General features: G+C 46.7%; 1 protein-coding gene across 1 annotated transcript; it reads right to left on the reverse strand.

Annotated features, from left to right (window-relative positions):
- Positions 1-13,623: 13,623 nt before the first annotated feature.
- On the reverse strand, positions 13,624-103,909 carry USP31 (ubiquitin specific peptidase 31). Its single transcript, XM_063143415.1, has 16 exons — positions 103,172-103,909; positions 60,600-60,737; positions 60,120-60,208; positions 56,274-56,366; positions 55,087-55,222; positions 52,845-52,989; positions 52,308-52,494; positions 41,206-41,317; positions 40,603-40,697; positions 39,806-39,883; positions 39,106-39,235; positions 38,477-38,596; positions 37,859-38,084; positions 37,338-37,496; positions 35,795-35,947; positions 13,624-15,783 (listed from the first exon to the last, which is right to left on the reverse strand). Exons 1-16 carry the CDS (start codon positions 103,907-103,909, stop codon positions 14,276-14,278), a joined length of 4,107 nt encoding a protein of 1,368 aa, XP_062999485.1. The 3' UTR covers positions 13,624-14,275.
- Positions 103,910-132,932: the final 29,023 nt, after the last annotated feature.

The raw sequence follows: 132,932 nt of genomic DNA on the forward strand, positions 1-132,932 counted from the left end.
TCAGAAATTTAAATAAATCCTAGTAGCCTGACTACTACAGAGTAGAGCGGAAGTATGACATGGAATAACGGGCTCAAGTTAAAGGAAGCCAGATTCCAGCCGGACATCAGGAAAAACTTCCTGACTGTTAGAGCAGTACGACAATGGAACCAGTTACCTAGGGAGGTTGTGGCCTCTCCCACACTAGAGGCCTTCAAGAGGCAGCTGGACAACCATCTGTCAGGGATGCTTTAGGGTGGATTCCTGCATTGAGCAGGGGGTTGGACTCGATGGCCTTGTAGGCCCCTTCCAACTCTGCTATTCTATGATCTAGACCATTGTTCTTCAAAGTAGAGGTCACAAAATGCTTTTCACTGGATTGCAAGTAGACCCTAGAAAGTGTGCATTCTCCTCCTCTGCTTCTATCGGGGCCAAGGCTACACAAGGCTAAAAACCAAAGCGAAACCGACTCAACAGTGCAGCTGACATTGCGTGTAGCACTTTCATCGTGTGAACCAGACCGGGTCAAAATAACAAGCCACAGGCAAGCCCACTCATACTGAAGAAGCAAAATTTAAATTGAATTATTTTATTTGTTGTATTTGATTAATTGTAAAGAATCTCCTTAATTCAGTACTTCTTGACTAATAGGTCAAATGCACATTACATGTCAGACATTTTCAGACTAAGCACAGGAATAGGTTCATGAGGGTATGTGATATTATTGCACTGGGTTGTGGAGAAAAAAGTTTAAAAAACACTGATCTAGACACTCTTGCTTCTGTTAGCTGGCTCATCTGCAACTTAAGGTCAACTAAAGATGCAATATTATGCATGTGTAGACAGAAAAAGTCCTACAACTCCCAGCATGAGTTGCAGGAGTTTTTTTTCTATCTCATATGCACAGGACCATGCCTTTAGACACCTAGATCCTTTTCACATGTACTACTTCCAAGCCAGGTCTCCCCCTTCCTATAGTTGCACCTTTGATACACACACGCACGCACACACGCACGCACACACACACACGTATTATCTTTATCTCTGTTGAATTTCATTTTGTTGGTTTCAGTCCAGTGTTCCAGCCGGTCAAGATTTGATTTCCAGGGCATGATATGCAGAACCAAAGAGCTTCAGGGCTTCTGACTTCATGAATGCATGTGAGAGTGAAGGTGCAGGAGCTGAAAATGTGGGAGTTCCCAGCTCATGGCTTTTACTGAAGCAATGAGACTCCTATGCATAAAGAGATCCCCAAGTATCAGCTGTGTCAGCTGATAGTGATGTTTTTCCTACCTGCCTGGCTCTTCCCAAGGAGAGAAATGTTTCATGACTTCTTGGTGTGAAATGAGATCTTAAAAATGAGGTTGTGTGGACATTCTTGCACACAGCTTATTCTACGATGCACACGCACACACATAGAATCATAGAATAGCAGAGTTGGAAGGGGCCTACAAGGCCATCGAGTCCAACCCCCTGGTCAATGCAGGAATCCACCCTAAAGCATCCCCGACAGATGGTTGTCCAGATGCCTCTTGAAGGCCTCTAGTGTGGGAGAGCCCACAACCTCCCTAGGTAACTGATTCCGTTGTTGCACTGCTCTAACAGTCAGGAAGTTTGTCCTGATGTCCAGCTTGAATCTGGCTTCCTTTAACTTGAGCCCGTTATTCAGTGTCCTGCACTCTGGGAGGGTCGAGAAGAGATCCTGGCCCTCCTCTGTGTGACAACATTTCAAGTAATTGAAGAGTGCTATCATTTTGTTGTTGTTTATTCGTTCAGTCATTTCCGACTCTTCGTGACTTCATGGACCAGCCCACGCCAGAGATTTCTGTCGGCCGTTGCCACGCTTAGCTCCCCCAAGGTCAAGTCTGTCACCTCCAGAATATCATCCATCCATCTTGCCCTTGGTCGGCCCCTCTTCCTTTTGCCTTCCACTTTCCCTAGCATCAGCCTCTTCTCCAGGGTATCCTGTCTTCTCATTATGTGGCCAAAGTACTTCAGTTTTGCCTTTAATACCATTCCCTCAAGTAAGCAGTCTGGCTTTATTTCCTGGAGTATGGACTGGTTTGATCTTCTTGCAGTCCAAGGCACTCTCAGAATTTTCCTCCAACACCACAGTTCAAAAGCATCTTTCTTCCTTCACTCAGCTTTCCTTATGGTCCAGCTCTCGCAGCCATAGGTTACTACGGGGAATACCATTGCTTTAACTATGCGGACCTTTGTTGTCAGTGTGGTGTCTCTGCTCTTAACAATTTTATCAAGATTTGTCATTGCTCTCCTCCCAAGAAGTAAACGTCTTCTGATTTCCTGGCTGCAGTCAGCGTCTGCAGTAATCTTTGCGCCCAGAAATACAAAGTCTGTCACTGCCTCCACGTTTTCTCCCTCTATTTGCCAGTTACCAATCAAGCTGGTTGCCATAATCTTGATTTTTTTGAGGTTTAACTGCAACCCAGCTTTTGTACTTTCTTCTTTCACCTTGTCATAAGGCTCCTCAGCTCCTCCTCGCTTTCAGCCATCAAAGTGGTGTCATCTGCATATCTGAGATTGTTAATGTTTCTTCCTGCGATTTTAACTCCAGCCTTGGATTCGTCAAGCCCAGCACGTCGCATGATGTGTTCTGAATACAAGTTGAATAGGTAAGGTGAGAGTATACAACCCTGCCGCACTCCTTTCCCAATCTTAAACCAGTCCGTTGTTCCGTGGTCTGTTCTTACTGTTGCTACTTGTTCGTTATACAGATACCTCAGGAGGCAGACAAGATGACTTGGTATCCCCATACCACCAAGAACTTGCCACAGTTTGTTATGATCCACACAGTCAAAGGCTTTAGAATAGTCAATAAAACACAAATAGATGTTTTTCTGGAACTCCCTGGCTTTCTCCATTATCCAGCGGATATTGGCAATTTGGTCTCTAATTCCTCTGCCTTTTCTAAACCCAGCTTGTACATCTGGCAATTCTCGCTCCATGAATTGCTGGAGTCTACCTTGCAGGATCTTGAGCATTACCTTGCTGGCATGTGGAATAAGTGCCACTGTCCGATAGTTTGAACATTCTTTAGTGTTTCCTTTTTTTTGGTATGGGGATATAAGTTGATTTTTTCCATTCTGATGGCCATTCTTGTGTTTTCCAAATTTGCTGGCATATGGCATGCATCACCTTGACAGCATCATCTTGCAATATTTTAAACAGTTCAGCTGGGATACCGTCGCCTCCTGCTGCCTTGTTATTAGCAATGCTTCTTAAGGCCCATTCAACCTCACTCTTCAGGATGTCTGGCTCTAACTCACTGAGCACACCGTCTGAGCTATCCCCGATATTATTATCCTTCCTATACAGATCTTCCGTATATTCTTGCCACCTTTTCTTGATCTCTTCTGTTTCTGTTAGCTCCTTGCCATCTTTGTTTTTGATCATACCCATTTTTGCCTGGGATTTACCTCTGATGTTTCTAATTTTCTGGAAGAGGTCTCTTGTCCTTCCTATTCTATTGTCTTCTTCCACTTCCGCACACTGCTTGTTTAAAAATAATTCCTTATCTCTTCTGGCTAACCTCTCATGTCTCCCCTCAATCTTCTCTTCTCCAGGCTAAACATGCCCAGTCCTTTCAGTCTCTCTTCATAGGGCTTTGTTTCCAGACCCCTGATAATCCTGGTTGCCCTCCTCTGAACACGCTCCAGCTTGTCTGCGTCCTTCTTGAAGTGTGGAGCCCAGAACTGGATGCAATACTCTAGATGAGGCCTAACCAGGGCCGAATAGAGAGGAACCAGTACCTCACACTGCACAAGCAGCTAGTGCAATGATGCCCCACTCCCTGCATCTGTGAGCAACATCCCCTGGACTTTTTGTAACTGAAAGAATGAACAGTGAGAGCAAAAGGCAGATGGGAATGAAGGCGAGAAGGGTGTGAAAGGAATAGACAGGCGGAAGGAAACCAGAGGTGTCTTACAAAGAATGGGAGAGAAGGAAAGCTTTTTGTACTGTTGGAACACAAAACAAAGGTGAATGCAGTCACAACCGCTTGCTCTTTCTTTGTAAAAACAATCAAAGTCTGCATAATAGCACAAAAGAAGAGTGCTGGCTGCATGAAAAATGCACAGGAGCATACCATTTCAGAGAGGGGGGTGGGGGTGAGGCTGCTTTCTTTGGTGCTGAGTTCAGCTGCATTCAGATGTCAATAGCCAATGAACTCAGTAAATATCAAGCCAACATCAGCCTTCTCTGCACAATAAACTATCAGCCACTCCAAGTGGGAGGAGAGCAGCTCAGATCAGCAAGGAGGGCTCCTAGGTGTTCTCTCAGCATTCCAGACACCTCTGTGGCTTTCAATTAGGTGCCGAGAGGGGGGGGGAGAGAAGGGGGGGAGAGAGAGAGAGAAATGAAATTCTCGGTGGAGGGAAGGCCTCTGCACAGGCTCCCTTGCCATGGTTCAGCACACATCTCACCGCCCTACCTAGCCTGTGCAGCAGCAGCAGCAGCAGCAGCAGCGGCAGCTGGCAGAGCGTTTTATTAGAGGTGCCGCTTCCACCAAGAGGGAGCAGGTTTTATATCATCATAAATTGTCAACAGTTGGTCCTCTGCCTGTGGAGGAGGGATCGATACCCAGCAGAGGGAGAAAGTGCTGAGGCAGGGAAACAGAGATGCTAACTAGGCTAGAATTTAAAAGCCCAGGGGTGCAAGTGACAGCACCTAAACCTGGGATAAAATGTATGGACCGCCGGCCCATCAGGTCAAACTGTGCACTGAATTCCTCACGGAGGCAGCTGGAGGGCTGCAGAAAATCGTACCGAATGCAGGAGAACAGGCAACAGAGCTGCCGGACATGATGCAACTCTCCTCTTCCTCACAGAGCAAAAAGAAATGCAGGGTGAAGTCAGGCAAGGAGGTGGAGGCACAGAGTTAACAGAAACAGAAGTGGCATGAGCTTCTGGAGCTGCGTGGAAAGACTGTAATGCTATTCCACTTGCTGGAAATCCTCTGGGGGCACATTGGCCCATGCCCAGCCACCACGACCCCTGATGCACAGCAGTGATTTATGCAGCTGTACATCAGAGTTGCGACCTGGACAGTGACTTGTTCTGCAAGCCCTTCGCAGGGAAGTGACAGAGTCCACCCCAAAAGCCCAGACTGCCAAGTGGCGGGGGCCTCCGTGCCTCACAGGACGTGGCAGCTGGGAGGGGAAGTGGAGGGGGGCTGGCTCCATGGCAGAGCACCTGCTTTGCATGTAGAAGGCCCCAGGGTCAAGCTCTGGCATCTCCACACAGGTCAGGAAAAGGTCCTGCCGAGACCACGGGCAGTCGCTGCCATTCAGTGCCATGAACACTGGGCTGGATGGGCCCCGGGGACCCTTGGGAGCTTCCCATAGGCCTCTCCAGGAGGGCGTGGCACGTCAGAGGCGAGGAGCTCTCGAGGGCACCTTGTACTTCTGCACCTCCAACCCCGACCAGGGGAGCACAGCAGAGAAAGTAACCAGTCTAGTGCTTCTCATCCCCTTTGCTTAACTGGCTCATTTCTTTTTTTTAAATACAGTGCACTACAGGGTGCCCACCACAAGCTCACACAGGAGGCTGGAATGGGGAAGTCGATCCCACCTCATAGTGGGCAAAGGGACGAGGTGGCCTTTTGGTTCTAGGAGGTGGCCGGAAATGGGGGTGGGGAGAGTCCCTTTTACCTGAGGACAACCACCTCTTGAGTGTCAAGAGAAAAGGCAGTCCCATCAAGTCTGCAAATGACACAAGACGCATGGGACCACATGCCTTACTAGCAGGGACCTAGTTCCCAAGAACCTTGTGTCCAGTTCCCAATGGTAAAATCCTGTAAGCCATCCTAGAGCTCATACTAGAAGAGCAATAAAGATGATGGCCCTGGGCAATTCCAATTCCCAGCATGATACTGAGGACTGAAGTCCTTCTGGTGCCAACAGCTTTTGCTCTTAGGGGCTGTCATCACCACTACCCCCCTGCCCACGAGGTTCCCAGTGCTGTTGGGCAAGAATGTAAGGGCTGTTTTAATTCACAATTGCAACAGCACAGCAACTCAGCTACTTTCTCTAGTGACCTAGATATGACCCTTCTCTCTCTCTCCACCCCCACCCCACCATTTCCTCTTGAGAAGATACCAATGCCAAGCCAGATCAAGGACCTCAGTTGTTCACTCAATTCCCTTCCTGTTCTACTAGTAGTTCCTGATCCAATAAGCAGCCATAAACACATGCCACAATTGGAAAAATATTGCCCACTTAAATAAATAATAAAACTATATCAACTCTAATTTCGCATAGCCTAAGGCTAAATTAATAAAACGAATGCGATCAGCTATAAATAAATGATGGGATTGCACACAGTAACATGACATCCATCACAGCAATTTTCATGCAATGCATAAAAGAATTTGGCTTGGAAAGCAAATCAAAACAAGAGGGGGTTTGCACCATTCTGCAGTTCCAGCCAAGCTGAAGGGAAGTGCCAGGCGTGCTTGGAGAATGCATTTCTGTAAGTGATCCAAACTTCCACCAATACTGCTAGTTAATCCACCAATGCCATATTGGGGGTGGTTCAAAGCAGGACCCGTTCAAAGCTGCTTTGGGCAGCAAGACACCATTCTTAATGTTCCATGTAACCCTGGTCAGATCTAACCCAACGTTTTGGTGCCCAAGACAGAAAATAAAATGGTGCCTTCTCCTTCCGAAAGCCGTCTGGCTCAAGCCTCAAGAGGGAGGGAGGAGCGTCTGGCAGCCCACTAGCAGGCAACTCTTCTCTACAGGCATATCCCCCCCCCCACAATAAGTGGGCCTTCCTTGTACCATGTCCTTATTATGGAGAGCTAGATGGCACCACCCCATCTCCAGAAGCCCACACTTGACCTTCCCAGAAATCCCTTCTAAGGAGACAATAGTGATCAGCGCACTGCAAAGCTCTAGAAAGCTAAGTGGTTCTCAATGGGTGGGTCCCCAGGGGGTCACACCATACTTCCAGGAGGGCACCCAAACTTAACTGCCAGGCACCCTCCCCCACCCCACCCCCCAAGAATCAGTCGCTCAGGAGTCGCGCAGCACCTGCGCATCCCACGAAACCTCGCGCGAGCTCTTCCAACACCTTGTCCTCACAATCGGAAAAGTAAGCATGCAGGGTCAGGAGGCGCATTAAGGAAATGGCAGAGGATGTGGGGAAAACCAGTTGCTCCATTGTAAATGAAGAAGCTTGCCCTGCAAATCAATGAATCCACTCTACACAATAATGAAGCCCTTCAGATGTGTTATGTTAGGCTTTCGGATGATAATCAGTTCAGTGAGGAAATGCTTTGTGAAACAAAGAGGTCATTACTGCTTTCCTTGGAAAATTCAAGCTGTTCTGGACTAATATTGGACCTGAGCAGCTGCCACTTCCGTCACTGGCCACTGTGGACATCAAACTGCAAGGTGACGATCTTTCTATGTATGTTGAGCATTTGAAGCAGTTCAGCGACCTGCTAGAGATGTACATTCCAGGTTGGGTGGTGGATCCCATTTGGGGTAAATGCAGTTAATGTTGACACTGCATTACAAGAAAGCCTCATTGAGCTACAGGGTGATAACAGCTCAAGCTAGATTCAAACATGGCAAACATAATTTATGGACAAGCAGTGAAATAGCTAGGAAATTTCCACTGCTCTGGAAGAAAGCATAACTTTTCCCACTTCTTACCTTGTTGAATCTGGCTTTCACCTACTATCAAAAGCTCGTAACCCACCCACCCCGATATTGTGAAGAGAGGTGATCTTCGTTTGTCACTAACAACGCTGCAGCCAGATATTGAAAAACTTTCAAGTTTGCATCAGCCACAAGGATCACACTGAATAAAGTGCCAATTATCAGAATATTTTTGTTAGCTGGCCTTAGGCTGCTCCTATACATTTTATGTCACAGAATTATCATAAAATCATAGAATAGTAGAGTTGGAAGGGGCCTACAAGGCCAACCCCCAATGCAGGAATCCACCCTAAAGCATCCCTGACAGATGATTGTCCAGTTATTTGTTACTTAGAAATAAAATACTGATTACTAGAATAAACAGTGCAGATGGTAAAGTACCTTCCCCCTCAACTATTGGGGGGCGGCACAGAAGTAAATAAGGCTCAGAATGGGGGCCATGAGCAAAAAAAAAAAAAAAGTTGAAAACCCCTGAGCTAAGGTAACTGCGACTGGGTTTCCTACGTTCAAGTGCCAGCAGCTTCAGCCAGCCCAGCTCAAGATACAATTCCTGGCCTGGACAGTTGGTCAGCCCTTGGTAGAATAATCTCTCTGCCCCACAGTGGAAGAGCACTGTTTACTGGCCACAAAGTGGCTCTGTCCAGAGGAATTACTGAAAAAAGTGACAACTGAATAGCCAAAGCAGTTATTCTAATATACTACACTGTTTCCTTTCCCTCTTTTCTCTATAATTGGCCCAGTTAGTTTGTGATAGCTGGGACACCTGATTAATTTGTTCTGGGCAAGTGGGATGAAAGGAAGGGAATGTTAACTTTTTAAGCACAAACCATTTTTTCCTGTTTCAGACTGTTTAGGATTGGAAACTGGTCCACTTTTACACAGGCCTGGCTTAGGACATTTAAGCCTTAGCTTGGGTTGAATTTAGCCCCTTCTGTCCAGTTTCCTTCCATTCTGTCAGACTCCCATAAAAGCTGTTGCACAAAATCCATTAATTCAAGGCTCTGCTTTTTGGCATTTCACCACAATTGCTACTAAATCTTGGTGCCAATAAAGTGAGAGATCTATTGAGGCAGCAGCTTTTTTTTATACTGAACAGAATAATTTATCCAACAGAAGAAAATTATGGATCTGGTATAACTCCTTTCCCACCTAGTCTTCCTGTATACCAGCATCTTATTTGCAAGATCTTACAAACCCAAAATATAGACAAGCTTTTTCTAGAGCATAATTGAAGGTGCTACCTCCAGCATTCCTTCAACGTTGTTTCAAGAGAACCCCACTACAAAATTGTGTATGTCTGTGAGGGGTTTTGTATCAAAACACTAGCTCGCGCACCACTGTTATTAGTTCTGTAGACGTACTGAAACAGTTCATTCTATCTCCCAGGAGAGCCCTTCTGATCTGAATGTGCCTTTTCTACTTGTAGACTGGCACAATCTAGTGACGGCAAAGATGCAAACACCTTTAGAAGCTGCTAGTAAGATAAAAGTTCTCTATGGGTGTTTTGAATTTGAATTTGTTATAATTTTATCTTCTGAGTTGTATGTTCATATTTTGTACATATCAGTTGCAATCTCTGAGGGTTGATGCAAACACGTATCTACAAAATAGTAGGCAGCTTCCTTCCATTATGAAACAAATGGAAAACAATATAGTTACGCCTGAATTAGGATGAACTAATATCTCAGAAAGAAGTGAGCAAGCTTTGAGTTCTCCAGGTTCTGAGTTATGCAGAAGGTGTGGCTGGAAGGGAGAGAAAAGGTTCTATTACAAGGGACAGCTTCCTCTCCCTCCCTCCTGTTCCCACTTAATATTCTTCCTGGTGAATCCTTGGGAACTTAAAAGCTTGCTTACTACGTCATGACATTAGTTCTAGTTTGATGAAGAGCAAAAGCAGGCTTAACAAAGTATTGCATCATTGCCAGAGCTGTCAATGGATCATTACAGAAGACCCCAAAGAGCTCCTTAAGGAAACAGGCTGGCAGAATATAATGTGCAAGACAGACAGACAGAGCTTTTGACCTCCCCTGAAGCAAAGTGTCACCATCAGGAGTATTATTCTACATCTAGGCATGTAGGGGTGGGTGGATGTGTATGAGTGAGTGAGTGGGTGGGTGGGTGGGTGAGCGAGCGAGAGGGAGGTGGAAGAGGAAAGAGGCAACAATAACATCTGGAAGAAAACTCATTCACACGCACGTACATTGCCTTGTAATAAATGTATTGTACTTTATTACGTTATCCACTTTTAATCATCCAATACCTTGTATCCAAACTCTTCTTTCTGAACAGAAATGATTTTTTTAAAACATAAAAATAGAAATTCTGCATATTAAAAGTGCATACAAATAAATAAAAGGCATTGACACAGTCTCATGCACTTGCCCTCAAATAAGTTAAAAACCTCTATGGTACAATGGTTCCACCCCAAGAAGAGACACAGCCTCCCTCCCAGGGTATTGTATAGTTGTTGTTTTTTTAAAAAAAAAAAACAGAACTTTTGCTAGCGATATCAAAGGCAGCCGGGGGTGGGTGGGAGGAAGCATCCAATGAGACGTAACATGCAGCTCCTCATACAGGAGAAGCACTTCCAGTGTTTGAGGCTCATAGCTTTTGGAGCAGGACTGAGAATTCAGTTTTAGCCAAAGGTGAGGCACAATTGGTAAGCAGCCTATGAAATGAATTATCCAAAGGCCTCCAGCTCTGTGGACAGGTGTAACAGGTGTCACGTTGAATAAAATGCTCCAAAAGGGAGCAGGACACTGGAGACAGTTTCCAGGTGGCTTAAAGAATTTCAGCACCCAACATTTGGATTTTGTTGGTTGATGCTGTAAAACACACACACACACACACACGTACGTGCTTGAATTTCCAGTTTTCCCTTAATTTGTCAACTACAACTGCCAATGTTAATGGATTTTTTTAATTAAGAAAAATGATGTAGTACTTCCATCTCACCACAGATTAAAACTAAATTTCAGTTCCCTCTGCAGATGATGTCGGGCCCTGACAAATTGCTGTGGATTAATAGGCAAATGACAGCAAAGCCAAAAAAAGGAACTGCCATTACCATGATTTGAACCGGCATTTCAAAAACAAAACACGTTCTTGACAGCTGATGAGAGGCCCTTCCGTGATGGCGAACGAGGCCAGAGAAACCTTCAGCTCTGGAGGAGCCACCTGGGAACCTTATGTAGGGCCAACATCCCCCTGGGTCTAGGGCTGCTTTGCAACCTGCACTCCCGGAGCCCGCCCTCCTTCCTTCCTTCCTTCCTTCCTTCCTTCCTTCCTTCCTTCCTTCCCTCCCTCCCATGAACTGTCGGTTCACAGTCCTCTTGGGCCTCAGCTCAGTAGCCAGCTAGAAATGTTGGAGAGTGCTGCCTCCCTGGGCCTGAAAGCAACCTCTCTAGGGTGGGAAGAGGCATTGCCAATGAAGGCAGCCAGATGATACCAACATTCCTCAGATGGTTGGGATAAAACATGTTGTTCTTGTTTAGGAACAAACATCCACTATAAAAAGAGGCCCACAGCCTGCCCCCTTTTAAATACGCCTCAGTCATTTCTGTACCCACAGAAGTAAACAAAGAAATGTACATAGGAAAAAGTCTTGTGTGCAAATGAAAGAGGCGGGCCCTGGGCTCCTCGGATGCAGTCAACGCAGGGCCACCCGGGGACGAGGGACAGAGAGTTCCACCCCTAATTCTGTCAGCATCAGATGCTGGTGACGGTGTAGCCTGTTCCAGCTGCTTGCATAGTTAATATGAACATGCGGGGGGTGGGGGGTGAGAGAGCAAGAGGTCAGTGCCATGCAAGTTACCCTCAGTGTTTATGGGGGGCAGGGGGAGTGACTGGCCATGCTCAACATTCCCGCTGTGACTGACAAGCAAGGAACAGTCTACAAATCTTAAGTTAAATGTGTCTGGAACATGGAGGTTCACAATCTAAACATTTAGTCTGACTCAAGTCATACTGATCCACATATATGTTTGAACGCCAGAAGCTAAAGCAAGATGCTTGCCATGGCTACAAAGGGCTGCTGGAGACACCATCTTGCTTGTCAAGTACAAGTAATGCGAAGTTCAAGGTGCCGCCATAACACAATTCCTTGAGGAGGTGCTTATGATTTGCCTACTGATTAACCCTATCCCAGAAACTAGCCCCAAAGAGTAAGAATCATTCTGGGATGTGAAACTCATCTCTCCTGCAATTACAGTGCTGGAAGAGAAACCATTTCATACCACATGGAACAGGGGTGGGAGGAGGAGCTTCCTTTAATGAATGCTTCCCCCCACAAAGAGAATGGCTGAGTCGCATGCCAGCCGCTTCCCTATTCTGGCGTCAAACACTCACCTCGGATCTAAAGCCGGCCTGCCCAAGGGCACCTCAGGGCTTGCCGCTGCCAGCAGCGCCGTCTTTTTAAAGATTCAGCACTGAGGAGTCTGAGGTCTGGTCAAGACAAGAGGAAATAAGAGCTGCCGGCTGAAGGAAAGCCAAATGCAACTCCACACAATGGAACAATCCAGGCCCAATGGGCCCAAAGCGAAGCCACTGGTAAAAGTCCTCCGCCAGGCCTGTACTCTAACAGAGCAGGACGCGGCACCCTTTCCTGGCAGAGCCACTGTGACAAAGCAGGGGTCGGGGAGACATCATGCCTTTCCCACGCCATTTCATGTGGACATACGGAGATCAGCTGCCCCCTGTGGTACAAGCACTCTCTACAGCCAGGAAATTCAACTACTCTTTCCCTAACCAAAGCATCTCTGGGCATCCCTATTTCAGACATGAGCATCTGAGAGCCGAAGGCATATGAAAGCTCCCAATTTTGCTTGTGGGAGGAGAGAGGTTACCCACAGGAGCCGGCCTGCAAGAAGTGAGGAGGGCTGCCAGCTGTCCCTTTCCATGGGCAGGCGGCAGCAGCAGCAGCAACCCGACAGCCAGAAATGCACCCTTGCTCAACTTGTTCAAGGGCCCAAGTTTGGAGGAGGTACAAAATGGATGTTTCAGCTGCCACTTTTCAGAGAATCAGCACCAGAACAAAGGAGCAAGATCCACTGCTCCTGTTCCTGCATGCTGAAGAGAGAACATCCCGGCTGCGTGGTGGGATCCACAACTCCCCAGTGGCAAGGCCAGCTCTGGCCAAGCAAAGCAAAGCCGGTGTTTGCCAGGCCCAGCGCAGTGCAGAGGGAACAAGCCACACGGGTAGCTGCTGAATTGAGTGGCTGGAATCTTGTCACCTTAAATTCTAAATGCAGGATCCATACATCAGTAAAGGTAACATTGCCGAAGGAAGGCACAGATCTGCTGCTCAGAACTGAAATGACGAAGGAGCAGACTGCCAGAGGTGCCTGTGCAAAATTATCTTCTGGCAGGACCCGGCACGAGGATAACAGAGGCTGTTACTGAGGTGCTCGGCAAATAAGGGGAACAAGCAAGCGGGTGCCATAAACTCTGAGTACCCAGGAGGACACTGGGAGCAACAGCATTGGGGGGTGGAGGGTGGAAGGAGAAAGCGGGGTGGAAGACACATCGCTGAGCCCAACTATGATGCCACCCCTAAAAAGGTTGCATCACCATAGTCATTCGCTGCCAAAGCCACATGAAGTAAGCGGCAAGATAAGTGACAATGAGGAAGAAGAGCCAGGGCAAAGAAGCTAGATAAAGGGCTTGAACCTTTCCAAGAGCCTAGTTCCAGCTAGGACCAGACAAGCCTCCCATAAGAACGGAAACACCTCCATCCTCCAGTAAGGAAAGCAGCAGCAGGAATTCAGCCTGCAGAGGAGAAGAGGGGCCCTGCGGGTTTGGGTGGGCAGCCAAGCATCCTCCTCTCTGGGCTGCAGGAAATACCTAGCAGATACCCCGCCTGCCCTCTCCACAGACAGGATGTCCACATCCAAACCTCCTGACTTCCGAGCTGCTGATCGGAACCGGCCCCCTTCCCCCTTCCCCCACCCCGATCAGTGGAACACAAAAGGGCAGAGAAGACATCCAAACAGGTAAGTAACCAGGCAGGACAGGCTTTGAAAACAAACAAACAAACCTGCTGGAATGAAAAAACAAAACACACACGCCCCTCTATGAGAGAGAATGGACCTTTTCCCAGAGTCTTCTGTTCCCTCCAGTACTGGCTGAGCATTTACCTGAGAAACAACAACATTAGCGTTGAAATATTGCCCTTTAAGAAGCTTGGAAAATAGGGTGCCCGGGGGGGGGGGGGTGAGGGGGGCAGCAGAGCAATGTGACAGTCTTGCTTTCCACTGTGTCCCTTTGAGGCTCTTGTGTAGCTCACAGAGCTGGCGGCAGACTCCGGGAGAAAGCAAACCTGGCCAGAGAGACGCCCTGGATGTCTTCCGTAGTCATTCTCTGAAGGGAATCGTGGTTAGGCGCCCAAAAGAGGCTTCTGTGCAGATTGCGGTTCTGCTGTGGGGCTGGGGGAGAGATCAGGTCCTTTGGCAGTTCCCAGCTCGCTCCGAAGACCAGCCGCCACCACTGCCTCTCGTTATTTGGTATGATGGCGGAATCAAAAGGCGCTTGAACAGTAGTAAAGTTTTCCTCAAGCACACCAGGCACATGAACAAAAAAGCAACGGAGGGGAGCAACCCAAGGGGCTGCAGCCGATCACTGAGACTTGGAAGATGACCGTGCAGAGGAGGGCATGCTGGAAGAGAGCTTGCGCAGGGCCTTGTCGGCCGACGGGGGGTTGGCCTCCAGCGGGGAAGACTTGGACTTGCGGTTCGCGAGAAGCAAGTGTTTGGCAGGAGAAGCGGCGTCTTTTGTAGCTGGGCTGGCATGAGGGAGTGGCTGGGGGGCGCCCTTGCCTGGCTTCTCCAGGGGCAGGCTTTTGCCAGCTGCCTTGGAGGAGCTGCCCGCCATCTTTTTGGACAGCATGGTGGTCTTGCCCAGGTCGGCTGACCTACGGGTTTCTTTCTGGCGCAAAGCGGATTTGAAGAAGGACAGCCCCTTGTCTTCGGACTTGCTGTCCCTCTTCAAGCTGGGCCGTGGGCCCGTGGGGGGTGAACGGAGACTGGCCATGGACGAACTGCGTACATGCGCACTGTCAGAGGTCTTGGCCTCGCTTCGCGACTGGCTGATCCGCGGGGAACCTGTTCGTGAGCTTGTCTTATCGGAGCCCAGGCTCAGCTTGGAGCCCTCCCTGCTGAGGCTGCGGTCTGAAGTCCTGCTTTTGCCAGCAGCAGGGCCGTGTCCCCGCACAGAAGAACCCGAAGAGTTTCTTCTCGTTGTAGTGGAAGAAGAGGAGGAAATGGACTTCTGCTTCTGCTGAGCAGAGGAGGTGGCAGCTGCTTCTTGAGGCTTCACACCAGATGCCTTTCGGCTCTGCCCAGAGGCAGGGGAGCTGTGCCGCCCACTGGCCCGGCAGGAATCCAGCTTGTTCTGGGACCGGGACCCCTTTGGCAAACTCTTAGAGGGAGGGGGCAAGGCAGGAGATGGGCGAGAGGTCAAGGAATCCTGGCTAGACAACACTGCTCTTTCTTTCCTCAATTTTTTGTCTGGCTCAGGGGCATCCTTGGAGGCAGCGTCCTTTTGTGGGGTGCCACCTGCTTTTGCTGGGGACGGTGCCATCCCAGTGAAGCTCCTTCCTTCCTTGACTGGAGAGCTTTCGACAGAATCGCTCTGATCAACGAAGGCTATCTGATTGTTGTTATCAAAGGGGTCCAGAGCAGGGCAGTTCCTGTCCATGTGCATGCTTGTCTTGCTATAGGAGTCCACACACAAGCTGGATTTCTGAGCAGGCATTTCATCTCTGAAGACGCCCTCCATGACTGCCAGGGGAGCCCTTCCCACAATCGGATGCTCCTGCCGGCGGCTGCCGCTGTCACTGGATTCAAGGTAGCTGCCAGAAAGACTCCTTAAGCTGCCAAAGCACGAGGTGGAGACTTTGTCGTCCGCAGACTCCCCAATCCTCTCCAGCGTGGAAGCTGAGCTGTGGACTGGAGAGTCCCCAGAGAAGCGCGACGGCGAGTTGGAGCGCATCTGCAGCTTCGCTGACAACAACCACGAGGGGCGGATCCCGTTCTCGCTCACGGCTAGGGGGCTGGTCACAGAGGAGCGGGATGACAAGCTCTGGCGCTGAACGCTCCTCACAAAGGGCCGGGCTGAAAAACCCCCTGCAGAGCACAAACACACAAGTGAGCTCCTCAGACACAGCCTAACAAGGGGCATGAATACAGGCACATAGGGCCTTTGCTCTTTCCCCCCTCCCCAAACTGAGCCAACCTAGTCACCGTCACTTATGAGAACACCTGGAAAGCTATGCAGGTGTTCTCATCCGGCATTCTGTTCCCACACTGGCCAGCCAGATGCCTTCGGGAAGCCCACAAGCAGGGGATGAGCACCACCGAGTCCCCCAGCAGCTGGTAGTCAAAGGCACTCTTTTGCCTTGAAGCAGCCATCAACGGCCTTTACCTCCTCCATGAATATGTCTAATCCCCTTTTAAAGATGTCCAGGTTGGTGGCCATTACTACACCTTGCGACAGGGAGCACAGTTTGACGATGCGCTGTGTGAAGAAGTCTTTCCTTTTATCCAGCCTCGCAACTGCTAAGGAGAATCATGCTGGATCAGGAGGACCCTCCCAGTCCAGCACTCTGCTCTCACAGTGGCCAACCAGCTCGTGCAGGAAATGCACAATGAGGACATGAGTGCAACAGCAGCCTCCCGCTCAAGTTCCCCAATCATTGGTGTACACAGACCTATTGGCCCTGTTCAGACAACGCACTAAACCATGACTTAGTTTAGCTTAGCATGTCATGTGAACTTAGGTGTGTCATGCGAACTATTCCTAACCATGGTGAAGAACTAGTTCAAATATGCTCACGAACCACTTGCTGCAAAAGGATTAGCAGCCTAACCATGGCTTAGCATGTTGACTGAACAGGAGGGTAACATAGCCATCAGAACTAGTAGTAGCCATCAATAGCCTGCTCCTCCTTCATGAATTCGTCTAATCCCCATTTAAAGCCATCCAAAATGGTGGCCATCCCTACATCTTGTGGCAGTGAATTCCATAGTTTGACTATGCGCTGTGTGAATCATAGAATAGTAGAGTTGGAGGGGGCCTATAAGGCCATCGAGTCCAACCCCCTGCTGAATGCATGAATTCAAGGACTTCCTTTATCTGTTGTGAATCTCCCAATTATCAGCTTCATGGGATGACCCCACTGGGTCCTAGTATTATAAGAGCTTGGGGAAAAAGGAGTGTAAAGGGAGACATGATAGAAGTGTACAAAATTATGCATGATGTGGAGAATGTGAATAGGGAGACATTTTTCTCCTCTCATAATACTAAGCCTATATACACCAGTTGCTGGGGAAACATGTGTGGGAGGGTGCTGTTGCACTCATGCCCTGCTTGTGGGTCCCTGGTTGACAGCTGGTTGGCCACTGCGTGAACAGAGTGCTGGACTAGATGGACCCTTGGTCTGATTCAGCATAGCTCTTCTTATGTAAGAGGGAGGAAAATATCTCCTTATCTACTTTTATTTGCCTCTTTTTCTAACCTAAACAATCCCAGCTGTCGTAAGATTTCCCTATAGGGGAGTTGCTCAGGCCCCTTGGTCATTTTAGTTTCCCTTTTCCGCATATTTCCCAAGTCTACAATGTGCTCTTTTAGGAACGGTGACCAGAACTGTCCACAGTATTCTAAGTGTGGTCACACCATAGATTTGTGTAAGGGGAGTATGATCATGGCAGTTTTATTTTCAATTCCTTCCCTAATTATGTCCAACAGGGAATTTGCCACTTTCACAGTAGCTGCACAGTAAATCATTTTCATCCACCACAACTTCCAAGATTCTTTCTTGGTCACTCACTGCAACGTGCATCGCTTTACACTTGCTTATGTTGAACCACATTTACCATTTTGATGCCAATTTTTCCAGTTTGGAGAGATCCTTTTGGAGCTCCTCACAATCCCTTTTTGTTTTAACCACCCTAAACAATTTGGTGTCATCGCAAACATGACCACTTCACTGCCCATACCTAATTCCACATCATTTATTAATAAGTAGAAGTGCATTGACCCCACTGTTTACATCCCTCCATTTGGAGAATTCACCATTTATTCCTACTCTGCTTTCTGTTCCTTAACCAGTTACTGATCCACTGAAGGACATATCCTCTTATTCCATGACTGCTATGTTTGCTTGGGAGTCTTTGCTGAGGGCTTTGTCAAAAACCTTTGAAAGGTCGAATAAACAATGTCTACATGATCACTAGTGTTTACTGACACTCTCAAAGAGCTCTAAAAGGTTAAAAAGAATTCATTCAGCTTCTCCTCAATCTCCTTATCCTCCTTTAGTACTCCTTTAACTCCATTGTCATCCAATGATCTTCCCATCTGGTTTCTTGCTTCTGATATATTTAAAGACTTTTTGTATTGCTGGCCTTGATGTTAGCAATATGCTCTACAAAATGCTTTTTTGCATATATTTTTTGCAAGCTAATGTTACCTTTTCTTTTCATCATTTAGGAAAGACTTCCATTTTCTGAAGGAAGACTTCTGTTCTCGAATAACCTCCTTGATCCTGCTTGTTAACTAGGCTGATGACTTCTTCAACCTGGAAACCTAACCTGTGGTATACAGTCTAGCTGAGCTTATAATATTGCTGCTTTGAGTAACCTTCAAGCATTTTGAAGGGATTCAGCATTCTTGACTCCCCCTTTTTACCAGTTCCCCTCATTTTAGAGAAGTTTCTGAAGTCAAATGTGACTGTTGGAATTCCTTGGCAATTTTCTACTTCCACAGACAGGTTTCTTACCTGTAACTGTCATCTTTCAAGTGGTCATCGGGGCCTCAATTTCAGGAAACTTCCATAGCCGAGAATCGTTTGGGCAAGAACCCTCCCACACACACACACCACAGGTCCCTAGCAGGTTCCCACCCAAACCTCAGCTCTTTGAGATGGCTAACGTGGCCTCGGAGCTGAGGAAATGGGATAAATGGCATTGGTGGTATCCATGTGTGTAAATCGACACCGGAGTGGGGATGGTGGGTGGCTTGTATGAATACGCAGATGACCACTTGAAGAACTACAGTTACAGGTAAGCACCTGTCTTTCTTCTTCATGGTCTCTGTGCATCACACATATGGACGAATAACAAGCTAGGTTACCGACGGTGGGTTGGTGTCACTTCCTCTATTGCAATAAAACCGACCAAACAGCTCGACCGAAAAAGCAGTCTTGTCAAGACCAAACATCAAGTTTGTAGTTGGATATAAAGGTTAGTGACTTTGACCATGTTGCAGCCTTACAGAGGTCATGTAGAGATACATCTTTTCCAAATGCATCAAGTGAGCCCACATCAACTCTGGTAAACCCAATTTAGCCAGTTGATATGCCAGCTTAATAGTGTCTATGATCCAAGAGGCAAACCTCTGAGGTAACACTGGATGTCCTTTATGAGTTGCCCCCATAACAAACAAAGAGGGGCTGAGACTGACAAAAGGCCTTTGTTCTAGATTTGTAAAAAGCTAAGGCTCTTCTGACATCGAGAGTGTGGAGAGTTACTTCCAGTGGTGAAGACGGACTTTGAAAAAAGGCAGGCAGTATGACGCATTGATTAAGATGAAACTCTGATACAACTCTAGGAAGGAAATTAGGGTACATACGTAGGACTGCTTTACTTTTATGAAAGACTAGGAACGGTGCGTTGACCCGGAGAACACGTAACTCTGATGCCCTTCTTGCCATCGTAATCGCCACTGAAAATGCCACCTTCTGAGTAAGCGATCACAGATCGATAGTAGCTAAAGGTTCAAAAGGTTGTAAGTGCTACCAAAACCACCGAAAGATTCCACTGCGGGACAGGCATGCGAACGGGAGGAGCAAGGTTCTTAAGCCCTCTCATAAACTGTCTTGTCAATGGATGTGTGGAAATCGAAAACCCCTGCGACACCGAGACTGCAGCCAAATATAGGCTGATTGAAAAGTATTTTAAGCCCTTTTGAAATAAAGTATATAAAAAAGCTAGAATACCTTCGTGGGAAACATCAATTGGGTCAAAGTTGAGTTTTAATCAAGCCCAGATCTATCTTTAGGTCTGGCTGAGAGCTCAAAGTTGTTTTTAAATCGATGTTGTCTTTGTATGCTGTCTGTTTTTATGTTTTTAAATTTTGTATATCAGTTTTTAATGTTTAAATTCAGCTATGGGGTGGTATAGAAGTGAAATAAATAAATAAATAAATAAATAAAATGCCTGATGTTTCCGCAAATGTAGTGAAGGCTTTCCATTTACTGGTATGGGTTTTCTTTGTTGACAGTCTGTAAGCTGCATCCCCTATTAGTAGGAGCTTCACAGAAAGTGTGGGTATCATGTAGAATCATAGAACAGCAGAGTTGGAAGGGGCCTACAAGGCCATCGAGTCCAACCCCCTGCTCAATGCAGGAATCCACCCTAAAGCATCCCTGACAGATGCTTGTCCAGCTGCCTCTTGAATGCCTCTAGTGTGGGAGAGCCCACAACCTCCCTAGGTCACTGATTCCATTGTCATACTGCTCTAACAGTCAGGAAGTTTTTCCTGATGTCCAGCCGGAATCTGGCTTCCTTTAACTTGAGCTCGTTATTCTGTGTCCTTCACTCTGGGAGGGTCGAGAGGAGATCCTGGCACTCCTCTGTGTGACAACCTTTTAAGTATTTGAAGAGTGCTATCATGTCTCCTCTTCTCCAGGCTAAACATGCCCAGTTCTTTAAGTCTCCCCTCATAGGGTTTTGTTTCCAGATCCCTGATCATCCTGGTTGCCCTCCTCTGATAACGCTCCAGCTTGTCTGCATCCTTCTTGAATTGTGGAGCCCAGAACTGGACGCAATACTCTAAATGAGGGCTAACCAGGGCTGAATAGAGAGGAAATGCAGGTTGCTTACCTGTAACTGTAGTTCTTCGAGTGGTCATCTATGCATTCACACATATGGGCTCTGCGCCTGCGTGGAGACCTGAACCGGAACCTTCCATAGCTTAGGGAAACGTTTTTGGCGGGAACCCCTCCCCCACACTACTGCGCATGTCCCTGGGGTTCCCGCCCTTACCTCAGTTTACAGGAGTCCGACATTGTGCCCCCATAAACATGAGTGTATACTAAATAAAGTCAATTTGTACATTTAACTGTGTCATTTGTAAGTTTCACACCACCAAGTGGGGATGGTGGGTGGGTTGTGTGAATGCATAGATGACCACTCGAAGAACTACAGTTACAGGTATGCAACCTGCATTTCTTCATCGTGGTCTCTATGCATCACACATATGGGCGAGTAGCAAGCTGACATACTTTGGAGGTGGGCTGGTGTATTATTTCAAAACTTCTGAAAGCACCATCCTTCCAAATGAACAGTCCTGTCTGGAACGAGTGTCTAAGCTGTAATGTTTTACAAATGTGGACGGGGTGGACCAGGTTGTGGCCCTACAAACGTCCCGAAGTGGAACACCCCTGTTGAAAGCCACAGATGTTGCCATCGCCCTGGCAGAATGAGCTGTCACAGGAAGTTGTAGCTCTAGCTTGGGTATAGAGTAGGCAAGTTCAATTGTCTCTACAATCCAGCGTGACAACCGCTGACACGACACTGGGAGTCCCTTATAAGGCTCTCCATAACATACGAACAATTGTTTGGTTTTCCTGAAATTATCAGTCCTCGCTTTATAAAAAGCGAGAGCCCTCCTAACGTCCAACATGTGCAGCGATGCGTCTGCAGGTGTTGTAGGATTTGGGAAAAAGGCTGGTAACACTATGTCTTGAGACAGATGAAACGGTGTTACCACCTTAGGTAAGAAAGCTGGGTCTGTACGCAGAATGACCTTGTCATTATGGAAAACTGTGTAAGGAGCATCAATCCTTAGAGCTCTGAGCTCACTTGCGCGCCTTGTCGAAGTTATGGCAACTAAGAAGGCGGTCTTGAAGGTCAAAAGTCTCAAGTCTGTTGTGGCCATGGGCTCAAACGGTTTTCTTATCAGCGCCTGCAAAACAACTGATAAACTCCATGAGGGAACGATGTTCCTAGTTGTAGGTATAGTATTTTAAGTCCTTTTAAAAATGCCTTAGAAGTAGGATGGGTGAAGGGTGAAAACCCGTCCACACCCTTATGATAGGCTGCAATAGCGGCTAAATGCACTCTCATTGAAGAGAGTTTTAGTCCAGCTCGGTACAGTGAGAGTAGGTATTCAAGGATTGTTGAAACAGGACAAGTCTCTGCTGATTGATTACTTTCTGAAACAAATTTAAGGAATCTTTGCCATTTAGCCATGTAGGATTTCCTTGTTGAAGGCTTTCGCGATGCTATCAAGATATTCTGTACAGTCAATTGTACGGTACGGGAGGGTGTGGTGTTCTCCTCCAAGCCGTCATCTTGAGCGTTGACAGGTCCGTGTGTCAAACCTTGCCCTGGTGTCGAGACAAGAGTTTCGGTACCGAAGGTAGTTTGATGTAGGCCCCCCTCGACAGTCGAAGGGCGTGAGGGAACCAAGGCTGGCGAGGCCACCAAGGAGCGATTAAAATGCAATCCGCTCTGTCTACTTGTATCTTGGCTATGACCTTCGTCAGGAGTGGGAAAGGGGGGAAGATGTAGAGCAAGTCCCCTGTCTACGTTCTTGTGAAAGTGTCTCCTAGCGAGTTCTTTCCTCTTCCTGCTCTGCTGCAGAATCTGGTACAGATTGCATTTTCTTCGGTGGCAAAGACATCGACAGCAGGGCGCCCCCAGTACCGAAAGAGGTCTTCTCTTACTTCAGTATCGAGCTCCCATTCGTGGTCGACGTGGAAGGACCTGCTGAGGGAGTCCGCGACGATGTTCTCTTTGCCCGCTACGTGGATCGCAGTCAGGTAAGTCTTTCTTTTTATGCACCAGTTCCAGATTCTGAGTGCAGATCGGGTCAAGGGATGTGATCTCGTTCCACCTTGTCTGTTTATATAGCAGACTACAGTGGTATTGTCCGTCGCGATCAGGACGTTTTTGCCCTCGATGATCTGAGCAAACGACTTTAGTGCATTTTCCACTGCTAGGAGCTCCAGATGATTGATATGTTCCTCTTTCTGTCGAGGAGGCCATCGGCCCTGGGCGGTGAGGGAGTTGCAGTGAGCTCCCCATCCAATCAGAGAGGAATCAGTCGTCACCGAGGGCGCCTCTTGTTGAAAAGGAACTCCCTCTAAGAGGTTTTCCATCGAGAGCCACCACTTCAAGGATGCTCACACCTGCCTCGGTATCGAAAGGTAAGTCTTGTGGGCGTTGCGTCTGAGGTCGAATGTCCTCAAAACCCAATTCTGTAACACCCTCATTCGCAGCCTTGCGAATCTGATTACAGCGGTGGTCGCTGCCATTAGACCTAGCAGTCTTTGGACTGTCCATGCAGAAGGTCTTGCTTGGCTTTCGATGTCGAGAATCAGGTCTCAAAGGGTTCTTGCTCTCGGTAAAGGGAGGTATGCTCTTCCGTCCAGGGATGATAGAGTCACCCCTATAAAGTCTATTGTTCTCTGAGGAGTCAACGTCGATTTGTCCTTGTTGACCCAAAGTCCCAGAGAGTCTAGTAGTGTGAGAGTCGTGACTATGTTGTCCTGGAGCGTATGGCTGTCTTCCGCAACCAGAAGCCAGTCATCTATATATGGATAAATGTGCACCTCTTTTTGTCTTAGGTGTGCACACACTACAGCCATCACCTTCGTGAAGACCCTCGGCGCGGTCGCGAGGCCGAAGGGAAGAACGGTGAACTGAAACTGTCGAGTGTCGATGGCGAAGCGCAGGTAAGTTTGATGCGACTTCCTGATGGAAATATGGAAGTACGCATCCTTCAGGTCTACTACCGCAAACCAAACCCTCGTATACAACAGCTGGAGAATAGACGTAATTGTTGTCATACGGAATTTTTGGGGGGTGATGTACTTGTTTAATTGTCTTAAGTCCATAATCGGTCGAAGACCCCCATCTTTCTTCGGGACTGTGAAGTAGCGCGAAAAGAACCCTTGGTTGATCTCCTCTGCGGGTACAGGCAAGATGGCTCCCTTTGCTAGTAGGGTTTGTACCTCGAGCAGCAGAGGAGGGGACGGCGCTGTTACTTTCACTCCCGAAGAAGGAGGGAGGGTATCGAACTCGATGGCATACCCCGTCTTGATGATGGTGAGCACCCAGGAGTCGGATGTTATGGACTCCCATTGATGGTACATGGGTGCTAGACGGTTGGTGAATGGTAGTAAACCTGGGGCAGGGAAGTCAAAGACGCTGCCTCTTGGTAAAATCCAGCTGACGTCTATTCTGCTGGTAACGGCCTTGGTAAGGCCTCTTTCTTTGTAGCTGCTGTTGCTTGGCAGGCTGCTTGTCATATTGGGGTCGCTGCTGCAACTGTGGGTAAGGCTGTCTTGTCCAGCGCCTTTGCTTGTATTGAGGCATCGGTTGTGAAAACCCCATTTTCCTAGCCGTAGTGCGGGCTTTGTATATTGAGTCTAAAGACTCATCAGTCTTGGTATTAAATAGCCCCTCGCCATCGAAGGGCAAGTTTTCTATTCTTGTTTTAGTTTCGTTAGTAAGGTTAGCAGACCTCAGCCAGGCATGGCGTCGAAGTGCTATTGAACTCATCATAGATTTTGAATGTGAGTCTGTCTGATGTCTTGCGGAATTCAGTTGTAGCCTCGCTATGGCCGTGGCTTTGGATTGAAAGATCCTCGCCAGTTCACGTTTGTCGTCGGGAAGATGGTCACAAAGGGTGCCTATTTTTTCCCATAGGAAAATTTGATATCGCGCCATGGTAGCTTCATAAGCCGAGGTGCGTATTCCTAGTGAGGAGGAGGCATAGACTCTTCTGCCAAGGTAGTCTAGCTTCCTACCTTCCCTGTCAATAGGGGCTGAGTGTATCTTTTGAGACTTGCCCTGCGTCGATTCAACAATTATTGAATTTGGCTTTAGGTGTTGGAATAGGAATTCCGCGTTAGCCTCCTGTATTTTATACACCGCTTCCAGGCTTTTGGAAGTTGGTTGAGCAGCGCACGGCGTTTTCCAAGAGATTTGTGCCGTGCGTTTCAAGGTAGGAGGAAAAGGAATTGCGATGGTAGAGCTCGCCTCCGTCTTTAACACATCGTAAATAGGGTCATCTTCTACTTGTGCAGGTTGTTCGATGTCCAGACATAACGACTGCGCCATTCTGAGGACGTGATCTGAAAAGCTACCCATGTCCTCCGAAGGGGAAGCAGGATCATGGGTGTTTACTATATCATCTGGTGACGGCATCGAAGCTGCGATGGACACCAGCGAATCTGAGTCGGATCTGTACTCATCGGAATTGGTTGCAACGCTTGTTCATGGTGCGGTACCGAGGACGATGCAGTAACCCTCGGTATCAAAGTCTCCGTTCTGCTACGGTGCCCTGATGTTGTCGGAGCCCGAGGTGAAGAAAGTTGGACAATCCTGGTAGGGTTAGGAGGGTGTGCGTAGTACTCCTCCTGTCTACATCCCTCTGGATAGTATTCCTGGGGTCGGTAATACTCCCAGTCATACAAGTCCTGTCTATGATATCCCGAGTATTGGGAAATTCGATCATAGTCTGGTCGAGAGGGTGCAGGCCTCTCCCGATGAACAGGCCACACCTGTACCGTAGGCTGAAGTCCTTGTTCTTGTGCGACAACACATGGTACGGAGATGGCTGATATCGAGTCATGGATCTCTCCCTCCGACATTAAGCTTCTGGCCGTCGGTATGGGAGTCGGTACCGATAAGTTTTCTGGTACCGAGGTTTGTGTCGGTACCGTAATCGGTCTTGATATGGTAACGGGCCTAGGCGATGCCGTTGTTATGGTCGCAGCCCTAGAGGAGGAGTGTTTGTCGACCTCCTTCCTCTTCTTCTTCTTTTTGGCTTGTTCTGCCGATTTTGGGGTCCGCGCCTTTTGGGCAATCTTTTTGGCTGCGGATACCGCAAGGGATCGACCTGGCGTCAGGGGTATGGCCCTGTTTTCCGCCATCATCTCCTCAGTAATCACGAAAGACTGAATTTCAGGGCTGCGGTCCCTGCTCATTGTCCTTGAGGAGGATTTTTCCACGTGCTTTTGAGGCGTGGGTTTGGTAGGCTTCAGAGCTTTTTCCCAAAGCACGGAGCGAAGTCTGTCCGCCCTATTTTTGCGGGTTTGCTTGGTAAATGCCATACAGTGATGGCACTGCTGAACTTTGTGGCTTTCTCCTAGACAAACTACACAAAGTTAGTGTCCGTCTTTCGGCGGTAGTTTAGCGCCACATTTGACGCATTTTCTGAAAGGGGCCTTCACGGCCATGCGCCTGCGATCTGAGGATCGCTCAGAGGGAAAGGAGAAGAGAGGAATGTATACAAAGAAAGATTTAATATATATATATATATTTAATAGAAAAGGAGAGAGAGAAGAAAGAAGAAACATTATCTACAACAGTTTGAGCAGTTTGAAAAAGATAAGAGATTTTCAGAGAAAAACGCTAGAGGAACGGTTTCAAGGTCTGTGCACAATGGCGGACGACGAAAAACTGAGGTAAGGGCGGGAACCCCAGGGACATGTGCAGTAGCGTGGGGGAGGGGTTCCCGCCAAAAACGTTTCCCTAAGCTATGGAAGGTTCTGGTTCAGGTCTCCGCGCAGGAGCAGAGCCCATATGTGTGATGCATAGAGACCACGATGAAGAACCAGTACCTCACGTGATTTGGAAGCTATACTTCTATTAATGCAGCTCAAAATAGCATTTGCCTTTCTTGCAGCCATATCGCACTGTTGGCTCATATTCAGCTTGCAATCTACAACAATTCCAAGATCCTTCTCATTTGTAGTATTGCTGAGCCTAGTATCCCCCATCTTGTAACTGTGCATTTAGTTTCTATTTCCTAAATGTAGAACTTGGCATTTATCCCTATTAAATTTCATTCTGTTGTTTTCAGCCCAGCACTCCAGCCTATCAAGATCACTTTGAAGTTTGTTTCTGTCTTCCAGGGTAATAGCTATCCCACCCAATTTTGTGTCATCTGCAAATCTGATAAGCATTCCCTGCACCTCCTCATCCAAATCATTAATAAAAATGTTGAAGAGCACTGGGCCCAGGACTGAGCCCTGCGGTACCCCACTTGTTGCCTCTCCCCAGTTTGAGAAGGTTCCATTGATAAGTACTCTTTGAGTCCGATTCTGTAGCCAACTGTGAATCCACCTAATAGTTGTTCCATCTAGTCCACTTTTAGCTAGTTTGTTAATCAGAATGTCATGTGGTACTTTGTCAAAAGCTTTGCTGAAGTCAAGATATATGACGTCCACAGCATTCCCACGGTCCACAACTCATTCAAGGAAATTAGGTGTTCTTTGACCATTTCTTTATCAATCTCAAACTGTAATCCTGCCCCCTCAACTTCTGCTTCACTTTTTCCAGGGGGGTCATAGACCCGCTTTTGGGAGAAGACCGAGGCAAAGTAGGAATTGAGCACTTCAGCCTTTTCTTTGTCGTCTGTTATCAATTTGCCATCCTCATTAAGCAGTTGAACCACCATTTCTTTCCTCTGTCTTTTACTACTCACGTATCTGAAGAAAGCCTTTTTATTGCTTTTAGCATCCCTCGCTAATCTCAGCTCATTCACAGCTTTAGCCTTCCTGACGCCATTTCGACACTTCTGCGCCACTTGTCTGTACTCTTCTTTTGTAGCCTGGCCTTCCTTCCACTTCCTATATGTATCCCTTTTTGTTTTCAGGTCATCTCTAAGCTTTTTGTGGAGCCACATTGGTTTCCTCTGTTGTCTTCTATCTTTTCTCCTTGTTGGAATTGTTTGTAACTGTGCCTTTAAAATTTCCTTTTTTAAATACTCCCACCCATCCTGCAAATTCTGCATGCTGTCAGCCCAAGGTCAGTAGGTTGGGGTGGCAGGTTCAGCCTTTGTCTTTGGATAGGTGGTTCAGTATCGGTGGAAGGCGAACAAAATTTCCTCGGGCTGACTTGAGTTGAGCGGCCACCATGCCTGCTGTAGCCACCACATGATGAGGATGCAATCCGCCTTCTCTGACCTGATCTTTATTATGACTCTTCAAACCAACAGGATTGGTGGAAATACGTAGCAAAATTCTCTTTCCCATGATCAAAGAAAAGCATCCCCAAGGGAGCCCTGACCAAGTCCCGACCTCGTACAGAAATGGGGATGAACCACCGTCTCGCGCGATGCAAAGAGGTCTATAGATGGGATACCCTAGAGATCCAATAGCCAGTAAAGGACACTGCGTGAGAGCTGCCATTTTTGGGTCTCCACGGAAGCATGGCTCAGACCACCCGCAAGCAGGTTCTTCTTTCCTGCAATATGAGCTGCTGTAAGAAGAATTTCTGTCCAACATCAAAAATCAGTTTCAAAGACCCGGAGTGCTTTCTTGACAATTGACAGCTAATAGCTCTAGGTAGTTTATGCAGCTCTCTTTCTTCAACCATTGGCCCTGTACTGTAAGGTTGCGGCAATGGGGGCCCAACCAATGATGGACGTGTCAGTCCAAGGCGGCTCTGGTTGTTGGAAAGGGAGTCCTTGAAGAAGATTGTCCCCATCCCTCCACCAAAGCAACGTGTGGACAACTCTGTTCAGAATAACAATGTTGACTCGACATCCATTTCGAGTGTTTGGGAATGTTCTGATGAACCAATTTTGAAGTGTTCTCATTTTCAAACGTGCCCACTGCACTACCAATGTCAAGGCCACCATGAGACCGAGCAGACATTGGATGGAAAAAACTGTAGTCCTTTGATGATCGTACAGGGTTGATGCCATGGGTGCCAGGACTGCTGTATGAACCTCAGGGAAGTAAGCCCTTCCTGTTATTGCGTCCAGAACAGCTCAGATGAAAGGGATTGTTCGGAACAGTTCTAGTCTCGATTTTTCCATGTTGAAAACCAACATGAGATCCCTCAAGAGGATTCAGGACCATAGTGGTGGCGGATCTTACTTCTCTCTGAGACAGAGCAACAATTAGCTAGTTCTCAAGATACGGATATATCTTGACTCTGAGCATCCAAAGGTGTCCACATATCACCATGCACTGTGAACACCCTCGGAGCTGTGGCTAATCCGAATAGGAGGCCTTTGAACTCGAACATGTCGCTTCCATTAAGAAAACAAAGGTATCTGTGATAAGCTGGGTGAAGCTGGCATCCTTTGGATCCACCATTGTAAAACAGAGACCTTTTCTCAGCAGAGGCAGGATGAGTGCTAAGGTGACGATGAGAAATCTCTTTGGTGTTATATAAGCGTTCAGAGGTCCAAAATAGGATGAAGTCCCCAATCCCACTTCAGTATTGTGAAATAATGGGAGAAGAACCCGTCGCTCTCCCAGTACAGACTGATTTTTCGAATACCCCTACCCCACCCACCCATCCACCCTTTTCTTTTCTTTTTTTAATAAAAAGGCCATCTCTGAGCTTAGAATTTCTGATGGTGGAGTGAGTTTCACAGTACCAAGATGAGGGAGGACATTGAATTCTATCTTGCAGACAAGACAAACAATTCTGAGGACCTAGGTGTCCATCATTACTAAAGTCCAATAGCAGAAGAAGTAACTTAGGGTGTTTCCAAATCAAGGCTGAGTCGTGAGTGAGTCAAAGTCGGCGCTTGAGGCATTCTCTGTGGGTGTTCTTTGCTGACAGGACATACCATCCATGTCCCTTTTTCACTGATATTGCGCCGTATTGTATATGAAACTGCACTCTTGCCTTTGGCAGAACTGTTAAGTAAAAGGCTGATGAAACCAACAACAATATTTGTACGATTGCTGCTGCTGTGGCTGCATTTGCCCAATCCCCACCTTTTTTGCTGTGGATGTTGCTTTTTGGATCATGTCCATTGACTCATCACTTCTTAAATCGAAAAGTCCCACACCATCAAAACGCAAATCTTCAATTCTTGACTGTGCCTCAGGTGTCAGGCCGGCAGACCTTAGTCAAGCATGACTCCTCAGTGCAATTCCACCAAGCTTCAACTTTGCTCTGCAGGCCGCTTTTGATGCCAGACAATGTTTATCTGTTGCCTAGATAATTTCAGTGCTTCTGTTTGGAAAACTCTTCCCAACTCTCTCCGATCTTCAAGGTAAACATCCAGGTAAAGAGGACACATTTTCCTAAAGAAAGAGCTGGTATCATGCCATCATTGTTTGGAAATTGGCCATGAGGAGAATCAGGGAGGCCAATGAGTAAATTTTTCTTCCCAAGCCTTCTACCTTCTTTGTCCACCGGCGCAGCATGAGGCTCCTGTGAGTGTCCTTCTGAGGATTCCATAATAACTGAGCTCAGTTTAGGATGGATAAACAAGAACTCAGCACCCTTTTTCTGAATGCAGTACAGAGACTCCAATTTCTTTGAGATCAGAGTCATGGAAGATGGGGCCTTTCTTGACTGCTGGACTATTTGAAGCAAGGTTAGTAAAAACGGTATTGATACCAGCACCAATGACTCCATAAATAATGCATCAAACACCAGGCCCTGCATGCGTTCAGTGGGTTGGTGCGTGTCAGTTCCAAGAGCTTGCGCCATTCTGATCAGTAAAGTCTGCTATATCCTCAGATATGTCCAGCGACTTTATTGACGGCGGAACTGAAGAGGGTGAGGATGAGTCAGAACACCAGTCCTTTATTGATTGTGGGGATGACTCCCAATCGTGCCGTTTGTCAACTTGAGCTGGTGGTGTCGGTGGAAGCCACTTGAAGGGCAGTGTCCCGCCATGTGCTCTTAACCTGCTGCAGTTTGTTGCTCAGAGATGTAAATCTCCGCAGAACAGGAGGACAAACTTCGTTCTCCCGTGAAGGCAGGACAATGTCGCTGATGGTGGTGGCTGAAACCTAGGCAAAGTTATGCCCAGATATCTTGCCCTCTCCCAATACATGTCGTGGTCCTTGCACCAGTCATTGTAGTAATAGTGATAAGTTGGAGCAGCAGACCATTCTGAGGATCCATCCCAATCTCGGGTAGGAGACTGAGATCTCTCTGCACTGTGTCTGTCCCTTAGAAAATCTCCTCTTTCACTCTTTCACAGAATCAGGTGGTCACGGAGCATTTGGGGATACTCGAGGTGTTGTTAGCCTCGGTGCTGATGTGTTTCCCAGGGGGAAGGATCTCTTATTTCTCTTTCCGAACTGCCTGAATCATAGAATCATAGAATCATAGAATAGCAGAGTTGGAAGGGGCCTACAAGGCCATCGAGTCCAACCCCCTGCTCAATGGAGGAATCCACCCTAAAGCATCCCTGACAGATGGTTGTCCAGCTGCCTCTTGAAGGCCTCTAGTGTGGGAGAGCCCACAACTTCCCTAGGTAGCGGATTCCACCGTCGCACTGCTCTAACAGTCAGGAAGTTTTTCCTGATGTCCAGCCGGAATCTGGCTTCCTTTAACTTGAGCCAGTTATTCCGTGTCCTGCACTCTGGGAGGATCAAGAAGAGATCCTGGCCCTCCTCTGTGTGACAACCTTTTAAGTATTTGAAGAGTGCGATCATGTCTCCCCTCCATCTTCTCTTCTCCAGGCTAAACATGCCCAGTTCTTTCAGTCTCTCTTCATAGGGCTTTGTTTCTAGACCTCTGATCATCCTGGTTGCCCTCTTCTGAACACGCTCCAGCTTGTCTGCGTCCTTCTTGAATTGTGGAGCCCAGAACTGGACGCAATACTCTAGATGAGGCCTAACCAGGGCCGAATAGAGAGGAACCAGTACCTCACGTGATTTGGAAGCTATACTTCTATTAATGCAGCCCAAAATAGCATTTGCCTTTCTTGCAGCCATATCGCACTGTTGGCTCATATTCAGCTTGTGATCTACAACAATTCCAAGATCTTTCTCGTTTGTAGTATTGCTGAGCCAAGTGTCCCCCATCTTGTAACTGTGCATTTGGTTTCTATTCCCTAAATGTAGAACTTGGCATTTATCCCTATTAAATTTCATTCTGTTGTTTTCAGCCCAGCACTCCAGCCTATCAAGATCACTTTGAAGTTTGTTTCTGTCTTCCAGGGTATTAGCTATCCCACCCAATTTGGTGTCATCTGCAAATTTGATCAGCGTTCCCTGCACCTCCTTGTCCAAATCATTAATAAAAATATTGAAGAGCACTGGGCCCAGGACTGAGCCCTGCGGCACCCCACTCGTTGCCTCTCCCCAGTTTGAGAAGGTTCCATTGATAAGTACTCTTTGAGTCCGATTCTGTAGCCAACTGTGGATCCACCTAATAGTTGTTCCATCTAGCCCACTTTTAGCTAGTTTGTTAATCAGAATGTCATGTGGTACTTTGTCAAAAGCTTTGCTGAAGTCAAGATATATGACATCCACAGCATTCCCACAGTCCACAAGGGAGGTTATCCTATCAAAAAATGAGATCAAATTAGTCTGACAGGATTTGTTCCTGACAAATCCATGTTGGCTTCTAGTAATCACTGCATTGATTTCAAGGTGTTTACAGATTGACTTCTTTATAATCTGCTCCAGAATTTTCCCAGGGATGGATGTCAGACTGACTGGTCTGTAGTTCCCAGGTTCCTCCTTTTTGCCCTTTTTGAAGATAGGGACAACGTTAGCCCTCCTCCAGTCGTCCGGCACCTCACCCGTCTTCCATGATTTTGCAAAGATAATAGACAAAGGTTCTGAGAGTTCTTCCGCTAGCTCCTTCATTACTCTTGGATGCAGTTCATCGGGCCCTGGGGATTTGAACTCATTCAAGGAAATTAGGTGTTCTTTGACCATTTGTTTATCAATCTCAAACTGCAATCCTGCCCCCTCAACTTCTGCTTCACTTTTTCCAGGGGGGTCATAGACCCGCTTTTGGGAGAAGACCGAGGCAAAGTAGGAATTGAGCACTTCAGCCTTTTCTTTGTTGTCTGTTATCAATTTGCCATCCTCATTAAGCAGTTGAACCACCATTTCTTTCCTCTGTCTTTTACTACTCACGTATCTGAAGAAAGCCTTTTTATTGCTTTTAGCATCCCTCGCTAATCTCAGCTCATTCACAGCTTTAGCCTTCCTGATGCCATTTCGGCACTTCTGCGCCACTTGTCTGTACTCTTCTTTTGTAGCCTGGCCTTCTTCCACTTCCTATATGTATCCCTTTTTGTTTTCAGTTCATCAATAAGTTTTTTGTGGAGCCACATTGGTTTCCTCTGTTGTCTTCTATCTTTTCTCCTTGTTGGAATTGTTTGTAACTGTGCCTTTAAAATTTCATTTTTTAGATACTCCCACCCATCCTGCACTCCTTTTCTTTTTAGGCTCCCTTGCCACGGGACCTTACTTATTATAGTTCTGAGTTTATTAAAATCAGCTTTCCTAAAATCCAGAGTACGTGTATGGCTACGCTCGACTTTTGTCTCCTTCATAATCAAGAATTCAAGTATGACGTGGTCACTTTCCCCCAGAGTTCCCGTAACTGCCACTTTATCCACTAAGTCATCCCTATTGGTCAATAACAAGTCAAGGATTGCCGATCCTCTAGTTCCTTCCACCACTTTCTGTAGGAGAAAGTTATCACCCATACATGTCAGGAATTTCTTGGAAGGGCCGCTTTTGGCAGTAATGGTCTCCCAACAGATATCAGGGTAATTGAAGTCTCCCATCACTACTACATCACACTTCCTTGAAACACTGGCAATTTGTTTCTCAAAAGTTTCGTCCTCGTCTTCTCCTTGATTGGGTGGTCGGTAGTAGACTCCGATTATCATATTCTTTTTATTCCTAGCCCCATTTATTTTAATCCAGACGCTCTCGACGGGGCTCCCAATCTCATCCGCCTGTATTTCTGTGCAGGGATAGGCATTTTTAACATATAGTGCAACTCCACCTCCCTGAGCCGAGGTCGGCCTCAGCATCAGTGCACACTGACTCGGTGCTGACACTGATGTCGGTGTCAAATGTAGCAGAAGCAGTAGCAGGGACAACAAAGACGGAGGCAGGGCCCTCTTATGTCTGCTTGGATCCGTTTTCTTTCTATTTTTCTGGCCCTTAGGTGCGGATTTTTGTTCCCTGGCTCCCTGTGAGATCTTTTTAGCCGTGGCAATATAGCTAAAGCTCCACCAGAAGTAGGTGGGTCCGTCCGACTAAGCTTTAGATCAAAGGGAGCTTTGGGAGGCAGGCTGAGGGCAACACATTCCTGAACTTTGTCAATCTTTTCTCTTGCTTCGTTGCTCCAATGATTCAGGAGCCTCAACAGCCTCCAATGCCTTTCTCCAGAGGACTGCTTTAAAGTGGTCTGAGCGATGCTGACAGGTTTGTTTCGAAACCCCCCAGCAATGTGGACAAGATTCCACCACATGGGCACCCCCAAGGCAAAATAACATAAAGCGTGCCTGTCAGTTGGAGGTAACTTATTCCCACATTTAATGCACTTTTGGAAAGGCACTTTCAATGCCACATGCAGCCCAAAGTAAGTCCAGAATGAGGGGAAAAGGTAGGGTGGGGGTTGGAGTGATGAAAGTGAAGGAAAAAATTAGTAAAGACAAAAAGTTTGAAGAAATTCTTAGCTTTCTCATAAAAAAAAATAACACTCAACAGAGCAGGAAGTTCCCCTACAAGGGAGCCGGTTCAGCAGTCAAAAGAGAACTGAGGACTGGGTGGGATCCCGTTGGGATGTGCACCGGGGGGGGGGGGGGAGGGGGAGCCATTCCCTGCCAAAACTATTCCCAGTTATGGAAGTTTCCCGAAATCAAGGCTCCACACAGGCACAGAGCCCATATGTGTGATGCACAGAAGCCACGAAGAAGAAATATATTAAATCTGATAGCACTGTGGTCACTATTTCCAATTGTTCAACATTCACATCTGGGCAATAGCACTTAAAATTAAATCCCTCTGGTTGGTTCCATAACTAACTGTTCAAGGGCACAGCTGTCCAGACACACCTGGATGAACCTGGACCTATTTCAATCAGGCTTTTAGCTGAGATGTGTCACTGAGTGCTTTGGCCGCCTTATGGATGACCTATGCCAGGAACTGGATGGGGGAAGCGTAGCCACAGTAGTCCTGGACGTCTTGGTGGCTTTCAATATCATCAACCATGGAATCCTATTAGACTGCTTGGTGGAGCTGGGCCTTGGGGGTAGATTGTACAGCACTGGTTCCAGTCCTTTCTGTTGGGCTGCTGGCCTATAATGTCCCACGGGGATCTTTCTTGTCCTCTATATCATTTATGCTGGTCCATGACCGAAATAATAAACTGAAACTATATCACTTAATATCTCTGGGAGGTGCCACTAACATGCAGTTAACACCCAGCTCTATTGTTCTCTGTCACCTAATATTGAGGAAGTGGCTGATGCCCTTGAACCCTAATGGGCTGGACGTGGATGAACAGGTAGAGATTAAATCCCAACACAGACAGAGTTGCTGTTGGTGAGTAGAAAGTCAGGCTCATGGATTGGGATTCAACCTGTTCTAGAAGGAGCTGTGCTCTCCCTGGAAAATCCGTAGCTTGGGAGGGTCCATTGACTGCATGCTACGCTGTGCTGCCCTGGATTGCCAGGCAGCAGCCATCACGAGGAATGCATCTCCACCACTACGTTTAGCACGCCAGCTGCGGCTTTGCCTGAGTATGATGTGGCAACAGTTACCATGCCTTGGCCACACCACGTTTAAACTATTGCAATGTGCTCTTCTTAGGGCTCCCCTTGAAGAGCCATCTGGAAGCTTGAGTTGGTGTGAAACGTGGCAGCTAGGCTGCTAACCAGTGCATGGTATCAAGACCCTATCATCACCCTGATAGCAGAAGGTCTGCCCTGGTTTCCAGCCCCAATTCAAGCTATTCATTCTAACCTTTAAAGCCCCTGAACAGCACAGGGCCTGGCTATCTCCCTGTAAACCTGTCCAATTATTTAGATCTACAGAGGCGGCATTTCTGAGGACACCGCCGTGCTTGGAGAGCATGCCCAAGAGGTATCCTGTCCCCCCCACTGGACGATTTGTCCTCAGAGCAAGACTCAGAGCTCCCTGCAGCTGCCGAGGCTCAGGACCCCCCCAAGGCCAGAGGGTCTGGAGCGGCCAGGGCCCTCAACAATGCCTGCCCATGACTGGCCCCCACGAGAGAAAGGGGGAGCCACTTCAGAGGCAGAAGAGGAGAGACCCCGGACCCCCAGTGGAAGAGCTCCCCTGCCATGATCATTCACGAAGGTCTGCAGCAGATCCCGAAGAGTTAACCCAGAGCAGCACAGCACCCTCAGGAGCACACGCACCATCATCTTCACTCCTTTCCCCCATCAGCTCCACGGATTCGGAGAGAGAAGCCAGCGATGTGCGTCTGGAGGAGGCTGCGGAAGCAATGCTGGGCTGTTTGCTGCCTGGAAGCCGACTCACCCAGTGCTCACCTAGTGAGGAGCTTGTGGAGCCTGCGGAAGGAGACAGGTGTTGTGGTCAGACAGGAGGCGTCAGAAGAGACAGGACAGGCGCCAAGCCACGGACCAAGAGGAACAAGCAGCACTTTGTGCGCATACCAGGGCAGGATCCAATCAGAGCTGCCACAGGAAAAGATGCACTGTTATCCAGGGACATAGACTGAGTCTGAGGGGTGTGTGTGCGTGATGGTCTCAGCCTCATCCCGGAGATCAGAACTACCGATTAGTTACAGTGCACAGCCAGCAGCAGGGGGGCAGGCACTTCTCAGGGACGCGAGGAGAGCATAATCCATCTCGCCTGAGCTCTCCGAACGGCCTTTGCTGCTCCACACACAACCTCAATCTGCCCCCGGGAAGGGAGACAACGGTCTTTCCACTTCCTTCCACTACAGAGACACTGTACGGAAAAAGAGGTGGCTGCTCCTAGGTGGGACTGGACGTTTCTTTTCCCACACAAGGTCTCTGGTAAGGAAGGGAAGAAACAGAAAGGTTTCCTTTTCCAGGGCCATATGGAAGTTTGCATTTGCACACGGGGTACAGCTGCAAACCAGCAATTCAGAGCTAAAAAAACATAAAACAGCTAAGTCAAGAAACAGGAAGACATGGACATAAAGAAAGAAAACCTTCTTTGGCCACCTCCGTTCATAGAAATCCCCCACATGCTGCCAGTGAATCCTTTTATTTTGAATTTAATGGGATTGGGGGGGGAATAATGTCCAGGTAATTAATTGAAGGGAAATTTATTTTGGAGAAGGATCTGGATTGTTTGGGTGGGAAATTAATTCGGGGTAATGGATAAATTTCTTGAAGAACTGATCTGGATAATCTGGAGTGCAAATTAACCAGATAATTTGGCATGATTTGGATGGGGAATTGGCTCTCCTGTGTGCAATTTAAACTCTGAATATGCAAATATGCATATACGTTATCCTACAGATATTTTAGGTAAATTTCAGCCCTGGGTCATCTTGGTCTCTAACAACACTCCTGCATTGTTGCTGAGAGGCCAAAAAGTGAGGGAACACACTTATTCATACTACTGAGTGGGGGGTGGGGTGCAGGTTCCAGCCGGAAAACGATGTCGGTGTCTTCCAATAGAAGGAACAGAGCAGGAACATCGGAGCACAACACAAGAGCCCAGTGAAGCACCAAGGGGACATAGAAGGGCTGAGAGCCTTAAGAAAACAGGGAAGCTGCCTAGAAAACTCTCCAAGTCAAGGAGCAACGTCGGCAGACAGGTGGCCGGCTTCCCAAACACCAGACGGGATCATTTCAACTGACCTGGGAATTTCTCCCACGGCACAGTGTCCTTCTGGACAAGGCATCCCAATACCCATCCAATGGAGGAAGCCAGAGAACAGCTGCCACCGCTCCAGACATTTACCTGCCACAGAGCTGTTGGCTGACCAGGAGGGAATGGCTGTCCGCCTCTGATAAAAGAGGATGTAGGCCGTCTGCTTGCACACTTCATTTTCATCCAGCTGCTGCACATCACTATCATCGAAACAGTACCAGAGGCCATCAATGGAGTTCTTGCAATAGGCTGCAAGGGAATGCCAGTGTTAGGGGAGAGGCTCCATGCAGCCACGGCTGCCTGACTCCCCCCCCCCCCATCCTCCTCCCAAAAGAGGGAGGGGGAAATGAAGCTGTCAGGCTGAGCAGCAGCATGTGTTACACTCTGCAAGGCGCAATGGAGGATGCCCTCCAAAGACCAGGAAAACTAGCTCTGTCTAAAGACCAAAAGGACTTTAGAGGGGCTCTCTCAGCAAGCCAGAGGAAATCCCAACATTTCTCTGGCCCCTCGGTAACTTCCTTATTCAAAGAATGAGCCAGGAAGACTGCAAGCCATGGGCCAAATGGAAAACTGCCCCGAGTAGTGCCTGACTAGGAGCACCGCCCAGTCACCTGTGTAGTGCCCCCCCTGCATGGTGCCATGGTGGTTGCACACGGCATACAGGTCATAGATGAAGTCCTCCGGGTCTCTGCCCAGGCCGTAGGGACGCCTCCAGGGGGACCAGTGAGATGGCAGGCTCCAGCTGCTCTGGCTTCGTTTCACGACGTGAGGCGTCATGTCCAGGCCAGTTAGAGGGAACCGAACCATGTTTTGGAGCTTCATCCTTCTGTCTGCTTCCTGTTGGCAGAGGCAAGAGCAAGCTCCGTGGCAGCGCCTGGGAGGAGCTGTGTCAGCCAAGCCCTAGGGAGGTAGCCAAGCCCTCCTGCACACACCCCTCCCCATGCACACACCCCCAACATCAGAGGCTGCTCAGGCAAAGGCAACACTGAATGGGAGAAGCCTCCAGATCCTGGTGCCCCCAGAGGCAGCTCCTGCCAGAGGAGTCCAGCCCTCCTCCTCCCCACCACGAACTGAGGTGGAGGAAGCCAGGCTGCCCCTGCATGGAACAGCCCACACAACTGTCAAGAGGCAACCGCCTGTGCCAGCAAAACCCAAAGCCAGGGCCAGCCCTCTCCTGCAGAGGCCTGTCCCCCACCCCCACCCCCACCCCGCCACGCCACGCCTTTCACCTGTCGGAAGCGCTTCAAGTGAATGATGAGGACATCAGGCAAGGTCCAGAGGCTCAGCGTGATGCTCCCTTGCTGCAGCTGCTTACAGTGGGGGCAGCGCCAGGCATCGTCCGGAGCCAGCTGCAAGCAGAGAGACGCCAGTGCTCTCAGACACGCCCCACCCCGCCCTGCCCTCCCCCGCTGGCCAATGGCCCTGAAGGGGACGGACCAGGGCGGTGCCTCAGAAGCAGGGGAGAGGGAAAGGGAGGGAAAGAGATACTCAGCCATCCTCCAGAGGGGCTGTGCATTTTTGCGGTCTGAGAGTGTACCATTCATTTTGTCTTGTGTCTTTGTAGGAGACTGTTAGATTTTATACATTCAAATCGAGATGGCAGGCAAAGCAGCCATACCACGCCCCAACCCACAGCCCAGGCCAGCATCACCCTGAACTTTCAGGAGAGAAGGAGAGAGAGAGAGAGAGAGAGAGAGAGAGAGAAGCAAGCAGGCAGCCAGGCAGCCAACAGACAATGCAAGGAAGAGGCAGCCTTTGGGCAAAAAGGACAGCAAGAGCTGCTCTGGCCACGAAGGGTGATAGCTTTGTTGTGATGAACAGTCCAGAAGATGAACTGAGAGGGCACGGGTTCTCTCACCTGCTCCTCTTTGGTGTAGAGCTGGAAACACTGTGACAAGGTGCACGACTGAGGCTGATGATGGAGCTCCCTCTGCTGGCGGACACTCTCTGCGTCTGGGACATATTCATCCTCCACATTGATGAACAAACTGCAACAAGGAAGTGTGGAATTTACCTCTCCGCTCTGGACTTGTAGGCAAGCCAGCAGCACACGCAAGGGGAGGAGTGAGGCTCTGCAACCCCTTCAGAAACCCAAGGAAGCTCTCTGCACAAGATCACTGGTGTGAGAGCCAGTGTGGTGTAGTGGCTAAAGTGCTGGACGGGGAGTCAGGAGATCTGGGTTCTAGTCCCCACTCGGCCATAGAAACCCACTGGGTGACTTTGGGCCTGTCACAGACTCTCAGCCCAACCCACCTCACAGGGCTGTTGTTGTGAGGATAAAATGGAGAGGAGGAGGATTATGTATGCCGCCTAGGGTTCCTTGGGAGGAAAAAAGGCGGGATATAAATGCAAAAATACATACATAATACATCACTGGGCACCCAGTCCACAGCAAACCTTGGAGGCTACGACTCCAACCCTAACAGAGTCTACACCAGCTTAGGACCAGCTTAGTGAGGCAGGGGATTCCCCCCACAGCAGCCGCTGCGGCGTAGGCATGTGGGGAAAGGACGCCTGCTGCTGCCCCACTGCCTTATTAGGAAGAACACGATACATACTACTCTTTCGTCTCCTTGTCCCATTCCACGACTAACTTCACGTGAGGGGTCCCACCTTGCCCACAGGACTTCAGGGCTCTGCAAAGAAAACATTGTACTAATTAAAAATCAAAGATGTTGCATATGGAAGCCCCTCGTGCATTCACCAGTGGCCACGTTCAGACGACGGCAGGCTTCTTACCCAGCCCACAAACCCTACTGCAAGTCACGAGTTGCAGGGTGGGTAAGAAGCACCCCTCCCCTGTACCACGTTCAGATAATACAGCAACCTGAGCTGCACTGCAGGTAACTGTGCAAATCACAGTCATGTAACCGGCAGCGCGGGAGTAAGGAAAGAACCCATGATTCCCCTCCCACATCCCTTCAAACCCAGGCTCTGTGTGTGTGTGTCTCTCTCTCTTTCTTGCACACGCAACGAAAGAACCTGCCAAACCCATCGTGGAAAACCATAAGCAGGAACCCAGCTGGGGCCTGGAACCTGTCCATTCAGACCTGGCGGCATCATCACAGGCAGCACGCTGAAGAGGAGCCAGGAGCCAGTTCGCGGAAACAGCTTCCTCCCTCTCCTCTCATCAGGACAAGCAGCAATCCACGCAGAGCCAAAGCGAGGCTAGGCAGACGCGAAGTCTCTGCTCCTGAGGAAAGGCATGCCACAGAGCCCCGCACCAGGCTCCCCTGCTGCCAGACCGAGCGAGAGGCCCTCCGCATGTTCTGCGTTCCCGTTCCCCAGGCCCGTAAGACGCCTGTTCCCATGTCTCTCCACTCACACCCTCCACAAAGAAAGAAATCATGCTCACCGTTCCACCATTAAGTGGCAGAGAGGCCGTTCTTCCTGAGGTAACAGGTATGTTATGCCCACAGCACTGACCACTCGCAAGCTGAATGGACAGACCTATATTGAACAGTAGAAGAGAGGTGAAGTTGAGTCCATTCTGAGAAGGCGGTGATGACGGGTCGAATAGCATTCGCTTCTCCTGTTTTCACACAGAAGAGCCTGCTATATGGGGTCCCTGTTGGGTGTGGCGGCCATGCAATCACTTCCAACTCATGCACACCAGTCCTGTGGCCCACCAATCAGATGGACAGACTGCACAATCCAAAGCCCATCCACTGAAAAGATGCACATTAACAGCCCAGCACCTACTCTAAGTGGCAAACCTTCTCTTCCTCCCTTGGGTCTCCACATTACTCCAACGTAATGAGCAAAAAAGAGCAGCAATTTCACATGGAGCACTTGTGGGGCTGCTGATTATACTCTTGGCATGGTCAATTCCTCCAGTAACTGAAAATGTCAGCAGCAATGTCACTTTTTAAAAAACCCGCAACTAGATTGACCTTTACTACTTTAAATTTGTTCCCTCCAACTGAGGTGCACAAGGCCCAGCGCTGGTCTCTCTTACCTGAACACAGGCGGAAGGCCGTAGAAAATACTGCATCTTCTCCAAGATCTCCTTCTGCAGAAGGTCCCAAGGAATGGTCTTCTCTAAATGCAGCACAAAGGGCTGGCCAAGTCTGTGGTGGGGAGAAGGACCATTAAACTGGCAGGTGGCCCCACCTCAGGCCACGAGAAAAGGATTTCCAGCCTCTTGTTTAGATTTAAGAAGAAAAATGAAGGTACCGAAAACTGTTAACATATTCATTTCAGTACACCTAAGGAGTGATGTTGTCATGTAATATGTGCATGCATACTTCCTCTGAAGAGTCGCCTGAAAACATGAATTACAATTCTGAATGCCCAATCCTACTAGTATTGCATCTGTTAATTATGTTACTAATTAATCTTATTAAAGCGTGCATTTTTAGAAACGGACAATTTTTCGGCCTACATCAGTGTGTGCGCCCCACTGCAGTAAGAAGAGATCTGGACCAAAGCTGCAACCAGGGCTACCGTCCTTCCGCTGTGCCTGGGAAACCAGCTGCATCCTTTCCTGGAGAAGAAGACGTGACCACCCCGATACATCCCACGGCAAGCTCTCCTGTAGGCTACTGTAATGTGCTCTATGGCACTACCTTCAAAAAGGGTTCAGGAACCACAATGAGCCTAAAATGCAGCAGCCAGGATCCTTAAGGGATCCTATTGTGACCTTGCACCAGTAGTAGTTTGTCTCCAGGCCCATGTCCAAGTGCTGGGCTTGACCGTTAAAACTCAGAACAGCCATGGTTTGGGAGACATGAAGGAGCACCTCCTCCCACACGGTTCTTCGTGTGCATCATGGCTGCCCAACTGCCTTGCTTGTGCATTTGAGCCAGCTAGATTTGGGGCCTCCTATGTGGCAGCCGTCCAGCCTCTCTTTGGAACTCCTTTCCCAGGGAAGAGCACATGACTGGCTCCCTTGCAAGTTCTCAGGTGACCCGTCAAGTCTTTTATTTTTAGGAAGGCGTGTGCTTTGCTGGGTTAGTGATTATTTCCAAGTCTCAACATGGTGGTTTAGTTAATTGTGCCAAAATAAGTGTTTTCATCCTGGGTGCTTCGAGACTAGGCTTTTACCTTGTAATCACCCTGAGGAGTGGGAGTGTTCCAGATGGTATCTTCCACTTGTAACCCTCCCCAAGTTTTCCACCACATCTTCCACCTTTTTTCTCACCAGGAAAAAAAAAACATTTTGGTGGGGACTGAATAGATGCACATTGTCTTTTGATTGGTAGTGCTAGGAAGCACCCCTACTTTGCCTTCCTCTGGACACTCTCCAATTTGTCAATGCCCTTCTTAGAATTGTTAGGGTGGCCAAAAGGACCCCCACTCAAAAGACCCCTTTTCTGGGGAAAGAGTACACCAAGCACTCAAGGCTCTGCCACTACACCCCTCCCTTCCCCCTTCCATTAATAAAGAGTCATCGGAAATGCAGTTGGCAAGTTGTTCAAGGTTGCTCTGCACTTTCTAACTCACAAAGTAAGTCCCTAATCTGTCTGGTCAAGAGTAACAACTTCCAAAAACGCAGCTACCAGAGGCTTGGATCCCGGATCCATGTTGTCATTATCCCAGACACTTCGGCGCACTGCTCCTTGTTAGCATGAACAACCACTCCAATGGTCAGCAAAGTTAGTTTCGCCCGCCCTTGCATGGGGGGCTTATCTGGTACCGTAAGTTACATAAACAGGGCATAGTTGTATTGTTAGCTGTTAGAAATAGTTTCATTTATGGAAAATGTAGAATTCTGCAATCAATAACGGATGGGAGGAGGGATGAGCCATGAGCTCATCAGGAGGGGCAGGGAATGTTATAAAAGATCTTAGTTGTGGATGATGGAGAGAGAAGCTCGTCTTCGATCCATCGAGGGTGAGTTTCCTCCTACACGTGTGGTTCAATAAAATGGGTCACTGAATCTGGACTTGTCTGGTTTTCCTGTTCCCTCCCTTCTGGTTGGGGGCTTTACCCTAACAATTTTGGTGGCAGCGGTGGGAAAAACCCGATTTGACCAGCTCCCCCGGGGTCTACTTCAGGGACCTCCACAAACTGGGTCCTGCGGATCTGAAGGCGTTCTCCTCCCTTGGAGGGGGAGGGCCTGTGGCTCCGCAGGTTCCTGCCAGGAAATTTGGTCCCTAGCCTAGGCTCCTCAAATCAGGGAGGGACTCCCCTGAAATGGTCACTATGCCTGGAGTGCCCAGTCCAAATGGGACAGGGCAAGTGCCAAACTGCAGCACCAAGAACCGAGCGAGAGACAGGGAGTGGTTTAACTCACCTCGTCCTCCTCCAGGGCGGTCACTGCAGCTGGCCCTCCAAAGTGGATGGGTGGGTGGCGGATCCGTCCTTTGGCACGCCGAAGAATCAGGTCGGCACCGGCTGGCCAGGAACCTGGGGTGGGCACCGCTAGTACGGATCCCACCCCTGCCACCAAAATTGTTGGCCCAGATTCTTAGTTTTACTTATGCGCCCTAGGGAAAAATTGGGGGCACATGAGCAAAAAGGGGGGGATGATGGGAGAAGTGGCAAAGAACTGGTTTGCTCCTAGATTAACAACAGCCGCTGCCACCAAAATTGTTAGGGTAAAGCCCCCAACCAGGGAACAGGAAAACCAGACAAGTCCAGATTCAACTGTGCAATTTTCTGGGCTTGAAAAATTAAAAAATAAACAAACTTCCAATTGCACATTTTTTTGAGGCTCTGAAAAGTTTTAAAAAACATTGCGAAAGAAAAAGGTGTCGTGATCAGAGCAGGGAGGGGGAGACAAGATGGGTCTGCGGCGAAGGACACTGAGATTCCGGGTGGAGGACTGAGGAGGAAGGAGGGGGAGAACTGGCCACGGTGATCCCGATCGTCTGTTGGGCACACCGTGGCTTGCTCTGCCACCAACCCACCACCACCTAGCTTATTCTGGAAAACTGAATAGACAGATCTGTGGGCGGAGGTGACAAATACCTCTGCGTTGTCATGGACAGACCATTTTCTGGTCAGGGTTAATATCATGGCTACCATCCGCCCCTGCAAGGGTGGCGGACCTATTAAGATGGTCCACCCTCGAAGGCTGATGGATCCTCTTGGATTCCAGAAAGCCTTAGAGGGTGCTATGGCTGGTATTGTCGACAATCATGTTGAAGCCCTGGTCAATAGATGGAATCAAGACCTAACTAGGGCTATCGACACGATTGCCCCCAAATGTCCTCTACGACCTGCTTCCAATCGGGCACCTTGGTACACAGAAGATCTCAGGAAGTTGAAGCGGGAAGGTCGACGACTGGAGCGCTGATGGCGGAAAACTCGTCTCATATCCAACAAGGCACATCATAGAGAACATCTTCGTGCCTATGGGGTGGTAATATGAGCAGCGAAAAAAGCTTTCTTCTCTGACCGCATTGTGTCTGTGAATTCACATCCAGCAGAACTGTTTAGGGTGCTGAGGGGTCTAACTCAGGTACCTCCTCCCCTGAACCCAGTTTTAGAGCCTTCGGTAGTTCACTGTGATGCATTTAATGATCATTTCACAGATAAAATCTCTCGGATAAGAGCCAATTGGCTGCTTCTAAAAAAGCCCTCCCTGGAGCTTAATAATTACAGACCAGTATCAAATCTTCCATTTTGGGGCAAGGTGATTGAGAGGGCAGTTGCCTTCCAACTCCAAGCAGTCTTGGATGATACAGATTTTCTAGACCCATTTCAAACTGGTTTTAGGGCAGGATACGGAGTTGAGACAACTATGGTCGCCTTAGTGGACGATCTCCGCATGAGTATTGACAGGGGGAGTGTGTCCCTGCTGGTACTTTTGGACCTTTCAGCGGCTTTCGATACCATCAACCATGGTATCCTTCTGGAACGCCTGAGGGATTTGGGACTTGGGAGCGCTGTGCTGCAGTGGTTCCGGTCCTACCTCTCAGGTAGATTCCAGATGGTGATGCTTGGGGATAGTTGCTCCTCAAAAAAGGAGCTGTTGTATGGCGTACCACAAGGTGGCATCCTATCCCCAATGCTGTTTAACATCTACATGAAACCGCTGGGAGAGATCATCCGGAGGCATGGTGCGGGGTGCTATCAGTATGCTGATGACACCCAAATATATTTCTCTATGCCTTCAATAAAAGCATCAGCTAAGGATAGTGTGTCTCTTCTGAATGAATGCTTGGAGGCAGTAATGGGCTGGATGAGGAAAAACAAACTGTAGCTGAATCCAGACAAAACAGAGGTGCTTGCTGTCAAGGGCTCTGACCTAGGTTTGGAGGTGTGTCAACTAGTTCTGGTTGACACTCCCCATGAAAGACTGTGTTCACAGTTTGGGAGTGCTCCTGGATCCGTCGCTCCAAATGACAGCCCAGATAGATGCGAAGGCCAGGAGTGCCTATTATCAGCTTCGGCTGATACACCAGCTGCGCCCCTTCTTAGAGTCAGAAGACCTAAAGACAGTACTGCACACGCTGGTAACCTTGACTTCTGCAATGCACTCCACATAGGGCTACCATTGTACCTAGTTCGGAAACTTCAACTAGTTCAAAATATGGCAGCCAGGTTGGTCACCGGTACATCTAGGAGTGAGCATATTACCCCAACATTAAAATCACTCCACTGGCTGCCAATTAGTTTCCGGGCAAAGTACAAAGTGTTGGTCATTACCTTTAAAGCCCTAAATGGTTTGGGTCCAGGTTACCTGCGGGACTGCTTTCTCCCATATAGTCTGCCCCGCACACTCAGGTCCTCTGGGGTGAACTTACTTCAGTCAGCTAAAAGAACAGGTTGCTTACCTGTAACTGTGGTTCTTTGAGTGGTCATCTGTGCAGTCACACTATGGGCTCTGCGCTTGCGCTGAGCTGAGCTTCGGAAAGGATCAGTAGCTGAGTAAAAAAAAGTTTAGAAGGCGGGAACCCCTCCCCCACCGTCCAGTGCGCATGCTCCCGCCCGCTCCCGCCTTCCCCTCAGTTCCTTTGCGACCTTGAACTTGGTACCGAGAGGAAGACGGAGTCGAAGAACTAGGTTGTGTGACTGCACAGATGACCACTCAAAGAACCACAGTTACAGGTAAGCAACCTGTTCTTCTTTTTCGTGGTCTCTGTGCATCACACTATGGGCGATTACCAAGCCTTTACTTACCGGAGGAGGGTCGGTGTCATTGCAAGATTGCCGAAAGGACTGCCCTGCCGAAGGAGGAATCATTCCTGGAATGGGTGTCGACACCGTAGTGTTTGACGAATGTCAACGGGCGCGACCAAGTAGCTGCCTTGCAAATGTCAATGAGTGGAACTCCTCTGGCGAAGGCAGTGGATGTAGCCAAACTTCTGGTGGAATGTGCCCTTACCACGGTAGGGGGTTGAAGTTTTGAAGTTTGGTATGCAAGGCGAATGGTGCTAACTATCCATCCCGCAAGGCGTTGGGAGGAGACTGCGTGGCCTTTTTGAGTACCTCCATAGCAAACGAAAAGTCTGTTAGTAGTGCGGAAGGCTTGGGTCCTGTCTTTATAAAAAGCGAGGGCCCTACGGACGTCGAGGCAGTGTAATCGCTTTTCGAGGGAGGTGGTGGGAGATGGAAAGAAGGCTGGTAAGACGATTGGTTGATTGATGTGGAATTCTGAAACTACTTTAGGTAAGAAGGCAAGGTCTGGACGAAGAACAACTTTGTCGGTGTGGAAGACTGTGAGTGGTGGATCGACATGGAGTGCGCAGAGCTCACTTGATCTTCAGCCAGATGCTATGGCGACGAGAAAGGCAACTTTCCAGGTAAGTAGGTGTAGCGATGTAGTGGCTAGTGGCTCAAAGGGTTTTGTAGTGAGGGCATTGAGGACTACAGACAAACTCCAAGTTGGATATATAGGCTTTATGGGTGGAATTAAATTCTTTAGGCCTTTCAGAAATTTTTTAATAATTGGAGTGGAAAACAGGGTTTTCCCTTTGATTTCGCCTCTGTGAACTGATAATGCAGCGAGGTATACTCTAATGGAAGAGTACTGTAAACCTTTAGAATAAAGGTAGTGGAGAAAGAGGAGGACGTCCATAGTTGAGCATTGTTCAGGCTGGAAGGAGTTGGCAGAAGCGAAAGCGGAAAAGGATGCCCACTTCTTTGAATACGAGTTTCTCGTAGAAGGTTTTATGGATGCAGACAGGATTTCTTTGATGTCTGCAGGGAGATCCGGCGTGGAGGTAGGCGCGGCTAGGCGTTGTGTATCCTCCATGCCAAGAGATTGAGAGTGTGTAGGTCCGGGTGATGAATTATGGCCGTGATTGCAAGATAGGAGAGATGGAATGAGCGGTAGAGTGTAAGGTTCTTCGTCTGTTATACGGAGAAGAGGGGAGAACCAAGTTTGTCTGGACCATCGAGGAGCAATCAGTATGCAGTTGGCATTGTCTGTGATAATCCTGGCTATTACCTTGTTGAGAAGAGGAAACGGAGGAAATGCATAGAGTAGAGGACCGTGCCAATTGTGGAGGAATGCGTCCCCTAGTGAGGCAGTGCCCACACCCCCTCTGGAGCAGTAATGTTTGCAAGCTGTGTTCTCTTCGGAGGCGAAGAGGTCTATGTCTGGTCGGCCCCAGAGATGAAAGAGGTAATGGGTCACCGAAGTTGAGAGTTTCCATTCGTGCTACGGGCGTATATGATGACTGAGAGAGTCTGCTAGGGCATTGTCCGTACCCGCAATATGGATTGCGGTGAGGCGGATTCCTCTGGGAATAGTCCATCTGAGTAATCGCAGGGTAAGGTTGACGAGTTTTGAAGAGTGCGTGCTGCCTTGCTTGTTGATGTGCCATAACACTGTAGTGTTGTCCGTGAGGACTTGGATGTGTCGGTTGGAAAGCTCTAGTTCGAATGCTAGCAGAGCTTTCCTTACTGCTTCGAGTTCTAAGAAGTTTATGTAGTTTCTCGCCTCCGATATCGACCATCGATCTTGGATCTGAAGCAGGCCGCAGTGGGCTCCCCAGCCTATGGTGGAAGCGTCTGTGGTGAGGACCCGCAACGGCGGTGTTGGATGGAATGGGACACCGCGAAGGAGATGTCCGGGTATTGTCCACCACTGAATAGAGTGAGCTACATGCTTCGGAAGGTTGAGGAAATGTAGTCTGGGGTTGCGTAATCTGTCGAAGTGTCGCAGGAACCAAAGTTGCAGGGGGCGCATTCTGAACCTGGCCCATTCGACAACGGAGACGGTTGATGCCATGTAGCCTAGTAGGCATTGAATGGAGTGTATCGAGGTTCGAGTGGCTGACACCATGACTCGGGCTTTCCTCATTAGTATACGGGATCGTTCGAGTGGTAAGTAGGCTCTTGCAGGTATTGAATCGAGACGGGCTCCGATGAAAGTTATTGATTGGGTTGGTTGGAGGACGGACTTTTCGTGGTTTATACATAGTCCGAGGTCGTTGAGCAGGGAGATGGTGGTCGATATGTGGTTTTGGAGATGTTGTTTGGAGTCTGAAACCAGGAGCCAGTCGTCTAGATAGGGATAAACCTCGACGCCTAGTCTGCCATACATTTGGTGAACACCCTTGGGGCCGAAGTGAGACCAAAGGGTAGTACGCAGAACTGGTAGACGTCTGTGCCTATGGCGAAGCGTAGGAAGTGACGGCAAGATTCGTGAATGGAAATATGAAAGTACGCGTCTTTGAGATCGACGACGGCGAACCAGGCATTTTTTCTTAAGAACTGTAGAGTTGTGCCCAAAGTTGTCATTTTGAATTTTTGAGGGCGTATAAAGGAATTTATGTCCCTTAAGTCCAATATAGGTCTGAGACCCCCGTCCCACTTCGGGACTGTGAAATAACAGGAGAAGAAACCTGCAGTTGCGAACTGTTTGGGGATTTTTTTGATAGCTCCCTTGTGCAGAAGTGTCAATGTTTCTTGTAGTAGCTCTTCTGATGGTGTTGTATATTTTACAGTGCCGAGAGGAGGGGGGGTCTGGAAGTCGATCCTGTATCCTGTAAGGACGATGTCTAAGACCCACGAGTCCGTAGTAATGTTCTCCCATGCGTGGAAGAATGGAGCGAGACAGTCTCGGAAAAGGTGGGGTCGAGGATGTGGCGTGGCGTCAAAAATGACGTTTAGAGAAGCTGCCCCCTCTCTTCTGAGATCTAAATTTGTTTTGAGGGGTAGTCGTCTTTCTTTGAAAGGTTTGTGAGGGTTGGAACCTCGGTGTCCTGTCAAAAGATTGCCTCTGTGAGTACGGTTGGTACTGGCGCGGCCAGCGACGGGATTTCTGGGATTGTTGTTGCTGCTGTTGCTGCGGGCCGATGCCCATCTTTTTGGCAGTTGTTCTTGCCTTTTGGACATTGCCCATCTGCTCATCGGTCTTTGAGTTGAAAAGACCATCCCCGTCGAAGGGGAGGCTTTCGATCCGTGATCTGGCTTCTGGTGTGAGACCGGCGGATCTAAGCCAGGCGTGACGCCGAAGAGCTACTGCGTTTGTCATGAGTTTCGAGTAACAGTCGGCTCGGGTAGAGTTGGTTTGAAGTTTAGAAAGTTTGGATGCCTGAGCTTGAAAAGCTCTTGCTAACTCTCTCTGGTCGTCCGGCAAATAGCCACACAGGGAGCCCATTTTGTCCCAGAGAAAGGATTGGTAATGTGCCATTAGTGCCTGGTAGTTAGTTACTCAAAGACCTAAAGCTGACGCGGAGTAAGCACGACGACCCATAAAATCCAATCTGCGCCCTTCTTTATCGACCGGAGAGGAGTGTACTTTCTGTGACCTAGAATGCGAGGACTCTACGATTATCGAGTTGGGCTTCGGGTGTGAAAATAAGAACTCAACGTCTTTAGACTGAACCCGATACATGGACTCGAGCCTGTGTGATGTGGGCGAGATGAGTAAGGGGGACTCCCAAGTCTGCTTTAACGTTTGCAGTAAAATAGGCGAGAACGGAATTTCAGTTGGTGTCGAAGCTTCAGTGTACATGTTATCAAAGAACGGATCCTGGATCTGTTTTGATGCTGTTGGGCATCGACGCCTAGAGCAGTAGCCATGTAGAAGACTTGCTCCGAAAATGAACCCATGTCCTCTGATGGTGAAGGGCGGTCTTTTGTGCCGACTTCATCACCAGGAGAGGGTAACGATGGCTGGAGGTTTGAGGAAGAAGAGTCAGATTGAAACTCTTCTTGGGACGCCTGGTCAGGTTGTAGTACATGGTATGTATCTTCCTGAGGTTGAGGTGGTAGAGATAGGGATCGAGGCGGTACCGGTGGTACAGACGTGTCCTGTGAAGGCGGGAGGCGAGGTTGACGCCTATCCGGGTAAGGATCAAAATAAGGGTCCCTGTCATAGTAAGGGTAATCCCCTGGATAGCGATAGTCTGAGTATCTGTCCCAGTCTTGTGGCGGCGATCGAGATCGGCCTCTGTAGTTGTCGTAGTAGCCCCTCGGGTAATGCTCTCCGTATGGAGAAGAGCGGTATCTGGAAGTTGATCTCGGAGAGCGTTGGTGTCAACGGAAGGCTTCAGAGGAGGGCTGCAGTGCAGTTGTGACTGCCTGCTTGGAACGGTCTTGATTTGGTGAGGGGCGCCGAGGAGAAAGCTGTGGAGCCCCTTGACTGGCTGAGGGAGGTCTGGCCAGTGACATAGCACTCGAAGTCCTCCTAGGGGGAGGGGGAGGAGGGGGTGGCCTCTGAGGTGATAATGAGGATTCTCTGATCTCCCCCTCTGATGGCGTCGAGAGAAGTTCAGTGACCGGGCAATTAGGCGGGTTTGAACGTTCTCTAGTCGGTGGCGGGTGTAGTGCTGTCGACAGTCCCCACGTTTGGAGTGGACGCTTCTTTTTCTTTTTAGGCTGAGCGTTGGGGGACGACCTTGGCTTCTTTGCCTTTTTAGAGAGCTTTTTCGCAGTCGATATAGCAATAGAGCGCGTTGGCTCGTTATGCGCCGTAGATACCGAGGGAGCTGACGATGTCGAAGCTTTCGGTATCGATACGGGGGATGACGCCATTTGTGAACCTGTAGGGTTAGGCGTGTCGACGGACAGAAGCGTTCTTTTCCACAGCTCAGCTTTCAGGCGGTCAGATCTGTGGCGTCTGGTTTGTTTGGAGAAAGCCTGGCAGTGGTGGCAGGTCTCTACCACATGGGCTTCTCCCAGGCAGAGGACACAAAGGGAGTGGCCGTCTGCTGCAGGAAGTTTTGTGCCGCAACGGACACACTTTCTAAATGGGGCCCTAAGGGCCATACAAGGTTGAGATAATTAAACAGGAAGAAGAAGTATAGAGGGAGACTTATAGTCGATAAAAAATATAGTCAAGAAAAAATAGCTCAAGACGAGAATAAGGGGTGTGGTTTTTTTTTTTTTTTTTAGGAAAAGAATATAAGAAGTAAGAAGGAAGAGGTTTGAGAAGAAGATACAGAGAAAAAAGCTCAGCTATAAGTTTTTGTTAGAATTACGAGGAGGATCCTTCCGACGAAGCTAGCAGGTAAGCGGTCGCAAAGGAACTGAGGGGAAGGCGGGAGCGGGCGGGAGCATGCGCACTGGACGGTGGGGGAGGGGTTCCCGCCTTCTAAACGGTTTTTTTTACTCAGCTACTGATCCTTTCCGAAGCTCAGCTCAGCGCAAGCGCAGAGCCCATAATGTGATGCACAGAGACCACGAAAAAGAACTAGGCTGACATCAGTTTCCCAGAGGACCTTTCCTTCTGTCGCCCCCAGATTGTGGAATGGCCTGCTAGAGGAGATTCGTAAAATTAACTCTCTGTGTGACTTTAAGGCAGCCTTAAAGACTAGCCTTTTCTGGCAGGCCTACCCAGATCAATGTAAAATCAAGAATTTTAAAGATGTATTGATTCCTGTTCTAATGTTGTTCCCCGCCTCGATCCAAAGGGAGAGGCGGGTAAGAAATTATTATTATTATTATTATTATTATTATTATTATTATTATTATTATTCACAAGCTGGTTCAGCACATGTGGATGCAGCCTATATATAAATAACCCAAAGTGACTTACATCCGGGGGGGGGGGGGGTACTTTAAAGCAACAGAGAAACAACTCTAAAAATGCAAAATACAATACCAAAAGCCAGCCTGAAGAGAGTAAGGCCAGGGTATAATCATTGTAGAAATCACAGCATATTCCTAAGGGCTCTCAAGAATGAGAGGCCTTGCCCCCAAGGCAGTGGTTACCTCTTCCCTTGCTGTCCAGTACACGCTCTGTTACACACCAAGACTACTATCTTGTCACTTGCTGCTGCCGCTGCCGCCGCCACTGCCCTGGTATTGGAGTTCTCCAGCCTCCCTTGGGTGTAAGGAGAAGCCCTATGGTGGTCAACTCCATATTTCAAGTGATTCAGGTTACTGTTCACATGGATTCCTAAAACAGAGTGAAGAAGAGACTTCATGGTTGACATCCCCAAGACCCCCAGAGTGACACATCTGGTGGAAACCATCAAGCCATGGACAAAGAATGTCCAGGCAGCAGGGCAGACGCTGACATGCGTATCTTTAGGGTTTCTAGTTTTTGCTGAAGGAACTAGAGGAAAGAGGGGAACAGAAAGCGCAACGTCAACAGGACCCTTTCTGCCCCCCTATGCAGGTCCTCTGCAAAAGAGACACCTGGAAGCCTTTGAGGCAGAGATGTCCGGGCACAGAGTCAGGAGATGTCAGCACAATGGGGCTTGCAGCCCACCAGGCCTACAGAGAGACTCGTCTGACTCAACTTACCCCTCTGGCTCAGTATCCCCTCAGGCCGGAAGATCTCTGGAGTCTCGAAGGCAAAGATAGAGTCACTCTCTTGCACCATGTCAAGGTCATCCAAGTCAGAGAAAGAGCGATGGAACCCGTCATAGTACATCTCCGTCAGCACAATCTGGGGAAGCCAGAGTACAACAATGCCCATAAAGCCTTTGCTGCTTGGACTGTAAGCAGATGCCCTGAGGCTCATTCAGACAAAGGCTAAGAACAGCTCTCCATTCATCCTGGGCAGCCCAGGATGCATGGAGAGGCCTTCTCCAGCTACCCAAGATCCTTCCCTGGGGGTGCCCAGGATGAGCAGAAGAGCAGCCCTTGGACTTGGGATTCCCTCCTTGCAAAGCATTTGTTCTCCTCCTAAATTAGCAGTTTTCCATGCAAGGGGACTCAAGAGAAAAGGAAAAGTGAGACAGGCCCAGCAGTGAACTGGGGAGTCTTTCCCCTGCCCCCTCCCCACTCCCTCCAGAGGCCTCTCTCGTCCTGCATGCCACTTCCCACAGTGGGAAGGGAGAGCAGCAGCCCTCTCCCACTGCGGTGCCCCTGCCCAGCGGGCAGTGTACGCGGCCACTGGGAGCCGAATCCTCCGGGAACGGTTCTGATCCCATCGCAAAGACACCTGTGGCATTGGTGGCTGTGAGCAGATCTTGTCCTGCTGGGGGATTCCATAGCTGTGTCAGGCCCCCATCAGAAGACTCCGAGGCGGCGGCAGCGGCAGAGGAGGAGCAGGTGGTGGTCCAGGTCCTGCCAGGGCCCGCGCAGAGAAGGAGTCTGAGCCACTGAGGTCCCAGCCCCTTGGGAAGAGCGGAGTCTGCCTCAGAGAAGGAGGCTGAGCACCCCGCAATTGCCAGAGAGCAATAGCGCCAGAGAAGCTCCATGGAGTGCCTGGGTGCAGGAGGAAAGGGGCTCCTCATGAGTAGAGCCCTCCTCACAAGGAGCACTCTCTGCAGTCAAACTGAACCCCTGCAGTGGAGCCTGGGGACGGGGACGGGGGGGGGGGGTGTCGCTCCGTCAGCTCCAGGATAAAAGGCCCAGGAGAAGCTTACAGACGCTGCTGGAAACAGCTTTTGTGTTTGAACCTGGCCCAGGCGGCGACCTGCCTGTGGACCTGCCTTCTGCTTGGACCATGCTCTGCAAGCAAATGACCTTGGCCTGGATTTGACTCTTCTCTCTGCAGGAGCCCTTTCTGTCTACACTGGCCGGCTTCGCTATCTGCTACTGACTGGCACTCTGGCTTGGCTGCCCATCTGTACTACCTTCAACTACTGATTCACCAGACCCAGCCCAGCCTCAACACTCCAGGGTAGGGGTGCGGGTGGGGGGAGGAGAATAGGACCTGCTGTGAGAGGAAGTCCTTCCCTTTATCTCTCCTGAATCCCCTACCCATCAGTTTCATAGAATAACCCCAGGTTCTAGCATTATATGAGAGAGAGAGAGAGAGAGAGAGAGAGAGAGAGAGAGAGAGAGACTGAAGAAGTCTCTCCAGCCACTGATCATTCTGGTTGCCCTTTTCTGCACCCTTTCCCAGATCTACAATATCTTTTTTAGAGGTGCAGTAACCAGTACAGTACACAGTATCATCACACCATAGATTTGTATAAAAGCATTATGATATTGGCAGTTTTATTTCCACTTTCTTTTCCTAATGTCCTCTAGCACTAAATTTGCCCTTTTCAGAGCTGCCACACACTTGGACTTGGGATTTTCTCCTTGCAAAGCATTTGTTCTCCTCCTAAATTAGCAGTTTTCCACACAAGCGGACCCAAGAGAAAAGGGTCTTCCTGGAGTAGAGAAGATTGATGGAAAACATGATAGAACTCTTCAAATACTTGAAAGGCTGTCACACAGAGGACGGCCAGGATCTCTTCTCGATCCTCCCAGAGTGCAGGACAGAGAATAACAGGCTCAAGTTAAAGGAAGCCAGATTCCAGCTAGACATCAAGAAAAACTTCCTGACTGTTAGAGCAGTATGACAATGGAATCAGTTACCTAGGGAGGTTGTGGGCTCTCCCACACTAGAGGCCTTCAAGAGGCAGCTGGACAACCATCTGTCAAGTATGCTTTAAGGTGGATTTCTGCATTTGCTACATTTTGAGGTCAATGCATCTTGTTCTCCATTCCATAAGTAGCTGCTGGACAGAATGCTTTGTCTATGTTTTCACAAATATAACCCAGTTGTGAGAACCAACCCAAATGTTCTGAAGCAGGACATATTTACCTGTTTGGTGGGGATTTTAGTTTCTCTGGACACAGCTTCCCTCAGCCTGGCCACTGTTCCTGTCAAAGGCACAGCCACGCCGATGCGCATGCAGTGGGAGCACTTTCCTCGATACACCACAGTGACGTACAGTGGCCTACACAGGGCAGAAACACTCTGTTGGGTGGAGGCTGCACCAAGCCTGCCAAGGCCTTGTATGTCTCACAAGGAGCACTGGAGGACTGATGCACACAAAATGTACCAAGGACATTTGAGGTCCAGTTGCTGGTCACTTGTAGGCTGGTAGCAGAACATTTGTTCAACATCAGTGATCAAATTCACAGCATTTTGCTAGAGCCTAAGCTCCTCCCTCCACCTTTAGTAACAAGAATTTCCCTTCTCCGGAAATTCATCTGTGGGTCCTCAAGAGTCTTAAAGGTCCTGGGAGATACAAAAAAGTGCCTTGGGCTACATCCAGCCTAGCAGTTGCCCAATCCAGCTTTAGCCTGACTACGCAGACACACAAATGAGCCATGTAGAAGGCTCTTCCATGTTCCCCTCCTCTTCCCAGGCACAATCCTCACTGCACCAGGGACGTTGTCAAGGGATGGAGCCATGAATAACTGCGCTGGGGCAATGGATGGCCAGGTACTTCAGCATCAGTCCCAGATTATTCACAATTGTGGTCATAACATCTATCTGCATAACTGACCCATGAATATGCAATGTTTATATATGTCCGGGAGTGATCTTTTGGACAGTGGCAGCCACTGTGAAAACTGCTGAACCTAACCCATTACTTTTGCCTTCCATAGGGCTTCGCCCAAGCAAAGGGGGCAGAGTTCCATCCATTGGGCGGGGAGACGCGGATTTAATGGGATAAGTCCCAATAGGTTCAATCTCTCTCAAAGCCGCAGAGTGGACCTCTGGGGGGTGGGGAGCCACCAGCTCCCCCAATTCAGCCCATTTATTTATTTATTTATTTATTTATTACATTTCTGTACCGCCCCATAGCCGGAGCTCTTTGGGCGGTTTACAAACGTTAAAAACAGTAAATATTAAAAATAAAACAGTAAACATCAGCCCATGGAACTGATCACGCTTGAGCTCCTCCTCATGTTACGGGCTTCTTCTCCATTTGTGCCAGAAGACACCAGAGGATGCAAACGCAGCCGCCTCCCCACCCCACATGGCCAGTGCATACATACCGGGTGTGAGGCAGCGGAATAGGCAGAGAGATGCACAGGAATGGATCAAAGGTATTACTCTGCTTCTGGCAATGAGGACAGGTCAAGGACGACCTGCCAAACACACAAGCAGGTAGACACCTGGTTTAGGTCACAATCTGGCAGCCCCTCCCCCAGGAAAGGTAAGCAGGAGGCTACCAAGTCCCACATTTCCATGTGATTACAGCAAAGTAGAAAAACATCACTGTTGCCTCCGCCCCCCAGCACCACCTCCTGCAGTGAGCTAGATTAAGGTCTAGTTTTCACAAACACAGCAGCTGAGGAGGCACACATGCTCCTCCAAACAAATAGGATCAAATGCTCTTGAGTGCTAGTCTAGCCTAGTTTTTAGTGTATAGATAATTTTGTTTTCTATGGAGGAACATTCATTCATGTGAGCCTCATGTGCATTCTGAAGCGGTGCAGCCAAGAGACAGGTTTGCTGCTGCCGCTGCTGCTGCTGCTGTAAGGAGGTCAGATTGCTTACCTGTAATGTGGTTCTTTGAGTGATCATCTGTGCACTCACAAATATGGGCTCTGCGCCTGCACGGAGTCTCGTTCGGGAAGTTTCTATAGCTGATAGAGATTTTTGGCGGGAACACTCCCCCAACATACCACTGCGCATGCGCAGGAGGGTTCCCGCCCAACTCCTCAGTTCTGTAGAGACCGAATTGCGGCCCCTGGACTGAGGATCAGTCCACAGAGAAAAAATCCCCAAAATAAAGACACCAGTGGGGAAAGGTGGGTGGGTTGACCACTCAAAGAACCACAGTTAGAGGTAAGCAACCTGTCCTCCTTCTTCGTGGTCTCTGTGCATCACACATATGGGCAACCAGCAAGCTGACTTACCAGTGGTCTTATTGCAGGATAGCCGAGAGGACTGCTATTCCAAACGAGCAGTCTGCTCTGGAATATACAGCCAATCTGTAGTGCCTGACAGACGTAGTCGGAGTAGACCATGTAGCTGCACGACACAGTTCAGAAAGGGAAACACCATGGTCAAAAGCTGTAGATGTTGAAACAGCCCTTGTGGAATGGGCCCTAACTGTATTTGGACTTTGCCAGCTTATAGACCAGTCAGATTGTTTGAACTATCCATGCAGACAGTCTCTGAGTGGACACAGGACGGCCCTTTTTGTGCCGTCCATAACAAACAAACGAGATGAGAAACGAAATGTCTCTGTGCGTGCCTTATAGAAGGCTAGAGCACGTCTGACATCTAACGTATATTATTATTATTATTATTATTATTATTATTATTATTTATTTATTTATTTATTTATATAGCACCATCAATGTACATGGTGCTGTACAGAGTAAAACAGTAAAAAGCAAGACCCTGCCGCATAGGCTTACAATCTAATAAAATCATAGTAAAACAATAAGGAGGGGAAGAGAATGCAAACAGGTACAGGGTAGGGTAAGCAGGCATAGGGTAGGGTAAAACTAACAGTAGAAAGTAACAGTAGAAGTCTGCACAACATCAAGTTTTAAAAGCTTTAGGAAAAAGAAAAGTTTTTAGCTGAGCTTTAAAAGCTGCGGTTGAACTTGTAGTTCTCAAATGTTCTGGAAGAGCGTTCCAGGCGTAAGGGGCAGCAGACGAAAATGGACGAAGCCGAGCAAGGGAAGTAGAGGCCCTTGGGCAGGCGAGAAACATGGCATCAGAGGAGCGAAGAGCACGAGCGGGGCAATAGTGTGAGATGAGAGAGGAGAGATAGGAAGGAGCTAGACCGTGAAATGTGGATTCTAGAATCGTAGACAGGGATGGTAATATCAGGTCCTGATTCACATGGGTCCATAATCTTTGGTACCGAACCCCATGTTTCCATGCCTAGGGATTGTGCCATCCTTTGAATTAGATCAGAAAAATGTCCTAGGTCTTCTGATGGAGAGACCAGGTCCTGCGACTCTACGAGGGCATCTGGAGACGGAATCGAAGGAGCCACTGAAGAGCAAGAGGGTAAGTCAGCTTCATAGCCATCAGATGGCGAATTATGGTCTGTATGAGAAGTGGACTTGTGAGTCCTCGATGTCAACGGGGCCCTCGATGCCAAGCGGGGTGGGGACACCCTCAACGTCAATGGAGCCCTGGATCCCAAGCATGCTGGGGATATTCTCGATAGCAATGCAACCCTCGATGTCAAACGTACTGGCGATGCAGGGTGTAACGAAGACCTTCTCGATACTGACATGGTTCTCGGTGTCGGATGCACCAGAGGTGGCTGGCTTGGTGTCACTGGTGGAGACGCGGACATAGGAAGCATCGGCGACGGAAGTGGCCAAGTGAACAGCGACACAGGTTGTGGATTGTGTGGTATCGACATCGATGCTGAGGGGATTCCTTGGTGTCGAGGAGATAGCGGGTACTGGTAGGCATAGTGGCTGGTGTCATACGGAGGTTGCCAAGGAGCCCAGTAATAGGTTGGGCGTGGAGGCATCGACCATTCAGAGTGCTGGTCCCAATCAGATGCCGGTGATTGAGACCAATAGTGGCTATGGCGATAGCACAGTTCAAAGTCACAATGCCGAGGGGATCTACTCAACTCCGGGTAGTCTCAGCCATGTCTTTGCCTGCCTCAATCCCTAGATGGGGAAAGTGTGGAGAGGCTCTCGGCGCTCTCTGGGGCGTCTGTCGAGGCCCCGACAACACTGGCAGCTGCGGGGACGAGTCTCTTATTTCCCCCTCTGATATCGACACCGTTGGACCCACGTCAACAGTAGTGATGGCAAGGTCGTCGACTGATTGAGCAAGGTTACTGCCCGTTGGCTGTTGCGGAAACAACACCAAAATTGGTGAATTTAGCAACAGAGTGGGGGTCGGGATGCGCTTAGGCATCTTGGAGGCAATTTGAGCGGACAGCTCAGTGTGATTTCTCTTTTTCTTCTTCTCAGTTTGAGAAGGTGTATGAGCCTTTTTCGACAATCTTTTAGCAATCGGAGTGGCTAAGGATTGTGAAGACGTTGATGGTCATTTGGCAGGTTTTTCTGCCTTATCAGCCATAGGGCCGCTAGGCACGTTGAAATTTTTTGCAGGGACTGCCTCCAATGCCCTCCTCCACAGTTCAGACTATAGGCCATCTGCTCAATGACTTTGTGTTTGTTTTGAAAATGCCTGACAAAGTGAGCACACTTCAACTTTATGACTTTCGCCTAGGCAAAAAAGGCACAGGCGATGACCATCCGACGGTGGTAATTTCCCCTTGCAGTCAGAGCACTTCCTAAAAGGTGCCCAGTGGGCCATACGCACCTGTGCAGGTTGCGATGGGATCGCTAAATAAAAAATAGAGTAGGAAGATATTTTTTATTATTATTATTATTATTATTATTATTATTATTATTGAAAAAGAGAGGAAAAAGAGGAGAAAGCAAAAAAGCTATAAAAAGGAGTGGATAAACAGCTACAAACTTGTAGAAGACAAGTGAAACTCCTTCATGATGTTGCCGCAATGGCGGTTGTAAAAGAACTGAGGAGTTGGGTGCCTCCTGCGCATGCGCAGTGGTATGTTGGGGGAGGGTTCCTGCCAAAAATCTCTATCAGCTATAGAAACTTCCCGAACGAGACTCCACACAGGCGCAGAGCCCATATGTGTGATGCACAGAGACCACGAAGAAGAACTAGGGCCTTGAGGCCACCCTAAAAAAACAGAGTCCCACACCTGCCCCAAGCCCAGGACAGAGTGCCTGAACCAAGGGACAAAACAGACATTTGCCCCAAGAGGAGGAGCTCCCACTTTGGGGAGTGCAGAGAGGCCTCCTCTTTCTTCTCCTAGGAATCCAGCCGGTGGCCCTTCACCAGGAATTAGACAATGCTGCCAAGAGGGACTGTACCTGTACTGGGCCTGAAAGAGTTCCTGGACAAAAGTGCTATTTATGGAAAACGCTGTTCCCTCGATCAACACATCTTCTTCCAATGGCGGCTGAAAGAAAAGGGCATTTCATAGGGTAGGTGTTCAGGTGTGCAGCAAAGGGCAGAGCTAAGCATGTGGCAGCAGCCAAAAAACAAACTATCCGTTTCTGTCAAAGCCCAAGACTGTATCCAGTCTGCAACTAAATACATAAATCAAAGTTCCACCTCCCAATAACATGCATTCTACACACAGAGAGACACTTTGCTCCAGAGTATAAAACCTTGTGCTTATGGCTTGATGCAGAACACATGTCATCCAGGGGATGCTCAGTACCGTCCTGTGGTATATCATCTCAGTGGCTGGATTAGATTCTTCCCTCTCAATCCTGCTCCATTGTAGCAATACACAGTGACAAATGACAGCTGAGCCACTGCCAGCTCATGTACAAGACACGCCTTACCTTCAGCGGAGGTCTGCCATTGTTCTTCACTACATTGTTGAGATCCTCATGGACTCTGTCCAAGAGCCAGAGCAGGAACTCCTGAGCATCGTGCTGTGAGCTCCCTCGGTACTGCATGGCATTCTTAGAAACTATGCTCTGTGGAGAAACACCACTGTGTCTAAGCAGATGCGGCAAACCCTGGAAAGCCCCACCCGCTGCAGAGAACCCTGGGATCAGCTGTTGAGGCTCTTCCATTCCATACAGAGGGGAGCAGCCCACGTGCTGCCTATGAACCCCAAGAAATGGAAGCTGCTGAGCAACCCCAATTAGGAAGCAAAGGGGCCGCCATCCGGGATCAAAGTTTCAACACGTTGCTCCCTTAATCCCATCATCCAAAGTCTATGGCACTAACAAAAGAAGGTAGAGAGCCATTCACTGGACGCTTGTAGCACCCTGAAGCCCTACTACCTGGGCTGGCCCTGCTGGGAGGGCCAGCCCCATGGGACGTGGCTCAGGAATCCTCAGGCAAGCTATGCAGCCTGAGCAGTTGCCACTTTTGTTATCTATATTGACTAAGGATTGGCGCCAACATTGATTGTATTTCGATGCCAAGTAAAGACATGGCTTTTTAACAAAGCCGTTGATGGTTTGTTTTAACTGTTTTAACTGCATCTATTGCTTTTAAATTATATATTGCTTTAACTTGGATTATGGTTTAATTTGTTTTTAACTGTGTATATTTATTGTTTTATACTGTATGTTTTTATCTGTACGCCGCCCTGAGATCTTAGTGATAAAGGGCGAGATATAAATATTTTAATTAAATAAATAAATAAATAAATAAATAAATTAAAAAATAAGGAGAGCTTGAAACTGATGCTCCTTCTTCAGCAATAACGGGCAGACACTCACGGATTTCGGAAGCAGGCCAGCTTTTCCCTGAGAAATGTCAACACATCTGTCTCACTAACCGTTCCATTGCCTCACAACATTTATTATTATTTATTTGATTTCTATCCTGACTTTCCACTACAAAATGGTGTGCAAGACAGCTAACAATAAAACCAAGAATTAAAACAAAACCTTAATTAAAACCATCATAAGAACAAAACTTTTTTTAAAAAACACAACAATGAAGAGATAAACAGCACCCAAAACAATAGAACCCCCTTCTGAAGCGAACCAGCTTACACACCAAAGGCCTGCCTGCATCAGAATGCCTTTGCCTGCTGGGAGGAGGAGGAGGAGGAGGAGGCCGTCTTCCACCTGGTCTTCCACAATAGGGGGTTCCAGAGCCTAGAAGCTGCCACTGAGAAGGCCCTCTCTCATTTCCCCACCAAACATGCCTCAGATTATTAATTATTATTATTATCATTTATATACCGTCCCATAGCCGAAGCAATCTGGGCAGTTTACAAAGATTAAAAACACTGAACATTAAAAACAAATATACAAAATTTTAAACCATAAAAAGCATAAAAAGCATAAAAACAGACAATATCCATTTAAACAACTATCCTGGGGTCAGTTAAGAAAAAACTCAGCATATGTTGTTAAATGCCTGGAAGAGAAAAGTCTTGACCTGGTGCCAAAAAGATAACCATGTTGGCGGCAGGCAAGCCTCGTCAGGGAGATGATTTCATAACTGGGGGACCACCACTGAAAAGGCCCTTTCCCTCATTGCCAGTGGGAACAAGAAAGGGGCCTCCCTGGAAGATCCTAAAACTCAGGGAGGCTTCTATGGGAGAAAGCAGACTTTTAGGTAGCCGAGTCTCAAGTCATATGGGGATTTCTAGGTCACAACCAGCACTTCAAATTGTGCCTAAGAATAGACTGGCAGCCAGTAAAGCTTTTGGGAGTCACATGACCCCAGTAACCAGCCCGAGTCAACAGTCTGGCTGTATCTGAAGCTGGAACTTCATTCTGGACCAGCTGAAGCTTCCAAACACTTTTCAAAGGCAGCCCCATAGAGAGCCAATGACAGAAGTCCAAACGAGATTTAACTAACACATGTGACACCAGGGTCAGATCAGACATCTCCAGGAAGGGTGCACTTGGCCACTGCTGAAATCTTGGTATCCAAGCTGTGAACTTGAGTCTTCAAGGGGAGCATAGCCCCATGAAGGCAGCACAGGTTGAATTGCTTCTTGACCTCTGTCTTGTCTGGATTAAGCTTCAATTTGTTCATCCTTATCCAATTCATTACCAACAGCAGACATCAATTTAGAACTAGGACAGCTTCTCTGGGTTTAGATGAGAAGAGAGATGAAATAGGGTATCTCAGCAGACTGGTGGCACTGAACTCCAAACTCTGGGCAAACTCTTCCAGTGCCTTCATGTATCCACAATTCAAGAAGGATGCAGACAAGCTGGAGCGTGTTCAGAGGAGGGCAACCAGGATGATCAGAGGTCTAGAAACAAAGCCCTATGAAGAGAGACTGAAAGAACTGGGCATGTTTAGCCTGGAGAAGAGAAGATTGAGGGGAGACATGAGAGCACTCTTCAAATACCTGAAAGGTTGTCACACAGAGGAGGGCCAGGATCTCTTCTCGATCCTCCCAGAGTGCAGGACACGGAATAACGGGCTCAAGTTAAAGGAAGCCAGATTCCAGCTGGACATCAGGAAAAACTTCCTGAGCAGTGCGACGGTGGAATCAGTTACCTAGGGAGGTTGTGGGCTCTCCCACACTAGAGGCATTCAAGAGGCAGCTGGACAAGCCTCTGTCAGGGATGCTTTAGGGTGGATTCCTGCATTGAGCAGGGTGTTGAGACTCGATGGCCTTGTAGGCCCCTTCCAACTCTGCTATTCTATGATTCTATGATTCTATATGTTAAATAGCACGGGGGACAGAATGGAACCCTGAGGGACACCACAGCCAATGGTGTTGGAGAGGAGTCCCCCAGCACTACCTTCTGACATTGCCCCTCCAAGAAAGACCAGAGGAGCCGCATAACAGTGCCTCCCAGTCCCATCTCAGACAGACATCTCTGAGGGATACCATGGACGATGGTATCGAAACCCAACAAGAGATCCAGCAGAACCCAGAGGCACACAATCCCCCTGTCCAGTTCCCAGCACAGATCCATAGGCATCCAAAGCCGCCTCTGTCCTATAACCAAGCATGAAGCTAGATCTAGATAATCTGCCTCATCCAGAAACATGTAACTCCCTCCTACAAAGCACTGAATATCACCTAAATATATCTGAAAGGTTTATAGCGTAGCCCATGCAGACTGTCTTCAACAGCAATGGCTTCCTAGACTATTATTGAGTGCAAGTTATAGCTACTTTGGCTTACATATCAAGAGAGAGCCAGGCTTGCCTTCCAAAAAGGAACAGAGGCAACCTCCACCAAGCCCCGAATGAGATATCCATGTGCCACAAGGTGGCACTGCTGGGCTGCAGATCCTCAGGAAGCGGTGAATCGGCCTACAAGGAAAGCATTCCACCAACACCCCTGGTGCCACTTTGGAAAAGGCAGACCCTCCTCCCGCCTTGTGTGGCCAGCGGAGGGGTGTGTGTTAAAAACTATGTTTTCCTGAGACTTACTACTGGCTGCCAGAATTAAATTACTCGTCACGTCTGGAAGCCATATTTATTAACCCCTAGAGACAAACGTTGACAGCTGCCAAGATTAAAAACCACACTACTATTGAGTACACTAATTTAATTTTCAACCATACTATCTGGAGATGGGTAGCATCACACGCGGTTTTACGTAATAAAAACGTAAATTGTATTGTGTATTTGTGCTTTTAACCTGTTGGTTGTCTTACTATGATTTTAATTTTTGTGAACCGCCCAGAGAGCTTCGGCTATTGGGCGGTATAGAAATGTAATAAATAAAAAAATAAAAATAAAAATAAAAACGGAGTTTTAATCCCTTGGTCTCTTTCCGCCTCCCGCAGCATTCTTACAGGCTCCAGCACCCTTGCTAAGGCCGCAGCCCCCAACAGGGCTTCCGAGGGTGCAGGTGCGCTCTTGAGGCCGGTAATTGCGCCCTTGTGGTGATTTCCATGTACACAAGGCATGGCTGCTACCTTCCTGGTGACGCTAGGATCCAGGAGAACCTCAGACTACAAACCTGTCCTTTCAATGCCACCCTTTCACTCATATGTCCTCTGCCTTGCCAAGATCCAGCTTCAGTTTACTGGTCCTCATCCAGCCCATAACTGAGCCCAAGCACTGAGCCAAGACTTGCACAGGCGAATAGTAGAGTTGGAAGGGGCCTATAAGGCCATCGAGTTCATCCCCCACCTGATCCAGATGTCACAGGGAAATGCAGCTGCGGGTCATCAGCATACTGTTGGCGCTTTGCTCCAAATCCCAGCAGCTTTATACAGATGTTGAACAACACTGAGGACAAGATGGTCTCCTGCAGAACCTCATACCTCAGTTGCCAAGGAAAAGTCACCCAAAGTTATTCTCTGACACTGAGCTTACAGGTAAGACCAGAAACACTGTAACACAGTACCCCCAATGCACATCCCATGGAGCCAGTACAGGAGGATATGGTGGATGGTATCAAAAGATGCTGAGAGATCAGGGTCACACTCTCCCTGTCCCTTTTGAAAGTCATCCACCAGGGCAATGAAGACTGAGTTGGTCCTGTAACCAGACTGGAACCCAGATGGAATGAGCAATTGGTATCTTGATAATTGGTATCCTCCAAGAGTGCCTGCAGTTGTCCTGCCATGACCCTCTCAAGTTCTTTTCCCAACAAAGTTATTTACAGCTGGGAAGCAATTGCCACATGCTATTGGGCCCAGGGTGGATTTCTTCAGAAGTGGTTGCTCTACTGACTCCCTTAAGGGCAGGAGGCACCACCCCTTCACATTTATCACTCCCTACATCCATCTAGTCATAACTGCCCTGACCCCTGACTAGATTATACTGGTAGCTTGTCCAGGCCTCAAACCCACCACACTGAAAGCAAAATCAAAATCTGATGCACTCCAGTGGCATAAAGGTATTTTAGGCTACTCTGGAGTGCAACTTTAACCACCAATTTTGTTCACAAGGATATCTGAGCAAAGAATACGAGTGTGTGTGTGTGTGTGCATGCATGTATATACACACATAAACAGACGCTCATCTAATCTGCTGCTGGAAGACAAGGCGGGAGACAAAGGGAACGTATTGCAGTCCTGGGTCACAATATGCAGGATAATTCCTTCTACCAGACTAGCCTGGACCTCTAATATTTAAAAACAAGTTTCCCTGCCTCCAATTCCCATCTCCATCCCATACAGAGGTCAAGTATGCTCTTGTACCACGCTAGTAAAATTAATCTTCCTACACTAGATCCTTCACAAATCAGACACTACAATCTGTCCAGGCAAGCAGAACATCTGTAATAGGAGCTGCCTCTCCCCCACCATCAATGGAGGACTTAGCTCAAAGACAGATAATAATATCCCCTTTAAAGGAGAGAAATTGTTCATCAAATCTTAGCTATCCCCAAGGGAGGGGCTACAGAATCACTCCAAGGGAGAAAGGCGTGCGTGTCCGTCTGTGCAAGAGAGAGTGATGTCAAACAGTAACACAAAAGTATACCATTCAGGCCACTCTGATGAGCGTAGAGTGGTCCTTTACTTCAGGCTGAAAGCCTTACATGCACAGCACAAAAGGCATAGGATCATGGCTTCCACCTGGACCCTCTGCAAGGAGGGATGTGGTGGAAAGACTGGAATGGCACAAGCACAAGAGCACCCAACAGCAGAGCACAGACCTCTTGCTTAAAGGAAGGAAACACAGCAACCAAGGATATAAGCCTTTAACATACTATTTTAACAGAGTTCTCTGCCTTCTGGCTTGCAAGCTGCTAGTCTTATTTTTTTAAGTTTTCCCTGTCCCTGAGCCCTAGAAGCTTGCTCCTGAAAACGCTAATAGTCAGTAGGGCTCATCAGCACTCCAGGCCAGCACTTTCTGTCTCATACCCTTTTCTCCCTCCCTCCCTCCCTCCCTCCCTCTCTCTCTCTCTCACTCACACACACACACACACACACACACAAAAAAAATACTCCCTCCGCCCTGTCCTCCTCCTTCCTTTCTTCCTGAGCTGGCTACCCTCCAGACACCTTGCACAGCAGTTGGACATCTTTGAAAAGCTTCCATTGGCACCAATGAAAACATTTTAAAACCTTAATTTGGAAACAATTAAAAAAACCTAAACGGCTTGGGGTGCAGTTATCTGAAGGATCGTTTCTTCCCATAAGGACATGCTCAGACTCTAGTATCATCTTAAGCAGTCTTTCTCTGGAAGCCCCTGACAAAGGGAGTGAGGCAAGTGGCTACCAGGAAGAGAAGAACATAAGAAGAACCCTGATGCTGGATCAGACCGAGGATCCATCTAGAAAAGCATTCTGTTCATACAGCGGCCAACCGGCTGTTGACCAGGAACCCACAAGCAGGAGTACAACAGCACCCTCCCACCCATGTTCCCCAGCAACTGGTGTATCTGGGTTTACTGACTCTCATACTGAAGAGAGCCCTCGGGACTAGTAGCCATTGATAGCCTTCTCCTCCAGAAATTTATCTAACCCCTTTTTAAAGTCATCCAAATTGGTGGCCATCACTGAGTCTTCTAGATCTAGCTTCTTGTGACAGGCCCGCAGACCTCAGCCAGGTGTGGCGTCGTAGTGCCACCGCTCCGGCCATCACCTTGGCCCCACAATCTGCCTGGTGCTTTGCTGTATTGCTTTGTTGCTTCGTGAGTTTCATAGCTTCGTTAGAAAAGACACGGGTGAGTTCCCTTTGATCATCATTAAGATGATCGCAAAGTGACACTATTTTCTCTAATAAAAACATTTCGTATCTAGCCATCATGGCTTGATAATTAGATACCTTTAGGCTCAATGAAGCTGATGAATAGAATATTCTGCCCATGGGATCTAGTCTTCTGCCCTCTCTATCAACTGGTGCTGAATGAACCCCTGAGCAGATTTGACATTTACTGAATTAGGTTGTGGATGTTGAAATAAAAATTCTGCATCCTTTTCCAAAACCCGGTACATGTTGTCAAGGCGCTTAGATGTTGGGGGCATCGATGCCGGTTGTTTCCATGATTGCTGCACAGCCTGCAGAAGGGTTGGTAAAAATGCGATGGTTACTGGCAACACAGATTCAACATTTACGAAGTCGAATACTGGGTCCGTTACCGTCTGCAAGGTTTTCAAAGTTTGTATTCCTAACGATTGTGCCATCCTTTGTATCTGATCTGAAAAATGGGCAAGATCCTCAGATGGCGAAATTGGGTCTTGTGAGCTCACTGCACCATCTGGAGAAGAGGTCGATGGGGCAACAGATGAATAAGATGCAGTGTCAGACTGGGATTCGTCAGTCGCCGAGGCCGGTGATGTTACTTGAACGATAGTCTCCTGCTTTGCTGTTTGACGGGCTGGTGGGTCCGTCCTGAGATCTCTGTCCTTTGTTGTCACTGGGATAAGTAGTGATCTGCCTCCCAACTGAGCTGGTGTCGGGTTGGCATGTCGTTCCTGCCTCGATATCAAGCGCTGTATCAAAGGTGCTGGTGCCGGTGTGGCATGCTGCTCCTGCCTCGATATCGAGCGCTGTACTGAAGGCGGTGTTTGCGGAGGTATAAAGACATGTTCTTGCAATTGCTGAGGTATCGATGTCAGCGCTGATGGGCGCTGTTGAGGTGGTGGATAATGGTAATCATAATCATATGGCTCTCGGTAGCGATGTGAGCCTCCCCAATATCAAGAGGATCTGGGTGTTGTCGACCAGTAAGAGCATCTATCCCAGTAAGACATTGGGGAGCATGAACGATGTCGAGGGTAGTATGCATATTATTATTATTATTATTATTATTATTATTATTATTATTATTATTATTTATTTATATAGCACCATCAATGTACATGGTGCTGTACAGAGTAAAACAGTAAATAGCAAGACCCTGCCGCATAGGCTTACAATCTAATAAAATCATAGTAAAACAATAAGGAGGGGAAGAGAATGCAAACAGGTACAGGGTAGGGTAAGCAGTAGGGTAAGCAGGCACAGGGTAGGGAAAAACTAACAGTAGAAAGTAACAGTAGAAGTCTACACAACATCAAGTTTTAAAAGCTTTAGGAAAAAGAAAAGTTTTTAGTTGAGCTTTAAAAGCTGTGGTTGAACTTGTAGTTCTCAAATGTTCTGGAAGAGTGTTCCAGGCGTAAGGGGCAGCAGACGAAAATGGACGAAGCCGAGCAAGGGAAGTAGAGGCCCTTGGGCAGGCGAGAAACATGGCATCAGAGGAGCGAAGAGCACGAGCGGGGCAATAGTGTGAGATGAGAGAGGAGAGATAGGAAGGAGCTAGACCGTGAAAAGCTTTGAAGGTTAACAGGAGAAGTTTATATTGGATTCTGAAGTGAATTGGAAGCCAATGAAGAGATTTCAGAAGCGGAGTAACATGGTCGGAGCGGCGAGCTAAGAAGATGATCTTTGCATAATTATAACGTCGGTCCCGTGAATCTGCCCTAGAGCGTACAGAATCTGGAGATTCTCGTCAGTATCGACCCTGTTCCAGAGGTTGTAGTATTACTGCAGGTGGGTCCGGTGAGCTCGAAATAGGGATCACAGCAGGACTTAAACTCTTAGGCTCTTGGCCTGGAGAGAAGTCCCTTATTTCTCCTTCCGACGTCGAGGGAGCCGGTATGATGATCCTCAATGTCGAAGGTATTTCCCTGATCGGTGGCAACTGTGACATCGGTACCGATGGTTGTTGTCTTGCCATTAAGTTCTGTACAGACTGTTCCTGATGGTTGGCCTTTTTCTTTTTCTGAGCCTCAGGGGCCTTTGTTGCCCTGACTTTTTTCGCTAGCTTTTTTGCTAACAAAGTGGTCAATCCCCTTCCTGGTGTAAGGGGTGTCTCTCTCAACTCTGATGATTGGGGCAGAGTGCGAGATCTGACCATTGATGTTATCTCCTGTGCCTCTGAGGTGGAAGTTGAAGCCATTGGTGTTCTAGGAGTTTGAATGGCTTCTAACACTTGTCTCCAAAGCTCGGCTTCTAGCCTATCTGCTCGATTTTTTCTGGTCTGTCATGAGAAGGCCTGGCAACTGTGGCAAGAATCAACCTTGTGTCCTTCTCTGAGGCACAACAAACAAAAAGTATGCCCGTCCGATAATGGTAAGTTGTTACCACAACGGGTACACTTCCAGAAAGGGGCCTCAAGGCCATACAATCCGACGAAAATATGTGATCAGTGACCGCTCACAGTCTAACACTAATACTATTTTTTTTAAAAAATTAAAGTGGAGAAGAAATACGAAGAAAAAAGAGGTAAGTAGAAATCTAAGAGAAGACAAAAAACACTCAGCTCTACAGATTAAATGTTGTAAAGAACGAAGAACTTCCCGACAATGTAGCCGTGAGGTAGTCGAAGGAGAACTGGGGTATAGGGCGGGAACCCTCCCAGACATGTGCACTAGGGAGTAGAGGAGGGTTCCCACCAAAATCTCAGCTATAGAAGTTTTCCCGACAATGGCTCCGTGCAGGCACAGAGTCTATATGTGTGATGCACAGAGACCACGAAGAAGAATACAGACTTCCACCGGTGTAAAATATGAAAAGGCAGTATTTTGAGAAGCATCATTTTCTTTTTCTTCCTTTTGCTTTTTCACAGGTTAAATCCAGCTCCACAAACAAGCCAGTCACCAGAGTGTAGTAGAAATGATGGTGCGCAAAGACAGGTTGCTTACCTGTAACTGTAGTTCTTCGAGTGGTCATCTGTGCAGTCACACATATGGGCTCTGCGCCTGCACAGGGCCAGCTTCAGAAACTTCTCTAGCTGAAAAGTCTTTTAGGCGGGAACCCCTCCCCCACCGTCCACTGAGCATGCTCAGGGGTTCCTGCCTAATCCCCTCAGTTCCTGAAACCGCCTAAGCAGTCTCACTGAGGAGAACCACCAGGTGATCAAAAAATTAATGACACCATAGTGGGGACGGTGGGAGGGTTGTGTGACTGCACAGATGACCACTCAAAGAACTACAGTTACAGGTAAGCAACCTGTCTTTCTTCTTCGTGGTCTCTGTGCATCACACATATGGGCGATTAACAAGCTGACTTACCGGAGGTGGGTGGTGTCAGTTGGTATAATAGTAGTCACAGGATTGCCGATAAAACGGCTCGCCCAAAGGCACAGTCTCTGCGCGCCCTGATGTCCAGGCAGTAGTGACTGGCGAAAGTCAGAGGTGTCGACCAGGTAGCTGCTTTGCAGAGGTCTGGTAGAGCGATCCCCTTTTCAAAGGCTGTAGAGGTGGCCACTCCTCTCGTGGAGTGAGAACGCACCTTACCCTCCAACGGGAGGCCAGCGAGTTCATAGGCTAGCTTAATAGTCTGAACCACCCAAGCAGATATTCTCTGCGGAGATGCCCGGAGTCCCTTTTGCTTGCCCCCATAGCAAATAAAAAGTCTTTGGGATCTCCGAAGGGTGGCAGTTCTGGACTGGTAAAAAGCCAGAGCCCGCCTTACGTCCAGGGTATGTAGAGCAGACTCAACAGGTGTTGCCGGCGAAGGAAAAAAACTTGGGAGTGTTATATCCTGCCCAAGATGGAAGGAAGACACAACCTTCGGCAGAAAGGCTGGGTCCGGTCTAAGGACCACCTTGTCAGCGTGAAACACCGTATATGGTGGATCTATGCGGAGTGCTGCTAGTTCTGATGCACGCCTGGCAGATGTAACTGCAACAAGGAATGCCACCTTGAAAGTCAATAATCGCAAGTCCGTCCTTGCTAAAGGTTCAAAGGGCTTGGCAGAAAGTGCCTTGAGTACCACCGAGAGGCTCCATTGAGGGACAAAGGAGCGAACTGGTGGAATGGTGTTCTTCATGCCCTTCATGAACCGTTTTGTCAAGGGGTGTGTGAAGACGGAACAGCCCTGAATCCAATGGTGTGAGGCAGAGATAGCTGCTAAATAAACTCTAAGTGACGAGAACTTGAGTCCTTTTTTAAATAAAGAAAAAAGAAAGGAAAGCACTGTTGCTATTGGTGCTGAAAATGGGTTCTCATTCCTACTAGTCGCAAAGGCAGAAAAAACTGTCCATTTGTTTGCGTATGATTTTCTAGTAGCTGGTTTTCTAGCTGCTAGGATAACGTTCCATATGTCAGTAGGCAACGGTTGACTGTCTACCGATGCCTTATCTTCCAAGCCGTTAGGTTTAGGGACTGGACATCCGGATGGAAGATGAGTCCTTTCCCCTTGGAGATGAGGTTGTGGCATTGTGGCAGTCTGATGTACTCCGCTGAGGACAGTTTGAGTAGCGGAGTGAATCACGGCTGCTTTGGCCACCAAGGCGCTACTAAGATGGCGTTTGCGTTGTCGCTGCGCAGCTTTACGATGACTTTTGAGAGGAGTGGTATGGGGGGAGACAGGTACAGAAGTTGTCCTGTCCACGTCCTCTCGAAGGCATCCCCCAGAGATGCTGCTCCGTGACCTGCCCACGTGCAGTATTGGTCGCAGATGGCATTCTCTGGTGACGCGAATAGGTCTATTACAGGCTGCCCCCATGCCTGGAAGATCATGTTCAATACAGAATCCTTCATCCGCCATTCGTGTGTGTCCACGAAGGTGCAGCTGAGGTTGTCTGCCAGAATATTGTCCTGGCCTGCGATGTGAATGGCAGACAAAGTCATGTCGTGGGCAATAGCCCAATGCCAAATGTCCAGAGTGAGGGAGATCAGGTCCATAGACCTCGTTCCACCTTGCTTGTTTATGTGCCAGACAGCAGCCATATTGTCTGTATGGATCTGGATTACGTGACCCGATAAGGTCTGCTGAAAGGCATAGAGAGCTTTTTGGATGGCCATCAACTCCAAGACGTTGATGTGCCTTTTCTTGTCGAGGGAGCTCCAACACTCTTGAATGGTTAAATCCCCGCAGTGGGCTCCCCAGCCCAATAGGGACGCATTTGTTATAAGATGTTGAGATGGCATTGGGGTTTTGAAGTCCAAGCCCTGTGTGATGTTGGCCAAAACTGTCCACCAAAGGAGCGTGTCCTTTATCTTGGCAGGGAGCGACAACTTCACTCGATGAGCGTCCATTGTGTTGTCGTACTCCCGTAGTAGCCACAACTGTAGAGGTCTCATGTGCAGACGTGCCCAGGGGACGACGTTGACTGTAGCTGCCATGAACCCCAATAACCTCTGCACCTGGAAGGCAGAGGTATTCTTTGAGCGGAAGAGCTTAATTGCAAGCTTAATTAATTTATCAGCTCTATCCTTAGGGAGGAAAGCCCTGGAGCGGGTTGAGTCCAGAATTGCTCCAAGGAATTTAATTTTTTGAGTCGGATGAAAAATAGATTTTTCATTGTTGATGCAAAGGCCTAATTCATTGAGTAATTTGATGGTGAGGTGGGTATTACGGGCGGCTTCTTGCTCCGTATTAGCCACTATCAGCCAATCGTCCAAGTAGGGGTAAATTTCTACCCCTCGAGTCCTCAGAAAGGCGCAAACTGGTGCCATACACTTAGTGAAGACTCGAGGTGCGGTAGAAAGACCAAAAGGAAGCACTTTGAATTGGAAAATGTCCTCCCCTATTATGAACCTGAGGTATTGGCGATGATAGGGGTAAATTGATATATGGAAATAAGCATCCTTAAGGTCTATTGACGTAAACCAGTCCCCTTGGGAGAGGAAAGGTAGGATGCTTGCTAAAGAGTTCATCCGAAATTTTTTGGGATTGATGAACTCGTTTAGATCTCTGAGGTCCAAAGTAGGCCTCAGCCCCCCATCCCGTTTCGGAATCGTAAAGTAGCGGGAATAGAACCCGCTTCTTAAAGTACTAGTTGGTAATCGCTCTATGGCACCTTTATCCAACAGAGACGTAGTCTCTTGTAATAGAGTGTCTGTAGGTGGTGAGAACCTTGCGGTTCCGAGGGGAGGGGGAGTGGAGAATTCTATTTTGTAGCCCCGAGAGACGATGTCAAGGACCCATGTGTCTGATGTAATCGTGGTCCAATTGTTGAAAAAGGGGGCAAGGATGTCACCAAACTTGGGTGTTAGGTCGCTTGGTGTGAGAGAGTCAAAGGCGCTGCCTTTGATTCGGGTCAGGCTTGTTCTTGTTTTGTCTGAAGCGACCCGGGTACTGTTGCCTTCTGTACTGACCCTGAGGTTGGTATGTAGCAGGGCGGTGTTGCAGTTGGAATTGCTGCTGTCTAGGCTGGAACTGCTGTTGTGTCCCAGGCCAGCGTCTCTGTCGGAAAGGTCGCTGAAGCTGTAGTTGCTGCTGACCAATCCCCATCTTTTTAGCCGTATTTTTGGCTTTTTGGATGGTTTCCATCGACTCGTCCGTAGAGGAGTGGAAAAGTCCTTCCCCGTCAAAGGGGAGGTCTTCTATACATGTGCGTGCCTCTTGGGATAGTCCTGCGGACCTGAGCCACGCATGACGTCTCAATGCAATGGAAGCTACCATTGCCTTTGATGCACAATCGGTGGCGTGCCTCAGTGTGTTCAATTGTTGGCGAGACAACCTCATAGCCTCTGTGTAAAAAACGTTAGCCAGTTCACGTTGGTCAACTGGAAGGTAACCCAACAGGGTTGCCATCTTCTCCCACAAAAAAGACTGATATTTAGCATGGTGGCTTGGTAATTATGTACACGGAGTGACAAGGAAGTGGAAGAATAGGTTCTTCTTCCCAGGCCATCCAGCCTGCGACCTTCTTTATCCACTGGGGCGTTGTGTTTACGCTGGGTGCGCCCTTGAGATGCCTCTACGATAATAGAATTAGGTTTTGGGTGAGTGAACAGGAATGGTGCTGTGTTTTTTTGAATTTTGTAAATGTTGTCTAATTTCCTTGACGTTGGTGGCATAGAGGAGGGCATCTTCCACGACTGTTGTACTGTGCATAAGAGTACGGGTAGATAAGGGATAGATGGAGGGGTAGCTGATTCACAGTATAAATCATCGTATACTGGATCATTCAGTTTCTCCAGTGGTTGGGAGGTTTCTATCCCCAGAGATCTCGCCATTCTCTGCACTTGGTCTGTGAAGTGGTTTAAGTCCTCAGATGGTGAAACTACATCTGTTGACGCAACTATGTCATCTGGTGAAGGGATTGACGGTGGTGGAGATGGTTCCTGAGAGGAGTCCGAGCGGTAATCCTCATCAGAGAGCTCAGTCAGAGCACTTTCCCTTATCTCAGGTGCGGGCAAAACTTGCAGAGCCTGCGTCGTTGCCGGTACTGTGGGTTGCGCTCGTTGAGATGGAGCCCTCGGTATTGAGGGTCGTGGCGGCGGAGGCATCGCGGCACTGGCGTCAGCCGGTGGGGGGCGAGAGACTGTTTCCGACGGCGGTTGTCGGAAACGCGGGTACGGAGCATACTGCTCCTGGTAATAGGAAAAATCTTGTCCTTGCCTATACCTCCAATCCTCGTATTGGTATGGAGGGTAATATGGAGGGTGGACGGTGGGGGATGGGTTCCCGCCTAAAAGACTTTTCAGCTAGAGAAGTTTCCGAAGCTGGCCCTGCGCAGGTGCAGAGCCCATATGTGTGATGCACAGAGACCACGAAGAAGAACTAGAAGACTTAGCTGCAATGGCCTGGCAGCCACTTTATCAGTTGGCCAAACAGGAGACATTAGCTACAGCTCACAGCCCCTCAGAGATCACAGACCTCAGTGGCAGAAGCTTTCAGGCCAATTTGGCACAGCACTGCCCAGCCACAGTTGCTGGCACACCTTGGTTTTTGCTGACTTGTTTCCTGCTCCTTGGCCATTCTTGTGCAGTTCCCTTTGGTTTTGGAACTACCAGGGTGCAGCAACGTTCTTCACAACACAGCTTTGCAGACCAACTCTTGCATCAACCAGTGCAATACCCTCAGGTCTGCTTCCTAACATTTATATTGACTCCCTGGAGTAAGAGCTCTGCTGCCTAGCCTGATGCCCTGAGCCCCTCCCTAAGCCAGGCCAAATCAAAAGCAGCTGCCTGACCTCAGGAAACAGTCATAACCCCTGTTCAGAGGCAAGAATGAGAAAATTCACAACACTTTGAGCAACTGTGCAAAGGCAAGACGGGATACCCGCACACTGGCTTAAGGAACAGGGCCTGCCCAGGTCCCATGGGCCCATCCCGCAAGGGTGCTTGGTGCTGCAAGGAACACGTCACAACGTCATCAGCCGAAGGGCAACACCTGTGTCTTATACCCAAAGGCTCAATGGGCAGCACCTCTGCCTGCATCATAGGGGGCAGAAGGGGAGAGGAGGCTAACTGGGGCTGATAGGAGCTGTACTCAAAAACACCGGGGGAGCATAGATCGCCTGCCCTTGACCTACACCCTGCACCACATGGGGTGTAGGGCGGGGCAGGGCTTTACTGACCAATAGTCCAAATGAGGACTGAGCAAGAGGAATATATTCTTAGTTGAGGCAGGGGGAGAAAGTTCCCGTCTGAAGAAGGAGGTCTGAAACCATTTGGTTGGTGATGTGTTGTTGCAAAAGAAATCCCAGTAAACAATTAAAATAGCCCTGGCTGTGATCAAGAGCAGCAATTGCATTTCACACTTTTAAATGCAGCCTGGATAGAATTAAAAAGTGTTAAACCCTGGATAAGAGAGAGTGTAAATATTTTATATATATATATATATATATATATATATATATATATATATATGCTGTGTTTCTTCCTTAGTCTATTGAAAGAGAAATGCTATTATGAGTCAAGGAGGAGTTGGATATCTTTCATTTAAATAATTGCTCGGTAATGGTCAAGATGATGAACAATGTCTTCAACAACAACAAATGGTTAGGAGACTTTTCCAGGACGTCTACCAGCAGAGTGAGATCTTAAGGAACACTCAAGGGATGCACATTTTGGACTGCATGAAGCAGCTAGGAAGATGATGAGAACACATGCATTGGATGCAAATGCCATCGAACACACACCATGCCCACTTTGGGGGCAATGAAGCAGCAACCTCTTGCTGCACTGCCACTGAATCCTCAGGGTGTCATTCTGAGGGGATCTGCTGAATGGTTCAGGGCCTACTCCAGCTTGGTCCAGAGGAGGAATGTACAAGATCTCTCAGAAGCACACTGTGACATGTATGTATGCAAGACGCTCGAGAGTAAGCAGTGCTCAGATCTGCCGCAACTTGAATTCTGTGTGACTATTATTTATTAGTTTCATTTCATCCTCTCCATTTTATCCTTATACCAACCCTGCATAGTAGGTTAGGCCAATAGTCATTGATTGGCCCAAGTCGCCCAGTGAGCTTCATGGCTGAGTGGAGACTTGAACCCAGGTCTTCTAAAACCAAGTCCAACACTCAAACCACTACACCACCCTGGCTCTCAGTGCCTTGCTAGACCTACCTCAAAATCCGTGTGGGAGGAGCAGCCAGCCCGCACTAGAAGTAGCACGGGCTGTTGCTTCTTTCCACATGTCAGACGTGACGGGGAAAGGAAAGCCCTGTCGCGTCCTCCATTTTTTAAAAAAAGTTAAAGGGGCCATGTGCGCAGGAGCGCACCAACGAAAAGGTAAGTCGTTTTTTTAAAAAAGTAAAGGGTACCCCGCTCTCCCCTGCCCCCGATTCCCCCCCACAATGTCTGATGCCCCCCTGCTCGCCCCCTTGCTCACCCCTCACTCACTCGACATGTCCAATGCCCCCTCCACCACCACCCCAGCCGCAATCTCCCCACCCTGGCTCTGCTCTTCCCCCCCCCCATCTCTCCTGCCAGGTCTGCTCTTCCCCCCCAGCCCCCATCTCCCCCCCCCCCCGTGATTCACTCGCGAAGCCGGGAAAAGCCACAGAACCAGCTAGACTTTCCGCAGCCCCAGGCTGAGCCTGGGGCTGCAGAAAAACCGGGCCACAAGTGGATCCAGTTATCCCGGGTCAAGGGAGGGTTTAGCCCGGCCTGACCCCAGGATCCCCTGTGCGTCATCTGCACACACAGGGGTAAGCCCGGGTTTCAGCCCGGGCTAAACCCTCTTCTAGCAACGGCCTCAGTTTCTGTGAGATCACCATGTGGTAAGAGAAACGTTGTATGGGCCCAAAATATTACCTGGTCTAGTTTTATGGAAGGGTTTTCAGTTACTGGCACCGGAGAATGTGGACAATGTACTCAGAGAGTGTCTGGCCTACCAGAGGCCCACTGAGCCCTTGCCCTACATGTCTGATAACTAGAGATGTGAAGGCTCGGGGGGAAAACCCAGAAAAAATTGGCGGTGGGGGGAATTTTTTTCTGTTTTTTTCTAAAGCCTTTTTTCCCTAAAAAATTGGGGGGGGGGATGAAGAAAAATGGATTATGGAATGTTTTATTTTAGCATGATGAATAAAATGTTTAAGACAAGGTGTTCATATATTTACTTCTCCAAATAATTTCTAAAAACCTATGTACAGTATCAGATTATTACAATTTCTGTGCACCAAGGACAAGCAAGCCCTAGGTTGCAAACTGAGACTACAACTCTCAAGTGCAGGAGCAAGATGCATCTTGGTCCCTCCCTTTTTCTCATTTCTTTTTATGGGAATGGGTTGCTATATGTCTACTTGACACTGTGGAGGAGTAGCGGAGACATAAATATTTTTCTTTGTTACTAAAGTTGATGGTTTCTTCTGTTTTTGCCTGCTCCTCATAAACTGGCAAAACCAAAGAGGTTCCTTACAGTGCAGGAGAGCTTGTAGCTCCATTTGTTACCAAAAAAAGGTTAAAAAAAAGTACATTCAATTTGTAATAATTGCTTGAATACACTGTATTTTTAATATAACAAATGTGATAATTTTATGCCAAACCATCTTGTACATAATTACACTTTATGTTCCTAAAGTAACAAAGTGACTTTCAATCTGTAAAAAGGGCCAATATTGCATTTTTTAATTTTTCTGAAAACATGTTTTTTCCACACACAAAAACGGGGGGGGATGGGTTCTTTTCCCATGGCTTCAAAATTTCTGGGATTTTACATCCCTACTAACAACATTAAGCAGCAACAGGCTATCCCGCTGGGTCCAGAGGGCCAACCAATACATTTGACAGGAGGGAGCAGGCAGGGTTGCCTTGTAACAGGCAGTTCTGAGGCCATTCCTAAACTCTGAACCCTGAGAAATATAGCAATCATTACCCACTCACAAATATCTCCCTCTTAGGGAACATGCTTAAGAACAAGGAAGAGGGCCTTTTCAGTGGTGGCCTCTCAATTATGGAATGATCTTCCCAAGGCTCACCTGGTGCCAACATTGTTATCTTTTCAGCACCAGGTTAAGACCTTTCTCTTCTCCCAGGAATTTAACAGCATTTAACAACATATGCTGAGTTTGTTTGTTTTTTAACGGACCCCAGAATAGCTGTTTTTATAAGGATACTGTTGTTTTTATGCTTTTTATGTTTTTAAACATTGTATATTTGTTTTCAATGTTTAGTTTTTAACTTTTGTAAACCACCCAGGGAGCTTCGGCTATGGGGCGGTATATAAATGCAATAAATAAATAAATAATTCTTGGATGAGAAATTGTTAATTATGGGGGACACATATACCCCCAACTTTCTACACTGCCCTAACCCTAACCCATACAATTACCAACAAGAAAAATAGAATTATAATGCAATAAAATATCATTTAGAAGCAGTATCAAAAACAACATGAGCAGATTAAAAGCAGCACAACGTACTAAATTAATAGAGAAGGGACAGGAAAGTGAACCCAGCAGGCCAAAGGCACCCTGACATCCAAGGGAGGCCTAGATGAGGAAGAGAGCCTGGGCCTCGTCACTGAGACATGCCCAAACACACCTCCGACATGAGAGGGAGGAGATCTCAATAACCAGGTAGGAGAAGGCCGTCCTTCAAAGAAGCGCATCTGAGGTAGGGATGGGTGAGAATTTTGTTCTCATTTTTGATGAGAACTGATCGAAATTTGAGGGTTCCCCCCAAAAAAATGGGACAGAAAGAATTTGAGGTTTTAAAAATGTGAGATAAAACAAAACTGGTGCATCTAGGCAGGGTTCTTAGAAGTCTGGGTTTGAATCCCTGCATATTCCACCATGTTTGTGCGGTAAAATTAGGGTTTTCCACCCTCTTTTTTCTGACAGGATCCTCTTCTTTAACACCTACATGTCAGGTAGGTACAACAAAATTACAAAAAAAAAGTCCAACACAGTCATATTTGATTTCAAAAGAGGAAACTTCTCTAAAATGAGAGAACTGGTTGATATGGAATTGAATGGGAGCGTCACAGAATAATAGAATAGTAGCGTTCGAAGGGACCTATAAGGCCATCGAGTCCAACCCCCACTCAATGCAGGAATCCACCCTAAAGCATCCCTGACAGACAGTTGTCCAGCTGCCTCCTGAATGCCTCTAGTGTGGGAGAGCCCACAACCTCCCTAGGTAACTGGTTCCATTGTCGTACTGCTCTAACAGTCAGAAAGTTTTTCCTGATGTCCAGCCGGAATCTGTCAAGAGGTCATATCTCTCCAAAATGCTCATGAATTACTCAAAGCCACAATAATAAAAGCCCAGCTAGAACTTTTCTCTCTCTCTCATAATACTAGAACCCAACGGGGTCATCCCACAAAATTGATTGGTGGGAGATTCAGGACAAATAAAAGGAAGTACTTCTTCACAAAGCACAGAGCTAAATTAAGGAATTCACTACACGATGTGGCGATGGCCACCAATTTGGATGGAATTAAAAGGAGGTTGGATAAATTCCTGGAGGAGAAGACTATCAACAGCTACTAGCCCTGATGGTTGTGTGCTGCCTCCACTATCCGAGGCAGTAAGCCTGTATGCATCAGTTGCTGGGGAACATTGTTGTGGGGGTGCTGTTACACCATGTCCTGCTTGTGGGTCCCTGGTCAACAACTGGTTGGCTACTGTGCAAACAGCATACTGGACTAGATGGACCCTGAGTCGGATCCAGCATCAGGGCACTTCTTATGTTCTACTATATACTGCAGGCCAGGAAATGTAGCATCATTGGGGACTAAAAATGAAACCAGCACGTTTCCTCATTAAGGAGGAAGTGCAGTATTAAGTATCATTTGACTGGGTGGTACCTGATCCATAAAAAATTTGGGTAGTCAAGCCTAGTGCGAGAAGTGAGACAATTTCTGGGGTTTGCTGATTACTGGAAATTTGTTAAGGCCTTTTCTAAGAAAGCAAGTCCCTTAACTAATATCTTGCAAGGAGTAAACATTGAAAAACAGTATCGGGCAGTCCACTGGACTTCAGAATGGCAATTAGTGTTTGAGGGTATGAAGACAGCCCAATTCTGGCTTACCCAGACTACAGCGTGTAAAGGAATGTGCATGGGCAGTGCTGTACATGTAGAAGGTCCGGGTTCAATCCCTGGCAGCATCTCTAGTTAGGGCTGGGAAAGAAACTTGCAGGAAACCCTGGAGACCTGTGGCCAGTCAGTGTCGATAATACCAGGGTAGAGGGACAAGGGACTGAGGTGCCAGTTTAAAAGGACGCAGGATTGGGTATTTGCTCCTGCTAGGTGGGGCCTGAAACAGATTGAGAAGAGTATGGTGAATTATAGTTCCTTCCAACTGGAACTACTGGCCCTAGTTTGGGCAATTACTAAAAAGTTTATAAATTATTTGTTCCTTCTGAAAAAAAAATTCTGACACATTCTTGCCTACTTGGGAACTGCAAAACTGGGGCATTAGAGCAGCAGTGGGTTTCTTGCTTGGTAAACGTTAATTTTAATATAAAATTTATATCTGGGAAACATAACTTAAATGCAGATGCCCATGCTAGGTTAAGGGAGGAAGAGAACTTGGACGTGAAAGAGGAGTGGGAAATGCCATCTTGGGTGCATGTTCCAACTAAAGCTACTAGGGGCATATGGAACAAGGGTAGCATGAGGAAAGCCGAGACTACGTCAATCCTTGACATAGGGATTGAAGGAGAAGCCTAGGCAGACATACAGAACCTAAAACGTATCAGACAGTGGTCCCTGTTTGCTTGAACAATATCATGATTATTCAAGGCACTGGGGAATGGAAAAGATAAAACCTATATTAAGAGATTATTTTTATTGGACAAACATGCAAAACGATATTAAAATTTGGATTATTCAGTGTAAAATGTGCACCTTGAAAAAAGGGGTTAAGTGCAAAAGGAAAAAGCATCACTCATACCTATTATCTCCAGTCAGTCACTGGAAATAGTGGCCTGGTTCACATAATCAAAATCGTATCAACTTACAATAGCAGACCATTTGTGGAGTCTTTGAACGAACGTAGGACGTAGAGAAATTTGTTCAATATAAGGGATATCCAGAAAAGATTTTAACAGACAGGAGAACAACTTTTGAGTTCCAGTTATTTTCAAAACTGTGCTAACTACATGAAATGAAGGAAGTGAATAGTACTAGTTACCACCCTCCGAGAAATGGAATGTGGGATAGAATAAATCAAGTGATACTAAGTTTCCTAAGGGGATTAACTGCGGAGGAAAATAATGCTAGATAGAACATCTATCTGAAGTAATATTTCTTTACAATAATTCAAATCAAAGTTCCACTAGGTTTGCACCTGCTTACTTAATCTTTGAAAGAAGGGAGAGGTTACCAGCTGATATTATCTCCTTAGGGAAAGAAGGAAATCAATTAACGAATACAAGACCTAGTGACTCAGTAAATTGTCATCACAGAAAATCACAAAATTTATATATAAGAGCAAATCTAGATAAAGAACAAGAGAAACACAAACAAAACTATGATGAAGGACTGAAATTGCTAGAAATATTGTTTTGTTGAGAAAGGAGAGAAAGAAGTTGGAAAATTACTGGGAGAAAGTTGTTTACAAGTTCGTTAAAATACCATTTGAAATTTCACCAGCTTTTGTAACAGCAAATGTCTGAGGAAACAGGCAAACCAGTATATAGAAACAGGTTGAAGCCCTTGGGCGAAGGAAGGAAGGAAGGAAGGAAGGAAGGAAGGGAGGGAGGGAGGGAGGGAGGGAGGGAAACAGAATAAAAAAGATCCGAAACTTCCAAATGGAAAGCTTAAGGGCAAAAGAGGGGTCAGGGACGGCCTGTCAAAACGAAGAAGGCAGGCGGGGGAAAGGATGCTCTTCAGGGGAATCTCCCAAATGTGAAAGAGGTCAAAGCGGGTCAGACAAGGGCCAGACCTGGGTCACAGGAAGTGATGCAAAACCAGGTGCAGTTTGCAAAGTTGTGACTCAACTTGGGAAGCAGAACAGGAAGCTGTTCAGCAGCTACAGGAGTTGGATTTCAGCCCAGATTCAGTGCACGTTCTACTCCCCTCCCCTGACCCTTGCATTTATATCCAGACTCCTCCTCCATGTTCAGATCTACTCCGTCAACCCAAATTACCTATTCATTGACCTTCTCTATCTTTGCACTTAGAGGGAGGCCAGGCCTTGAGAGAGACTGTGTGTGAGAGGAAGACAGAGCACCAATTTCTACTCCCTACCTGCAGTGCGGGATAGGACTGATCAGGTTATCTCCTATCTCCATAAACTATTGTTAACATATTCCTAGAATAGAATTAGAAGTTGTAGAATTAGTATTCATGAAGATAACTTTGACCTAGGCTCTTTTTTTTTACTAATTGTTTTAAGAAAATTTCAAAATCTGATTTAATTTTTTTAAAAAAATAACATTTTAAAAAAATCTGAATTTTTTTATTTTTCAAAAAAAATAATCATTGATTTTTATCAACCCTCCTGAAAACAAAGCACCATCAGTGCCCCAGTGAAAATGACTGTGACCCTCAGAGCTCCTGAAAAGCAGATGGCTTTTTCAAACGTGAAATTAGACATAATACTAAAGCTAAAAGGACACTCAAGCAGGTAGAATAACAAGCCCTAATGTAGGTCAACGGAGATTTACGGAAGGCTGCACAGGGATTTTCAAAGCCACCAGGCAACCTAGATATTTCCTGCTTACTATTTTGCTGGAAAATATAAATCCTCCGGCAGTTTTGAAAAAGCCGATCCTACCCAATTGTGGTGCTCATATAGTTCAAACTCCGGCTGGGAGGCAAAAGGCACCAAAACTCTTCCCTGCTAATACAATAGGTGTTTATTGCTAGTCCGCATTATTGTGAGGAAGAGAAAAGGACAGAGAAATGGCTTGTGCTGGCAGACAGGCACAAAGTGGAGTTAAGAGAGCAGCACATAAGGGGGCGAATTCACACCCTACGGTTTCGTCTTCATCTCTCTATAGGAAACCCCCCCCCCCCCCCCCGTCTGACAGGCATCAAAGGCTGCCTAGTGAAGAGATGCAAATGTCAGTGGGAAAGGTGCCGCCACGCTGACTGCAGTGGGCACGAAGCCAGCCGACACGCTGAAGCCATAGGATGACAGACATGTTGACCCACCACGCGTCACAATATTCTTGGCTTCTGCCATCCTCCCCACACCTGTTTATTTAAAAACTAGAAACGTATCCTCTAACTAAAGCAATGCAGTAAATTTTATATACAGTTGCATTCAAATCAAGGAAGTTCAAGATCATAAATATCAGAATTACATTTCATAGGGGTCTGAGCAACCTGGCACCTGGATTTTCCCCTACCCACCCAATTTGGTTTTGATGATGAAAACAAACTCAGTAGGCAAAATTCAAGAAGAAGAAGAAGAAGAAGAAGAAGAAGAAGAAGAAGAAGAAGAAGAAGAAGTAGTAGTAGTAGTAGTAGTAATAGTAGTAGTAGTTACCTGCCTCTCTATCTGGATCGAGGCAGGGCACAACAATGCCTCAGAGTAACACTGTTCATGTCAGAGCAGCAGCCTCTCATGTGCCTACTGTCAGAGGAAGCAATTTAATGGTCATATTTATGCCAGTGACCAACTAATACTGGTGTAATTTCACTACAGTCTCGTCAGGATCCTGTACACTCTAAGCAACAAAACTGAGAAGAAAATGACATGAAATCACTGAGCGGCATACTCACAATGCCTCCACGGTAGCATGCATGGAAGCAGCAGAGCCACATAGCAAAATGGAGAAATGCCCCCATGACATCCGTGTGCCCCATTGCTCACAAAACCTAACTGGCCCACATTTCACACTCCACAGAGCAATGAGAAGACAAGTGTTAGCAATATGCTCTCCCTGCATTTGTTCTAAGGCCAGGCTGCTCTGGGACAAGGGAGGGAGATGAGGAGGGGAAGCTCCCTTAACTGCCACTCAGCCAACATGCCCAAAACAGAAAGGAGAGGGGCAGACAACCACAATGTATGGATTGCAGACTAAGATTATCCCAAAAATTATGGAGTTCTGCACTGACTTAAAGGGAGCACAAGAAGAGCAATGCTAGATCAAACCAAAGTCTATCTAGTGCAGCAGTCTGTTCCCACAGTGGCCAATCCAGGAGAAACGCACAAGTAAGGCACAGGATTGCACTGCCAATCCAACATCATTTTACTACAAACCAAACTACACATTCCCATTGGCATTCTTGCTACCCAATGGTGGACTATTTAGCCTACCGTGGACTATTTAATCAACTGTTGACCATTGTGTCGTCCAAACCCAGTCAATAAAAGCAAAGAGAGAACAGGGATAACATGTCAACTCTCTCAAAATGCTCAAACTCTGGCTCTTTCAATGAATTGATTAGCGATAGATTTAGGACAAAGCATTGGTTAAAAAGCATCAGAATATGTGGGTGGATGTGTATTTTTTAACTTGAAGATGGAGGTGAATTATTCTGTCCCACAAAACATGACTATTGGGGGAGGATGGTGCTTCCAGTTCTGAAGAGGTAAAGGTATGGAAGTCCTGGAGAGGCGTTCCTATCAGCATGGGGTTAAAGTCAGAGTACTGCAAGGAAAAAGGTTAGTGTCATGACCCTGCTGAAGCCAGCAACAAAGAGCCACCTGTGTCAGGAGACCTCGGGGAGCCTGGGCCCTCAATGGAGATTGCCGGTAGTCCTCCCACACAGGAGGAGGGGAGGCTGGGTGACCACCTAACCCCCAAGAGGCAAGCCAATAGGGCTCTTTTGAGAAAAACTGCTTGATTACAAAGGAAGACTTCTCAGAAGCAAGGCCCTCCTCCTGAGTAGGACTTTGGCCAGAAAGCCTGTAACACACTGTAAGTTCTGGCTATATAACCATTCAGTGGTAGTCCTGACAGTGCTGGAACAATTTAATTTTACCAGCTCCAGTGCTCTGTATTTTGACTTCCTGGACTTGCCTTGTGAGACCAATCCTTGGCCTCCTGCTTGACTTTGCTTCTGGACTGTGCATTGTATCTGACTGCTTAACTATATTTAACCTTTGCCTGTATCTTGACCACTCCTACCTTAGCCAGATCCCATTTTGGACTGAACACACACGAGGGACAGAAAAAAGTACATTTACAAGGAAACCATAAAAACCTGTCATAAGGAAGATTAAAAGTAAATAGGATGATGGAATTTGCACTGGGGAAGGAAATCTATATGAAGAACTTCTAAGATGATAGAATTTGCACTGGAGAAGGAAATCTAAATGAAGAACTTCTAGGATATAAGCCACCTTGAACAAGAACCTCCCCCATTCCAGAGTGCAAGGAGACATAACTGCACACGCTATTGACAAATTCAGGGCAGGAACAGGAGCCTTTTCTGTAGCCAACTGAAAAAGCCAGAAAAGTGTTTAGTTAGGCAGAATGCAGCTGACTGAAACAACTGACAAAGAGTGAGGTTAAAGGCATATTATCTGGTAAAAAAACCAGCACAGAAACTTTCAGTCAGTATTTTGATAGTGATGATAAATGCAGGAGACTTTTATCCCACTGAACAGAGCTGCTCACCGAAAAGAGGTAAGCACGTTTTACCCCGTCAGCTTTGCAAACCCGCCTAGCTACCAAAAAACAAAAACAAAAAACCATGCTCACACTTTTGGCTTTGCCAACCATAAAAAGGGCAGTGGAGTAGAACTGGAGAAGCAATCTGCATTTGGGTAAAAGAAGACAAAACAACAGTGAGTACCTTTGAAAGCGTTAAGAGTGTTTGACTAGGACTGGGAGCGTGTTCAAATCACTACTCAGCCATGAAATGCACTGGCTAACCTTGGGCCAGTCACCAATTCCCAGTCTAACTACCTCACAGGGTTGTTGTGAAGATAAAACTGACACTTGAGTTCCTGGGAGGAAAAGGCAGGATATAAATGTGCTGAAACGGCATCAGGAAGGCTAAAGCTGAGAATGAGCTGAGATTAGCGAGGGATGCTAAAAGCAATAAAAAGGCTTTCTTCAGATACGTGAGTAGTAAAAGGCAGAGGAAAGAAATGGTGGTTCAACTGCTTAATGAGGATGGCAAATTGATAACAGATGACAAAGAAAAGGCTGAACTGCTCAATTCCTACTTTGCCTCGGTCTTCTCCCAAAAGCGGGTTTATAACCCACCCACCCCCTGGAAAAAGTGAAGCAGAAGTTGAGGGGGCAGGATTGCAGTTTGAGATTGATAAACAAATGGTCAAGGAACACCTAATTTCTTTGAATGAGTTCAAATCTCCATGGCCCGATGAACTGCATCCTAGAGTTATGAAGGAGCTAGCAGAAGAACTCTCAGTACCACTGTCTATCATCTTTGCAAAATCATGGAAGACGGGTGAGGTGCCAGACAACTGGAGGAGGGCTAACATTGTCCCTATCTTCAAAAAGGGCAAAAAGGAGGAAACTAGGGAACTACAGACCAGTCAGTCTGACATCCATCCCTGCAGGGCCGGCGCTACCATTAGGCCAACAAGGCAGACGCCTAGGACGCAGACCTCAGAGGGGCACAGGCAGTGCGTGGAACAACTATTAGGTGGATCCACAGTTGGCTACAGAATCGGACTCAAAGAGTACTTATCAATGGAACCTTCTCAAACTGGGGAGAGGCAACGAGTGGGGTGCCGCAGGGCTCAGTCCTGGGACCAGTGCTCTTCAACATTTTTATTAATGATTTGGACGAGGAGGTGCAGGGAACGCTGATCAAATTTGCAGATGACACAAAATTGGGTGGGATAGCTAATACCCTGGAAGACAGAAACAAACTTCAAAGTGATAGGCTGGAGTGCTGGGCTGAAAACAACAGGATGAAATTTAATAGGGATAAATGCCAAGTTCTACATTTAGGGAATAGAAACCAATTGCACAGTTACAAGATGGGGGACACTTGGCTCAGCAATACTACAAACGAGAAAGATCTTGGAATTGTTGTAGATCACAAGCTGAATATGAGCCAACAGTGTGATATGGCTGCAAGAAAGGCAAATGCTATTTTGGGCTGCATTAATAGAAGTATAGCTTCCAAATCACGTGAGGTACTGGTTCCTCTCTATTCGGCCCTGGTTAGGCCTCATCTAGAGTATTGCGTCCAGTTCTGGGCTCCACAATTCAAGAAGGATGCAGACAAGCTGGAGCGTGTTCAGAAGAGGGCAACCAGGATGATCAGAGGTCTAGAAACAAAGCCCTATGAAGAGAGACTGAAAGAACTGGGCATGTTTAGCCTGGAGAAGAGAAGATTGAGGGGAGACATGATAGCACTCTTCAAATACTTAAAAGGTTGTCACACAGAGGAGGGCCAGGATCTCTTCTTGATCCTCCCAGAGTGCAGGACACGGAATAACGGGCTCAAGTTAAAGGAAGCCAGATTCCGGCTGGACATCAGGAAAAACTTCCTGACTGTTAGAGCAGTGCGACAATGGAATCAGCTACCTAGGGAGGTTGTGGGCTCTCCCACACTAGAGGCATTCAAGAGGCAGCTGGACAACCATCTGTCAGGGATGCTTTAGGGTGGATTCCTGCATTGAGCAGGGGGTTGGACTCGATGGCCTTGTAGGCCCCTTCCAACTCTGCTATTCTATGATTCTATGATTCTATGATTCTATGAGGCAGTGGGAGCCCAGTGTGGTGGCGGGGCGGCAGCTGGCTGCCATAGGAAGCAGAAGATGTGGTTCAGGGTGGCTCCTGACATGTTGGTGTTGCTTCCAGCAAGCCTCACTTTCTCCAAGGGAAAAGGGCTCCCCCAAGGTTGAGGCGCCCCCTTCCTCCTCCACCTCCTTTCTTCCCTTCCCTCCTGGGTTTCTGTTGAATCTTCCTCCTCCCTTCCCAGCCTCCCCCCTTTTATAGGGTTACTGTGTTTGTGGTGCTACTATACTTTTAATTTATCTGATTTTTCTAGTTTTATTGGATTGAACGCATTATTAGCATTATTATTAACATCATCATCGTTAGTTCTTGGGGCAGAATCCAGAACTGCCCTTGCATGTGCAATCAGCCCCAGTACTTCTGGACTACAAGTGACCCCTACCACTTGTGGAATTGCTTGCAGTTTAGCATTTCTGGAGACAAGCTGAAATGAATGGAGATGCTAGTTTCTGGAAAGGGGTAGAGTGGCAAAGCTGGTGAGCACCAGATTAGCACACCAACCTGTCCCAGCCTAGAAACAAGTGTTTCTGCCTGTTTTGGAGCTTTGCCTTTGGAAGCACTAAATGGTTGTATTGTAAGCAGTGGGGACTTATGAGTTTTGTGCTTTTTATTTTTTGTACAAAACATCTGTTCTTAAAAATCGAAGTTGGCAATTTTGCGGAGGGGTGTGTGCAAGTAGCTCGCCTTGCCTAGAGCACAAAATAGTCTGGGACCAGCCCTGCATCCCTGGGAACATTTTGGAGCAGATTATAAAGAAGTCAATCTGTAAGCACCTTGAAAACAATGCAGTGATTATTAGAAGCCAACATGGATTTGTCAAGAACAAATCCTGTCAGACTAATTTGATCTCATTTTTTGATAGGATAACCTCCCTTGTGGACTGTGGGAATGCTGTGGACGTAATATATCTTGACTTCAGCAAAGCTTTTGACGAAGTGCCCCATGATATTCTGATTAACAAACTAGCTAAAAGTAGGCTAGATGGAACAACTATTAGGTGGATCCACAGTTGGCTACAGAATCAGACTCAAAGAGTGCTTATCAACAGTACCTTCTCAAACTGGGGGGAGGTAACAAGTGAGGGTACCGCAGGGCTCAGTCCTGGGCCCGGTGCTCTTCAACATTTTAATTAATGATTTGGACAAGGAGGTGCAAAGAACGCTTATCAAATTTGCAGATGACACAAAATTGGGTGGAATAGCTAATACCCTGGAAGACAGAAAAAAACTTCAAAGTAATCTTGATAGGCTGGAGTGCTGGGCTGAAAACAACAGAATGAAATTTAATAGGGATAAATGTCAAGTTCTACATCTAGGAAAAAGAAACCAAATGCAGTTACAAGATGGGGGAATACTTGGCTAAGCAATACTACAAGTGAGAAGGGTCTTGGAATTGTTGTAGATCACAAGCTGAATATGAGCCAACAGTGTGATATGGCTGCAAGAAAGGCAAATGCTATTTTGAGCTGCATTAATAGAAGTATAGCTTCCAAATCACGTGAGGTACTGGTTCCTCTCTATTCGGCCCTGGTTAGGCCTCATCTAGAGTATTGCATCCAGTTCTGGGCTCCACAATTCAAGAAGGACGCAGACAAGCTGGAGCGTGTTCAGAGGAGGGCAACCAGGATGATCAGGGGTCTGGAAACAAAGCCCCATGAGGAGAGACTGAAACAACTGGGCATGTTTAGCCTGGAGAAGAGAAGATTGAGGGGAGACATGATAGCACTTTCAAATACTTGAAAGGTTGTCACACAGAGGAGGGCCATGATCTCTTCTTGATCATCTCAGAGTGCAGGACACGGAATAATGGGCTCAAGTTACAGGAAGCCAGATTCCAGCTGGATATCAGGAAAAACTTCCTGACTGTTAGAGCAGTACGACAGTGGAACCAGTTACCTAGGGAGGTTGTGGGCTCTCCCACACTAGAGGCATTCAAGAGGCAGCTGGACAACCATTCGTCAGGTATGCTTTAAGGTAGATTTCTGCATTGAGCAGGGGGTTGGACTCGGTGGCCTTCTAAACCCCTTTGAACTCTACTATTCGATGATTCTATGAAATATAATAAAGAAATATCCAGAAAACTCTGAGTCTTTTCTATATTGTTCACACAAGGAGTTCATTCATTACAAAATGATCATAATCCATTAAATTATGAGATACATCCCATGGTCTGATTTCTATAGAACAATTAAGAACAACATTACAGCACATTAAGGATTAACAGATTTCTAGTCCACGAAAAGAATATATGAACACAGAACGCTGCCATATACCGAGTCAGACCCTTGGTCAATCTAGCCTAGTATTGTCGATACTGACTGGCAGCAGAGGCTATCCAGGGTTTCAAGAATGAGATTTTCCTGCCCTCATTGATGAACCTGGAACCTTCTGCATTCAAAGCGGGGCCTCTGCCACTCAGTTGCAACCTGCCCCCCTCCTTCAACCTTGTACTATGAAATTGGCAGCCTTTAAGGTGCTAAATGGGTCACTCTTTCTGCTGCAGACTAACACAAAGCCTATCCTTCTGATAGAATAAAAACCCATCTCTCCATATGTGACAGAGGCACCCCAGATAGGGAGAAAGCTGGTTTTATTTGGTAACCTTCCCCCAAACAGTTCAAAAGCGGCATTCAGTCCTTTGTAAAGAAGACCACACAGCCCACTGCCTCATTTTTAGCATCACTCCAAACAGAAACAGGACATCCAGGCCTACATTAAGCGGAAGGTCTGTGCTGTAAATGTACTTCCAGCTCTTATTTATTTATTTATTTATTACATTTTTGTACCGCCCAATAGCCGAAGCTCTCTGGGCAGTTCACAAAAATTAAAACCATTAGGAACATAGGGTGCTTATGGCAGTACAACCTAGTGAATCTAATGGTGGCATGTACTCCATCACTGCCACCACCCCCTGCTGTTGGGGAAAAGGGCCCATTGCCCTAGATAGGCCCCCTCCCTCTTGGGCACTGGGCGGCAAAGGGCACTGGGCAGCAGAGGCATGCTCCATTCTAGCAGAAGCAGGAGGTGGCAGCAGCTGAAGCAGAGGCTGGGGGCGGAAGAAAGCAGGGCGGAAGCCAGCCCCCAAGGGCTCTCTTCTTGTCTGTTCACCTACCCCTAACTACAAAGGCCCTCTTCGCAAGACGAAAAGCACCCCACTTCTGCTTGAGATGGAAGTGGCACAGTCTCCTCCCATCTCAGGCAACTGGAGCTTTGTTCCCTAACAGGAGGTGGAAAGAGCAACTGAGAGGCCAACCATTGGCCGGAGCACATATTCAATTCACTGTTATGTTATACTGTGGCTACAAGCACTTTAAAGGGAGCTAAGCAAGCTCAGTCTTCCCACCGCATTTAATTAATTAATTATAATAATAATAAACTCACTTAATGCAGGGCTACTTTCTCCCTATGGATTTGGTTTAGATCACCATTGCCAGTGATGGAGTAGATACCTGAGAAATGCCTAGTTGAGTCTCTGACCTTGAAAAGAATATTTAATATGTTAAAGAAAAACTCCACAAGTATGCAAAGGTGCTGCATACACAGAAACCAAACATCACAGATTTATGGCAGCAGCTGGACCTATTCCAAGTGAGGGGGCCTTTTCAGTCAGGGCACCGCCATTTGTGGAATGCCCTCACCAGAGAGGGTCGCCTGGGAGCAACATGAAGGACTTCTTGACAACACTTTTTTTGTTCTCTCAGGCATTTTAAGAACTATTTTAGTGCTTTTAGATCTCTTCCCTGTTTTATTTTCTGTTATTGGAGTTATTATGTCTTGCACTGTTCTCAGCCCATACCATGAGTTTTCTTTGACCTGGTTTGCACAATCAAAATCGCACTCCACAGCACCACAGTGAAAATGAGCCACTAGGTCTTACTTGAATTGCAGCATGGTCCAGGCACAATTTCCATAATAATCGCCAAGGCACGGCTCATCCTGTTGTCTGAACCCAGGCAGCACAGCTTTTCAGAGGGGGAACCAAGCCTCCCATGGGCTGTGGGAGGGTTATTAGAGGGTTGGATTTTTGTGAACCTCCCAGAGAGCTTCAGCTTTTGGGCAGTAGAGAAATGCAGTAACAAAATAAATAAATGCAGGTTGCTTACCTGTAATCGTAGTTCTTCGAATGATCATCTGTGCATTCACACATAAGGGCTCTGTGCCTGCGCGGAGCTCATTTCGGAAACTTCTGTCGCTGAGGCAAACGTTTTTGGTGGGAACCCCTCCCCCACCGTCCCTGACTCTGGGTCCTCGCCCTTCTCCTCAGTTCCTTGAGACCGAATTGTTGGCCTCTTAACCAGGAGAGAAACCACCTGGCATTGACAGCACATTGATATCGACACCAAAGTGGGGACGGTGGGTGGGTTGTGTGACTGCACAGATGACCACTCACAGAACTGGTCCACTCAATCTGGAATACATCTCCTAGGGATTTTTTCTGATCTCTGCTCTCGAACAAAACAGGTGACCAATCGTATTGTGAGGTGTCACCAGAAGTCTATCTCTGGAGTCCCTTATTCCTGAGAAAATCCAAGATAGAACCAACAGATTTGACTGCCACCTGTGTGGGTCCTTCTGAAGTGTGTTGAATGATTCTGCTAGACACTTGCCTCATTCAGCCAACTGTAGGACCAAAGCGAGATTCCCCTACCGATGGTCCCATCAGTATCTTCATTGTCATTAGGGTAGATCCAGAAGAGTGGGTTACTCCTTCCTTGTTTATATACCACAACAGACTGTGTTGTCTGTAAAAACTCACACTCTGTGGCCCATCAGGTAGGTCTTAAAAGACTGGAGTGCCTTTTTTACCATGTAATATGGAATTGTTATAGTTGGAGTGAGTCTGGATTGCTCTGTGGTTACTATGAGGTCCAGAGAGCTCAATAAATTGAGGATTAGTTCCACTGCCTTCGACAGCATCCTCTTCTAAGATGCTACTAGATGCCCTGAGCAGACAAATGAACTGCCATATATTTTGCAAATATTCGGGGGCTGTGCTTAGGTCTAATGGAAGCACCCAAATTATGATAAACCCAAGGTACCTCTGGTGAGTGTTCTGAATGGCTATATGGAAGTACACATACTTTTAAGTGTATAGAGGCAAAACATAATCCCTTTCTGAGGAGCAGCATTAAGAAGGACAGTGTGTCATCTGTAATTTGCTGGTATTGAGCCGTCTCAAAACCAGGTCACAGAAATCTGGAGGGGAGCGGATCAAATATAGTAGGTTAAGTAAACTGAGGAAGACAATGACTAAGTCAAAATCTCCGCTAGGATCCCTGGTCCGATTTCTGATGAGACTGCTTGAAGTGCATGTGTTGTTGCCTTATTACCGCTGTTGCAGGAAACGAGATGAGCGATGGGAAACAAGATGAGCAATGAACAACCCTTCACCGTCGAATGGCAAGTCCTCCATCTAGTTTACAGAGTGAGACCTGCTAATCATAGGTACACATGCGAAGCACCCGAGCGCCCACCACTGCTCTCAACTCACAGTTGGTGAGGTGACGGGTCATGTTAAGTTGCTGACGACAGGAAAAGGACCTTCTCTTCTGCTGCTCCCAGACTGTGGAATAGCCTGCTGGAGGAGACTCATCATCTTGACAGTCTTTTAGCATTCAAGAAGGCTGTCAAGACTGATCTCTTCCGGCAGGCCTATCCAGTAGAATTTTAGGATATTTTAGTATGTTTTTAGGATGCGTTTGAGCAGTGTGTGCCATGTTTTTAATCAGTGTTTTATGCTTATTGTTGTTCCTTGCCTCGATCCCATCAGAGAGGCGGGTAAGAAAATTATTATAATTATTATTATTATTATTATTATTATTATTATTATTATTATCTGGACATCATAACTAGATAGTGTATGACTCTGGGCCCAAAGCAGATGAATATGTTCGGTGGCCTGGTAAGTCCAACATATATGTTCTGAAAACTCCCCTTGGGAATAACTGGACTAATATAGAATTGGAACATGGGTGCGTAAAGAAAAAACCCAGTGTCCATTACTGGACCTTATGTAAAGATTCTGCCCTTTCCAATGTCAGAGCCATCAAAGAAGGGGCCTTCCAAAAAAATATAACTGTCAGAAGCAGTGTTGGAAGCAAAAACATCAACACTGGAGTTGGCTTCTCAGTACATACAGCATGAGATACAAAATCCTGCACTTTATTTGCAGGGCTATGTGTCTCAATACCGAGCCTGGTCATCCTCAATGACCGGGAAGTAGTATAAGTCTTCTGAAGGAGGTTCTGCCCTGTGTAGGCTCTACATCACGAGACAATGCAGAAGAGAGCAATGTTGACACCGACTGATAGTCCTCAAAGGATTGACGGGAATCAGGTCTATTTTTATGCTCCAACTCGTCTTCCCCAAGTTGATCTCCTGATGCCCCACAGAATGGGGGTGGAATGGGGAAGAGCTAAGTAATTGTACTGATGCACTGTGGCTGTAACAGCTGAGCCCTGTGTATAGGTTGCAATGACAGCGATCTTGGTTGTATGTGTCCCCATAACAGTACTGAAGCCAGTATCCATGCTTGTATTGGTATTCTCAGGAGAATACCATACAATGCCTGTTTGACATTGTGTCCCCTCCTCTCACAAGGGGGGGGAGCGGCAAAAATGATGACGTCAGACATCACGGTAATAAAACTTTCTCCACTGAAAGCAGAGCACTCAGAGCGTAAAGACTCTGGAGGGAGATTCTGAAATTGGTGGTTAGCCTGCAAGGGATATACTGCCTGAAGTGGTGGGCAGATGTCCATTGGCTTTGGAGGGGAGAGATATCAGATCAGTGCAGGACACGGAATAACGGGCTGATGTTACAGAAAGTCAGATTCCGGCTGGACATCAGGAAAAACTTCCTGACTTTTAGAGCAGCACGACAATGGAACCAGTTACCTAGGGAGGTTGTGGGCTCCCCCACACTAGAGGCATTCAAGAGGCAGCCATCTGTCAAGTATGCTTTAGGGTGGATTCCTGCATTGAGCAGGGGGTTGGACTCGATGGCCTTATAGGCCCCTTCCAACTCTACTATTCTATGATTCTACGATCTCACCCTCTGACATTGAAGCTGCACGTGAGATGCCAGTCTTGGTACCAAAGAAGCCAGTTCTGTTAATCCCAGTCTCAGTACCAAGAGTTCCAGCTTTGGTACCGAAGAAGCCAGTTATGTTATTGCCACTCTTTGTATCAAGAGTTCCAGCCTCTGTACCGAAGAAGCTAGTTATGTTATTGCAGTCTCGGTATCAAGAGTTCCAGCCTTGGTACCGAAGTAGCCAGTTGTGTTATTGCCAGTCTCAGTATCAAGCCTTGGTACCGAAGAAGCCAGTTATGTTATTGCTGCCGAGGCCACCCGTGGGGACTCTAACAGTAGTGGTTAGATCTGGCTTTGATACAGTAGCCTTAGCATGAGACTTTTGTTGTTGATGATGTATGTTCCAAAGGCTTAACTGACCTGACTTTCCTAGATATCTCTTTTGCTGCAGAAACAGCTAGAGAGCGTCCAGATTTCTGGAAGATCGGAACGACACATGGATAGAATCATAGAATAGCAGAATTGGAAGGGGCCTACAAGGCCATCGAGTCCAACCCCCTGCTCAATGCAGGAATCCACCCTAAAGCATCCCTGACAGATGGTTGTCCAGTTGCCTCTTGAATGACTCTAGTGTGGGAGAGCCCACAACCTCCCTAGGTAACTGATTCCATTGTCATACTGCTCTAACAGTCAGGAAGTTTTTCCTGATGTCCAGCTGGAATCTGGCTTCCTTTAACTTGAGCCCGTTATTCTGTGTCCTGCACTCTGGGAGGATCGAGAAGAGATCCTGGCCCTCCTCTGTGTGACAACCTTTTAAGTACTCTGTGTGACAACCTTTAGAGTCGGGGTCCGAGGATGCTGAGGGGACATAATGGGCCTCTGCCATGATCGGCTGCATGAAGCATTTCAGAGAATCCATGGATTCTAGAGTTTTTCTCCGCAGAAATGCCCCAAGCAATCAGTCCGAGAAGGCTTAAGTGATCCGGTCTTCTTAGATATCTCTTTGGCTGCAGATGCAGCTAGAAAGCGTCCAGAACATTGGAATGACCCATGGTTAGAGTCAGGGTCCGAGGATGCTGAGGGGACATAGGTTGAGAAGCCTCCACCATGAGTGGGTGTATTGATTGCTTTGGAGAATCCGTGGCTTCTAGAGCATTTCTCCTCAGAATCGCCATTACGCGTTTAGCCCTCAGAAGGCTTAAGTGTCATGAATCTCATACAGTGGCGACAGGTCTCAATGATGCAAGCCTCTCCCAAACAAATCAGAGAGAATATCTGTCTGTTGGGGAAGCTTGCTGACACATTCAACCAATTTTCAGGGGGGAAAGGCCTTAACAGCCATGCAAGCCCTCCCTGATGCGATCCCAGATCGCTGGAGGGTAAAATAGAGAAAAATACTAACAATAATAAATTAAGACTTAACAAAAACTGAAAACAAACTAAAAAGAACTAAAATCCTCAGCACTCTAAAGCTTTCTCCTCATGAGAAAGACAGAAGTTCCCAACGAGACATCCTTTCAGCAAGGTGGTTGAAAGGGAACTGAGGAGAAGGGCGGGAACCCAGAGTCAGTGGATGGTGGGGGAGGGGTTCCCACCAAAAACGTTTGCCTCAGCTATAGAAGTTTCCAAAACGAGCTCCACGCAGGCGCAGAGCCCATATGTGTGATGCACAGAGACCACGAAGAAGAAATCAGTGTTTCCCTCTCTAACAAGCTATACCACCTGGGTTCAGACAACACGCCAAGCCACACCTGAGGCAGCGATTATGGAAATCGCATCCACGGATGCACTGCAATTTAAATAAGCCACAGTAGCTTATTTTGACCATGTGAAGCAGCCCTTTGTATTATTTCATTTTGAGTTATTTGAAAATTTTGTATCTTATGCTTTTCAATTTACTTGTACACAACCCAGAGAACAATTAGGCAATGTGTAAAAAGAAAAAAAGAAGGGGAAAGTTCTCTTTGCTGACCTCCCTCAAAACTACGGAAAATCACTCAGGGTCCACTCCACCATCAGAACACCTGCCCCACTCTGCATCTCCACAGCAAAAGGCTGAGGCTCCTTGGGCGCTGAGTGAGCTGCGGTCCCGTCTCCCCGTCCCCGCATGGCCAAAGCAGCCAGCCCCAGGGCAGGCGATCTTCCCAGTAGTTGAGCTGCGCTTCTGAGCAGTAATGACAGCTGTGGAGACTTGCAAGCCCCTGACCCTTGCTGCAAAGGCACAACAAACACGTGAACTATTCTGCTGCATGATGACAGATAAGGATGTTCTCAACAGTTTTTTCTTTAGAAAGAAAAGTAGCCCTAATCAGTACTACAAGATTCCTGTTCCAGGATGGCTGGACTCCGAACAAGAGCACTCCTGTTCGTGGCTGAGGATAAATGGGATCATTTTGTTACAAGGCACCACTTTCATCATCATCATCGGCTCGATAATGGGAGTCAGGGATGGCAAGTCTTCACTGGCATTGGGATCTAGCTGCTGGTTCCTGTATCTTGCCACAATAAACCACTGAGCACATCTTCATGATCTCATACTCCTGTTTGATACCCTCTAATTAGCTGGGCTCTGCGATTTTCACACTCCGCAAGTTGGGAATGAGTATACCTGCCAAACAAAGAGGTCGTGTATTTTCAAATTTGTGGAAAAAAATAAGGATCTACTCAAGTAACTGTAGCCCTTACTTCTACAAAAGAGGTGCACTGCCTTTTCAGCCCCAAGGGCTTCATGCAGTATCAGTTGAGGGGCCTGGGGAGACACACAGTCTCTCTTGCTACACATGCACATACCTCAGAGCACATGGGTGGGAAGTTTAAGCTTCCCCTCCCAGCCTGCAGAAATCTAGGGGACATTCAGGGGTGGGGTGGGGAGGTGGATGCCTCTCCCATCTTCCGGTGACCCTGCCAGGATGGCCAATTCTTGGCTGCTACTAGCAGGAAGAAAACGGCAATCTTGGAAGCAGCATCACTAGAGCTTAGAAGAGACATGGTAGTGGCAGAAATGCTGGGCTTGGACACAAGTGGTGGTAGTAAGGAAATTGGGGGGGATGCAGGTCTGGGAACACAAGGCAGATCTACGGCCTTGGGGGACTACATGAGGCCCACAAGTTGTGCAACCCTGTTCTAGAAATCTCCAAATGCTTCAGGGAAATTCAGGGTCTTCTCCCTGCAGACGCTCCCACAGAAACACATTCCACAGGAAAGTATCACAGCTTTCTGATAGTGGATTTAAAATAATCTCAGCAGCTCATCCCACCAGTCCTGCTGAAGGCCACCAGCAGCAGCCATAACAGCAGGCTGCACTGAGGGCAATGCGAGGGAGAGCAGTCCTACTGAAAGAGTGGCTGCTTTTCCCTCTTCCTTCCCCATTCCTTCTTCCTTTTGTGTTGTGTCTTTCTAGATTCCATGTCTTCAGGCAGAGAAGATCTTGTTTAATTGATTAGATGTGAGCCTTTTGGGCTGAGGAGCAACAAAAAAATATTTCAAATAAATAAATATATATATATTTGCAATGATTTTAACTTGTTGTCTGGCAACTGCGGCTATACTGCAGACAGAGTAGTCCTATGTTACATTTGCTACAACAGGAATGGGCAGAAAATAGATCAAGATCTATTGATAGATCTCTGGGTGATTTGCAATAGATCGGCAAGGATCTATGGCTCCCAATTGTTTTACAAGAGCAACAACAAAATGACTTGAACTCACCTTAAACTATACTACTGAGATGAAGAAAGGCTGGAGTACCAAGAGTGGACATTTTGTGTGGAGGCCCTGGAAGGACTGTGAGCCTGGTTCAGTGCCGGTACAACAAATTCTTGGGCCCTGAATTATTTCATTCTAAGTGTGCAGCTTTTGCACCAAGCTCTGGTTTGTGGATCTCAGGGTTCTAGTAAAAAACAAGAGGTCCTGCAAACCTGAAGTCTGCTCGCCTTTGCTCTATGGCTCTGCCCATAGGATGCTTAACAATGCATCCTCCATGGACAGCTTGGGTTCATTGTGTGTCAAAGATCTGAAATGTCCAAATCAGCTTCAAACAAATCCTTATTCCAACAAGCTTTCCCTTGTCTTTGCTGTTGTCATGCTTATTGGTAAAGGAATAAAACTGTATTGCTCAGTGTCCTTGCACATGGAAATATTCTACTTAGTTAAAATATCCCTACACTGCCCTTCGACAAAATTGTTTCCAGAGGTTTTACACAATTAAAGTGTTGCAATAACACAGAAATCCATAATTTGATTTATGCCCCACTTTTCTACCAAAAAATAGCATTCAAAGCAGCTTACAAAACTAGATAAAAATAAAATACAATAAAAACATAACAATTAGAGAATAAAACCAACACACAACCCACAGACAGACTTAGAAGCCAAAGGCCTGATTAAAGCGGTCTTTGCCTGCCATCAGAAGGCTAGCAAAGAGGCAGTAAACCCAGCCTCCCTCAAGGGGGTGTTCCACAGACTGGGAGCTGCCACCAAAAAGGCCCTCTCTCACATCACCACCAAAGGTGCCTCTGGGGGTGGCTGTCTTGAAAGAAAGGCCTCTCTATAAGATCCTAAGGACCAGGCAGGCTCACATCGGAGAAGGCAGTTTTCCAGGTATAGGACTTTATAGTTCACAACCAGCATTCTGAATTCTGCAAAGGAACAGTGAAGCTGTTGTAACAAGGCAGTCGTGTGCTCCCTGTAATCAGCCTGTAACCACCATGAGCACAATTATAGCACCCACACACTTGTGTTCCCCAGCAGCTGGTACTGAGAGGCACCTTGCCTCCAATACTATAGGCAATATGTAACCATCATGACTAGTAGCCTTATCCCCCATGAATTTGTCTAATCCCCTTTTAAAACTGCCCAAGTATGTGGCCATCACTACGTCTTCTGATAACAAATTCCATACTTTGACTATGCACCATCTGAAGAAGTCCTCCCTTTTGCCTAGTCTGAATCTCCCACCATTCAGCCTCACTGCAGGACCTCAGTGAGTTCTATTATTATGAGAAAGACAGAAAGAAAACCTCTCTCTATCCACTTTTTCCACACCATGCATAGTGTTATATGCTCCTATTGTGTGTCCCATCACTAGTTTTTTCCTAACGTTTCTCCATAGGCCAATTGCTCCAAATGCTGCTTGCATTTTTTCTGCATCTAAGTTAAATCAATGATGTAAATAAGTCTTTTCCATTAGTGATAAAAGTTGGTAATTTAAATCAATTCAGTCTGGGAAGAAATAATGATAAATAGATTCCACACGAACAGCTATCTCCTTTTCAAAATTGTTGCAACCCACTAACAACATTAGTGAGCCTTGTTGCATTTAAACCAGTTCAGTTGCATTGAACACCCTGGGAATAAATGAGTTTTTGACATAAACCCTGCTACTGCTTGCTAGGAACAAGCTTTAAGCTACCCGCTCACACACAATAGCCTCTTGGCTTGTAAACAGTGTGTGACCTCCTGAAACCTGGCACCCCTCTTGTTTTCTCATGGCATGAGATTAAAAGGGAAAGTGTTCCATATTCTCCTGACCCAAGCATTAAGAACAAGCGAGAGACAATCTCACCATTGTCCCAAGCACTAAATCAGAAACAAACTTTACATTGAAATCACAGGCTCATTACAAACAACTTTACTGGATACCAACCAAGCAGAAGAGAAAGCCCAATGGAAAACACAGGCCCATTCTGTTCTCCAAGCCCTGGCGTTTCCCAAGTCAGATCTTTGCTAATTAGTCCTGGACTCATGAACTCAATGAGACTTCAGACGTGTATAGGACTGTGCAGGAATTACAAATCTGTGGGGTGGTTGCACACATTTTTATGGTGGCATCTTACTAGCTGATGGCTACACAAATTCTAACCAAAAACATCTTGACAAAGAACATTTAGCCAGCAAAAACATCTACCCTGAGTGCAAGAGGGAAATCAAACTAGATAGGTTAACAAGTCCATAGCTCTTTAACCATGACTTTCATCACTGGGTTTGAGCAAACAAGACAGAGCTAGTCTTGCCTCAGAAAACTCTTGAAAGGAACTTACAACAGAACCAAGTCAACTCATAGAATCCAGGCATTACTAAGAAGTAAAAGACAGACTGGGTAGGTTTCACTGGGATGCTTTCGCATACGATTTTGCTTGACTGTGGGGCACAGTTCCTCAGGGGTTACTCACAAGCCAGCCACATTGCTGATGGCTAATGTTGTTTCCACATGAAGCTTTTTGGACTTTAGGTATACCAAGTTCGCACCACAAAAACACCCCATGGGTTATTTGAGGGTTGTTTCCCCCTCAAACAAGCCATGCAGCCAAGGTTCAGACAACATGACAAGCTGTGCCCAGACAGGTAATTAGGGAAATCATGCCGGGGGTTAAAATAAGCCACTGTAGTTTGTTTATTTAAGTCACAGTGGCTTATTTGACTGTGCATACCAGCCCATGCGCAATTGGTTGGGCAAAAAGTAGATATCCAGATTTCTGGACTTCAACTCCTAGAATTCCTGGCCACTGACTATGCTGGCAGGAGCTTCTGGGAGTTGAAGTACCAAACATCTGGAGATCTCATCCCTGCACTAATTCACTAACCACATCTCTCTACACAGCAAACCAAAGCTACTGGGCTAGAAATGCATACCTAAAACTGAGACTTTATACTCCTCTGTTATGCCTGAGAAAAAGTTCTGTGGAACTCCAAACCTTACACCAGGGGTCCAGAACCTCTTTGTGCCTGAGAACTAAATTCAATTTTGGAGATGCTCTTAGGGACCACATTCCTGTGGTGGGCATGGGCCAAAGGCAAACAGGGAGGGGCCAAAAGACCAAAAAAACCCAGTGTTTTATTGAAAGGTCTCACTGCCAGTAACTAAGCATTTGGCATGTCAGCCTTTCAAAATAGAGGGGGAGGGGGAAACTGCACAAAAGCCTAGAAACCAGCAGGGTCAATCTGGGGAACTCCAGGGGGCCAAACTGGGATACCAGGAGAGCTAGATCTGACCCAAGGCCTAAAGTTTGTCACTCCTGCCTTTGCCACTGGAAGCTAATGAAATCAACAACACATTTCCATGTGACAGAACATGCGAACAAAAGGGAATAAGCAATGCTGATGTAGAAGCAGCTGTTTAAGATCTTTCTCAAAACACAGGTGATCCACACACAACCTCTGGTGCAACGTGCCAGCAGAAGTTACCTGTTACCTGTCACTCTCCATTCACACCACTCATCCTGCAACCTGGGTTTTGAAGCCTCGGGACACTAGCAAGCTTTGGGAGTTATTAAAATGGCACTCTGGACCCCCTCACCAGCCTGAACATACAAAGAAAAAAACTGTCTCCATTAAGTATTGCTTGATGCAGAAGGCTGAAATTGCATGCAGGGATTCAGCTGCGCTAGAGTTCAGCCAAGGAGGTATCCATTTCTCACTCCCAGAGCTCAACACCTGTACCTGTGAAGTTGTTATTCAGCACCTCTTAAGATTACTACCTTCACAGCACTGATACATAGGACCTTCTCCTAAAAGAAAGGCAGCTCTCCCTGCCCCGCGCAGCTTACAATCGAAAGGGCCTGAGTAAGACCCAGACCAAGGGGGGCAGGCGGGCGGGCAGGCAGGCAGGCAGCCTCTGGCACAGCGCCGAAGTTGCTCCGGCCAGGCCAATCGGCGGGCGCCCTCCGGCGCATGGAGCCTCAGCGCCCGGGCCGGGCTCCTGCGCCTGCAGCGCGGCCCTGCGCGCATCCCCGGGCCGCCCGCTCACCTTGAACTCGCGGCTGTGCTGCGGCGTGTACTCGAGCGTCCAGAGGGCCCGCACCAGGTGCGCCAGCTGCTCCGTGACCTCGCCCTTGCCGTTGTCCGGCGCCGGCTCGGAGGCGGGCGGCGGGGCGGCGGGCGCCTCCCGGTTGTCGTCTCCGTCCGCGGCGGCCCGGTACTGCTCGAGAGCCAGGTACTCGGCGAAGAGCTCGGTGTTGCTGAGGCACTGCAGGATGGCGTTCATGAAGCACGTGTTGCCGTGGTTCCGCAGCCCCGCCACGCCGGGCACCGGCAGCGGCGACGACGGCAAGGGCGGCGGCAGGGGCGGCGGCACCTCCTGGGCGGGCGGCGGCGAGGGCGAGGGCGGAGGCGGCGGCGGCTCGGGCTCCGGGCTGGGCTGGAAGCAGCGGCCGAGGCTGCTGCCGGAGAGGGCGGCGGCGGCGGCGGCGGCGGCGGCGGGCGGGTGGCCGTGGGGCCGGGCGGCGGCGCCGGGGGCGGCGGCGGGCGGGCCGTGCTCGGTGCCCAGGTGCGAGAGCGTCGAGAGCGTCTTCAGCACGCGGCTCATGAAGCTGCCCAGCGAGCGCGCCGACGACGAGCCCGCGCTGGCCCCGCTCGCCCGGCCGCGGAACAGCAGCCGCTTGCTGAATGAGCGCTTCTCCTTGGCCGCCGCCGCGGCCGCCACCGGGGAAGACGGCGCCGGCGCGGGGAGCACCGGAGCCGGCGCGCCGCTCACCCGCCCCGACATGACGCCCGCGCCCCTCGGGCCTACCGCCTCATCCCCAGCGCAACCTCGGGCCTGGCGCGGCGGCGGCGGCGGCGGCGGCGGCCTCGCTACTCGCTCGCTCCTCTCCGCTCAGGCGCTTCCCCGGCGCTCCACCGAGGCGCCGGAGCTGCTGCTGCTGCTGCTGAGGCGGCGGCGGGCGGGGCGGAGCCCGCGCAGCGAGAGGCTCACGTAGGAAGCCAGCGGCGCCATGTGGGTTGAGGGCAAGCCGGAGCCCGGCCCTCACGCAGCCGCCATCTTCCGCACTGGCAAAGGCCGCTCCCCGGCCGGCCCTCGTTTGCGGCGAAGCGAGTAGCGGCGTCCGCCACGCCCGCACGCCCGGCCTGCAGCTCTTCGGGGCGGGGGGAGGGGTCTCCCGCGCCCCAGGCCGCTCCGCCCAAGCTCCGCCCGGCCCGAAGGTCGTGGAGAGGCCGGAAGCCCCCTTTCCCCTCAGAGACTAGCGGCGCCCTCCTGGTGTGGGGCCGCCCTCGCGACCCTGTCGTGTGAATCCCATTCCGCGGATAACCAGAAATCTGCGTGTCTATTCGGAAGTGGGCCCCGCCGAGGCCCTTGGGGACTTGTTCCCAAATGAGCAGTATCCCGTCGGACTGCAGCCTACGTGCTTTTATCCTATTGCGACATTCGCCCCACTTCTGCAAGCGACAAGAAGTTCCAGGGCGTCGAGCTCACCCGAGTTTTGTTCCTTCAGGAGGAGGACGCAGGAGGCTTATCGTGTTTTGCGATAGTTCATTTTGTAATATTTGTATAGATGGAGGAACAACTTAAACCAGGGGTCCCCAACCTTTTTGAACCTGTGGGCGCATTTGAGATAATATGACAACATTGGAAAAATGAACACCTCCTATAATGCAATGGATTGAAGATCTTACACCACTTTCAGTATTTGAAAGGCTGTTACACAAACGTCACTTTAAAATGGATACTTATTTGGATATTTAGCCCCTTTTTGTTGTAGCCCATGAATAATTGCTGGAACATTTTATACATTTCATAAACATGCATGCATGCATGTATATTTTAGAAGTGGGGTGGGGTGGGGTGGAATCAGGTGTCCATGGCTTAAACAACCCAACAGACTTCCAAAGCCCATTACAAAGTCGCACATCAGAAGGGCAGCCAGCACCCCAAATTCAACTGCCTCTGTTTTTCTCTTCCTCGTCTTCAAACTAATGTCTGTTGTCCCTTTCACTCATCATCAGGTAGATTACAACATAGTGTTGAAGGGGGCAGGTGGAGAAAGGCAAAACTCTGTTCAAATACTTCCTAGCCATTTCACCATTAATTTGTTTAACAAAAAAGGGGAGGGGGGAATTTGGCAACTTTGTCAGAGATAACCAAAGAAATTTGCAATCATCCTGGCCCCATGAACTCATACCCTCAATCTCACAACATTATGTTGTCACCTGTGTCCCCTCCCCACTCCATCACAGAATCTTTCACAGGTGAGTGCTTAGACAAGGACATGTTTTGTAGGCAAACTAGAGAAACTGACCCTCATAAAGATATTAACTATGACCTTTGGATTACTTTTTTCCCAATAAACTGACATGGTCTGCAAAGTGATAATTGTCCTCTGTGGGCGAAGCTGGTCCATTGTAATCACAGGAACTTGACTGGGATTAACATGTCTAGTGATGTTCATAGTGATGTTAATGCCATGTCTAAGCATTGATACAGAGCTAGAGCTCTCAGCAAATAATGGGAGAAGACTTTGAACTGCAGGAGTAACACTTTGACTTGAGGCTTTGGTGGCATGGAACCCAGACCAAGATAGATTCAGAGGAACAGCAACACTTTCTGGTAACGTGAAATTTGTGACATGGTTTAGCCATTCATTTTTTCTCAACCACTGTTGTGTTACACCTTCAACGGCTATTAACTTCTTCAATACTTCCAAAACAGGACTGGTTATTTGAGGCATTTTGCTAGGAAGAACAGCAGTTTTTATGAGGCTGTAAAACTCTGACAGATCAGGAAATGCATGCCCATCTTTTGGGATACTCGAAAGATCCCTTTTGTACCTGCATTAGCTGGAGTTGGTAGCTGGTACATTTAAATGCTAGTGCCATGGAATGTGGTTTCAGATGTAGAAGATGACAAGTTGTGGTCAATATTATCGTACACACTCATCGTGAATAGCCCCTCCTTGAAATTTGCAGGACAGAGGACGCCCTCCTTGGAACGTTCTTTTACATCTTGACAAAATCCTGTGGTGATTTCAGTCAAACGGTTGTGCGAAATGGACAATCCTAAATTGTGATATTCATTAATGAGAGTTTTATCACGTGTTCTGCCGTTTGTAGACAAAGCTTTATAAATACAAAGGGGTGGTTCATACATTTTCTTCTGCCGGACTTGATTTCCAGTTGGACCATTTTTTTTGTGATTGAAAAGTATTAGCTGAGCGATGGTTAAAGCCAGTTGTGTAGACTTGCTGTCCTTCACTTCAGTACTACCATAAAGCAATAAATTTAATGTTGCAAGCAAACCGGAGGGAACAGATGATTTCTGGCATTCAGTATCAAAGCTTCCATTGAAATTAGTAGTACACTGAAACATCTCTTTTCTCAACCTCATAACAAATCTTTGGAATGCTATGGCATTGGCATCAATGTCTTCGGATGCTACATCATGGAAAATATTTGTATTTCAGACTAGAATATATTCTTTGCTTGTCTTCTCTGCCCAAAGTTGTGGGAAATGGTAGAGAAGTCTCTCTCTTAATCTGATTGTATGAACTTCTGGTTGTGCATCCAGTCCTGTGAGCTCCACCAGTTTTGTCCTGAACATTTTTAAAATACTCCCCATTACTCTGTATCTTCAGAAACCAGTTTTTCACTTATAAATGATGCAACGTGTGCAAAAGCCATGGACTGACAGACAGTGTCTTCATCAACATGTTACTATTGCTTTTGCGTTTCTACAGATCTTGCTTTGTGGTGTAGGTTGGCCATGCATGTGACGTGGTACTTAGCTTCCAAAGCAATTAAAACTGTACCTTCTGTTATAGGATGAAGATCAGTGTTATCAATGAGTGATGCTTTTTCACGAACGTATTTATCAACTGCCATAGTTGCAACATTGGTAAGCGGCTGATTCCAAAGTGGTCCTTTAGTGCATAAAAAAAAGACAGGTTGCTTACCTGTAACTGTAGTTCTTCGAGTGGTCATCTGTGCAGTCACACATATGGGCTCTGCGCCTGCACAGGGCCAGCTTCGGAAACTTCTCTAGATGAAAGTCTTTTAGGCGGGAACCCCTACCCCACCGTCCACTGAGCATGCTCAGGGGTTCCCGCCTAATCCCCTCAGTTCTTGAAACCGCCTAAACAGTCTCACTGAGGTGAACCACCAGGTAATCAAAAAATGACACCATAGTGGGGACGGTGGGAGGGTTGTGTGACTGCACAGATGACCACTCGAAGAACTACAGTTACAGGTAAGCAACCTGTCTTTCTTCTTCGTGGTCTCTGTGCATCACACATATGGGCGAATAACAAGCTGACTACCCGGAGGTGGGTGGTGTCAGGTGATGGATGAAAATTCAACGGATTGCCGATAAGACGGCACTCCCAAAAGCTCAGTCTCTACGCGCTCTGATGTCCAGACGGTAGTGACTGGCAAAAGTCAGAGGTGTCGACCAGGTATCCGCTTTGCAGAGGTCCGGTATGGCAATACCTCTTTCAAAAGCTGTAGCAGTGGCCCCTCCTCTGGTGGAGTGAGAGTGCACTTTCCCCTTCAGCGGGGGGCCAGCAAGTTCATAGGCTAATTTAATAGTCTGAAAAAATCCAAGCAGATATTCTCTGCGGAGATGCTTGGAATCTCTTTTGTTCGACCCATAACAAACAAAAAATCTTAGGGATCTCCGGAGAGTCACTGTTCTGTCCAGCGTATGTAGTGTTGACTCAAGAAGAGTTGTCGGCGCAAGGAAAAAGCTGGGCAGAGTAAAATCCTGCCCAAGGTGAAAGGAGAAACAACCTTTGGAAAAAAGCTGGGTCCTGTCTAAGGACCACTTTGTCGGCATGAAAACCCGTATAAGGTGAGTCCATACGGAGTGCCGCTAACTCTGATGCACGTCTAGCAGACGTTATGGCAACAAGGAATACCACCTTAAAAGTCGGTAAACGCAAATCTGTCTTTGCCAGCAGTTCGAAAGGCTTTGAGCACCACGGAAAAGCTCCATTGCAGAACAAAGGAACGAAGGGGTGGAACTGTATTTTTCATCCCTTTCATAAAGCGCTTAACCAGTGGATGAGTGAAGACCAAACAGCCCTAAATCCATAAATGTGAGGCAGAATCGCTGCCAGATAAACTCTAAGTGAGGAAACTTAAGGCCTCTTTTAACAAGGAAAAAGGGAAAGTGAGGATGGTGGAAATAGGCTCTGAAAGTGGTTTCTCATTCCTGCTTAGTGCAAAGGAGAAGTGAGCTTCCCATTTGGTAGCATATGACTTTCTAGTCGCTTGTTTCTTAGCTGCTAGAATTATGTCCCATATATCAGGGGGTAAGGATTGACAGTCTAACATTGTGGTTTCTACTATGAGGTCCAGAGAGCTCAATAAATTGAGGATTATTGGCGAGGTAAAGATAAATATAAATTAGTAGAAATACAAGCTAAGAAGAAACAATTAGAAAATTTAAATATAGAGGAGGTTCAAAAGAATTTAATTTACATGAAAAGGGAATATTTCGAAAACAGTAATAAGAATTCTAGGTTGCTTGCCAGACTCACACAAAAAGAAAAAGGGAGGAATGGGATAGAAGCATTGAAGGATAATCGAGGGAATTATTGTCATATAATGAAAGATAAAATAAAAATTTTCCAGGAATTTTATCAGGAACTATATAAGGGTAAAGAAACTCAACAAGAAAAGGTGGAGGAGTATATTGGAAGGTTTATAAAGAATGGAATAAAACCAGAATATAAAGAGTTAATGGAGAAGGTAATAACTCAAAGAGAAGTTGAAGATGTCATTGATAATTTAAAAGTTGGTAAATCACCGGGAGCAGATGGTTTAGGACCAGAATATTATAAGGTCTTCAAAGAATTTTAGTTCCAAAGCTACTGGAACTTTATAATAGGATATTATTAGGAGAGAAGATACCTGAATCATGGGAACACTCATTGATAATTCTGATCCCAAAACCAGATAAAGACTTGACTAGTCCTGATTCTTACAGACCTATCTCGTTAATAAATCAGAATGCCAAAATTTTCTCATCTATTATGGCTAAACGGTTAAATAAATTTATATCAGAATATATAGGAGAAGATCAATGTGGGTTTGTGGCAGGAAGGCAGATGCATAATCTAGTGGGAAGAGTTTTAAATGTAATAAATGTAATAAAAAAATCAAATATCAAGGCAGGAATTATGGCATTGGATAGTTTTAAGGCCTTTGATTGTGTGAGCTGGCAGGCATTAAAGATTATTGTAGATAAATTGGGATTTGGAAATAAATTTAAAAACATAATAGAACAGTTATATTCCCAAAATACAGCTGTAGTGGTGGTAAATGATGGACTCACTGAAAAGATACGACTAGCCAGAGGAACAAGACAAGGATGTCCGCTCTCGCCGGTCCTGTTTGTAATGGTTATGGAAGTATTGGTGAAGGCACTAAGGGAGGATGAAGAGTTAGAAGGAATTGGAGAGGTAAGGGAAATAAAGTTAAACATGTTTGCGGATGATACTTTATTGACCATTAAGAACCCAATAAGAAAATTAGAAAGAATTAAACATCAGTTGAGGGAATTTGAAGAAATTACAGGGTTAAGAATAAATTGGTCTAAATCAGAGATGATGTTGTTTAACTATACTAAGAAGGAAGAAAAGGATTGGGAACATAAGGGAATAGAAATGAAAGTTAAGGAGGAGATTAAATATTTGGGAATTAAAATTACAAAAAATTTAGAGAATCTTGAAAAGGAAAATTTAACGAGGTTAAAGAAAGAGGTATTAGAGAAATTGGAGAAATATAAAAGATTAAATTTATCTTGGTTTGGAAGAATAGCTTTAATAAAAATGAAGATATTAGCTAAAATTAATTTTGTGTTTAGGATGTTACCAATAAAAATATCAGAAACTGAGATAAAAAGTTGGCAAAATATTATTAATAAATATTGTAACGGAGAAAAGAGAGCAAGAGTGAATAAAAATAATTGGTACCTAAGCCAAAAAAAGGGTGGATTGGGTCTCCCAAATATAAAATTATACTACGTAGCAAATAGATTAAGACATATTGTAGAAGCAATTATAGGAGTAGGAGATTTATATTGGATGGAAGAAAAAATTATAAGTAACGTAGAGATGAACTTGGACAATGTTTTTTTTAAAGATGGAGGGAGAAAGTGGGTTGGAAGTATAGATAATCCACTCCTGAGGACTCAATGGGAAATTTGGAGTAAATTTAAAGGGAAGCTGCTTCCGAGCAACTCTCCCTTAGCACCGATAATAATGTTAAAGAATTTCCCAGAGGATCTGAAGGGTAGATTATGTAAAATATTAAAAGAGAAAAGCAAAATGAAACTAAAGGATTGGTTAAGAGATATAAAAACAAGAGAGGATATGGAAAAACTGTTAAAGGAGAAAAAATTATCTTGGTTAGAATATGGGCAATTAGAACAATGGAATAAAAAGTGGATTAAAGATAATAGAGTTTGTAGAAAGATGACGAAGTTTGAAGAGTTAATAGTAAATAAGGAAAAAGGTAAAGGAGGTAGTATAGTGTTAAAAGGGTTAATGAGTGAAATATATAAATTATTGTTAGAAAAGGAGTTTAGAGAGAACCCAGAGAAAATGGTATGGGAGTCAGATTTGAAGGTACAAATAGGGCGACAGAGATGGGAGGGACTATGGAAACAAAGAGTGTTGAGAAGTTTATCAGTGAGAATAAAGGAGAACTATTTTAAAATTTTATGGAGGTGGTACCTAACCCCGATTAGATTGAATAAGATAAATGATCAGCATTCAGCAAATTGTTGGAGAGGTTGTGGGGAAAAAGGAACGTATTTACATATGTGGTGGCAATGCAAATATGTACAAAGATTATGGAAGATGGTGTTTTCAGAAATTGAAGAAATAGTGGGAATGAAAATAGAACAAACACCAAAGATTGCATTGCTGTCACTATTTGAAGATATAAAGTGTGGAAAAGAAACTATAGAGCTGATATCGAGTTTGCTGGTTGCAGCACGATTGATGGTAGCTAGGAACTGGAAGATTCAAGGGGAATATTCTATTGAAGAATGGTACAAAGAAGTATGGGATATAACCATTAATGATAAACTGACATGTAATATTAAGTGGAGAAAAGGCGTAACTAAAATAAATGAGTTTGCACCCAAACTGGGACATATTGGTACCTATGATAAACCCAAGGTACCTCTGGCGAGTGTTCTGAATGGCTATATGGAAGTATGCATACTTATGTGTATGGGACAAACCTACTCCCTTGTTGAGAAGCAGCATTAAGAAAGACAGTGTGTCATCCGTAATTTGCTGGTTCTGATGCAGTAAACGAGATGAGCAATGAGATTGAACAATCCTTCACCATCGGATGGTAGGTCCTCAATCTAGTTCACAGAGTGAGACCTGCTAATCATAGGTGTGCATGCGAAGCGCCAGAGCGCACCATCGCTCTCAACTCACAGTGAAGTGACGGGTCATGTAAAGTTGCTGACAAGAGGAAAAGTTGTATCTGGACATCATAACGAGATAGTGTATGACTCTGGGGCCCAAAGCAGATGAATATGTTCTGAAAACTCCCCTTGGGGCTAACTGAACTAATATAGAATTGGAACACGGGTGCATAAAGAACAAGCCCCATGTCCATTACTGCACTTTAAAGATTCTGCACTTTCCAATGTCAGAGCCATCAAAGAAGGGCCCTTCCAGGAATTTTTAACTGTCAGAAGCAGTGCTGGGAGGAAAAATATCGACACTGGAGTTGGCTTCTCAGTACATACAGCATGAGATACAAAATCCTGCACTTTATTTTCCTAGTTATGTGTCTCAATACCAAGCCTGGTCGTCCTCAATGACCGGGAAGTGGTATAAGTCCTCCAAAGGAGGTTCTGTCCTGTGTAGGTGATGCAGAAGAGAGCAATGTTGAGACCGACTGATAGTCCTCAAAGGATTGAAGGGAATCAGGTCTATTCTTATGCTCTAACTCATCTTCCCCAAGTTGATCTCCTAATGTCCCATGGAATGGGGGTGGAATGGGGAAGAGCTAAGTAATTGTGCTGACGCATTGTGGCTGTAACAGCTGAGCCCTGTGTATCGGTCGCAATGACAGTGACCATGGTTGTACGTATCCCCATCACGGTACTAAAGCCAGTATCTATGCTTGTATGGTATTCTCAGGAGACGTGGCCCATTTAACATTGTATGCCCTCCTCTTCCAAGGGGGGGGGGAGCCCCAAGAATGATGACATCAGACATCATGGTAATAAAATGCTGCCCATTGAAAGCAAAGCACTCAGAGCGTAGAGACTCTGGAATGGGGACCTTGAAATAGGTGGTTAGCTTGCAAGGTATACACTGCCTGATGTGGTGGACAGATGTCCATTGGCTTTGGAGGGGAGAGATATTACATCTCACCCTCTGACATTGAAGCTGCATGCGAGATGCCCTCTTGGTATCAAGAGTCTCAGCGTTTGTAGCAAAGAGCTATTAACATTATTGTTATGTTATTGTCATTTTCAGTACCAAAAATTTCAACCTTGGTACTAAAAAAGCCAGTTATGTTCATTGCCAGTGTCAGCATAGAGAACTCCAGCGTCTGCATTGTAGATGCTAGTTATGTAATTGCCACTGTTGGTATTGAGGGCTCCAGTCTGTACCGAAGAAGCTACATTGTTGCCGGTCTTGGCATTGAGGGATTCATTCTCGGTACCAAAGAAACTAGTTATATTGTTGCCAGACTCGGTATCGAGAGGCTTCAGGCTCTGCACTGAAGAAGCTAGTTATATTGTTTCTCGGTATTGAGAGCAGTCTAGGTACCAAGAGGTCACAGGCTAGGCACTGAAGAAGCTAGTTATATTGTTGCAAGTCACGGTACTGAGAGGCTTCAATCTAGGTACCGAGAGGTCACAGGCTAGGCACTGAAGAAGCTAGTTACATTGTTGCAAGTCTCGGTATCGAGAGGCTTCAGTGTACTGAAGAACCTAGTTATTATTGCTACCGAGGAGGCCAGCCATGGGGACTCTAACAGTAGTGGTTAGATCTGGCTTCCATCGAACGGCAGATCCTCTATGCGGGTGCGTGCCTGCTGGGACAGCCCTGCGGACTGGACGGAGGGGAACTGGGACCCCGATCAGGTACGGTATTATCCAGGGAGGAACCTCTAATTTCCTAAATCGATGCTCTTCCGAAATCAATGCTCTTACGCTGGGATCATCTGTCGGTACCGTGATGATCTGCAGCGGAGAAAGTATCGGTGACCTCAGCTACGCATGCCTTCGTAGCGCAATGGAAACTACCATGGCTTTGAGGCGCAGTCCGTAGCGTGGCGTGCTGTATTAAGCTATTGTCGAGAAAGTCTCATAGCCTCAATACAAAAACATCTGCCAGTTCCCTTTGGTCATCTGGCAAGAATCCGGAGAGAGATGTAATATTCCCCCATAAAAAGAGCTTACGTTTTGCCATTGTGGCTTGGTAATTATGCACACGAAGGGATAAAGCTGTAGAAGAGTATACTCTTCTCCCCAGGCCGTGCAACCTACGGCCTTCTTTGTCCACTGGTGCATTATTTGTATGTAAATAGGAACGGGACAATGTAGTCCTGCATCTTATAAATATATGTTGTCTAGCCTCCTCGACGTTGTGGCATAGAGGAGGGCAGCTTCCATGATTGTTGTGCTGTGCGCAGCAGCACAGGCAAATATGGAATAGCCACAGGGGTTGATGACCCACAGTATACATCATCGTAAACTGGGTCATTAAATTTCTCTATAGGTTGGGATATTTGAGCCCCTAGGGACCTTGCCATTCTTTGTACCTTATCAGTAAAGTGTGCTAAGTCCTCTGAAGGGGACACCACGTCTGCAGTGACCACGAGGTCATCTGGTGGTGATGTATCTTGTGAGGAGTTCGATTGGTAATCCTCCGATGGAACATCCAGTCCCATGTCTGATGTAGGCAACATTTGCAATGCTTCCGATGGTACCGAAGTGGTTGGTACTGCAGTTTGCGTTGGTTGCGGAGCGCGCCTCGGTACAGATGGTAGAGGCGGCGGTGGCATGGCCAAGACATCCTCTGGGAGGGATGGAGGGAAGATCGCTTTGGAGGGTGATTGGCGGAAACGCGGGTACGGCTCGTGTTGCCATTCCTACGGATACTGATAATAGTAATCTTGGTGCCTTCTGTGTCTCCAATCCTCGTAATAATACGGAGGATACTAGGGAGGTTGCCAATCAGCGTAATAGTCCCACATTCTTGCAGGGGACAGATGTCGCTCGTCATAGGTCATATATTGAGGACTTGAATGAGCTAAAGCCGGTGAACGACCCCGGTCATATCTGTAAGGAGGCATATGTCAGTATTGATAGCCTTCGGTATTGACCGGCGGTTGCTGGTGAGGCATGTGTCGGTATCGATAGCCTTTGGTATCGACCGGCGTTTGCTGGGGCACTTGTCGGTACCGACGTCCGTCGGTATCGATGGGCTGTGGTTCCTCTCAGTACCGAGGGGAAATGGGACCCTGATCAGGTACGGTATTATCCAGGGAGGAACCTCTAATTTCGCCTTCCGAAATCGATGCTCTTACGCTGGGATCATCTGTCGGTACCGTGATGATCTGCAGCGGAGAAAGTATCAGTGAGCCGATACCGTGCCCTGCCTGGGGCGGAGAATTCGATACTGGTGGTGCGGATGGTGTCGCCCATCTCGAAAATGGTCTTGGTAGCGATAGCCTCGGTATCGGGCTTATCGGTTCCGGAGGAGACCTTTGCAATGAAAGGCTCAACATCGGGCTCCTGTGCCCTGTCGGATGCCTCGGTACCGAAGTGCTTGGTACCAGGCTCCTCGGTACCGACAAAGTCGGTTTCAACGGGTTTTTTTCTTCCCATTTTCCGTCTTAAGTTTGCTCTTTTCTTTCTGGGGTTGTCAGCCCTAGAATGCTCTCTCACTCTCTTAGAAATCTTCTTTGCCACCTTTGTTGATGCGGCTGAGAGGAGGAAGGGGGAACCGATAAGGCTTCACTCCGCGTGGAAGGAGGTTGGGGCATAAACTCCATTATAATAGGAGATTTGGAGCGTCGAGATCCTCTCGGTACCTCCACTGCCTCCAATGCCTTTTTTCAAAACAATGCCCGAAGGCGGTCTGATCGGGTTTTTCTCGCTTGCCTCGAGAATTTTAGACAAAACACACAAGATTCCACAATGTGTGTCCCCAAGCAAAGCAAACAAAGGGAATGTCCGTCGGTTAGCGTGATCTTCAGCCCGCAAACGGGGCACTTCTTGAAGAGGCCTTGATGTGCCATAAGCCACAAGGCTAACTAACAACAAACAAATTTATTTATTTATATATATATATATATATATATATATATATATATATATATATAATAACTAAATAGAAAAGATTAGAAAACTGGAGAGAAAAGAAAGAAGGAAAATAGAATATTTTCAGCTGAGGTAAAGTATACCACACACGAGAAGTCTCCACAAGCTGTTGACCCTACAGGCGGTTGAAGAGAACTGAGGGGATTAGGCGGGAACCCCTGAGCATGCTCAGTGGACGGTGGGGGAGGGGTTCCCGCCTAAAAGACTTTCAGCTAGAGAAGTTTCCGAAGCTGGCCCTGCGCAGGTGCAGAGCCCATATGTGTGATGCACAGAGACCACGAAGAACAAATGTTGTCCGTAAGTCTTGGAGATGGAGTGAATGCTCGACATATCTTGTGTGGCGTCTGTGTTGATGATTCCCCACACGATTGTGGTTCATTTTGAATTGGTTACAAGACTGTGAACGTTTAACTGCACGGTTCAGATTTTTTGTGTTGTACTTAAGTGAACATTTTTTATGCCAACATGCCTTATGTCTTTCAAAGGTATGCTGCATTCCTTCTCCTTTGTCAAAATATCCAATTTTTACATCATTTGGTAAACTTCCAATTGCTTTAAATTTCACTAGATTCTCTGATAGTGTCTTGTATCCGGTACTGTGTTGTTTTGGATTAAGATTTTCAGCTGGACAGATGAGGTCACCTTGTAGTTGGCACAAACAGCATTTATTCCAGTCTAACCCAGAAGGAACTACTTCTGTGGAGGCAAGTTGAAGTTTCTTCTGCATAGCCATCAGCTCACCTCAATAAACAATAAAAAGACTTGTTACTTTTGAAAAATTTAAGCTATCTTAAGCAGCAGTAGATGACTAAAATGTTTGATTAGTGAAGAGTTTTTAAAGAATAAAATTAATAAATAAAATTATATTCTTTAATTAGTGTAATCAAAAATAGTTTTTTTTACCAATTTTTTTTTATAAAAGACACCTCAACTGGTTATCTATGCCATTTTTAAGATAGAGTCTGCCATTTTGAAAGATGGCCGCCATATTAATTTCTCATTGATTTTTTTGGGGGAGTCCCTATCTTAAATGACTTATATAGGCCTAAAGTAAATGTGAGCAAAGTAGCACCTTCTTACCACAAATTGCAGGATCTTAATGGTTTTTTATACGATCAGCCCCCACACACTCATGATCTTCAGTTTGCCCTTTCTGCCTCTAGTGTCAATGCTCCCTGCCCACCAAACTCAGTGGGCATAGCTGCCCCTAGAAGTAGGCATTAGGCATTTAAAATTGCCATCTAGCCCTGCTCCTCTATTGCTGCTATGAGAGCCAGCAGTTCTATCTCAGCTGGCAGAAGAGACCTCCAACCCAACCTGCCCCACTGACTGTCATTATCCAGGTGGAAAAACCACTTCCAAGGAGTGGGTGTATGTCTGCCAGGCTTCACATTGGTGGTGGCACTTGCAGCAAAGGGGCAAATGCCACCTTATTTGCATTTTATTTGCACCTAGAAATGAAAGCAGAATTTTAACTTTTGCCTTCTCAAATGAAAAGACAAATGTGGAGGCCAAGGGGGCTCACTCAGTCTATTATTTATAACAATAGCCAAAGCTCTCTGGACAGTTTACAGAGATTAACAACCTTAAAAATTGAGTAATTGCACATAATATAAAAACAGTTTACATACAAACAGACAGCAAACACACCTATACACACATACAATTTTAACAATCAACAATAATAAATCCTATGACCTGTTTAAAAACCTTAATGTATGTTGCCAAATGCCTGAGAATAGAGGAAGGTCCTAACCTGGTGTTACTTCTACTGTTACTTTCTACTGTTAGTTTTTCCCTACCCTGTGCCTGCTTACCCTATCCTGTACCTGTTTGCATTCTCTTCCCCTCCTTATTGTTTTACTATGATTTTATTAGATTGTAAGCCTATGCGGCAGGGTCTTGCTATTTACTGTTTTACTCTGTACAGCACCATGTACATTGATGGTGCTATATAAATAATAATAATAATAATAATAATAATAATAATAATAATAATAATAATAATGGTGCCGAAAAGATAACTTTTGTAAGTTGCCCAGAGAGCTTTGGCTATTGGACTGTATAAAAATGCAATAAATAAATAAAAATAATAATGTTGGTGCCAGGCAAGCCTCGCAGGGGAATTCATTCCATAATTGGGGGGCCACCACTGAGCAGACCCTCTCTCTCCTGAGCCTCCTTCGATAGAGGCACCTGGGGGAAAGCCTTAGATGATGAGCATAGTATGTGGGTACGTTCATGCTGAGAGAGGCACTTCAAGTATTGTGTTCCCAAGCCTTGTAAAGCTTTATAGTCAAAACCAGCACTTTGAATCAGGCCCAGAAACATACAGGCAGCCAGTGCAACCGGGCCAGAATCAATGTTATATGTTTGGTTCCGGAACTTCTAAAGCGGAGTAGTTTTGGCAGGAACCTCTCCCTCACCGTCTACTGCTCATGTCCTCGGGTTCCCGCCTACCTCCTCAGTTCTCTTCGACCGCCTTCTTGCAAGGACACTTCATGAGGGACTTCTTCGAAATGTCTCATTAGAGATAGTTAGCTGAGTTTTCTGTATATAAAACTTTTTCTATCTTCTCTATTTCTAAAAACAAAAACAAAAATTAAAAAAGAGTTAATAGTTTAGTTAGTTAAATTTCTTTTCTCTGTTGGAAACTAGGGATCGCATGGCTGTTAAGGCACCTTTTCGAAAGTGCCTTGAGTGTAGCAGTAAGTTGCCCCCATCAGACGGCCACTCACTGTGTTTACTGTGTTTGGTGGAGTCTCATATCGTAGAGACCTGCCGTTTCTGCACTAGATTCACGAGACAAATGAAAAAACATCATGCTGATCGCCTAAGGGCAATCCTTCGGAAAAAAGTACTGGAGGCTACAGACACAGTCCAAACTATGTCGACAGATCCTCAAACATCGGGGACGTCCTATTGGTCTCAACAGCAAAAAAAAATTGTCAAAAAAGGCGAAGTCTAATAAGCCCCCCAAGGAAGGGGGGGGGAAGAAGGATAAGGGAAAGTCTTCAAAAGGAAAACTTACTTCCCCAACACTGGTGCCAACTCCGCCACCATTGTCGTGATCACCAATTCCGCAAATTCTCTCCTCAATACCGACAGCTCCTACTGGCCCACTGGTACCGAGAATCGAGACTGTCCCGACAACATTGATCTCGGAGGGCGAGATCCAGGACCCCTCGCCACAACAATCGCTACCTCAGCCGCAACCAAGTCATTTGCTGTTGCTGCGATACCGTGATAGGTCTCCGTACCGAAGGTACGATTCTAGAGACAGAGAATACTGTCTCAGATACTTCCCAGATCACCCATACTCTCCACCATGGGAAGGAGACAGTCTCTCGACCTGGTGGGGTCCTTCATATGTGAACTGCCATGGCTTCGATTGGCGAAGGAAGCAGGAATATTATGGACATAGACCGTCTGTCTATTATCTGCCTCATGCTCGGTACCGTTCTCGCTCACCACCAGAAGGTGGATTGAGGTCTTCGACCTATAGTGGACCTAAGGAATCTCAACCAATATGTGAAACCCAGAAAGTTCAGAATGACCATCCTGACATCTATACTTCCTCTCCTCCGTCCAGGAGTCTGGTTCGTATCCATAGATCTGCAGGATGCTTACTTCCACATCTCAGTCAGGGACGTTCATCACAATTATCTCAGGTTCGTTATTGGCACAGAGATGTACGAGTTTCAAGTCCTACCATTCAAACTAGCCACAGCACCAAGAGTTTTTACAAAGTGTATGGCAGCGGTGTGCGCCTTCCTCAGACTTCACGACGTGGAAATATACCCCTACTTGGACGATTGGGTCCCTGTAGCGGAGTCGAAAGATCAACTTGCAAATGTTATGGTGTTCGTTCTAGACATCCTGGATTTTCTAGGCCTCAGAGTCAATCTGGCGAAGTCCAACCTTACTCCATCCCAAACTATTCTATTTATCAGGGCAACCCTAGATGCTGTATTAGAAAAGGTCTTTCTTCCCGTCCAAAGACAAATTACTTTATCAGCACTGGCTGAAAGACTATGCCGTCATGGCCAGACTACAGCCGTTGTGGTACAAAGGTTACTAGGACTCATGGCTTCCAAGGTCATGCTGGTCAGATGGGCCAAACTTCACATGCGGAAACTACAGAATTGGTTTCTACGAAATTTCCATGGGGAGCAAAATGCATGGAGAATCAGTCTAACGATACCAATAGAGATCCAACTCGACCTCCAATGGTGGATAGATGTCAAAAATCTCCGGCAAGGCATGCCTTTCAACCCAACGTGGGTGTCCAGGACTTTAGTGACGGACGCATCCCTTCTTGGCTGGGGGGCACATTGCGGACCCTTACAAGCGCAAGGACTGTGGACTACCTCAGGGAGAAAATTACACATAAACCTATTAGAGCTTACAGCGGTCTTCATGGCCCTCCGCTCGTTCGAGACTTACCTATCAGGGCATCACATGAGAGTCCTTACAGACAATACCACAGTGCTTTGGTACATAAACAAAGAAGGAGAGACTCGTTCTTTGAAACTCAACCACTTGACTGTAACGATGCTTACCTGGGTGATCAACAGGAATATCCTGTTGTCTGCAATTCACATAGCGGGCGAAAACAACTGTCTAGCAGATGCTCTAAGCAGGATGCACCAAACATCACACGAATGGGAACTAGACCCCATGATCTTACGCTGACTGTTTCTGACTTGGGGACAGCCTCAGGTGGACCTCTTCGCAACGTCTTACAACAGCATTTGTCTATTATCTTTGCAAAATCATGGAAGACGGGTGAGGTGCCGGATGACTGGAGGAGGGCTAACGTTGTCCCTATCTTCAAAAAGGGCAAAAAGGAGGAACCTGGGAACTACAGACCAGTCAGTCTGACATCCATCCCTGGGAAAATTCTGGAGCAGATTATAAAGAAGTCAATCTGTAAACACCTTGAAATCAATGCAGTGATTACTAGAAGCCAACATGGATTTGTCAGGAACAAATCCTGTCAGACTAATTTGATCTCATTTTTTGATAGGATAACCTCCCTTGTGGACTGTGGGAATGCTGTGGACGTCATATATCTTGACTTCAGCAAAGCTTTTGACAAAGTACCACATGACATTCTGATTAACAAACTAAAAGCTCTGGAGGCGCGAGCCTGCGGTGCGAGCCGAAGGGCGAGAGCAAAAGGGCTCTCGGCCTGAGGCTCTCTGCCGTGGGCAGGAAGCCTAGTCATCTTGCTTTGGGAGAAGAATTGAAGAGTGTCATGCCCACCCTCTCCACTGAAAGACCCAAGGCAGCCTGCAACCCAACATCTGTACCTTCCGGGGAGAGGAGAGCTGTCTGCCTGCCTGCCTGCCTGTTTGTTGTTGTTTTCTGGGGTTTCTAAAATATGTGCCTGGGAGGGAGGATACAGAGCTGGGAGGGGGGATCTGAGGGGGGCCCAATTAGTGTAGTGACGGGTAGGGGGAGATATGGTGTTGTGAGGAGGATGTGCCAGGTAAGGGGAACGCGGCCCAGACAATTAATGGCTGTGCCATGTTCCGGTCCTCCTTGCACCCGCAGGTCTGTTGGTTGCTCTATCAGCCAGCCCTCGGGCCTCCAGATGCTGCTTTTAAATGCCAGATCGGTGCATAATAAGATCTCCCTCATCCACGACTTAATTGTGGATGAGGCAGCCGATCTGGCATGTATAACCGAGACCTGGGTGGGTGAGCAGGGAGGAGTCAGTCTCTCCCAGCTATGCCCACCGGGGTACTTGGTTCAGCATCAGGGTAGACCTGAGGGCCGGGGAGGGGGGGTTGCTGTGGTCTATAGGAATTCTATCTCCCTCTGCAGGCTCCCTGTCCATGTGACTACTGGTCTGGAGTGTTTGCACCTTGTGTTGGGTCAGCAGGACAGATTAGGGATTCTGTTGGTGTACCGCCCACCCTGCTGCTCAACAGACTCCCTAGGTGAGCTGACGGAGGTGGTCTCGGCTGCAATGCTGAGATCCCCCAGACTGTTGGTTCTGGGGGATGTCAACATTCATGCCGAGGGTGCCTTATCCGGGGCGGCTCAGGATTTCATGGTCTCCATGACAACCATGGGACTGTCCCAACAAGTCATCGGCCCAACACATGTAGCGGGGCACACTCTTGACCTGGTTTTCACAACTGGACACGGAGATGGTGATCTGGAAGTGGGGGACCTTACATCAGTCCCTTTGTCATGGTCGGATCACTGCTTGCTGAGGTTTAGACTTACAGCAGCTTTTCCCCTCTGCAAGGGTGGGGGACCTATTAAGATGGTCCGCCCCCGGAGACTAATGGATCCGGATGGTTTCCAAAGGGCTCTGGGGAGTTTTCCGGCTGATAGGGCTGGCTCTCCTGTCGAAACCCTGGTTGATCTGTGGAATGCAGAAATGACCCGGGCAGTTGACAGGATTGCTCCTGAGCGCCCTCTCCTGAGTAGAGCTTGTACGGCCCCGTGGTATACCCCAGAGCTGAGAGCGATGAAACAAAATAGGAGAAGGCTTGAGGGCAGGTGGAGACGAACTCCTAGTGGATGCAATCAAATATTGGAAAGTGCCTATAGTAAGGCATATTCAGGGGCACTGAGGGCAGCAAAAAAACAATACTTTGCTGCCACTATTAAATCTTCAATTTGCCGCCCAGCGGAGCTTTTTAGAGTTGTCCGGGGGCTATTACATGCTGGTCCCAAGGACACGGTAGAATCATCTGAGGCCCGCTGTAATGAATTTGCTAGGCACTTCCAGAATAAAATCTTTTGCATCCGCCAGGACTTAGACTCCAGTGTTATAGCAGGTGAATCTAGTGAGGTGTCCAGAGTACAGTCTTGTCCTGTAATCTTGGATGAGTTTCAGTTGGTACAGCTCGAGGATGTGGACAAGGTGCTTGGACAGGTCCGCGCAACCACCTCTGTACTGGATCCTTGCCCCTCTTGGCTAATAAAAGCTAGTAGGGATGGAACAGCCGGCTGGGCCAAGGAGGTGATTAATGCCTCTCTACGAGAGGGAGTGGTCCCAGACCGTCTGAAAGAGGCGGTAGTGAGACCACTCCTGAAGAAAACTTCCTTGGACCCGGAAAATCTTAGTAACTACAGGCCGGTAGCAAATGTTCCATTCCTGGGCAAGGTCCTTGAGCGGGTGGTGGCGGGCCAGCTCCAGACACTCTTGGATGAGACTGATTATCTGGATCCATTTCAGTCGGGTTTCAGGCCCGGCTTTGGCACGGAAACAGCCTTGGTCGCCCTGTATGATGACCTATGTCGGGAGAAGGACAGGGGGAGTGTGACTTTGTTGATTCTCCTTGATCTCTCAGCGGCTTTCGATACCATCGACCATGGTATCCTTCTGGAACGTCTGGCTGAGTTGGGAGTGGGGGGCACTGCATTGCAGTGGTTCCGCTCCTACTTAGCAGGACGGCTCCAGAAGGTGGTGCTTGGGGGACATTGCTCGGCCCCGTGGACTCTTCAGTATGGAGTTCCGCAGGGATCGGTCTTGTCCCCCATGCTGTTTAACATGTACATGAAACCGTTGGGTGCGGTCATCCGGAGTTTTGGAGTGCGTTGTCGTCAGTACGCTGACGACACGCAGCTCTACTGCTCCTTTTCATCCTCATCAGGTGTGGCTGTGGATGTGCTGAACCGGTGCTTGGCTGCGACAATGGACTGGATGAGGGCTAATAAACTGAAGCTCAATCCAGACAAGACTGAGATGCTGCTGGTGGGTGGTTCCTCTGATCGGATGGGGGGTGTTCAACCGGTTCTGGATGGGGTTGCACTCCCCCTGAAGGAGCAGGTTCGTAGCTTGGGGGTTCTCCTAGAACCATCTTTGTCACTTGAGGCTCAGGTGGCCTCGGTGGCACGGAGTGCTTTCTACCAACTTCGGTTGGTGGCCCAGCTACGCCCCTATCTGGACAGGGATAACCTAGCTTCAGTTGTCCATACTCTGGTAACTTCCAAATTAGATTACTGCAATGCCCTCTACATGGGGCTGCCTTTGAAGACGGTCCGGAAGCTGCAGCTTGTGCAAAATGCGGCGGCCAGATTGATAGCTGGAACAGGGAGGTTTGAGCATGTAACACTGATTCTGGCCCGCTTGCATTGGCTGCCTATATGTTTCCGAGCCCAATTCAAGGTGCTGGTCTTAACCTATAAAGCCCTACATGGCTTGGGACCACAATACCTGATGGAACGCCTCTCCCGACATGAACCTACCCGTACACTGCGCTCAACATCTAAGGTCCTCCTCCGAGTGCCTACTCCAAGGGAAGCTCGGAGGATGGCAACAAGGGAGAGGGCCTTTTCAGTGGTGGCCCCCCGACTGTGGAATGATCTCCCCGATGAGGCTCGCCTGGCGCCAACATTGTTATCTTTTCGGCGCCAGGTCAAGACTTTTCTCTTCTCCCAGGCATTTTTAACAGCATTTTAACAGCATTTAACAACGTTAAGTTTGTTTTTAATGGACCCCACAATTGTTGTTTTTAAATGGATACTGTTGTTTTTATACTGTTTTTATGTGTGTGTGTGTGTGTGTGTGTGTGTGTGTGTGTTTTTAAATTGTATACTTTTAATGTTTACTATTTTTAAATGTTGTAAACCGCCCAGAGAGCTTCGGCTGTGGGGCGGTATATAAATGTAATTAAATAAATAAATAAATAAATAAATAAAATAAAAGTGGGCTAGATGGAACAACTATTAGGTGGATCCACAACTGGCTACAGAATCGGACTCAAAGAGTACTTATCAATGGAACCTTCTCAAACTGGGGAGAGGCAACGAGTGGGGTGCCGCAGGGCTCAGTCCTGGGCCCAGTGCTCTTCAACATTTTTATTAATGATTTGGACAAGGAGGTGCAGGGAACACTGATCAAATTTGCAGATGACACAAAATTGGGTGGGATAGCTAATACCCTGGAAGACAGAAACAAACTTCAAAGTGATCTTGATAGGCTGGAGTGCTGGGCTGAAAACAACAGAATGAAATTTAATAGGGATAAATGCCAAGTTCTACATTTAGGGAATAGAAACCAAATGCACAGTTACAAGATGGGGGACACTTGGCTCAGCAATACTACAAACGAGAAAAATCTTGGAATTGTTGTAGATGACAAGCTGAATATGAGCCAACAGTGCGATATGGCTGCAAGAAAGGCAAATGCTATTTTGGGCTGCATTAATAGAAGTATAGCTTCCAAATCACTTGAGGTACTGGTTCCTCTGTATTCGGCCCTGGTTAGGCCTCATCTAGAGTATTGCGTCCAGTTCTGGGCTCCACAATTCAAGAAGGACGCAGACAAGCTGGAGCGTGTTCAGAAGAGGGCAACCAGGATGATCAGAGGTCTAGAAACAAAGCCCTATGAAGAGAGACTGAAAGAACTGGGCATGTTTAGCCTGGAGAAGAGAAATTGAGGGGAGACATGATAGCACTCTTCAAATACTTAAAAGGTTGTCACACAGAGGAGGGCCAGGATCTCTTCTCGATCCTCCCAGAGTGCAGGACACGGAATAACTGGCTCAAGTTAAAGGAAGCCAGATTCCGGCTGGACATCAGGAAAAACTTCCTAACTGTTAGAGCAGTGCGACGGTGGAATCAGTTAACTAGGGAGGTTGTGGGCGCTCCCACACTAGAGGCATTCAAGAGGCAGCTGGACAACCATCTGTCAGGGATGCTTTAGGGTGGATTCCTGCATTGAGCAGGGGGTTGGACTCGATGGCCTTGTAGGCCCCTTCCAACTCTGCTATTCTATGATTCTATGATTTACAGGAGCTATTGCTCGAGAGTGGGCATAGGGAAGGATTCACTGGGGGATGCGTTCCAACTCAAATGGACAGGAACTCTCTTTTATCTATTTCCCACCATTTCTGCTTATAGCCAAATGGTTGCAAAAGATTTGACGGGAGAGAACAGATTGTATTCTGGTGGCTCCGTGGTGTCCCCACCAGCATTGGTTCTCCCTACTGAAGGTAGGGAGAACCAATTTTTTTTTCCTACTGAAGGCAATGTTGCACAACTGCTTCATTCGCCTCCCACCCTCTGTAATGCTTCTAACCAGGGACAGAGGCAGGACAAGATGCCTGGAATCAGTGGCGTTCAATCTGACAGCATGGAGGATCATCGTATAATGACAGATTTTGGAGAAACCATTAATTCAATTCTGCTTGCGGCCAGAAAACCTGCGACGAGAAAGTCCTATGAGGCTAAGTGGAGAAAATTCTCAAACTTTGCCATGATGATGGGATTTGATCCTTTTCGTGCTTCAATAAAAGATATTCTGCTTTTCCTTCATACATTATTTGATAAGGGGCTGACGTTATCCTCGATTCGCGTATACCTAGCAGCTATATCTGCATCCCATGCTGCAATCCAAGGATTTTCCATTTTTACTCATCTGATTGTCAGACAATTTCTGAGAGGGATATGGAATCTGGCTCCGCCTATACGCTCCATTATCCCTGCATGGAGTTTATCTGCTGTACTTCAATCTCTGATGTCTAAATTGTTTGAACCCATGGCTACCTCAGACTTGAGGTTATTATCATGGAAGGTTGCCTTCCTAATAGCTATCACTTCAGCACACAGAGCTGAAGAGCTGGTTGCTTTGCGAATAGATGCACCATACCTTACTTTCTATAAGGACAAAGTGGTCTTGAGACCGGACCTGCAGTTTTTGCCTAAGGTTGTGTCTAAGTTCCATTTAAACCAGGACATAATCCTTCCAACCTTCTTTCCTTTGCCTTCAACAGCTTTAGAGTCGAAGTTGCACTCTCTTGATGTCAGGAGAGCACTTGTATTTTACAAGTCAAGGATTGACACTTTCCGCAAGACAAACAGACTCTTTGTGTGTTACAGTGGACCCAATAAAGGACAACCACTGTCTTCTCTTTTTTTATATATATATATAATTTTTTATTTTCTACAATACTTAGACATACACCAGTACAATTAAAGCAAAAACAACATACTACATAAATGTTGAATAACATCAGTATCATCTCTATATAACATAATCAACTTAACATATACGTGCACCCCCCACCTCGGGATCTCATTCCTGATTCCAAAATCTCATACTTTCTTCTACTGATGGTTTCCCACTTCCCTTAGAAAACACAAATATTAGGAACTGTTTCCAAATTCCTTCAAAATCATTTGTTTTAGCTATACCTCTTCTCCATTTAATATTACAAGTCAATTTATCATTAATAGCTATATCCCATACTTCTTTGTACCATTCTTCAATAGAATATTCCCCTTGAATCTTCCAATTCCTAGCTACAATCAATCTTGCTGCAGTCAGCAAATTCGTTATCAATTCCTTAATTTCCTTTTTACATTTTAAATCTTCAAATAGTGACAGTAATGCAACTTTTGGTGTTCGTTCTATCTTCATTCCCACAATTTCTTCAATCTCCAAAAACACCATCTTCCACAATTTTTGTACATATTTGCATTCCCACCACCTATATAAATATGTTCCCTTTCCCCCACATCCTCTCCAACAATTTGCTGAATGCTGATTATTTATCTTATTTAATCTAACCGGGGTTAGGTACCACCTCCATATAATTTTAAAGTAATTCTCTTTTATTCTTACTGACATATTTCTCAACGCTCTTTGTTTCCATAGTCCCTCCCAGCTCTGTTGTCCTATTTGTACATTCAAGTCTGTCTCCCAAACCATTTTACCTGAACTATCCATCAACCCTTTCTCCACCAATATTCTATATATTTCACTCATTAACCCTTTTGACGCTATTCTTTTTCCCTTATCATTTTCTTTCTTAACTATTAATTCCTCAAACTTCGTCAATTCTCTACAATCTCCATTTTCTCTTACCCACTTTTTAGTCCACTGTTCTAATTGCCAATAATTTAACCAAGTTAATTTTTTATCTTTTAAAACCTCTTCCAAATCCTCTCTTGTATTCATTTCTCTTAACCATTCCCTTAATTTAATTTTTTTTTCTATTAAAACTTTACTTAATCTACTCTTTAATTCCTCCGGGAAATTCTTTAACATTATTACCGGTGATAGAGGTGAGTTGCTCGGGAGCAACTCCCCTTTATATTTACTCCAAATTTCCCAGTGAAACCTCAAGAGCGGGTTACCTATACTTTCCACCCATTTTTTTTCCTTCCCTAAAAAATACATTTTCCAAATTAATCTCTGTATTACTTGTAGTTTTATCCTCCATCCAATCTAATTCTCCTATTCCTATAATTGCCTCCACAATATGTCTTAGCCTATTAGCTACGTAATATAGTTTAATATTTGGGAGACCCAATCATCCCTTTTTTTGACTTAAATACCATTTATTCTTATTTACCCTCGCGTTCTTATCTCTATTACAATAATTGTTTATGATATTTTGCCAACTTTTTATGTCTGATTCAGAAATTTTTATTGGTAATATCCTAAACACAAAATTAATCTTTGCTAAAATCTTCATTTTTATTAATGCTATTCTTCCAAACCAGGACAAATTTAATCTTTTATATTTTTTCAATTTTACTAAAATCTCTTTTTTTAAACTATTTAAATTCTCTTTCTCTAAACTCTCTAAATTCTGTGTAATTTTAATTCCCAAATATCTAATCTGTTCCTTAACTCTCATTTCTCTTCCCTTTTCTTCCCAGTCCTTCTCTTCCTTTTTAGTATAATTAAATAACATCATCTCTGATTTGGACCAGTTTATTCTTAACCCAGTAATATCCTCAAATTCTCTCAGTTGCTGTTTAATTCTTCCCATCTTTCCTATTGGATTTTTAATAGTTAGCAAGGTATCATCTGCAAACATATTCAGTTTTATTTTTTTAATACTACCTATTCCTTCTATCTCCCCATCATCTCTTATTGCATTCGCCAATAATTCCATTACCATTACAAACAGGACCGGCGAGAGTGGACATCCTTGTCTTGTCCCTCTGGCTAGTCATATCTTATCCGTAACTCCATCATTCACTACCACTACGGCTGTATTTTGAGAGTACAACTGTTCTATTATAGCTTTAAATTTATTTCCAAATCCCATTTTATTTAAAACCATCTTTAAAGCTTGCCAGCTCACACAATCAAAAGCCTTGAAAATATCCAATGCCAAAATTCCCACTTTAATCTTAGACTTTTTTATCACCTGTATTGCATTTAAAACTCTTCCCCCTAAGTCAGCGGTTCTCAACCTGTGGGTCGGGACCCCTTTGGGGGTCGAATGACCCTTTCACAGGGGTCGCCTAAGACCATCGGAAAACACATATTTCCGATGGTCTTAGGAAACTGTATTGACTGAACTATGTCATGTATCATCTTTTGTATTATTAAAGCTATTGTTATGTATTATTTTCATTAGCAAACCATCCCATGACAATGGATCGTGTAGAGAAGAACGAAAATAATTTTATGGTTGGGGGTCACCACAACATGAGGAACTGTATTAAAGGGTCGCGGCATTAGGAAGGTTGAGAACCACTGCACTAAGTTATGCATTTGTCTACCTGCTACAAATCCACATTGATTTTCCCCTATATATTCACCTATAAATTTATTCAACTGCCTTGCTAAAATAGTTGAAAAAATTTTTGCATCTTGATTTATTAATGAAATAGGTCTATATGAATCAGGGACAGTCAAATCTTTATCTGGTTTTGGTATTAAAATTATTAATGAATGTTCCCATGATTCTGGTGTCCTTTCTCCTTCCAATATGGAGTTGTACAGCTTCAATAATTTCGGTACTAAGAAGGTTTTAAAAACCTTATAATATTCCGATCCTAAACCATCTACCCCAGGTGATTTACCCACTTTCAAATTCTCAATTACTTCTTCAATTTCACTTTGAGTTATTACCTTCTCCATTAACTCTTTATGTTCTATTTTTATTCCCTTCTTTATATACTTTTCTATATAAGCTTCCAACTTCTTTTTTTGAATATCCTTTCCCTTATATAATTCTTGATAAAATTATTGAATTTTTTTTTATTTTACCCTTCATTATATGACAATAATTCCCTTGTTTATCTTTCAATATTCCTATCCCATTCCTAGCTTTTTCTTTTTGTGTGAGTCTGGCCAGCAATCTAGAATTTTTATTGCTATTTTCAAAATACTCCCTTTTCATATAAATTAATTTTTTCTGAACTTCCTCTAAATTTAAATTTTCTAATTGTTTTTTCTTCGCTTGTATTTCTATTAATTTATATTTATTTTTAAATTGCCAATAATCTTTCTCCAATTTCTTTTTCTCCAATTTCTTTCTCCAATTTCCAATAATCTCTACCTCCAACTTTTCCTGCTCTACAAATTGTTGCGTCCTTAAATCACACATTTCTCCCTCTTGCTACTGCCTTCATGGTATCCCAAACAACTGCCCTTATCGTTCCTCCCTTCTCATTAATTTCCCAAGTCTCTGACAGTTCCCTCTGCATTTTTTCTACCACTTTATTATACTTCAATATTTTTGTATTCATTTTCCACCTATACGCTTCTTTATAGTTCTTCCTAACTGTAAACTCTAAACTTAGCAATGCGTGATCTGTTACCTTTATTACCCCCGTTTCCATTTTACATACCTTAGTTGCAAACTCTTTTGAAACAAATATATAATCTATCCTAGAGTATGTATGATGAACTGGAGAGTAGTAAGAAAAGCCAGGATTCGCCCCACTAAGTAAATGCCAACAATCCACATAATCTTTTTCTTTTACTAATTTATTCAATATAGTAATGTTATTTCTCTTTTCTGCATTAGTGGGGTTTGACCTGTCCAATCTATTATCCATTGCCATATTAAAGTCCCCAGCTAAAATAACATACCCCTCCTTAAACTCTTCTATTTCTTTAAATAATTCCATATAAAACTATCTATGTCTCTCATTGGGGGCATAAACATTAACTAATGTATATGCTTTACCTTCAATTTGTCCCTTTATCATAAGATATCTACCATTATCATCCTTTTTTATAGTTTCTAATATAAACCCACTTTTTAAAAAAAATCAAAATAGCCACTCCATTTTTTTCGTTGTCCCCAGTGACTTTTCATAATAAACTGACCATTTTGTGCGTATTTCGTTTACTCCATCGAACCCTTGGTGTGTTTCTTGCAGCATAATAATATCAGATCTTTCTCTATTTAACATTTGTTCAATTCTCCTCCTTTTCACGACTACCCCCAGACCTTTAACATTGAGTGTTGATACTTTAATTTTCTTATCCATATTTACCCTTTTGATACTCCTTCCGATCCCGTGTGCTCTGCAACTCATAATCACATACATCAAAACACAAAAACCCTAAACCCCCTTCAAATCCCTCCCTCCCACCCTATTAAACCCCCCACGCCCCATCCCACCCACCCCACCTCTTCCCACCCCCCCAGATCCCCGTAAGTCTACCACTCCAGCCGTTATCTACTTTTAAGGGAGGGGGAGGCGGTGCTCCACCCGACCGGCAAGACCTCTATATTTAACAACTTTTATGTATTATTATCTCAAACCATTTATCAAATTTATTGCATCCCAGACGCCCCAGCTTCACCTCCGTTCCCAACTGCAGCTTCCAAACTTACACCATTAAACAAACCCAAACTCTTCAGTAGCTCCTTGCCCTGATCCAAAGAGGTTACTCTGTGCTGCCTCCCACCATGTGAAAATCTTAAGAAAACAGGGTAACCCCAGGCATACTTTATTGTATTCTTTGTTAATGTTTCAGTTATTTGCTTAACGCTGCATCTCCATTGGAGTGTTTGCTGACAGAGATCGTTATAAATTTGCACTGCTCTGCCTTTGTATTTTATCAGAGCCATAGATCTCAATTTCTTCATAACTTGCTCTTTTTTGTAGTAACTGCCAAATTTCACTAGGATGTCTTTAATTGCTCCTCTGTAGTTTGCTCCTCCCACTCTATGAATCCTTTCTAGCTCACAGTCTTTTAATTCCAGATCAGGCATCATGTCTTTAAACCACTTCAAAATTATTTTTCTCAAATCCTCTCCTGGTTCATCAATAAAGTTTTTAATTCGTAAATGAGATCTTTGATCTTGATCTTGTAAACGGATCAGCTTTAATTCTTGGTCCTGGAACTTTACATTGGAGCTTTTTTCAAAGACATCCTGCCTTTTCTCCAAAGATTTTACTTCAACTTCTAACATCTTTATAGCTCTGTCATTCTGGGCAATCTTGTCAGCCAACACCCCATCCTCTTATCTGCCTTCTTCAAATGTTCATCCATCTTTTTGATCAGAGTTGCGTTGCTATCCAATATCAAGCTCTTAAGTTCCTCCATAGAAGTTGGTGCCATGCTAGCTTTCTCCGCCATCTTGTCAGACCCATTTTCACTCTCACTCCCACTACTTTGTGTAACTTCTTCTGTGGGCACCTTTTCAAGACGGGCAAGATTATGATTAAAGGGGCGTTTTCGCTGCCAGATAACTTTTTCAGGGTTTTTTAATTTATTTTCTAACGTTCGGCATAGATCTTATTATAACTATTGCTTAATGTCCCAAATAACAATCAACACTGTCTCTCTTTCCATGCATATAAACCACTTTCCTCTTTCGATGCTTTCCGATGGGTGAATTTATTGCCAATTACTCGTTCTTCCCAGATAAGGAGTATATTTCACAGTAATTTAACAGACCAGGTGATGGAAGAGCTCCAACAATAACAACTCTCTACTTTCGATTTCGTTCTCTTCGCTCTCCGCTCCGCCGGACTGATTTACAAGCCCGAACACCGGGCTAATTTCCTCACTCCTTATACTGATTATGCTTTCAAAAATAACATCTTCACCCTCAGTTAGAAGTCATAAGCATTTCCATTAATTTTCATTAGAGACCCATGCCTTTTTAAATGAGATAATTGAATTCTCGGATTCCCCATCAGGGAGCCTCCCAAGAAGAAGTCTTACCCTTTCATGGCATCCAGCTCCACCCCAACCACTATCTTCTCAAAGACTGGCAAAATGGATTGTCAGTACTATGACATTATCTTATCAGATAGCTGGTTTGCCTGTCGACGATACTGTTAAAGCTCATTCAACCAGAGCAGTGTCAACGCCGACAGCATTCCTCAGAGGAGTGGCTATACCGGACCTCTGCAGTGCAGTTACATGGTCCCAACCATCAACATTTATCTCACACTATTGCCTTGATGTGCGCTCCAGAGCTGAGTGCAACTTTGGATGAGCAGTCCTGTCTTCAATTTTGGGCTGAGACATCTCCACCTACCCATCTCCGGTAAGTGAGTTTGTTAATCACCCATATGTGTGATGCACAGAGACCACGATGAAGAAGAACAGGTTGCTTACCTGTAACTATGGTTCTTTGAGTGGTCATCTGTGCATTCACACAACCCCCCCCCCACCGTCCCCGCTTTCTGTCGATGTCTACTGATGTTGATACAAAGTGACTATCTTCTTGCTTTGGGGCCTGAA

This window comes from Elgaria multicarinata, chromosome 17 (assembly GCF_023053635.1).
Source record: "Elgaria multicarinata webbii isolate HBS135686 ecotype San Diego chromosome 17, rElgMul1.1.pri, whole genome shotgun sequence".
Classification (NCBI taxonomy): domain Eukaryota; kingdom Metazoa; phylum Chordata; class Lepidosauria; order Squamata; family Anguidae; genus Elgaria; species Elgaria multicarinata.

What these genes read in the sequence shown, in the direction of transcription:
- USP31 (XM_063143415.1), bottom strand. Translation starts at nt 103,909, where the DNA reads ATGTCGGGGCGGGTGAGCGGCGCGCCGGCTCCGGTGCTCCCCGCGCCG. An exon ending in TGCCACTTAATGGTGGAACG is followed by an intron (nt 39,884 to 40,602) that starts GTGAGCATGATT and finishes TTTTCTTTGCAG; the next exon opens with AGCCCTGAAGTCCTGTGGGC. An exon ending in ACTTGAAGCGCTTCCGACAG is followed by an intron (nt 38,085 to 38,476) that starts GTGAAAGGCGTG and finishes CTCTGCCAACAG; the next exon opens with GAAGCAGACAGAAGGATGAA.